The 144,179-nt window shown below is 42.3% G+C and overlaps 2 protein-coding genes across 3 annotated transcripts; one reads left to right on the forward strand and one right to left on the reverse strand.

The window, feature by feature from the left end:
- The first annotated feature begins 12,309 nt into the window (after positions 1–12,309).
- MME (membrane metalloendopeptidase) lies at positions 12,310–115,023 on the forward strand. Of its 2 annotated transcripts, XR_009764111.1 has the most exons (24): positions 12,310–12,592; positions 25,975–26,144; positions 29,697–29,732; positions 47,713–47,874; positions 49,485–49,565; positions 52,130–52,225; positions 52,328–52,446; positions 54,707–54,772; positions 57,462–57,596; positions 58,836–58,937; positions 63,761–63,897; positions 64,001–64,094; positions 72,537–72,665; positions 76,462–76,560; positions 80,091–80,171; positions 86,287–86,390; positions 88,995–89,053; positions 95,275–95,394; positions 96,829–96,962; positions 100,678–100,743; positions 105,281–105,376; positions 106,927–107,003; positions 111,345–111,642; positions 113,660–115,022. XR_009764111.1 is itself a non-coding variant. In XM_061637097.1 (23 exons), the coding sequence occupies exons 2-23, from the start codon at positions 25,985–25,987 to the stop codon at positions 111,442–111,444; spliced, it is 2,253 nt and encodes a 750-aa protein (XP_061493081.1). In that variant the 5' UTR covers positions 12,310–12,592; positions 25,975–25,984; the 3' UTR covers positions 111,445–115,023. The 2 variants fall into 2 exon arrangements, 1 of the variants encoding a protein (XP_061493081.1); XM_061637097.1 differs by having other exon boundaries at positions 111,345–115,023.
- A 17,460-nt stretch (positions 115,024–132,483) lies between these two features.
- On the reverse strand, positions 132,484–140,733 carry STRIT1 (small transmembrane regulator of ion transport 1). Its single transcript, XM_061634483.1, has 3 exons — positions 140,396–140,733; positions 132,735–132,835; positions 132,484–132,635 (listed from the first exon to the last, which is right to left on the reverse strand). The coding sequence occupies exons 1-2, from the start codon at positions 140,406–140,408 to the stop codon at positions 132,741–132,743; spliced, it is 108 nt and encodes a 35-aa protein (XP_061490467.1). The 5' UTR covers positions 140,409–140,733; the 3' UTR covers positions 132,484–132,635; positions 132,735–132,740.
- Between the last annotated feature and the right edge of the window lie 3,446 nt (positions 140,734–144,179).

Consider the following 144,179-nt stretch of genomic DNA (forward strand, 5'->3'; position numbering starts at 1 on the left):
CAAAAACAGGCTTTGGGGTTGATCTCTACGTTTCTCCCTGCCCGGGAAAAAATCTTTATCAGTCAAAAAGAACGTTGTGACTGATTTTAGAGCTGAAAAAGCTTCTTCTGAGACGAGAGCTCGCTCAGAGGCAGCACAGGCAAAGCAACCCTTCCCGGAAGTCCCTGCAACTCCTCATCCAAGTCATTAATAAAAATGTTGAAGTGCACTGGGCCCAGAACCAAGCCCTGCGGTACCCCACTCGTTACCTCTCCCCAGTTGGAGAAGGAACCATTGATAAGCACTCTCTGAGTATAGTTCTGTAGCCAACTGTGGATTTACCTGATAGTTGTTCCATCCAGCCCACATTTAGCTAGCTTGCTAATTAGAATGCCGTGGACATTTTGTCAAAAGCTTTGCTGAAGTCAAGAGAAATTATGTCCACAGCATTCCCACAGAGAGAACTGCCCGATCAAAAAATGAGATAAGATTAGTCTAGCTAGATTTGTTCTTCATAAATCCATGTTGGCTTCTAGTAATCACTGCATTGTTTTCAAGGTGCTTACAGACTGACCTCTTTATAACCTGCTCCAGAAATTTCCCAGGGATTAATGTCAGGTTGTAGTTCCCCAGTTCCTCTTTTTGTCCTTTTTGAAGATAGGGACATTAGCCTCCTCCAGTCATCTGGTACTTTACCCATCCTCCATGATTTCTCAAAGATAATAGACAGTGGTTCTGGGAGTTCTTCAGCCAGTTCCTTCATTATTCTAGGATGCAGTTTATTGGGTCCTGGAGATTTGAACCTGTTCAGAGTGATTAGGTATTTCTTGATTGTTTATCTATCAATCTCAAGCTCCAATCCTGTCCCTAAAACTTCACATTTCCCAGGAGGGTTATAGACCCTCTTTGGGGAGAAGACTGAGCCAAAATAGGAATTGAGGACTTGTGCCTTTTTTTTGTCATGTGTTATCCTTTTGCCATCCTCATTGGGTAGCTGTACCACCATTTCTTTTCTCTATCTTTTACTATGGATGTACCTGAAGAAAGAAAGCATTTTTGTTGCTTTTAGCATCTCTCACTAACTTCCACTCATTCTCAGTTATGTTCAATGGAACTTATTTCCAGAATTGCATCCTCTGTGCATTACTTTGCAGTGGATTTTCAATGTGACTTTGTGTAAATCATGCATATTCATTTAAAGCGATTGGATTGATAATGGTTTGGGCCCCAAAATGAAAATCAATAGAATTAGGGCCAAACTAGATGTGTTGCTAAATGTGTCATTAGCAACCATGTAAGGTGTTTGTTTTAGTAATGAGTGTGAGAGAAACAATTTTAATTGGGACTGCAACATATGAGGAGGAGAGGCTTAACACTTTTCTCCCAAGTTGTAATCCATACAAAAAATGCCCCCAGTGTTGCTATAAATCACAATGGGAACTTTTTCCCTCATAGCAGCATACAGTGATTTTTGTTGGAATCACAAGAAGGGATGAAAGAGTTAAACTATTAATAAATTCAAAAAACATCCTGAAGTAAGGTGGTATCCAACAAAGTAGCTCATATCCACACCATATATTTAAAGCACTCTCATACTGCTTTACATGGTGAATTCCCAGCACCTTTAACAAACTACAGTTCCCAGGATTCTTTGGGGGAAGCCATGACTCTTAATCTGATATGAGTGTTTTAAGTGTATGGTGTAACTGTGACTGAAGTTCCATTAGTGCACGGTGGCACTCTCGCTCCTCTTCCCACACACTTCTCACATGCCCCCTAAATCTTATCTGAGGATTCTCCCTGCCCTCCAGAGGAACTTGCAGAGGGCATAGGGATGCAGGGGAGATGAAAGGGCGGGGAAGTTTCATTGCAGAAATTGAAGTCCTGGCACTACTTATGGAGCTACTTCACAGAATACTGTCCATAGTTGGGTGTTGCTATTATTGTTATTGTTGTTGTTGTTATCATCATCATCACTGAAATCAATGAGACTTTAACTATAGCCAGATTGTGCTCCAAGCTAAACCCTGTTGAGACATTCAGAGAATATAAGAACATAAGAAGAGCCTGCTGGATCAGGCCAGTGGCCCATCTAGTCCAGCATCCTGTTCTCACAGTGGCCAACCAGGTGCCTGGGGGAAGCCCGCAAGCAGGACCCGAGTGCAAGAACACTCTCCCCTCCTGAGGCTTCCGGCAACTGGTTTTCAGAAGCATGCTGCCTCTGACTAGGGTGGCAGAGCACAGCCATCATGGCTAGTAGCCATTGATAGCCCTGTCCTCCATGAATTTGTCTAATCTTCTTTTAAAGCCATCCAAGCTGGTGGCCATTACTGCATCTTGTGGGAGCAAATTCCATAGTTTAACTATGCGCTGAGTAAAGAAGTACTTCCTTTTGTCTGTCCTGAATCTTCCAACATTCAGCTTCTTTGAATGTCCACGAGTTCTAGTATTATGAGAGAGGGAGAAGAACTTTTCTCTATCCACTTTCTCAATGCCATGCATAATTTTATACACTTCTATCATGTCTCCTCTGACCCGCCTTTTCTCTAAACTAAAAAGCCCCAAATGCTGCAACCTTTCCTCGTAAGGGAGTCGCTCCATCCCCTTGATCATTCTGGTTGCCCTCTTCTGAACCTTTTCCAACTCTATAATATCCTTTTTGAGATGAGGCGACCAGAACTGTACACAGTATTCCAAATGCGGCCGCACCATAGATTTATACAACGGCATTATGATATCAGCTGTTTTATTTTCAATACCTTTCCTAATTATCGCTAGCATGGAATTTGCCTTTTTCACAGCTGCCGCACACTGGGTCGACATTTTCATCGTGCTGTCCACTACAACCCTGAGGTCTCTCTCCTGGTCGGTCACCGCCAGTTCAGACCCCATGAGCGTATATGTGAAATTCAGATTTTTTGCTCCAATATGCATAATTTTACACTTGTTTATATTGAATTGCATTTGCCATTTTTCCGCCCATTCACTCAGTTTGGAGAGGTCTTTTTGGAGCTCTTCGCAATCCCTTTTTGTTTTAACAACCCTGAACAATTTAGTGTCATAAGCAAACTTGGCCACTTCACTGCTCACTCCTAATTCTAGGTCATTAATGAACAAGTTGAAAAGTACAGGTCCCAATACCGATCCTTGAGGGACTCCACTTTCTACAGCCCTCCATTGGGAGAACTGTCCGTTTATTCCTACTCTCTGCTTTCTGCTTCTTAACCAATTTCTTATCCACAAGAGGACCTCTCCTCTTATTCCATGACTGCTAAGCTTCCTCAGAAGCCTTTGGTGAGGTACCTTGTCAAACGCTTTTTGAAAGTCTAAGTACACTATGTCCACTGGATCACCTCTATCTATATGCTTGTTGACACTCTCAAAGAATTCTAATAGGTTACTGAGACAGGACTTTCCCTTGCAGAAGCCATGCTGGCTCTGCTTCAGCAAGGCTTGTTCTTCTATGTGCTTAGTTAATCTAGCTTTAATCATACTTTCTACCAGTTTTCCAGGGACAGAAGTTAAGCTAACTGGCCTGTAATTTCCGGGATCCCCTCTGGATCCCTTTTTGAAGATTGGCGTTACATTTGCCACTTTCCAGTCCTCAGGCACGGAGGAGGACCCAAGGGACAAGTTACATATTTTAGTTAGCAGATCAGCAATTTCACATTTGAGTTCTTCGAGAACTCTCGGGTGGATGCCATCCGGGCCCGGTGATTTGTCAGTTTTTATATTGTCCATTAAGCTTAGAACTTCCTCTCTCGTTAACTTAGAACTTCCTCTCTCATTGTATGTAGAAGTATAAAGAGTTTAGGTTGCACAGGGTGCATATGTCAGCCCCAACTCAATGCCCCTCTCCCCTATTCTGTTTAATGTGCTTACAAGATATTATGGATCTGCTCATGTGTCTATACTAGGGTTAGGGGAGAAATCTAATTCAGTTTGCATTTAAAGCCGACTCTATCAAATTTGCACTTTCCAAAACAGTATGAGAAACACAGCTATCCTTCAAAATTTGCTCTTATCCAAATTTTGCTATGCAGTTCTCCAGCCAAACAAAAATGCATATATTAGGGGAAAGTGTGCATTAGAATGAATATTATTATTATTATTATTATTATTATTATTATTATTATTATTTTATTATTATTTATTAAATTTCTATACTGCCCCATAGCCGAAGCTCTCTGGGCGGTTTACAACATAAAAACAAATACAATATATAATATACAATTCATATTCAGTACAATTAAAAGGAAAAATACATCACATTTTAAATAAACATAACTAAACAATAAATCTCAACAATGTACATAACATAACAAAATTAATAAACCGAACATAGTTCCCTGTGATAAAAGCTTGATTGTTAAGCCACTCTGAGACCTGTAGCTAAAAAGCAATAAAAACCATGTACCATCATTATCCCATAAAGTGACTGGATCTTCAATAGCCATCAGAACATCAAAATGCTAGGTCCTTGTTTAATTTCAGTTGGCAACTGATTCCAGAGGGCTAGAGCTGCAACACCAAAAGCCTAGTTTCTAGTGCACGTTATGTGCGGCTCTGAGGAGTGCTGTTGCCGTGTGGGGATATATGGGCGAGGGGGTCTCTTAGGTAATCTGTTCCACCTGCCTTCTGCTCTGGCCCAGAGGAGATGGGTAAGCAAAGCATGGTGCTGAGGAAGAGGAAAACCGGAAATTCCCACTGCCCGCTTGCTCATTGGCACTGTCTGGCAAGCAAGCAGGTGGTAGCAATCAGGAGGCAGAGTAGCAGCCACAGCTCTAAACACAGAGGCAGTGAGGGAGTCAGTTGACTGAGGGAGGGGGAGCCCCACTGAGGGCATCATGCCCAAGTCCCTCTCCCCATAAAATCTGGAGCTGACACTGGGAACACTTCTTATACTTCAGGGCTCTGGGATGAAGGATGCAGCATCAAACTCTCAATTTGTACCAAGAGGGTAAACTTTAAACATTTCAGACACCGAAGTACAAGTGTATTCTCAAGGATCAAAACATGTTGTCACAGGACAATATATTAGCACCATTCCTTGGACTCCATAAACAGAACTACAGTAAATGACGACATAGTGAAAATAATAAAAGGGGCTTCTTGACTGGTGTTAGCCACATTACAAAAACTTATACTACAGGTTCCCAACCAAAGAATGGCAAGGTGGTCACAAGGGCCAATCAGAACATGCTCTAAGGGGGCCTCCTTCAGATTTTCTGGCTCAACACATTCTTGCAAGGGACAATTAATGACCAAATAAGGGTGTTGCTTGCGTTAAATATGGAAAATGTCTCCGAAACTGATTTCCATATGTTATACAATTCCCTCATAGCCACAGCTATGCGGGAAATAGTTCTTCTCTGCATCCTTGCAATGGCACCATACTCATTGCACAGAACAAAGCCAAACTAGACACATCATTCTGGGGCACATAAAGGGTTCTAGCTGAACTGAGTTTCTTGGTAACAAAGCCACCTTCCGACCTTCTGGCTCCACATAGGAAGACAGGGGGTCAAGATTGGGATGTTGAGCTGGGGCCTGTGTGCCTCCTACATACGTTATGCCTCTATGCATTCTCTGAATGCCTGAGCAGGGCTTTAGTTGATAAGCAATTCTTATTTTAACTGAAATACTAATTTCAGAACGACCATGAGCTCCCGTCTTTGCTGCTACCTTTTGTTTTTGAGTTGACACTCGACTCCCCAATCACATCAATACAAAAATCCTGGATACCTGAACTGGGGCAGCAGTCACTTCTTCATCAGGGAAGACCACCAGAAAAGTGTCTAAAAACAAAACAAGGGTCTAGATAGTGGGTGTTTCACTCCAGCCTTCTTTGTCTAATAGGCTAGATCTATTTTCCTAACTGTCAGTCATTGCTATAACTTCATTCATTGCCTAAACAAAAACAAAAAGTGTGAGCAAAACAAATGAGAATAGTGCCTGCACATTTGGCTTCATATCTCAAGCTCTATAAATGCTAGAAATTGAGTTTTTACATCAAAGGTGTGGAATCTGGGGATTATGATTCATCTAGGGGGGGCAGCATCTGCCCCCCCTTGCTGCTCATGCAGATGACCATGCCTGGACCTGGCTTTTTGCACACTACACTGCAAACATAAGCAGCTTGTAGGCAGGCTAGCAATGGACTGCCAAAAAGATAAATCTTATACGAACCATGGATATGCTGAGATAGTATCACAACAGTTCTGCCATAAACTGAGAGGAATGTATGAACTGGTTATTTACTTATTTATTTATTTATTCATAATCTACACTTTCATAAAATATATCAAGGCGGTATACAAGGTACAAATAAAATCAATAGAAGTATCTATAAATTAAAAACACAATTAAACATGGCAATGAAGCATCAGTAGATACTGGCTGGTGAAAAAAGAAATTTGTATTGTGAAGGCTTGTCTTAATAATACCATTTTCAGGACACATCTAAAAGAAGGCAGGTTGCTGCCAAACTTCTATTGGTAGGGAGTTTCATAGGACAGGGCCCACCACACTAAAAGCTCAGTCCCTGATGAAGGCTAACCAAACCTCAGGGGTGTGGGGAACAACCAGAAGTGCTCCATCCGATGATCTTAGTGATCAAGGTGGAGCATAAAAGATCAGGCAGTCCTTTTAAGGTGCTCATGTGTCCTGGTTGACAGAGGACCATTCTCAGAGCCAGCACCAGACCGGCATGGAGCCCTGCTTGCGCACTTTAATACACTCAGTTGTGCCACCTCTTGCATCAGTGCATGAACACACATACCTGCCATCACGCAAGATGACAGGTGATAGCAACATTATCTTGAGTGATGGCAGGCATGTGAGATGACATTTTGACTCCCCCACAGCCATCTTGTATGATGGCAGGCGAAGCAAGTGGTGGTGCAACTGGGTGTATTTAAGCATGCGCCAGCAGCGCGTATATGTAGGGATGGTGTTGTCTGGAAGAGTGGAGCTCCTGCTTCATGATCCATGCCACTGTCCACTTGTGCCCCACGATCCAATGCTGGTGGGGATCATGCCGTGGGAGCTCCACCCTCCCAGCCCCAGCCGTAGGCTAGTGTCGAACCTCTCCATCCACTGGCACTGGGTCTGACCTCCCTTTTAAGGGCTATCAGAAGACAGTCTAAATACAATTCAAAGATAAAGAGCACCGAGAAGGAAGAGATCAGGAGCCCCGAATTTGCCCATCAACCATTAAGCACCCAGACAGTTGACTGAGCAGGCACACTGCTCACCTGGTCAATTTTCCCCACTATGGTGAGATTATTGTATTTCTATTTAGAGTACAGTAATTATTTTTAAATAGACCATCATATTCAAAGTATATGCAAATAGCTATCCTCTCCCGCCCACCCCCCTGTTTTGGGGTGATGCATTTCCTCTCTTTAGGTGATGAATAAGTGGCCATCCTAGTAAGAAGTGATATTTGGAATGAAAAGAATTTCTCAACAGGCTGTGTAACTGGTTAAGACTAAAGTTTGCCACTTTTCCCCCCTGACAAGTGAAGCTTTCCCCGGCATGGAAAAGAGGAGGACATTGTACCTGTGAATCATCTACATATGAGGCCACCGCTAAAGAACATTTTTGTTCTTTGCTTGTAATCACTACTTAGAAGTTTTTATTATATTAGATGGGGTTTTTTAATTTAAAAAACTAAGTAAAGGTACAGGAGCTTTGTTTGTCTGTTTTTAAGAGGTGGCAACTGCCCTCTTTTCACTTTTCTCTTCTTATTCATTGATTTCTCTTTCTCACTTTGTCTATGCTGGATCTCAAAACTAAGTCTTTCTAGATGAAAACTTTTAGGTCTATAAATAGACCAAAATGGTTTCCTTGCCATCAAAAGTTTTGTGACTTAGTATAATTTAGTGAGTGGAGTGACATAATGGGGGAAGGCTTTGAATTGGTTTCAAGGCTGCATTTTAAAAGGACATTAAGATGGGCCTGTTAAGAGATGGGTTGCTCTGATAGCTGAAGTGGCAAGGCTTGAAAGAATCATGTCAAATAAAATGGAATTTGAGATAACTTGGTTAATTTGGGGACTCTCTCTCTCTCTCTTAAGGCAAGGTATCATTATTGTTACAACCATTTATAGTTTTATTAGCAGAAAATGAAAGCACTGTGCTCCTAATGGAGACATTTTAATACACTGTGAGATGTTTTTCTTCCTTGCTGTTCAGTATATGAAAACGTTTTGTCACTTTTCACCCCATCCTTTTCAGGAAACTCCATATCAGCAACTTTATTGCTGTCTATCCACCTTCATTTTACTGTTGTTCATTCTGTGTCGTTTGCTCATCATGTCAGAAATGTATTCCTGTTTGAATTTGCTACAGTATCTTGCAGTCTGTGCAAACACACACACACACACATGAACTAATGATGGACTGATATATTGTTCCTTTGTCCGGGAGCTTCCCCGTACTTTTTTAGTCGGATTCAGTGGATTGCAGGATCACCGTCCCAGGTCTTCAAATGTCAGCAACAGCATCTGTTTTTACACCACAAGCTTGCTGCTGAAACGTATGTGAGCTCCCTAGAGAGAAAGAGTTCAAGACAAAAGGGTGTGTTTCCAGTTAGATCTCCTTTTCTATATCTCAAGCAATTGTAGAGGGGCTGTGGGCTGGTGTATTTGGAAGGGCTCCAGGTAGGGGCTGTTGATTGGTGTCTTCTGTGAATGTGTGATCTTCTCCTCCCTACATGCATGCATGAGTGCATGTGTGCAATGAAGTGTGGACATGCTGGGTGTTCTGTGGGACTGTGTTTAGTCTTTGCCAGTAGTGTAGTGGCAAATTCAGAAGTGCAGGCAGGGTCACTTCATGACAGTCACAGCCACACTCCCTCCCCCGCTTTTTTACTGCTGGGTTGAGAATGAGATCCTTGTTAGTGCCTTCTCCCAAAACAACTGATATCCCTAGGAGCCAATAAGCATAAAAGGGGAGAGCGTTCACTACTTAAGAGTCTTCTCAGTGGCTGACCCGCCTCCTTTCACTCTGATTGGCTCCAATCAGCCGGAAAGGCCAAGGAAGCATGTTGGAAGACTCTTCTCATTTGGGAACACACTCCCCTTTTATGCTGATTGGCTTGTAGAATGCTGAAGACATTGGGACCCTGCTCCCAAAGGTGTAAGGGGTTTAAGACCCCCTGAGATCCCGGATGACTACACTCCTTAGCCTTGCCAGTGTCAGCTCCTTGGCCAAGTTGCTCTTGTGGAGCCCCTTCCTTCATCTCTTTCTCACCACTAACACCAGTTCACGTGCTTTCCTCCTCTGGGTCCAGTCCATACAGCTGCCAAGAGGTTGCTCTTTCTCCTTGGTCCATTCTGTCACTGCTTGTAGGCTCACAATGGTCAGCTGACAAGGCGACAGCAAGGAGGAAGATCAGCAGAAGAGCCTGAGAACTCTGTGGTTAGCAGTGGGGCCATACTGATGTGGATGCCTTGGCAAGTGTCTGGTAACATCAGCTTCTGGCACTGAGCCTTGCATAGATGGAATCCTGATAGAGTGACTGTGGATAGAATGATGACTGACCTTGCCACTCCCATGCCCTTTCAATGCCCACTTGGCATCTTGGAAGAGCACAAGAAAAGCCCAACCGGATTAAGCCAAAGGCCCACCTTGTCCACCATCTTGTTCTCACAGTGGCCAACCAGATGCCTATGGGAAGCCCACAAGCAGGACCTGAGTGCAACAGCCCTCGTCCCACTTGTGATTCTCAGACAGTGAAGACAGAACACAGCCACTGTGGCTAGTAGCCATTGACAGCCTTATCCTCCAAGTATTTGTCTAATCTTTTTTGAAGGCCATCACTGCCTGTTGTAGGAGTGAATTCCATAGTTTAACTATGCACTATATGAAGAAGTACTTTTCGCCTGTCCTGAATCTTCCAGCATTCAGCTTCATTGGATGACCTTGAGTTCTAGTGTTATGAGGGGGGGGGAAGTCTCCCTATCTACAGTCTCCACATTATGCAGAGCTGCAGTTGCACTGCATACAAACCCAAGATGCTGGACCACAGAATCATAGAGGCCATGTATGTCCATTGAGTCCAGTTTCCTGCTCAATGCAAGAATCCAAGTTAAAGCATACCCGACAGGTGGCTGTCCAGCTGCCTCATGAAGGCCTCCAGTGTTGGAGAGTCCACCACCTCCCTAGGTAATTGCTTCCATTGTCGTACCGCTCTAATAGTTAGGAAGTTTTTCCTGATGTTCAGCCAAAATCTGGCTTCCTGTAACTTGAGCCCATTGTTCTGTGTCCTGCACTCTGGGATGATCAAGAAGAGATCCTGGTCCTCCTCTGTATGGCAACCTTTCAAGTACTTGAAGAGTGCTATCATGTCTCCCTTCAGTCTTCTCTTCTCAAGGTTAAACGTGCCCAGTTCTTTCAGTCTCTCCTCATAGGGCTTTGTTTCCATTCCCCAGTCTCTTCATTTTTTCCCATCTCTTTTCCATTTCTTTCCAAACCTTTCCATCTTCTTTTGATTATTTATTTGTAAAGCAATCATGGAGCAAGTTGAATTGGAACTGTGGTGCTGGGAGGAGGACAGACCTTTCTAATTTAATGCCACCTGTCAATAAAGCTGGTATTTGCCCTATCAGGGACAGTTTACAGGCACACAATGATAGGGAAACAAGACCAGTGATAAGAAAAGTTTTATTTTGTCATGTATAAATGAAAAAGAAATAGAAATAAGTAAAAAAGAAATGGTGGCACATATTGCTTTTAACTCCCAGTGGGTGCTTTCAGACTATCACTATTCTCAAGTGTGATTCAGTCACATTCTGGCAAATTCAGGTTGTACAGTTAAAGCTGATTTGTCACTCCTGCATGACAAGTCCATTCCCCGTCCTCCCAAAACCTGGACATTTTCTGATAAGGATAGTAATGGGGAAATGCACTGGAAAGTGTAGAATAGTCTTTGCTTGATGCAACATCGTTTAACCTCCCCACAAACAAACAAGACATAAGTTGCTTGTCAGCCCACAGGAAACAAAATGAAAGAAGGGAGGAGAAGATAGTGGGCGTGGAGAGGGGAACAATTGATACACCCACCTAAAAGCATTGGAGCAAAGCATCTGCAAGCACTAGCAAAACAGAGTGGAGAATTTTTTTCTCCACTTTTCATATTATCAGCAGATTGGGTTAGTATGGATTTACAAGGAGAAAACTGCATAGTAGCTTCTGTTTGCCAGTAACGTCAGGTGAACCATGCAAATTTCAAGGAGATGTGAGTAGCACCAAACACACAGCAAACCATTATGTAGATGAGTCCTGTGACACAGAAATTTCACAGATGTGCCCAGCATCCATGAAACCTTATATCACAGTGATGAATCATGGAAAGGAAAAATTAGCTGTTTTTGTCCATTTTTATTTTAAAAAACCCTCCAAAATCCCCATTTCTGCAATACCATCCTTATATGACCAAACGAAACACCACAGTCACAATGCCATCAAAACACTCTTGCCTTTGCTGTACCAGGAACGATGGGCTAACATTTGGCTGTCCCAAACTGGACAAATTGGATCTGGCTGCACCTTTATGGAAGATCCTTTGAGAGCCACCCAGCTCTTTCTTTACAAAACAATAACAGTAATGAAATAATAATCGCAAGAGACTTGTTGTACACAACTCTTTTTAAGAAGGTGGCCTTCAGGTGGGATCCTCCCAGCTGAGTTCTCCCCTTTGCATTAGGAGCAGAGGAAGTTGCCTTTCACTGAGCCAGGCCAACGGTCCATCCGGGAAATGCATTGTCTGCCTGTATTGGATGCGCTCTCCGGGGTGCTCCAATGCCCGGGACCTCTCGCAGGGATGCTCTGCCACGGAGCGGGGGCCTTTCCCCGCGCGGGACCTTGCTTTGCCTGCATGCCAAGGTGAGGACATATCCCCTTCTCCGTAGGCCATAAGAGAGGAAAGGGCAACTGGAGGAAAGAGCCCAACGTCCCCACCGGGTCCCTCCTTATCTTGGAGGGGCGGACTAATCTCTCGGGGGAGGGGTTGCCAAAGCCTCTCTCCCCTCCCCCCCCCGCGTGCTGGGTTTCCCCAGGTGTTTCCATGTGGAGAGGAGGGAGTCCCCCTTCCTCCCCCACAGTCGCCCCAGCGCTTTTTAGAAACCAGGACAAGAGGGGAGAGCGTGGGGAAGCCCCTGGGAGTAGCAGAGAGTAGCGCAGCGTGGCGGGGAGGCTGGATAGCGAGCAACCCGGCTCCCCCCGCCCGCCCGCTCGCTCCCTCCTGCAGCTGGGGAGAAATCCCTCTCCTCGCCCCCTCTCCGATCGGTGGCAGCGCCAGACGAAGCGAGCGTCCTTCTGGGCTCGGATGGCTTGGCAGTGCCACGGCTGTTGGCAAGCCCACAAGCCTGAGTCCAGGGGGAGCTCGTGGAGCCGAGCGCCTGCCGCCGCCGCCGCCCCCTTCCCGCCCGGCCATCCCCTCGCGGACCTGTGCGCCGGCGCTTCCTCGGAGGCGCCTGTCCTGCCGGCTGACTTCTCCTCCTCCTCCTCGGGGGCTTCTCACGGCCGCCTTTCTCTCCCCCCCCCCCCCCATTGGTCGGGGATGTGTCTATTTACATCAGCCCCGAACTTCTCCCAGGAACAGCGTGGTAAGTCTAGAAGCGGGATGCAGGCTAGAGAAAGGTGTTGGGGTGGGATGAGGGAAGGGGATCCTCTCAAGGAAAGGGGGAATAGGAAGGAGGGCAGTGCATGCGCCTGCCTGTCGGAGGGGGGCACCACTTCTCCGGGACCCCAGCGCGGCCGCTTCCCTGTTAAAGAGGGATGGAGGAGGGAACGAAGGAAGGTGAACAGGTACTGGGACCAGCGGGGCTTCACTTGAGCCCGTCTCTGCCCCTTCTTCACTGTTCAGTGCCGAACCTGGAGAAGAGGACCTCTGAGCACGTGCTGAGTCCCCCCTAGCTCTTTCTTTTCTCCCTATCCCCGGGCTGGGTCGTTGCAATCACAATCAGCGCCCGCATCCTCGGGGATTTTAAAGCAGCGCTTCTTTGGAATGAAAAGGGCTCCTTTCTAGACAGGCTGGAACGCCTGCGTCCTCCTTTTTGGGGGGACTTGGAAGGAAGCCGAGGAAAGGCATGGCTTCCTTCAACTTCTCCAGCGTCTCCAAGCACCCCGTGTTTCCCCCCTTGCTCTCTTTCTGAGGTTGTTTAGTAGGGTCTTGATTTTGATTCGCTTTGGCTAAATGTATGCATGGTACTGTCTTAAAGGAAGACAGGTAGCATACATCTTATGTTTCAAACTTGTTTTTCGTGTATTTTTAATTGTGTGTGAGAGAGGGGGGGAGAGTTTAATCCTGAGCCTTAAGTTCAAACAGAGAACTAAACATAAAGCTTTCAGTGCACTCCTTTTTAGTTTAACAGCATTAATAAATTAAGTGTGCAAGTTTTAAACTTTATCCATATTTCAGACACATTTAACATGTACTCTAAACACTATAGATACCTCAAGGACTGTGTTTCCTCATATGAACCAACCCAGACCCTGTGTTTGGCATCTGACACCTTTCTTTGTGTGCCCCCTCTGAGGGAGGAGCAGAGGGTGGTGATACAAGAGCAGGCCTTCTCAGTGATGGCCCCCAACTTGTGGAATGTTCTCCCTGGGGAGACATGCCTGGCACCATCATTATCTAAGTTTAGGCAGCAGGCAAAAACATCTCCCAGGCATTTGGCTCCTAAATTTGGAGGGCCTCTGGAGGGCTCTTGATGTTGCAGCCTCCTTTAGAGGGCGGGTTGTTCCAAGAGTGTTACATTTACGTGTTGTTTTGTTTACATTTTTATACTGGTTTTATTTCTTTTATTGATTGAAAGTCACTGTGAGTTCACTTTTGTGAAGAAAAGTGACAAACAAATTATATGTATGTTGTTTAAAAGTTTGGGAACAGTGTGATTGCTGTGTTAGTCCCAGAAAGTATGTATAAGATGATGAGCACTCATCTTCCAGTGCAGTAACTTATAGGAATAAAAACCCATATTCAAGATCTCTTTGGAAGGAGGCTTAAATCTGCTCAAACCCAGTTTGGTTAAAACACCTAGTAAAAGGTTAGATTTACACACAGAGACACGCCCACAATTTCAATGTCTACTTATGTGCAAAGCGGAACTTCTGATATGTAATGGTGGTGATATGTAGTGCAAAATGCCAAGCTGATAGATTTTTGGATAATGTTGTAGAATCAAAAGGCACTGTCATATAAACCTGCATGGAAGAAGCAAATCCTGGGGTTATCTATAAGCCATTCTTCTTCAATAAAAACTAGAACTTTATTTTTCATACTTTTATTCCAAACATTAAATGTTTAACTGTTGTGAGTAGTTTTAAAGCAAACATTTTCTGCATGGAAAGCAAGTATTAGTAATTGTTAAAAAGCTTCATGAATTCAGTAATACCTTTTTTATATAAAAAAACAGTGTTGGCATATCCATTCGTTAGCATAGCTTTTTAAAAATCTTTCAGAATTCACAGAGAGAGACAGAGAGAGAATTCAGTGCCTGTTGCATCACTTATGTGAACACTGTTCTTGGGGGAAAATTAGACATTCACAATTGCAACCTTTACTGTGGCTTTTAAGGAAATGTGAAATGCATTCAGTCGCAACTATCTACAAAAAAAGCATTGGAGTAGATTGTTGTTTTTGAAATATCTTATCAATGAACTTTATTAATGTATGTTTAAAATACTTTGCCCATCCTCCTTACCCTAGATGTTTAAATTTGTCTTGGCAGAACCCACAAGGCTGTGTTTTAAATGTCCACTCAATATCAATGCTAAGGACAGAATACAGAGAAACCAATTGGTTCCCTCAGCATGCAGGCGAAGCAGGGGTGAGACAGGGGTGTATTTTATCACCCTATTTGTTTAATCTATATGCAGAACTATATGCAGAATTGGAGGGAGAAATATCAATAATTTAAGGTATGCAGACGGTACCATACTACTAGCAGAAACCAGTAATGATCTGAAATGAATACTGATGAGAGTTAAAAAGGAAAGCACAAAAGCAGGGCTACAGCTGAACACCAAGAAGACTAAAGTAATGACAACAGAAGATTTATGTAACTTCAAAGTTAACAATGAGGACATTGAACTTGTCAAGGATTATATCTGGGCACAGTCATTAGCCAAAATGGAGACAATAGTCAAGAAATCAGAAAAAGATTAGGACTGAGAAGGATAGCCGTGAGAGAATTAGAAAAGGTCCTCAGATGCAAAGATGTGTCACTGAACACTAAAGTCAGGATCATTCAGACCATGGTATTCCCAATGTATGGATGTGAAAGTTGGATAGTGATAAGTTGGAAGTGGATAAGAGAAAAATCAACTCATTTGAAAGGTGGTAGAGAGCTTTGTGGATACCATGGACCACGAAAAAGACAAATAATTGGGTGTTAGAACAAATTAAACCAGAACTATCACTAAACCAGAACTATCACTTTATGAATAAGACCAGGAGTCCAAATGAAAATGGCATTTGTTTTCTTAAAAGAGATACCAATTTGTTTGCTGAATGAATATACTCCAAATTAGCTGCCTCTCCTGAGTGATCACAGTTCACAGGTCTTGTCTTGCAACTTGTTACATTTAGTCAGTGTTGTGCCTTAGACAGAAGAACTGCTTCCATGTATTTAAACTGAAAGGTGAGAACTTACCCATGATTGCCATGGATTCCTACATGTTACATCAATTAATGATCAAGGATGGCAATTGGAAACTGTAACAATTCCACCTCTCCCCACAGCCATTTCTTCATGGAAGGGGAAATTCCTCCTTCTTCAACTCTTTGTAAAGATTCATTCCAAGGCTGTTGTTTCCTTGGGAAAAAAATCAGTTTTAGTTAGATACAGTATTTCTTTATTTATTATTTATTTACTACATTTATATACCGCCCCATAGGCGAAGCTCTCTGGGCCGTTTACAGCAATTAAAATTAGATACAGTAGTAGGCCAAATTCATGGCAATTTCACCTTGAAACACCACTTTCCTGCAAAAGCTTTATATCTGAAATGAAACGGACACACTCAGCCACTCAAGGTGGCATTGTGGGTCCTTCTTTTGTTTGTTGTCACCCTGAGTTCTTTTGTGAGGAAGGACGGGATCTAAATTTAATAAATAAACAAACAAAAATAGTTTGTCTTTAATACATGTCATCTTAGTAAGTTGCAAAATGTCTGGACCCCAGACAAATGTGTATACACAAGCTACTCAGCTAAATGGGATTTTCCTAGGGGAAAAAAATGTCACAGTTCATGTTACAAAGTTGTAAACATTCGTATTCTAATTTTTATTACAGAATCCATCATCATGATTCTCCCGCCTCCTTTAAATGTGTAATCTTCAACCTTGTAATAAGTTTTATGTATGCAAACATGTTATTATGTAATATTTTCTGCTTATTTGAGTAACAGTGGCAGGCAAAGCATCCTATGCCCGAATATGGTTGCCAGGCCCGGCCCCCAAGAGGTCTTCTGTATCTTTAAAAGGTGTGCAGGGGGAAGGGAGAATTCCACCTTGTGGTTTATCCCATTACAGTGTTGCAAGAACACCTGCACTTGGCTGACTTTTCTCTTCTCTTAAAGATACAGAATCATTCTCAGGCCCTGAGCCTGGCAACCCTATGCCCGAAATAAGGATGACATTACTTCCTACATTCAGCCAGACATTATGCTAGGGCATCAGATAATAGAGAGTCTCCCATGGGTAGACATGTATTTGTAGATCTTTTGAAAAGCAGAGATGTACAAACTTTCTGGCATGTCTGCATTGAGTAAAGAACTGGGAACCAGGAACTATCTTCAACATCAACTGCCAATGCAATATTTGAAGTCATCTGTTCCTAGGGAGATGCATTTCTAAATGAGTTTTTTTAAAATGAATAGTGATTTTTTCCCCTGCCAACTCTATATCACCTGAGATATTTTAAAGAAGAGCATGCAGTACTCCAAGAAATCAAATTTGAGCACACGGACCGAGAATGAAAGCTCAAATAGAATGTATTAATTCCGATTGCTGCCACCTAGATTTATAGCCAGACAAAAAATTATTACAGTTGTCTGTTTTATCTACACTTTGGAGGGCAACTGTGGTAGGATCACTGAAGCACTAGGAGAAACAATGTAACTCTGTCTAAGCTCCTATCCCTTTCAATTATGCCCAGGCCTTGATGGTATATGAATTAACACAGGTGGCCTATAATGTGATTTCATTTGTTTTCAAAAAAGCTGCAGGTAAGAATAGATCAGTGGGATGTCTTTAAATAATAGAAACACTCAAGCAGCAATATAAAGACTACCTCCCTTGGGGAAATTATGCTGCTTTCACATATCACATTTGCATGTCAAAGCAGGTAATTCTTGGTGTGCTAATAAATTGCAATTTAGGAGCATTAAAACACTCACTAAACTAAGAAATAGAACCAGTTTCTAATTTTGACTTTATGCATTTACTCAGTTTAAGGGTTATTTAGTCTGTAAAGAGCCAGCTTTCTGCTTGCCTAGTATATGGAAAGGATGGGTATTGTTGTTTCATGGTGCAATCCTACACATGTATACTCAGAAGTAAGTGCTATTGCAATGGGGCTTCCTCCCAGGTAAGTATTTATAGATCAGAACCATTTTCAACCCTAGCTCTGCATGTTTTAACTGGGAGGCAAATCAGCTTAAGTTTCAGCTGCTTTGTCAGGGGAGATATTTTTAAATGAGAAAATCTAACCTGTTAGGTTGTTGAGATAGAAGGACACCCTCGCTTACCTTTTCAGGCCATTGATAAAGCAGAAAAAGGAAAGTGTTAAATGTGGTCTTTTCTTCTAACAAAGAGGGGTAGCTTTTGTTGATTGAATTGTAAGTGATTTTGAGTTTCCCGAGACAGATCCTGATTGCACATTTATTTGAGGTTAATTGATTAGATAACTTACCCATAACACTTGGAATTTATGTCAGCCTTCCCTAACCTGATGCCTTCCAGACATATTGGGCTACAGTTACCATCAGTCCCAGCTAGGATGGACAGTGGTAAAGAATTAATGGAGTGGTAGTCTAAAACATCTGGAGGGCTCCAGAATGGGAAAGGTTGATTTATATAGTTCTTCTGGGATATAGTAATAATAATAAATAATAATAATAAATTTTATTTGTTGGTCACCTATCTGTCCAGGTTAGTGGACACTCTAGGCGACTTACAATAATAGAGAGCAGTACATAATACAAAATAAAATACAAGCAAACACGATCATAATCAATTTAAAACCAATTTCTATTTAAAACCTTATAAAATTAATCCTCCCCAATCCCATAGGTCCGCCTGAATAGCCAGGTTTTTAAGGCTTGGCGAAAACCCATCAGGGAGGGAGCATGTCGGAGATCAAAAGGAAGGGAATTCCAGAGGGTAGGGGCCACAATCGAGAATGCCCTCTCTCTGGTCCGCACCAGCCTAGCTGTTTTAACCGGTGGGACCGAGAGAAGGTCTTGTGAGGCTGATCTTGTCAGGCGGCATAATTGGTGATTCTGTAGGCGCTCCTTCAGATAGACTGGGCCGAAACCATATAGGGTTTTAAAGGTCAGCACCAACACCTTGAATTGGGCCCGGTAAACAACTGGTAACCAGTGAAGATCTATTAACACTGGCGTGATATGGTCACGGCGACGGCTGTGCTTAATCAAGCGTGCCGCCGCATTCTGTACCAGCTGTAACTTCCGGACCGTGTTCAAGGGTAACCCCACATAGAACGCATTACAGTAGTCTAAGCGAGAGGAGACCAGGGCATGTATCACCCGTGGGAGCAGATGAACAGGAAGGTAGGGTCACAGCCTCCGTATCAGATTTAACTGATACCAAGCTGCCCAACTCACCGCCGAGACCTGAGCCTCCATGGACAGCCTGGAGTCAAGAATGACCCCGAGGCTGCGGACCTGGTCCTTCAGGGGTAATCTCATCCCATTAAGCATCAGGTCCGTAATACCCAGCCTTCCTCTGTCTCCCACAAGCAACACCTCGGTCTTGTCAGGATTCAGCTTCAGACTGTTCTCTCCCATCCATCCACTTATGGATTCCAGGCACTTGGACATGGTATCCACAGCCAACTCTGGTGAGGACTTAAATGAGAGATAGAGCTGAGTGTCATCCGCATATTGGTGACACTTCAGCCCAAAACTCCTGATGATGGCTCCCAGCGGTTTCACATAGATGTTAAATAGCATGGGAGAGAGGATAGAGCCCTGTGGCACCCCACAGTTAAGAGGCCAAGGGTCTGATACCTCATCTCCCAAAGCTACCCATTGGTGCCTATCTGAGAGATAGGAATGGAACCACTGTAAAACAGTGCCCCCTATTCCTAATCCCCCTAGGCAATCCAACAGGATACCGTGGTCAACGGTATCGAAAGCCGCTGAGAGATCTAGGAGGACGAGGAAGGTATATTCTCCCCTATCCAACGCCCTCCTCACATCATCCACCAGAGCGACCAAGGCTGTTTCAGTTCCATGTCCAGTCCTGAAACTCGATTGGAATGGATCTAAATAATCCGTTTCCTCCAAGTGTGTCTGTAACTGTCTGGCCACCACTCACTCAATTACCTTGCCTAAGAATGGTAAATTAGAAACTGGGCGGAAGTTATTCAGCTCTTGGGGATCCAAGGAGGGTTTTTTTTAAGATGGGCTTTATCACCGCCTCCTTGAGGGCTGATGGCATTGCACCCTCTTTCAAGGATGCATTTACCACTGCCTTGATCCCTTCGCTCAGTTTCTCTTTGCAACTCGTGACGAGCCACGAAGGGCAAGGATCAAGCAGACAGGTGGTTGGCTTCACAGTACTGTTCAAACCACTTCACATTCAAAACATCTTGACAACAAAATCTGTAAGGTAGATCACCATTATTATCCATACATTGCAAATTAGGGTGAGCCAAGCTTGAATGAGTGATGTTCCAAAATTTCTAAGAATTTCACATTCTTAGAAATGAGGCAGTCACTAGAGTCTAGTTATTTAGAATTCTATCAATTCTGTCATGTGCCTGCTGTCATGGATCTTGCTTTCTATCACCAATTAATGGGGAAGAAAGCATGTGTGGGGGGGTAGGGATGGGTGAGAATTTTGATTCAGTTCACATTTAAGGCCAACTCTATCAAATTCACACTTTCCAAAACAATATGAAAAGCGAAATACATCCATCCTTCAAATTTCACACTTTTTTGAATTTTGCAATTCAGTTCGCCAACCAAATAATGATTACAGAAATGCATATGTTAAGGAAAGTGTGCATAAAAATGAATATATGAGTGACAACATGCAATAATGCATTATATGACAAGAAATGGCTTGCAAAAATGTGTACATTAGTCAAAACTACCTATAAAAATGTGTTTATTAGGAGAAATTCGCACTAAAATGCTGAAGAATTTTTAAAATAAATTGCAAATTGCTGCAGAAATGTGGAAGAAGTGAATTGAAGACTGGACAAACAAGAAACTGAGGGAACCTTAATGGACAGATCTTTCCATCCCTGTGGGGGGTGCATCCAATGAAGTTGTTCTGTTGGCTCCAGGACTTTTCCCTGCACTTCCTCTCCTCGCATGCCTCCTACCCTGGGGATTTCCCAACCCTTTGGAGCAGATTTGTGGGGCACAGGGAGTACATGGGGAGAGGAAGTTCCATCGTGCAGGTGAAAGTCCTTGCACTGATAGGATGAATTCATTCAAGTTCCTTATCTATACAGTAGCTGCACTAAATGGACACTATTTATGAGAAGAGAATTCTGTAGAACTCAACTGAGTTATACTCTTCCAGAAGGGGGGGCAATACCTTTCTGCAAACTTTGGAATTTTAGACAGTTTTATGTGGAACTCATCTGCAAACAGATATATTTGTGAGTGACATTCAGACTCAGCTTATAAAGGTAGATTTGGTCCAGTGAACATTTAGGATGAATTCACACTATTGGATCACACTGGGCACTATATGGTCTTAGTCAAACACTTTCTCATGTTCTGTAGTGAACAGTGAGGTGGAGTGCTCACCTGGATGCGCAACAGCTGAGTTGCTTCTGCTTATCAGGATGGAGAGCACGAAGGGTGAGGTCACGGAGAGGTCAGTGCAGTGCAAATGCACCAGAGGAGTCAATCCAGTGCACCACCTTCCCAGCACCTCATTCCTCCTACTCTCCTTCCAGATAAGCAGCAGCACCTCAGGTCTCTTTGGAGGTCACATGAGTGCTGCTGCCCCACTATGTTGGCCACTGCTGTTCATGCCATTGATTTCAATGGGAATGTGATTAGCTAATTCCCATTCAAATCAATGGGACAGAACAGTGCTTAACTTTGGCAGGATTGTGGAAAAGCATTAGAAGGAAGAAGGTAGCGGGGCTAGTTCTATGGAATTCTCTTTTCAAAAACAGTATTCATTTGATGGTGACACTGTACTGTTCCATAAAGGAACTTGGATAAGTCAGAATAATCTGTTTGAGCCAGAGTCCCTTCCAACACAATATGTCAAATAAATGAAAAGGATCCTTTTACTAATTCTGTCTATGTACCATACTGAAGCATCAAGAATCTATGCAGAGGACTTTTGTGTGGCTAATGCACAGATATAACACTTCCTTTCACCAGACACTCATCAAAGGTTCAGCTTGACCATATTTCACAACTATATTTTTCCTCAATTGAGGTGTCTAATTGCAACTGCAGATAACCTAGCAGAGAGTTAAAATTTAAGTATTAAGCATACACATACTTATAAATAAACTGAATCAGCCTCCCCCAACCTGGTGTCCTCTAGATGTTGTTGGACTACATCTCCCATCATCCCTGACCATTGACCATGTTATGAAGAAAGCTGAACTAAATTAACATAACCACAATTAAATAACTACATCAGCATCCATAGCAATAAAAGAAAAAACACTGCACAAGTTGTTCACTTCTGCATATTATTGAGCCTTCTAGGTCAATTAAGCATAGCAGAATCTGTCTCTTTCATTAATGTAGATTTGTCAGTTGCCAGGCATACAAAAAGGTCTAATATGCAGGTAGATATTAGTAAATAGCTATGGATGTCACAAAAACATCAGCCACATTCAAGCATTCTTAAATTGTGTGTGTGGAGGGGCAGCACAGCCAGACATGCTGGGACTACCCCTAACTTCCCATATTGAATGGAAAGGTGTAAAGAGATTGTAAGCACATTAAGTTGAACGGTTATAGACCTACCTGTGATCAGGAACCTTGCAAGATGGATTTCTGGTTGTAGGGAGGACTGCATTCAGCTGAGCATGCTTATAATCCCCCTTCAGATCTTCTCACTCCATGTCAAAGGGTGGGCTTGGAGGAAAATACCAATATTATCTGGAAAAGTTGGCCAAGTTGGTCATTTCTTATGCAGGACAGATGGTGTGCAAAAGTCCTGTTCATTGCCAGCTTGGAGAAATTGACTCACCATCTCAAGACCTGAAGGGGCCAGGCAGACCCTGAAGATTTTGTGGCAATTTGGTGACAGTTTATGTCACGTATGAACAACCATTCTGAACCCTCATTCTATCTAAATATGAATTTATTTGGTGGAATTTGTGATGCTTTTATTTATAATTTTATTAATATTGCACTGGACATTATACCCCTCCTACCCTGTTGAACTGTTGGTGAATTTCCTTGCCATATATACTGCAAGAAAAGAGAAAAAAAGGGGGGGTTGAATTTGTTTTCTTGGTTTTGAATGTTGTACCTTTGTTTTTTTGTTTCAATAAACATAAACTTTTTTTAAAAAGTGGGGCTGGAGGGGGTGGGAACAGCACACATACCTCACTGTCTCCATGGATACCACTGATTTCAATTAGGCTACTGATGACTTGCTAAAGCAGGTGATGATGAACCTTTGGCCCTCCAGATGTTGCTGAACTACAACTCCCATCAGCCTCAGCAAACAAGGCAGGGATGATGTAGTTCAGCAACATCTGGAGGGCCATAGGTTCACCACACCTGCTCTCATGCAAGGGAAAGCCATGATACACATTTTTGGAAGACATCAGGTGCTCCCACAAGTGTAGTGGAGGATGCTGTCCTATCACCACTGTTGAAGCAATATTCCTATCCCGTTCCAGTCAGCTTTTGTTTAGGAGTGGGGAGGGGACTCCATTTTCTCCTTTGCTGCAGGCAGCAAAATGTTTGGGGCTGGTTCTGGGCAATGGGCTGTTAATAAACATAATAGCTGACTGTTATGTTTCAGAAAGCACTACCCACACTGAGAAGAAAGTGGCCTTAATTCAAAGAGTAACAGAAATGATTTGGCCACAAACATGTGAATAATATACCAACTCTGGGCTTTGTCTGACTGATATCCCACTTTGAAGACAATAGATGTCTGTTAGGTTCTGTTCTTATCCTGTCAAATTCAGGGGAGAGATGAAGCCAAGGCAGGGTGCAGTAGCAGAGATGAAGGGAGTCTTTTGAAGGGAGACAGAGCATCCACCTCTTGTTGCTTACACCACAAAGCCGAGCCAAGCAGGAAGCTTTAGCATGGGCAAGTAGTACTACATAGGACGTTGCTTTATACAGAGTCAGACCAACAGTCTGTCTAGCTCAGTATACACTGACTGGTAGAGGCTCCCTAAGGTTTTGGAGCGAGGACATTCATAGCCCTACCTAGAGATGTCATGGATTGAACCTGGGATCTTCTCCATACAAAGTAGCTACTCTACCATTGAGCTATGTCCCTTCCCTAGTCTGAAATATTGTTGGTCTGGTTAGATTCTCTGTAGTTCTCTCTCTGGCCCGAGGTTGGTGGAAACACACAAACTGAATCCTGCTTGTTATTTATTTAAATATTACCATCCTGCCAGCTATTTAATTAAAATAAAGTCTGGCTTGACATGGACTGGGAGTAGGACCTCCTCAGCAGTGGCACCTTGGCTTTGGAATTCTCTCCCCCTTGAGATTAGGCAAGGTCCCATTCTCATAGGGTTGCACTAGCAGGTTAAAAAAAATGGCTTGGCCAGGCTTTGGGGTGATGGAAGGACATCATTGCTGTTTCATTCTTAGGTGTGACAGTTAATTTTCTATTAAATGTATTTTTTATTGTTTGTATTTTATCAAGTTATGTATTTGGCATTATTTATTTCACGTTGCACTCCTGCTTAAACACAGTGGAAACTGACATATATACATATCAGACAATCACCAGTTGGAACCCCTTCAGAGTACCAGAAAATATTATATTTTAAAATGCAAGCTTTCATAACATTAATAAGGCCAGAAAGTTGCACACACAATAAAAAGGCTCATAAAAATCACAGTACAGTTAAACAAAATTTCAGCTTTTAAATACTGTCACGCAACATTAAAGCAACAGTTAGGGCATGTACTAATCACAAAGAAAGGAACAACTGAAACTGCTGTAGTGTTGGGTGCCGGATCACTGCATGAAATGAAGGTGTTTTCAGAAATGTTAGGTACAATAGGTAAGGGATAATGATCAGGGGTGGAAAAATGAACAGGGAAAGGTATGAGTGTCTTTATGTTTTCACTCACGCAAGACAAAAAGCAATTTGGGAGCAGATGATTTTGAATGCTTGCCAGACATGAAAGGATTAATATGCCTGTTCTCCCTGCCACCCCCATCTCCTAGGCCATCAAGTGGCCCTCTACTCAAGAATGTGGGTTCTGTGGCTTCCTCTGGTGAAGACAAAATCCAGAGGGTGGAAACTGAGTACCATGACACACTCAGGGGTCTTTTTTGTTACTTCTAAGCTTTAGGCTGCAATCCTAGCCCCACCACTTACTGTCATGGCTTCCCCCAAAGAATCCTGGGAACTGAGCTAAGAGTTATTAGGAGACCTCTGTTTTCCTCACAGAGCTACAATTTCCAGAGTTTCCTAGGAAGAGACATTGATTGTAAATCACTCTGGGAACTGTAAGTTTGTGATTGGATTCTTTGGGGGAAGCCATGATAGTTTGAAGTCATATAATAGTGTTTTAAATGTATGGTGTGGATGTGGTCTTAAGTGGAATCAAACCAATCATCCATCTAAGTTAACCTTGTCTTTCTTTAGCAGTTCTGGCTCTAGCACGGTTTGAAAATCCAGGTCTAGTTTCTATCAAAATTCACTTTTTGTCTTTATTGATTAAGACTACTGAAATTAGTCTTTACTTATTTTTCTGTTCAAAAACATTTATGATACAAGTGAAATAAACAACTGCGTCATCAAATACTGGAGTGTTGTATCTTTTACAAATTCAGATGAATGTAGCCTGAGGTCCATACATCTTGTGGAGATGCTGACCAGTAATTCTTCCTTGTGGGTGGGTATATATCATCCCAAAGAATCCCAGGCTTTTATGGTGGCACCAGCACAAACATCCCTTTACCAGTGAAGAGAATCCATGTGACAGCAATTATGTCTTTGATTTTTTTTTTTTGGACCTTTGCTGGCCCTGCAGTGTTTGGTATTGTTTCCCTCTCATAATCCATTTGTCAGACTTGAGTTCAGAAGGAATATCTTTTTCCCTCTCTTAGATACTCTGGGAGTCATAAAGTTTTCCATCATTAATTGCTGAAATGACTTGAAAAATGCCAGAGAGGCAAAGTAAAACACTTTTGATCCTTGGAAAAGGATCAAAGATTGAAAGGTTAAGTTAATTTTTATTCAAAGGGTAAGATATGCATTTCACTTGCTTGTGAACTCTTGTACCAGAGGAGCAATTCAATTAGATATTTTAGCAATAAAACCAAGCATTAGTTTGTTTTCATTCCTTTTTTAGCCGCTCTGCGTGTTTATAAGGACAACATCGTTCTGTGGATTGTAAGTGGCAAAATGTCAGTTTTACTGTCATTTTTACTGTCATGACTAACAGTTTTATTTTTTATTTTTTCAAAAAAAAATATTTCCTCTTCCTCACTGGAACAAAAAAGGTCTCAGTTAGGTAGGAGGAACTCAGGAGTTTCCATGCTTTTAGCATTTCAATCTCTGTGCTTTGTTTTCTTTATTCGTTCTAGACTCTAGGTTATGGGCAAGTCAGAAAGTCAGATGGATATAACTGAAATGAACTCTGCAAAACAAAAGAAAAAACTGCGATGGAGTGCACTGGAAATAGGGCTTGCCGTTGTAGTAGCTCTCCTAGCTATCGTGGCCATCACTATGATCATTCTGTATGCAACCTACGATGGTAAGCAGAAGATAATTTAAGCTATTACTTTAGTGGGAAAAGTTCTTTTTTTTAAAAACGCACCTTAAAATTCAAGGGGAGAGTGAAAATGCAGGCACCAAATATAATCACACCAAAAGAGGATTGATTATAATAGCCTGGCACATTTTAGTACATTTGAACTTGTTAGTGGAACCACTGTTGGTTATTTTAGCTTCTGAATTTGAAAGCAGTCAGTGCTCTTCCTGAAGCGACGGCTTTAATTAGCTTTAAAAAGCTTTAAATGTGTCATGGTTGTCTGTGGGTGTGGGTGAGTTTTGGAATAGCAGTATACCTAAAATTTGTTGATTGATTGACCTTGTTTGGGACTGGCTTTTCTAAGATATCCTTTTGGGATTCCATGCTAGTCCCACTTTTCTGAGAATTGAAAACTTTCCTTTGGAAGGAGACAATGGAGGCTTATGCCATTTTGTAATATATCAGTTTATGTACAACTATACAGGTTGAGCATAGGTGGAAACACACAACTTAAGCACACTAACAGGGATGTCCACTGCCCTACATCAGATCTTCAGATGCCCCCTGCCACTCCCAGAGGGCATGCTCTAGAGGTTAGTCTGTCTTTCCCCATCCCTCACTCTCTGTTTCTCACTCAAAAACTGCATCTGGTCTCCAAAAATGCCTCTGATGTTTTCTACTCATACCTCACTTGCCTCCTTCCTATGGCTACAGGGAGAGTGGAATAAATATGAGTCATCTTCTTCAATCCCCTCCTAGCATTCCATGGCCATTTACCTGTAATTTCCCTGACAGAAAATATGCCTTGCAACTTTGCCATTACTATTAAGAAATGTGTGCAGCCATTCTGGGGCCATTAACCCCTTCATGTCCAAAACACCCAAAGTTCACCACTCCCCCATCTTATACAAGTGGCCTCCGCACCCTACCCCACAAAGAGACATTTTAAAAAAGAATAGCAGCTTTGTCTATGAAAGTTATAAATGAGCAGATTAATAAAGACATTAAAAACAGACATGATTAGTAAAACCAAAGTTCACTGTTAGCTAGTGATTTCTCCTTTCACTAATGTCAGTGTCAAAGCGATTCGCTTTTTACAGTTTCTATTCAAATCTCAGTTTATAATCCAAAAGGCCAGGTGACATTAGGATAAGAATTCTTTCAGGTTTCCATCTTCTTACATGGGTGCTCTTAGAGAAAAAAATAGGGTCTTTTTCTCTTACCGAAAAAATTATCATTTACCATAACTTGGGAAACATGTTAAGATTGTGAATTTCACCGATATAGTTCAGCAAACCAAAAAACAAACAAAAAAACTCTGTAACCTCAGAGCTGCATTACAGAGCTATTTTTCTAGAATGATTTCAGTTCTCTTTTCTTGTAAATTGCTTGAGAGATTGCATAAATAATACTTATACATGAACCTAGCTTCAGGTAGACCAAAGCTGAAGGGACCTGTTCCTGGCAACTGGAAGATCGCTGATGAAGGAATATTTTTAATGTTAATTGTGTTTTGGAATATTTTTACCTATTTTTTGCATGCTTTTCTTTTTCTGTTAAATTGTTTTGTTATGTTTGCCGCCCTAGGCTCCTTCAGGAGGAAGGGTGGGATATATATATATATATATCAATAAATAATAATAACACAGAGGAACCCAATCATCACTTCAAATGGATAAAAGCAGAACACACGAGTAAGGATTGGGGAGAAATTCAGCTCAGTTTGCATTCAAAGGCATACTTAACAAATGTGCACTTTCCAAAACAAATTTTGTAGTGCAGTTCTCCAGCCAAGGAATGTGTCCAAAAATGCATACACTAGGGTAAAGTGTGCATGTGAATGCATATATTAATGAAAATAAGGCCCCATCTGTACTATATTTTTAAAGCACTACAGTGCCACTTTAAGCAGCCATAGCCCCCTCTCCCCCCAAAAAATCCAGGGAGGTGGTGAGAGTTGTAAGGAGATCCCTATTCCCATCACAGATCTGCAGTTCTGAGAACGGCTTAGCAGCCAAGCCTTCTTCCCAGGAAACTCTGTAAACTGTAGTTCTGTGAGGGGGATAGGGGTCTCCTATCAACTCTCAGCATATTGTGGTGTGATACTGCTTTAAATGTACAGTGCAGATGGGTTCTAACATACAAACCCACATTATATTTAGGGAAACTGCTTTGCAATAATGTGCACACTAGACAAAATTGCATACAAAACTGTGTATACTAAGGGAAATTTACACTGAACTTTTCATGAGGACTTTATTAAAAAAAAATTGCAAAATGATGTGGAAATACAGAGAACTGAGTTTAAGACTGGAAAATGAGAAACAGAATATGACCTATTTGCCCATCCCCACACACGAAGCAACTTGGCAAGATGACACTGATGTGCAGCAGTGGCCAGTGTTGAGGATTACTAGGCAAAATCGCTGATGGCTGAGACATAATAACAGGGGGTAGAGAAATTCTTCATTACCTGTCACCATCGGGAGATCACAGTGGAAGCATGAAGTGATGCCTCCACAAGAGGCAGTGATGGCCACCAACCTGGATGACTTTAAAAGAGGATTAGACAAATTCATGGAGGATAAGCCTATCAGTGGCTAACCCTGATAGCTAGCAGGGTTCTACCTCCACTATGCTTCCAAATACCAGCTGCTGGAGATTGCAGGAGGGGAGACTGCTGGTGCGCTCAGGTCCTGCTTATGTGCTTCCCACAGGCATCTGGTTGGCCACTGTGAGAACAGGATGCTGGACTAGATGGGCCATTGGTCTGATTTAACAGGCTCTTATTATATTCTTCTGTTCTTATGCAAGAACCAGCACTATGCAGTTGCTAAGTGGATAGTTGTCCACTTAGTTTGCTGTGGCCCTTCTGTTGTTCATACACTGTGAGATGTCCTTATTTTTTAAATTTTATTCATTAGTTCAAAGGATTTATAAACCACCATTGAGGGCAATTATCCTCCCATGGTGGTGTACCAAATTAATCACTTATTAAGCATAACAATATAAAATACTCAAGTTAAAATCCATGTTACACCCCTTAATATGAGTAGTAAAATGATGCAACAATTAATAATAAGTGGACTGAAATAAATATTTACTGAGAATTCTTTTTAAAAACACCAGTGATGGGGTCATGTGTACTTCCTGAGAGAAGAGATCCCATAAATTCTGGGCCATCACTGAAAGGACCCTGTCCCTAGTATTGTCAATCTAAAGTATCTGTCAGGGACTTAAGAGTAACAGGCAATTGTAAAATCACTTCTCTAATGCTATTTCACCAGTCTCAAAGGCACTAATGAAAAATAGCTAGCAGATAGACATATAGAAGATAGCTTTACTTTAATGGTATTAAAGTGTCTGTAAACCAGTTCTTAGTAAGCAGGCATTTATGTTATCATTGTACAATGCTGTGGTGGCACAATGCTTATTTGCTTCAGTCATTTTTTGCAGCTAATTGTGATGCTCAACATTTTTAGTAGCAAGATGTTGATCTACCCTGGAAAATAATCAACAATATAAGCATGTTGAACAATCTCTCTCTTTTTTCAGATGGTATTTGCAAAACTTCAGATTGTATAAAATCAGGTAAGATTTTCCATAGCTCCTTTTGTATCAGTTTGTGTTCCTGACAGTAAGGCATCTCAAAGAGATATGTATGAAGGGGATCTGGATTTGTGTTTCTTGAATGGCAGCCTTCCCTATCCTCCAGCCCCATTCAGTACTGCAAACTGCTTTTTAAAATTGAGATATTATTTATTTAAAATATTTTAGGCTGCTCTTCAGGGCAAAAAATCCCTCAAAGTAGCTGATAATAAAATGCAATATGATGCAACTACAACACCTAAGTTTGCACACTACCATCCATGACTTCATTTATTTATGTATGTATGTATTTATTGCATTTGCATACCACCCAATAGCCAAAGCTCTCTGGGTGGTTTACAACAATTACAAACATTAAAAACAAATATACAATTTTAAAAACACATTTTTAAAAAGCAATTTAAAAACACATGCTAAAATGCCTGGGAGAAGAGGAAAGTCGTGAGCTGGCACCAAAAAGATAACAATGTTGGCACCAGGCACACCTCGTCAGGAAGATCATTCCATAATTTGGGGGCCACCACTGAGAAGGCCCTCTCCGTTATTGCCAGACTCCCAGCTCCCCTCAGAGGAGGCACCTGGAGGAGTGCTTTTGATGTTGAGCATACTGTACGGGTGGATTCATGTCGGGAGAGGCGTTCCATCAGGTATTGTGGTCCTAAGCTGTGTAAGGCTTTATAGGTTAAAGCCAGAACCTTGAATTGAGCTCAGAAACATACAGGCAGCCGATGCAAGCGGGCCAGAATCGGTTTTATATGTTTGAACTGTCTGATCCCTGTTACCAACTGGCTGCTGCATTTTGCACAAACTGCAGTTTCTGAACTGTCTTCAAAGGCAGCCCCACGTAGAGTGCATTGCAGTAATCTAACTTGGAGGTTACCAGAGCATGAACAACTGAAGCCAGGTTGTCCCTGTCCAGATAGGGGCGTAGCTGGGCCACCAACCAAAGTTGGTAGAAGGCACTCCGTGCCACTGAAGCTACCTGAGCCTCAAGTGACAGAGATGGTTCTAGGAGAACCCCCAAGCTACGAACCTGCTCCTTCAGGGGGAGTGCAACTTTGGAGACAATGGATTCCAAGTAATGGACGGAGTTGAGTTTCTTCTAAAACAGGAGCTGATGCATTCCTCACAAAAGCCAAATTTTGTAGATGGGTTCATTTAGGGTGCAGTCAAATAGGTATTTACTCCAGGCTGAGGGGAGTTAGGATATGGCGGATCTCCAGCTCAGGCGACTGGGTCCTTGGTTAGCTGGGCTACATCAGTGTAAGTCCCTCATCCTGTATCAGCCGGCAGAACCTTGCCTCTCCTGGTTCAGCTGGGGCTTAGCCAACACCAGGATAAGTTAAGCCAGTATAAGTCCCGAAAAATGGGCATTCTGGGGGTATGGCAGGGGCAGGACCGAGGGGAGGAGACATACTACATATTCTACATCTGTTCAACTTGGTCATAGCTCTGTTTTTTGCTGCTTTTATTTTCTTTCCACTGGGCTCTGCCGGCTAAGCCAGCATTTTTATCTCCCCGGGGCTCCTGAACGGAGGTAGGATCTGGTGCACTTTAAGCCAGTGTAACTTCAGCCAGCTTAAGTTACACCAGCTTCCTCAATGTACAGTTGCTCTGCCCTTATGTGTGTGTTTTTTAAAATAGGAATAACTGCTTTAAATTTGGTCTGGATTGTGGCTAGAGAAGGAAGTGATGAAATAATAATAATAATAATAATAATAATATACATCAGCTTAGCAGGGTACATCTGAGGGTCAAACTACACATTACACTAAATTTATTTATTTTTATTCATTATTACATTTATAACCCACTTTCCTCCAAAGAGCTCAATGTGGCATACATGGTTCTCCTGTCTCTCCATTTTATCTTCACAACAACCCTGTGAGGTAGGTTAGGTTATTGTAACTGTCTCATGGTCTCCCAGGTCCTAGACCACCAGCAGCTATGTTTTCATATTTTGCTTATTTTATTAATTTGTATCAATGCAAACTTTCCCTCAACTCCATAGCTCTGTAGAGTTGGGAAAAACTTTGTCTGGATTGTGGCAGAGTTCAGCACCTTGGACAGTTCCTTGAAAATTCAAGCTAAAACTCAGAGCATATTCCACTGCCCCACTGACACGGAGTCACCAGCCACCACTGTGGCCATGACCTTAACAGATTTCTGTAAATACGGAGCCTTGCAATAAGATATGAATATAGACATACACCCCAAAAGAGGGCTAATAATGTCAACAAATCTGACTATGTGGATCCATGATGTCATATGTTCACTACATGATCCCTGATTGACTGGGATCGAGAAATGAAGGCAAAAGAAAAATGGCAGGTGAGGGCTGTAAACAGGACCAAAAAATGGGGATTGGCACAAAGATAGAGGGTTTTATGAAATTTTTTGACTCATGCCAAAAGCCCCTCTCCCAGAAAATATTGGTATTAGAACTGTTTTAAACTACTGAAAACCAGTTTCTTGCCCTGTCACCTGTCCAGGTAGTTAGAAAAGCTTTCCCACTACCACCCTCACTGTTAGAATATGCAATTTTATGATTGCATAAACATCATCTTGTATTTTTATTCTTTTATTTATTTCAATGAATAATGGATGATGATAATGATGTAAGTAAATTTCTTGGTCAGCATTCTTAAAAACATTCAAAGCAACTAAAAACAAACAAAATACATTTAAACCAATCCAGTAAAACAGCAGTTTGCCACACAACATTAAAACCACCTAGTCCCATTTTAAAAAAAGACAAAATCAACACCAACACAATAGGCAGATCGATCAAAATTAATAAAACAACCCATCATATGCAACTGAATGCGTGAGAGTAGAAGGAAGTTTCAAACTGGAGTAGAAGTGGTAGTAATGTCTGCGTCAGGTGGACTTCACTAGGAAGAGCTGTCCATAACCAGGGCAGGGGGAGGACACCACTGTCAAAGCCCTTTCTTGTCACTCTCTGAACCTCTCTCAAGGGTGGCACATGGAGGTTGCCTCAGATATTGACCTTAGGTCAGCTTTTCCCAGCCTTTGTTCCCCAGATGTTATTCGACTACAATTCCCATAATTCCTGACCATTGGCCATGCTGTCTTAGGGCATGGGAAGGTTCATGCCAGAAGAGATGTTCCATAAGTATAGCATTTTGTAAATCTGTACAAATGATTAATTTTCTTTTACATTGCATTTCTTACATTGGTTCACCGAGAGATGAAAAACTCTACACTGGAACAGTACACAAAACCTGAGATATTTGTTGTTGTTGTTATGTGCCTTCAAGTCGAGTACGACTTATGGCAACCCTATGAATCAGCGACCTCCAAGAGCATCTGTCATGAACCACCCTGTTCAGATCTTGTAAGTTCAGGTCTGTGGCTTCCTTTATGGAATCAATCCATCTCTTGTTTGGCCTTCCTCTTTTTCTACTCCCTTCTGTTTTTCCCAGCATTATTTTCGTTTCTAGTGAATCATGTCTTCTCATGATGTGTCCAAAGTATGATAACCTGAGTTTCATCATTTTAGCTTCTAGTGATAGTTCTGGTTTAATTTTTTCTAAAACCCGATTATTTGTCTTTTTCGCAGTCCATGTTATGCACAAAGCTCTCCTCCAACACCACATTTCAAATGAGTTGATTTTTCTCTTATCCGCTTTTTTCATTGTCCAGCTTTTGCATACATAGAGATCGGGAATACCATGGTCTGAATGATCCTGACTTTGGTGTTCAGTGATACATCTTTGCATTTGAGGACCTTTTCTAGTTCTCTCATAGCTGCCCTCCCCAGTCCTAGCCTTCTTCTGATTTTTTGACTGTTGTCTCCATTTTGGTTAATGACTGTGCTGAGGTATTGCTAATCCTTAACAAGATATTTAGAAGTCATCAAAATTCATGACCCATCCACTTGCACAATGGGACTTTACCCCTCTCTCCTCCTTCTGCATGTGCCCCATTCCCTCCCTAAATCTTCTTGAGAGGGTTGGGGGAGCCCTAGGACAGATTTAGGGAGTGTGCAGTGGGAGGAAAAAGGAAGAACAGCTTGTTGCAGAAGGAGAAGTCCTTGCACTGGTGGAACAAGAGAAGAAGTTTAGTGCAACTTTGAATTTTATCCATAGTGCTGGCTGCACATTTCACATCACACGGGTACATGAATCTGACTTTTCCTCTACTCTTATACTAAACAGAAGTCTATCCATAATGGGTCTACTGGAACAAAAAGAGCTGATGATGACTAGTAAATGTTAATCTGGGTGAACCGAGACGGCAAAACTGGATCTTGAAGGTCAAAGAGCTCTCTGGTTTCCATGAGTCAATGGGAAATAGTTGACTCTGCTATTATGATTATTATTTTGCTTACCAGGGCAGTCAATTTATCTGATAAAGTGGGCTACTGTTTAACATAAATTAATCTAGATCAGGGCTATGAACTGATTAAAAAACATCTTTAACTGTGTAATCTTCTGTTTTTTACATATTCCCTGGCAGAAGTCAATAGGGTAGCAGTTCAAGAGAGGGCATTTTCTTTGGTGATGCTCTGCATCCCAGGGGATATTTATTTGGTCCCCAGAGTAGAAATATTTAAACATAAATTGAAAGAGTTGATATGTACCCAGGCCTTTGGATCATGTCAAGCATTGGTTGTTCTCGAATAGTACTTTGCTGCTGCTGCTGCTGCTGGGAGATGGTTTGATGAAATTTGCTATGATTTTAACTCTAGATATTTGTATTGCAGGATATATTGTTAGGCTGCCCTGTGCTCCTCCTGGAGGAGCACAGGGAAGGGCATAAAAATGATGTATAAATTAAAAAATGACTAAAATATATTTCCATATTATCAGTGATGTTGAAGGAAGTGAAGGATAATTTATAGTTTAATATACAAAAGCTACCACTGCTTGCTGTAAACTAATGCCATGCCAAAATGTGTCTTTCAGTTTTTCAAACATTTTCTCCACCTGGGACAGTGCTTCAGAGTCTTCTGCCTTATTCTCAGGGGGAATGGTTTTGTGCCTTCTCCCAGAATTTCAGTGGGTTTTGGACTTACATTATTGTTGCAAGTATTGTTGCAAGGTAACCAAGGGTGGTGTGTATCTTTCTTTCCAGTAAACTTTTCTCTAGCATTTTGCAGCCTCCCCATCTGCCTATGCTTCTTGAAATAGCCCCATGGGAGGAAAGATCATGCCTTTCTCTGGGCTTTCAATGAGGCATAGGCACCCAGAAAGGCTGTGAAGTACAGGTCACTGATGAGATGATGTCCCTTTCTTGCTTTGCATGGAGAAGGTCCCAGCTTTAATCCCGGCATCTCCAGGAGAGACTCTTGCCCCAAACACTGGAGAGCTGCTGCCAGTCAGTGTAGACAATACTGAGCTAGATGGACCAATGGCCTGACTTGGTATAAGGCAGCTTCCTGTGTTACTATGTTTTATAGAATGCAATAAGGGACACTTGCAAACAAACATCATCCACTTAAACGTAATGTAAAGACAACGCACACCCTGCAGCCCACTCAACAAGAAATTCACCAATGTTTTCTTTCCTGTTTGATAAATGTTGAACACAGTTTATTTTCTCCTTAATTGATGGAAGGTGATAAAAAAACACATTTTCAGCACAAACTGCTTTAAACTGTTTACAGCTTGCAGTGATAATGTACATGCATACAGCAAGTTTATGCCACAGACTCCATTCTCCTGGAACTAGGACAACTGAGGCTATTTACAATGAATTGGATAAATTAAAAGTTGTCAAGAACTGCAGCATTTGCTGAGTAATGTATGAAAAATAATCTGACTGTGGCAATAATACCAGGATTTCAAATTGTGATCCATCTTCTTCCCTTCTGCAATTATAGAGATTTAAATTGAATTTTTCAAAATATCAGTTTACTTTTCTGATAAGCTCTTTGAATGCTATTGGACCACAGATGTGAGTGCATGTTCCATTGGTTAAGACTCAAATATTTCTTTCTAACAGCAAACTCAAGTGACTATCAGTTTGGAAGTGAAGCAAAGCCACACAAAAATAAAGTATTAGGGGATTCCTTGGGATGCAGATATATATACAACTGTAAAAAGACAGACATTTTAAAAAAGACTAAAATGGCCCAACAGGTACCTGTAAGTTTCAGAAGGAAATCACCCTGTGCTTTTTTAGATTACAGCAAAGCCTTTGATTGTGTACATCATGAAAAACTATGGAATGCTTTAAAAGAAATAGGGGTGCCGCCACATCTGATCGTCCTGCTGCACAACTTATACACTGGGCAAGAGGCTATTGTAAGGATAGAATATGGAGAAACCGATTGGTTCCCAATCGGAAAGGGTGTGAGACAGGGGTGTATTTTATCACCCTATTTGTTTAATCTATACGGAGAACATATCATATGGAAAGTGGGATTGGACCAAGATGAAGGAGATGAGAAAATTGGAGGGAGAAATATCAAAAATTTAAGATATGCAGACGATACCATACTACTAGCAGAAACCAGTAATGATTTGAAACAAATGCTGATGAAAGTTCAAGAGGAAAGCACAAAAGCAGGACTACAGCTGAACGTCAAAAAGACTAAAGTAATGACAACAGAAGATTTATATAACTTTAAAGTTGAGGACATTGACCTTGTCAAGGATTATCAATACCCTGGCACAGTCATTAACCAAAATGGAGACAATAATCAGGGCCGGCTCCAGCCATGCCAGGGTCCTTGGGCACCAGCCTGCCCCGGGCCCCTCTGCTCCCCTTCCACGATCCATGGCGGATCGCAGGATAGGAGCTTCTGAGCCGCCCACCATCCACCCACTATCCCCCCGCTTCACCTACCTTTCTCTGCTGTTTTTTTGCGGCTGTGCACACTGCATGCGCAGGGTTGCCATCAATCAAGATGGCACCGAGGTTTCCGTAAGGGGCTGAAACCTCTGCCGCCATCTTGGTTGATGGCACGCACATGCACACATTGCTGCCATCAACCAAGATGGCGACAGAGGCTTCAGCCCCTTATGGAAACCCTGGCCGCCATCTTGATTGATGGCAACCCTGCGCGCACTGCAAAAAACAGCAGAGAGAAAGGTAGGTGAAGTGGGGGAATGGCAGGTGGCTTGGAAGCTCCTCCTGTCCTGCAATCCATGGCTCCTGCCGCAGATCGCGGAAGGGGAGAGGAGGAGGCCCTCGGGCCAGTGCCCCACCTGGCCACCTGGCCACTTTTTAGAACTGGCCCTGACAATAATCAAGAAATCAGAAGAAGGCTAGGACTGGGGAGGGCAGCTATGAGAGAACTAGAAAAGGTCCTCAAATGCAAAGATGTATCATTGAACACTAACGTCAGGATCATTCAGACCATGGTATTCCTGATCTCTATGTATGGATGTGAAAGTTGGACAGTGAAGAAAGCAGATAAAAATCAACTCATTTGAAATGTGTTGTTGGAGGAGAGCTTTGCGGATACCATGGACAAATAATTGGGTGTTAGAAAAAATTAAATCAGAACTATCACTAGAAGCTAAAATGAGGAGACTGAGGTTATCATACTTTGGACACATCATGAGAAGACATGGTTCGCTAGAAAAGACCATAATGCTGGGGAAAACAGAAGGGAGTAGAAAAAGAGGAAGGCCAAACAAGAGAGGGATTGATTCCATAAAGGAAGCTACAGACCTGAACTTACAAGATCTGAACAGGGTGGTTCATGACAGATGCTGCTGGAGGTTGTGATGTTCCTGCTTATAGTGTAAATATGGTAAGTGCTGTTTATATAGAAGACATATGGTAAGTGGAGTGAAAGAGGAGGGGGGAGTACATGAGCAGTAGAATGTTGGATGATTGGCTGAGCGTTTGAATGGCTGGGAGTATAAATGGAAGAATGACAGTTGAATCGAGGTGGATGTTAGTAGGGTGGAGAAGAAAGTGTTTGAGGGTGGAGGTCAGGAGTGTGGAGAAAGAGGGAGTTGGAGTTCTGATTAATAATAAGTCAAGTACAAAACAGGAATAGATGAAACCATACGCTTGTGAAACATTCTAAAACTAATCTTGTTATTTCTGATATTTAATAAATACTTATTTGGTTTACCAAAGGCCTGATCCTTGGCTGGGGGATATACATACCAGAAGGGAGGGCAAGGTAATTACCAAGGCTGAACAGAAACAGTATCTAATGGTGGCAGCGGTGAAGGGAGGAATAGTAACAATTCAAGTATCCAGAGCAACCCAGAGTTGTATGCATTATCTATAAAGATACAAGGGGGTTGGGAACAGCATAAGCATGCAGTCACAAAAGTAACCAGCTAGAGAGAGACTCAGGCAAAGTCTCTGGGAGTATTGGTTATAGGACATGACTGGTGGTGCTGCCTAGCAGGGGGATCTAGTGAGATCTGTGCTAGAGTGGAGTGAGAAACCATATAAAGGACGGTCCGGACTGGTGGTATCCCTGGTGGTGCCTAGTGAAAGGCAGTAGCCACAAGCAGGTGGAAACCTGACAGGGAGAACCAGGGAAGGACGTCACAGAGGTCACTGGTTCATAGGGTCGACTTGAAGGCACACAACAACAACAAATAAAATGCTCGGCTTTAGGGCTGGCAGCCCTCTAGCATTACACCACACAGCAAAAAAAGGCTGGAGGGGGCAGTTTGAGAAAAATGTAAACTTGATCCCTTCCTTATTCCTCATTTGCTCCTCAGTATGCTTCTGAATACCAGTTGCTAGAAACTTCAGGAAGGGAGAGCACTTTTATGCTCAGGTCCTGCTTGCAGGCTTCCCATGGGCATCTGGTCGGCCACTGTGAGAACATGATTCTGGACTGGATGAGTCACTGGCCTGATCCAGCAGGCTCTCCTTATGTTCTTAATGGCACTGAGAGCTGGGCCATTGGAAAGCTGAAAGAGGGCTTCCCTCTTATCACCATCCTGTTCCAGGCATGCCATTTTCTTTCTCAAGAAAGCATTGTCCTCAATTCAGTCTTAGAAGTCAATCTATTCTATGCTGGCAAGCATTGTTGAAGCAACAAGACAGCAAGAGGATCTCCAGGTTTACTGATCATGCAAAACATGGAGTTGCAATTTTTCTGAGTGCACTTTTCACTTAGCTAGATGAAACTCTTAACACTTGGAGCAAGACGGGCAGATTCAAACCCACCCCCAGAAAGATGACAGGTTAGGCAAAGCAGCTAGATTTTGGGATCATCACAAGATGATCACTCAATCTGCAGCTGTCATTCATGGACTCAGTTATCTTGGAAGGAAACTCTAAGGCACGGGAATTGTGTCGTTTTTGCTGTTTACTATTTTAAAATAAGCCTAAACGATATCATGGAAGAGGAATGTTGCTCTATGCTGAGCAATCAGAAAATGAGAGATATTTGAAGCTCTCAGGAATTCTATCCAGAAATAAGAAAGTTAGTAGAGGTAAATTAGAAAGTTGTTTGGCAGACATTACACAGAGAGAGAGAGAGAGAGAGTTGTTCTGGGGTTTTTTCCTGATGCCAATTTCAATAAAGTGAAATCGGAAAGGACATATGGGTGCACCTCACCTCTAACTCTGAAGTAGGGCTCGTCACAGACTCTCAACCTAATCTCCCTCACAGGGCTGTTGTGAGGATGAAATAGAGGAGAACCATGTTTGCTGCCTTGAGTTCTTTGAAGGAAATGTGAAGTAAAAATGTAGTCAGTAAATAAACAAAATCAACAGCAAGGCCCCTGCTCTCCCTTCTTAAGGTTCTTTAACTTAAGACCAGATGTGGAATAAACAACCTTTCAAATAGGGGACGGCTTCAAACAGTGGACTGCCTTCTGACTGCCCTTCAAACAGAGGTCTGCAGGACACATGGTCACCCTAGTAGGCCCTAGATTCTGCCCCCATCTTGTCTATATCTGTGGGTTCACTTTTTGACCTCCAACTATTGTCTTGACTGTTTCTGATTGGATTTTATCTTATTAAAGCTGCGCTCACCAACCTCCTCCTCCTCCTCCTCCCATCAGGTCTAAAAGCCTTTCCACGGACTTCTTTATTTTTTACTTGTCTCTCACTTTTGACATTGCCAAACATATCATCCTTTGACTCCCACCTTTATATCTTATTTGGGAGGAATCCATGCTCATCAGGGAAGGGAAAAAAAACAAACCTGCCTTAAAATACCACCCTCAGCGTATCTGTTGTGATTCCTCAGCATAATGTCTTGGCAACTTCAACTATTAAACTCGTAAGCCATCTGTCTGCAGCTGTTTCATCTATGTAACACCATCACAGGTTTTGCATCATCATTTTCTTCTTAAGATAGAAGTATTTGCAACTTGGATGAAAGAGAAAGTGTAGCTATTAGCTAATCACATGTCGATGCTAAATGTCTTAATACTCAAAGGAGTTGATCCACTACTTAAACTTCTGAAGGTATGGTCTGCAAAGGCTGTTCAGCAGTGACACATCTTTTCTTGGGACATTTGCTTTGTGAAGCTCAATGATTAGGAGAGAGAGACACTTGGATATAGTTGATTCTTACCATGTCATCACATTGTGTATCAATTTTATATTTTGTGTTCATTTTAATAAGTAATGGCAAATAAATGAAGAACTTCATCATAAGATCTGTGGTACAAGCATTTTAAAAAGCACGTCTGCAGCATCAATTTTCCTTCTGAAGCTTTTACAACATATTATTATCCAGATTCTTGTTTGCAATGATATGCAGTTACTTTTTCCTCATGGCTATGTATTTAAGAAAAACAGCCAGGGATCTGGACAAAAAAATAATAAATGCTTGCTGTGGTAGACAAAACATGGGACCTGAAGTATGTGGTATTCAGGCTAAATGAATTAACTTTGCATTGTCCCTTTCAGCACAACCCATCCTCTTTACCCCTTAAATTCTTCCCTTGGCTTCAGAGGAAAACCCTGCTGCAAGCCTGCATTAAGAGCCCTACTAGGGACCTGAATAAAGTCCTAACTGGTTTATTCAGTTACCAATGTGTGTGTGTGAAGCCTGGAGTAGTATTCAAGATTCAACAGACAACACAGCCTAGTTTTTGTTTTTCATTCAGAGCACAGACTAATGTGGCCCTTAAGTTTAGTAAGTAAAGGATTAGCTGCAATACTAGTGCATATGATCATTGATTGCTGCTTCTCTGTCTACAATAGGGCATTGATTTTATTGGAAACAGGCCACATCTATGCTGAATCTACCCCATCTATGGACTGCTTCAGTTTGCCACGTATGGGGCATGTTTGTCCACAATTACCTATTACTGAGGAACATGATGCTGTTTCTAAACAAATGCATGTCTTATGACACATATGCTTGGCACTGTCGTTGACAGAGACCAACACAAAAACAAGACTTCTTGTACTACGTCTCTGATTAGAAATGTAATGCTGATGTCCGGATCTCTGAAAATTTGTCAAAGAGGGCGTGTGTCGAGTAGATCCATTTCTGTATGCCAAAAATGCTAGGATATAAATGGTCATGTGTGTGCTCGAGTCACAACCATTGCATGGAGGGACTCCATGCCACTGACAGGCATTTCTGGCAATGGCAAGAAGGCTGGGAATTCACTGCATTGTAAGACACTCTCCATTGTATATTCAGCATAGGGAGGCTGTTTTAGTCACCCGGCTATGGTGTCTGTAACATGCTCAATGTTCCATTTCCCATTTGGACAAGAGGCTCAGCAATCGCAATGTGCCAAGTGCCCCTTGCATTCTTTAAGAACTAGTTTTTATGTTTTGTAAACTGCTTAGAAGGCTATCTTGGTGTTAAGTGGTATATAAATAAATAAATATGGCTATATCCAATGTCGCACTAAGTAACTTGTTCTGTCAGTGCAAGGATTTAAGCTTGCACAATAGAACTCTCCCCTTCCTTTACCCATCTGCACCCTCCCCAAATCTTCACCAGATAGTTGGGGGGAAATCCACAACAGATTTAAGGGGTCGCGGGGGAAGGAGGGGGAAGTTCTGTTACACAAACTGAAATCCTTAAGTTGATGGAACAAGTTATTGGATGCCGCCCCTAATAACTATTGCAGTCAAAGACTTGACAATAACATGGGCTGATTAACCGTGTGCTGTGGCCTTGTAGTAGGATACGAGTTTTGTTCTGTCCTGATGCTGGTCACAGCTGCTATTGCACTTATACAGACCTTACCTTGTGTGGACATTTAGAGAGGAAAGAAAGGGATAGCTGGAATGTCTCCACCCATTTCAGCATGTGGTTTGTGTGAGGTCCTTTCTATTTCTCTTAATGTTGGAGGTCTGAATATCCTAGCCACTATTCTAGTCAGTATTTCTGATACCCTTTCTGTTCTGTGCACCACAACTATGGAGGTGTGGGACCTGATGGGACCATTGCCAGCATTCCAGTGGTCCATAGGATACAAAGCTGGGATGTGAACCTATCAAGTTCAGTCAATTAGCTACTGGAAAATGCTGTCTTTCAGAGTTAACAACACCCTCCTTTGAACATGAATTCAGAGGAGACAAGAGTCCTCTTCAGGTGTTTGCCTGAGAACACATAGTGGGAAGGATGGGACTTTGCATGTTAGCACCACACCCAGTGCCCCACTCCCTGCTAGCTGTAGTCTTAGACCTTCCCTTGTTGAGTGTGAAGATCTGAAGGGAGACTCTTCATGGGTTCCAGAAGCCTCAGGAGGGGAGAGTGTTCTTGCACTCGGGTCCTGCTTGCGGGCTTCCCCCAGACACCTGGTTGGCCACTGTGAGAACAGGATGCTGGACTAGATGGGCCACTGGCCTGATCCAGCAGGCTCTTCTTATGTTCCTATGTTCATCTGATCATGCTTAGAATCCTCCACATAACTGGGACCCCTGCATGATCACAGTTCCCAATCGTATGGAGGATTCATAGAATCATAGAATAGTGGAGTTGGAAGGGGCCTATAAGGTCATTGCATCCAACCTCTTGCTCAATGCAGGAATCCAACTTAAAGTATACCCAACAGGTGGCTGTCCAGCTGTTTCTTAAATGTCTCCATTGTTGGAGAGCACACTACCTCCCTAGGTAACTGGCTCTATTGTCGTACCGCTCTAACAGTTAGGAAGTTTTTCCTGATGTTCAGTTGAAATCTGGCTTGCTGTAACTTGAGCCCATTATTCCATGTCCTGTACTCTGGGACTGTCAAGAAGAGATTCTGGCCCACCTCTGTGTGACAACCTTTTATGTACTTAAAGAGTGCTATCATATCTCCCCTCAATCTTCTCTTCTCAAGGCTAAATATGCCCGTTTTTTTCAGTCTCTCCTCATAGGGCTTTGTTTTCAGTCCCCTGATCATCCTTGTTGCCCTCCTCTGAACCTGTTCCAGTTTTTCTGTATCCTTCTTAAAGTGAGGTGTCCAGATGCTTTCAGATGAATGCCCAAAGATTCCCCCTTTCAAACTTTCCAGTTCAGCACATGAAGGTCAAGGGTGGAGTGGGCAGAAATAGGGATATTGGGGCAGACCTAGTACATACAGCTCTGCTCCTGCCTCCATGCATGGAGGTGAACACTTGAACAGTGCTGAGATCAAAGCCCTTTGTGGAGGGACTGCCAGGCCAACTTTCCAATCTAGTATTTTAATTCTGTAGCATTCCAGCTCTACAAATGGACATCCATGGGTACCAAGCCTCATTATGTTCTCTTCAAATGCATTTTGAAATACCTTTCCATCTTCAGAGAGAAAATCACAAAATAATTTAAGTCCTGTTGCACTTGGTGAAAGAACAGAGTCCTTAACTATAATTTTAAAGAGCATTGCCGTTCAAAAGGAAGAACTTTGTCTTGACAATCCGAGTGTAGGGAGTAGGATGAAATAAATTAGCTTTCCATAGGCAATGCTGTGCAGCAACCCAGAGGTCCAAGTGTTATAGACTCATTTCTTAGCATGTTCCCATTAGTTTGTTTCTGGTATTTTCCAAGGTTAATAAATCAGTAAAACAAGAAAAACAATGAAAGCATTAACATGCATGATTTAAAACATGATCAAGTGAAAAACAGCAAGGCAATTTAAAAAAAACATGCAAAACAGAGTAGCAGAATAAAACCTGAGAAAACAAAAGCACCAAAAAAGAAAAAGACAAGAGTAGGTACAAGGTGATGAAGTGAACCTCACTGGTAGGTATGGAAGAGAAATCTGATTCAGTTTGCATTTAAAGGTGAATCTATCAAACTTGCAGTTTCTGAAACAATATGAAAACCAAAACAAGCCATCCTTTGAAATTCACACTTATCCAAATTTTGTGATGCAGTTCCCCAACCAGCCACGGTTTACAAAAATACATATATTAGGGGAAAGTGTGCATCAAGATTAATATATTAGTGTAAATAACATGCGAAAATGCATTCTAAGGAGAAATTGCTTGCCAAAATGTGTATATTAATCAAAATTGCATACAAAAATGTGTTCGTTGGGGAAGTTTACACTGAAGAATTTTCATGAGGATTTTTAAAAATAAACACAAATTGCTATAGAAATGTAGAGAACCAAATTTAAGACTGGAAAAATGAAAAATTGAGAGAACTGAAGTGGATAGATCCTTCTATCCCTACTCACTGGAGAAGGTGTTCCCATGGCTGGCAAAAAGATATTTTGCTGCCTGAAGTGAGCAGCAAATGGTGTCTCCTTACTGCAAGGCAAGGTGCACACTATTCAAGGCCAGCCAAGCATCTGAGCCAGAAATTCCCATGAGCACCTCTCCCTGGCAGTAAAAATACAACGGTAATAAATTAAGTAACTAACAATTTGCTGCCCTTTCATAACACCCCAAAATCAGCTGCCTGAGGTATTCACATCAGTCTGCCTAATGGTAGGGCTGGTCCACTTCTCTGTGGTCATTACTTACCCTCCGGAGACTAAGACATCCTGTGAAGGATTTCTGAAAATGATTGTAGTATACAGGCAGGTTTGTGTGGAAAATCCAATTTCTGTATGAAATCTTTCAAGTCATTAACAGCATTCACAGTCAAGCTTTCCTTTTTTCAGAGCTTTAAATTGCTCTGCCTTTCAAATGTTTCCATGTCTTCACTCACCAGCCTTTACAAACTGTCCATGTTCATGCTTGATAACTTTGTTCAAGTATTACTTTTATGAAGGTGGGCACTTCATAAACAAAGTTTTTATTTATAGATCAGACATTGCAGTATATATGAGTTAGTCTTTATCTGTATGCCCAGTCAGGTCAGGATGTCTGTAGACTTTCAGTATTTGTGGGTGGTATTCAGTCATATACCTAGGTTTGTGCAATTAAAGTGGATTAAAGCACTCTGTCCCCCTAAGTGCAATAAACACTTCAAAACAAACAGCCTTTTTGCAGTTTGGAAAGTGACAGGGAAATGCATTGAAAAGTGTAGGATGAACAAATGATTAATGGAAAGATGTGTAAACAGTCTGCCAAGCAAATCAGGATGAATGCAAGATGAATGCTCATTGTCATCTAAACAAATCAGAGTGAAGGTTCAAAAAAGATTGGACATAGTGTAACCACCACATAGGCTTTGTTCAAGCAAATCAGAAGGAATGCTGAATGAACAGGTTGTCTGGAGGAGCCCTCACTTAAACAGTCTCACCTCAACTGCGAGATGACTAACTTACCCCTATTTGTAACTCACGGTGAACTCTAAAGTTTGAAGCAGGGTCAGAGAACCTGTGGCCATTAACACGTTGTTGGACTACATTTCCCATCAGCCCTAGCCAGCATGGTCAAAGGTCAGGGATGATGACAGTTGTGGTGTAATGACATCTGGAGGGCCACAGGTTCTGCAACACTGGTTTAAAGACATACTATGATCGTAGTGAATGGGCAGCTCCATGTAGGGGAAAGCATTCCCTGCTAACTTTAACCTTTCATCATTTGGCAAGCTGAGTGTTATCATGTCCACCACTACAATGTAAATTTTGGGCACAGATGACCACACTGCACATAGTTAGAGCTATCACACAAGCTCTCTTCATGTGTTACTTGCCTATAAGGTGCACCAATCTGTTACTGAGGAGTAGGGCAGTCCTCCTGGCCCTTCTCTGGCACTGGGCACACTACCTTGCTTGGACTACAAATGCCCATGCATTAGCATAGTCATCTGCTGGACAGAAGTCTACATGCGAGCAGGTGCTTGTCCATAGGCTTCAGTGTAATTGGGACACCTGATCACACCAGTATCCCAGGCACATGGAAGCCTGCATGTGGGCAGCTGCTCATGTAAAGCATTGGACCTCTGTGGGTGGGGCCAGGCAGCATGCTTAATGCCAGAGGGCCAGGAGCACATCTCTAGCTCTAAGTATTGATGTAATGCCACTTTGATATGAATAATACATGATGAGTCTAAGGTGAGATTGTAAAGAGGACATCCCACACAGTAGATGATCATGTGGTTGCATCCATCCATAGCCACACTGAAATGAGTAGCAGGTTATATTAGTATATAATTATTCTGGTTGTTTTGTTTGCTTATAATATTTGCCACATTTCTGCCCGACAGTTTACAATTTTAAGTGCTAATGCAGACAGAGAATAAATGTTACAAAGGATTTAAAAAGCAGCAACATATGAAGACATTGATTGTTTCTTCAGGAATCATCATTATCTTATGTGCCCTTCACTATAAAGTCCCACAGCAGGGTACAACAATGAAAAACTACAATGTTAAAATCACTTAAAACAATTGCCAATCAGAACAATAGGGTGGGTCTTAAAATATATATCTCATGTGTTAAAGGCCCAGCTAAATAGTCTGAGTCTCTTCTCTCAGAAGGGAAGGGCAAACAGACCCCAAACATTTCTGTCCATCATTGCTAGGCCATTCGAGAACTGATAGTATGAGCTATCTAGCCTGGTTTTTAGAAAAGGCCATATGGCCAAACCATATCTCAGACTTTGCAAAGGACAGTCCTCAGTTTGTAGGGCTATCAGAGAACAGCCCTCTGTTTTAAGATGTTCCCTATTTGAAGGACTGTCTGGTTCAAGTCTAGTTTAAAGTTAAAGAACCATAAGAAGGGTTCTTAACGGAGGCAGGAATCATGAGTGACAATGGTGGTGGTTTCATAAGAACATGAAACATAAGAATGTAAGAGCCCTGCTAGATCAGGCCAAAGGCCCACATAGTCTAGAATCCTGTCTTCACAGTGGCCACCCAGATGGTTATGGGAAACCCACAAGCAGAACATAATAACGGTATCCCTCTTCCACCCAAGATCCTCAGCAACTGGTATTCTGAGGCAAACTTCCTCTAGTCCTGGAGACAGAGCATAGCCATCATGACTAGCAGCCACTGATAACCACCTCCATGAATTTATCTTTCCCCCTTTTAAAGCAATCCAAATTCTGAATCATGTGAAACAGCTGCAAAGTCCACCACAATATTTTTATCTGAATATAGTAGAACTTCTGTAACTCTGTAACTAGGGTTTCCAGGCTCAGGGCCTGAGACTGATCCTGTATCTTTAGGAAAAGAGAAAGTCAGCCAAGTGCAAGTGTTCTTGCAACACTGTAATGGGAAAAACCACAAGGTGGAATTCTCCCTTCCCCCTGCACAACTTTTAAAGATACAGAAGACCTCTTGGAGGCTGGGCCTGGCAACCAAGAAGTCTTCTGTATCTTTAAAAGTTGTGCAGGGGGAAGGGAGAATTCCACCTTGTGGTTTTTCCCATTACAGTGTTGCAAGAACAGCTGCACTTAGCTGACGTTTTCTTCTCCTAAAGATACAGGATCAGTCTCAGGCCCTGAGCCTGGCAACCCTATCTGTAACGGAACAGGGTTATTTTGTCAACTATAGGAGCTACTTACCGGTGCAGGTGCAAACCAATCCTATCCATCTCTGCTTAAAAGTCTGTCCCACTTCCCAACCAAATGTGTAAATGCAAAACCAGAAAAAGCTACATTATAACAGTACTTTATAAGAATGAAACTACATTTTTGCCTTTTTTGTCGGGCAAATTGACTTTTCCTTGTTTTTCTTCCATAAAAACATTAATTGTTTAAACTTCTTTGTCTCTTATGGCAGCTGCTCGAATTATTGAAAACATGGATACTACTTCAGAGCCTTGCACAAACTTTTACCAGTATGCCTGTGGAGGATGGTTAAAGAAGAACATCATTCCAGAGACAAGTTCCCGTTATAGTAACTTTGACATTTTGAGAGATGAACTCGAAGTTGTGTTGAAAGGTCAGTGGGATATAAATTTGTGAATGAAACATTTGGAACATTTCAGTCTTCTCTTCTTTTCCATTCCTCCAACTTTGGGTCAGAAGGGCATATGTTTTATAGGTGTTTGTCCGTACTCTCCAAGGCTACCTAAAATTGGCCCAGTCTGTTTGCCTGGCTATGTGAATCCAAGCTTGGGAATTAATCTGTCGTGTCTGTTAATCTGTCGTGTCTGGCAAAAAGCAAACAGAGACAGTTAAAGACTGGGGTGAATTGGGTCCTGCTCTGAAGAAAGAGCACAGCATTGCCTTCTGACTCTTTGAACAGCTGAACCCACTGTCCTCATGACCCTGAAAGGGTGGGCTACTGTCCTCCATGTGAGAAAGAGGTTGCTTCCTTCAGGCCAACTCAGCTGGGAAAGCTGCTAAATGCACTGGCAACCAATGTTGGCCCATCTTATATCCTGTATTTAGATACAGCCAAGTAAGCCCTTTCTAAACATAAGTATATGACAACTATATCAAGATATGTTTCTTTCCATAATGTTTTTTTTAAGAAGGGGGTGGGATTATGGCTTGGGAGCAAAGATTGTATTGGTTTGAATATCTAATAACTCTTAAATTGATGCTGTCTGACAAAAATGGAGTGGAAAGTTTTGCCAGATGTGATGTAATCAAGGAGAAAAAAAATCTATAGAATCTGTAGGAAGGAAGCTTCCATTATATGCAGTGTTTTGAAACTGGTAGCATGTTCATAGTTATTTGTTTATATAGAAGGAATCTGCTAATTAATGTCCAAAATGACAGTTGTAGAGAAGAAGAGTATTGGAAGAAGACTCCCGCAAGTTATTTTGCATGTTACATGGTGGATTTGACCCAAGAAACACGCTGGTGGTGTTTGTAAATGTGTTAAGATGTTGAGGTACAAAGTTTGTAATGCATCTGGTTTCAGGCAGAATTCAGGAGGGAGAAGACCAGTCTGAACTCTGTAAAATAGTTCAGTAACATTCTTCATATTTCTTGTAGTGGTGACATCCACTGAGGAGGAGGAGAGAGGATAGATAAAAATAACTTAAGTGGACCTTAGAGCATTTACAGACTAAAGAGGCTTTAAATGGTGCTCTTGTAGCCACATGGCCTTTTTTGTTGACATTGTAATAGGGTATCATTACTCAAAATACAGTTTGAACAGACACCTGCAGAACATTACCATTTAAGTTATGTCATAACAGGGTAGGGTGGGGAACCTTTTTTTTCATCCCAAGGGCCACATTCTCTTCTGGACAACCTCCCAGGGGCCACATGTCAGCAGTGGGCAGAGCCAGAGACAAAAAGTGAGCAGAGCAACTAATGTGAATTTTACCTTTCTACGGTAGACTTCTTTCTCCAAGCGACCAAGAAGCTTTCCCCGAGTTCAATGACACAATCCAACCAGACAAAAACACTCAAGGAGAGCGCAAAGCAGGGTTGATGAGGGGGGTAGTCCGGGGAGATGGGACAGCCGAGCGGGAGTGGCTTGGGAAGAGTCCCAAGTGCTAGATAGAGACACTTGGTTGCATTTGGGCCCCAGGCCTGAGTGTTCCCCAATCCTGAGTTATAACGTTTGACTATGTATATCTCCCTTCTTTTCAGATGTCCTTGAGAAGGAAAACAGTAGTGATATAGAGGCTGTTAAGAAAGCAAAAACACTCTACAAATCTTGCATAAATGAAAGTAGGTTTCTTTATCAATGATCACTTATAAGAGTAATGAATATAACCTCTGTTCTATATTCTTGAGGCTCCCAGACAACACCTTTCTATAATAGCTTTCTTGCATTAAGCTCTGTGGCATCCTAGTAAGATCAACTATGCTTCACACCCATAAACACAACATGTGTGTATTATTTATTTATTGCATTTACACACTCCCTTTCTGCAAAAGGCACCCAAAGTAGTTTACAATTTAAAAATATTAACACAAACAAATGGTACAAAATGTGATCAGGAGCAGGGCCAGCGCCAAAGGGTGGCCAGGTCAGGCCCTGGCTGAGGGCTCCTGGGGTCTGAGGGCCCACTGAAAGGCCTCTCCTTAGCGTGGGTGGGTAGTGCTCCCTTCCATGATCTGTGTCAGTGCCAGCTCCTGACCTTGCCATGGATTGTAGAGAGGGAGCTGCCAGGCACCCCCCTACAACCACAAAGGCCCACAACACCCGCCTGCATACTCCACCTACCTTTCCCTTGAGGTATGGCATGCGTGCCATCAACCAAGATGGCAATGGAGGCATCAGCCCCTTAGAGAAGCCTCTGTCACAGTCTTGGTTGATGGTAGGCATGTGTGCACAGCATGGCCAGCATTTACTTCAAGGGAAAGGTAGGTGGGGTGTGCAGGCTGGTGCCGGGGCCCAGAGCAGGCTGGTACCCAAGGGCCCCAGCATGCCTGGCACCAGCCCTGATCAGGAGCTGATGGAGCTGGCTCCCTGGCCTGGGCTTCTCCTCTCCCATCTTCCCTCAAGGCAGAAAAGTGGGAAGTGGAACTGCCTCAACAGTTTTCTAAGGCCGTTGATGGAGAAGTTGGTAGTCAAATGCTGTCTGGACAGGGCTTTGCAATACAATTAGTACAGTAGAACCTGTTTAGAATTAATATTAATAAAGGGATCTGCTTCTCCTATTCTTTCTAGACTTCCTTCATTTTTAGAAGATAATTCTCATAGAAAGTTATAGTTTCAAATTTAAATAATATTTAAATAATAATAATAATAATAAATAAATAATAAACATACCCTGCAGATGTTATTTAGGTGAAATTTGGGAAATGTTGATAAAAATGGCAAAGAGTTCTTTTGAGTTCTGACATCTGGAAATAAAATGGCTAGCAAACTGGCAAGTTAAGGAAAGAACCATCGGAGGGACATCTCACTGACACAATCAAGGCTACATGAGATTACTGAATCTGAACTCTTACTCTGAATGAATGAACAAGTCTTGTTTACTCTTCCAGGGAATCCTAGCGTGTTCTAGCCATGACTCTCTCCTTGCTATCTTGGGTCACTCTCAGTCCTTTTGTCATGAAGTGTGCTTTCAGACTGTCACTGTTTTCGGATGGGATTTAATCACGTACCAGCAGATCCAGGTTGCAGGATTATAGCTGATTTGGAGGTCATGTGCTACAACTCTGCTTCCCCAGAAGATCTGTTTTTTGTGATAAGGAAAGTGATGGGGAAATGCACTGGGAAGTGTGGGATAATACTTGCTTTGATGCAACATCATCTAACCTCCCCACAAACAAATCAGAATGAAGGCTCATGAAACAGCCAACATTGTCTAATCTCCCTGCAAACAAGTCCGGATGAATCCTCAGTAAACGGTTCCTCTGGAACTGCTCTGAGCTAGTAGGTTTCCCATGCAGGCAAGTAGCTACCAGGATCTCCTGGGAGTGTCTTGTCTAAACTGGGAAATATATTCATGTAGAAATCCACTGTAACATTTGGTAACAAGCCACGACAGAAAAGATGTGGTAGCAACAACTTAGCAACTATTGCCATCCAGGTTGAAAAGAGAGGAAGCAGCAGGAGAGAAACTGTGTTTTAATTCATATGGGAGAACACACAGGAGTTAACTGAGGTCTTGTATCAGTTTAGAATGGCTGGTGAATACAATTGTAATGAAGTGCTAAAAATACATTGCCTCTGTCAAACTCAGAATGATAACTATTTCCATCTGTTAACTATGTTTTTGATTCTTTTTCTTGTGAGTTCACACTCCTCCCCAAGAACTTTGGTCTCAAGTAAATTTTGTCAGGGAAGAGGAGATTCTATAGATCAGTGAGTGATTCCCAACCTTTCTCCCCACCAAGGACCACATGAAAATCGCTGAGGGTCTTGGTTGGACCACTTAATGATTTTTCTGCTTGTTGTAGTAGCATACTGCCCTAGATGCTGTGTGATTTTCAATTGTATTTTAATTGTTTATTTTATTTTGCACATTGTATTTTATTGCATTATGATATGCATTCCATAGAATTCAGATTGTAATATAATAAAATACAATGTACAAAATAAAAGAAGCAATGAAAATGCAATTAGAAATGGAGATGAATATTGAATGGGGGCATGTAGCAGACCATCTGAATGAAGCTTGTGGATCACTGGTGATCCATGGGCCACTGTTTGAGAATCCCTGCTATGGAAGAAACTCCAGAATATGTACCTTTATTCCATATGCCAGTGTCATATTTCTGTGATTTAAGATCAATATGTGCCAAAAGCTCATAGAATCTTTTTTTTTCCCCTCCAAAAGGTGCTATTGATAGCAGAGGAGGGAAACCACTCATCGACATATTGCCAACTATCTCTGATTGGCCTGTTGCATCAGAAAACTGGGACGTCGATTATGGTAGGATTGTTCCAGTTACTTCTCCATCTCCATTTCCAAATATATTAATGGATGATTGTCTTTGTCAAAATGCTAAGCATGAGTATGTTTTCACTGCTTTAGGCACCTCATGGAATGCTGAGACATCTATCGCAAATCTAACCTCGCAATATGGAAAAAAGGTCATCATTAGCCTGTTTGTTGGCACGGATGATAAAAACTCCACACAGCATATAATTCATGTGAGTTGATCATGCTTGAAAAGGCCTGGATAGATTTTCTTTTTTCAAGCTGCTGCAATGATTAGAATTGGGAATGTTATGAGTCTTCTATGCACACTTACAAGATCTGAACAGGGTAGTTTACAACAGATGCTATTGGAGGTCACTGATTCATAGGGTCGCCATAAGTCGTAATCGACTTGAAGGCACTTAACAACAACAAATGCACATAGAGGTGCTGGGTCACCCAAACAGCACCTCCATACCATCACAAGGAGGTGTGGGTCTAGCAGTGGCTCTCCACACTCCACCCGTAGGCCATTGTGAAGAAGCTTCGTGCATATATACAACTAGCTCATACACTATGAACATGTTGCCCTTCAGATGCTGTTTAACTCCCATCAGCCCCAGCCAGTGTGGTCTTTGAACAGATGTGATGGGAGTTGTAGTCCAGCAACATCTGGAAGGCACCATGTTGGCTACCTCTGATATTTTCATTGATTTTCTTGTTCAGCCATGTTTTTATTATTTAGGGAAGCCTGTTTCACTGAATCATTGCAGTGCAAGTTTCGCATGCTACCAGATCCCCTTTTTCCTACTATCATACTCAAATTATTGTGGTATAAGATGGCTGAACATATGTGACAAGAACAGGAATGCAACATTTCCTTAACCGTAGTCAGCTTGTCAAAACCGTATGATCTTCTGTGACTGAATCTTTATCAAAAATGATGCTCCAGTTCTGTAACAGTAATTACACTGTGAGTTGGCTTTTAGGTGAAGTGAACAGAGTGTGTGTTGCCTGCAGTGTGTGTGCTGGAGGGAGGATAGATGGATACTAGATAAGTGTCTGGGTCAATGCCACCTCCTCTGTGTTTCCTTTCCCTCTTGCTTTAGGTCAAGGATGTGGAACATGACATCCTCCAGAGGTTGTTGGACTCCAGCTCCCATCAATTCTAGCCAACATGGCTAATGGTCAGGAATTATGGGAGTTGTAATCCAGCAACATCTGGGCTCTCCATCCCAGTTTTAGGTTCCACTTTGGCTCCTTCCTCACTCCCAGTGGCAGTCAGTGAGGGAGCTTGTCATGGAAGCACATAACTTTGGGCTGGCAATCAAACCCCTGTGAAAGCTTAGGACACTAATCAGCAGGCACACACGCATGATGCTGCCTCCTACCTTTGACTTTGCCTCAAGTCCCTTGCCACTAAAGAAATGTGGTTGCCGCTGCCTTGATCACCACTATGTAGCAACAGTCTCTTCCTGCTGCCTCAAACTCTCACTAAGCCCCACCCATCACTCCTTTTTTTGACCCCTCTCCACTTGTATTTATCCCTTCCTCTTTCCTAAATGGGTGGTCTGAATTATTATCAAGCTTCATTCTGTCTCTGTCAACAGACTCTAGAATTTTTATTATGGGATTATTTGATTGAGTGAGTGCGTGAGTTTATTTGTATGCCAACTTTCCACAACAGGCTGTGCCCAAAGCAGTTTATGACAAACATTCAACATATCAAACTGCAAAACACTGGGGTAGGGGAGAAAAGTGAGTTTACAAAAAGCAACAATTACATTCAAAGAAGACAAAAAGCAGCAATTAGAACAAATCATATTACAAAAGAATCAGTCTAAACTTAAATACATAAGCGAGGAAGTGAACAGGCGATAGAGCTCCAGGTGTAGGTCTTTCTGCATTCCAAGGTGCCTCAGCAGAGCCTGGCTTAAATACAGTTCAGGGGAAGGGGTCCTCTTACCAGGCTTCCAGCTGGCTGCCTCTCCTCTCTTCCAGAAGAGACCAACAACAAAAAAGGGAATGCTGGGGAGGGCAAAGATGGCAAGTTCTCTCCTCCAGCCTCCTGGAAATTCTAACTGCTGGTGCAGGTCTTGTTGCATTTGTTGTGTGGTATTTATACATTTTTCTTCAGACTGAAAGAGGTATTCAGGAGAACAGGTGCAGCTGGAGGAGAGGGGGTGGTCCTGGCCTCCCACCTGCCATTTTGCTGTGCTTACCAGGAGAATGGTGAGGCAGCAGGGAAGTCAGCACTGTGTGGATGCTTGCACCACACTAATCTCTCTTGCGTCACCCCTCCCAGTAAGCAGAGTGATGAGGCTGATGGGAGATCAAGTGTCCAGCATCACTTCTCCTGCCAGCTCCTAGCACCTCTTCTGCCGAGCAGCTGCCTTTGCATGAGATGTAGATGGCATTTTTCACAAGGATTTATCTGTGCATGGTTTACTGTTCTATCTGTAGTCTGAATATCTTTTAAAATTGGTTTTGTAGATTGATCAGCCTGGACTTGGGCTGCCCTCCCGTGATTACTATGAATGCACTGGAGTCTACACAGAGGTATGCTAAGATAAGAATCTTCTACAACTCTCTGTTAAAAGGATAGGCTCACAAAGAGCTTGCTTCCTAACTTATTCAGAAGCCCCACCAAGGAGAAAATGCCTGTAGTGGATATCAGAAAGACTGTGAAGAAGGAATGGTTTTCCCCATCTCGCCTCAAGTTATACATGACTTTAATGTACTTGTTTTAGAGTATTCAGACTTTAATTCCCATGAGCATGAAAGTATTTCTATAGTCTACATGCAATTGTTCATCATATCACAAAATTGTGCAGATGTGTAATCACATAAAGGGCACAATGATGCCGTTTTGGCACCTGACACAGGAAATCCAAATGACACTCACACCAACACTCCTGCCCTGTTAACATGGACTCTATTTTGCAGGATGTTATCATGCACAAGATTCACTGAAATGAACAGGAGGTACACGAGTGCTACCACTGGATCATGTCCTTTGTGTCTCTCCCACTCTGCAACCTTAATCTGCTGCCCAAGGTAGCCACATTACCTTGCCTGGTTGTAGGATGCCTCTCATTCCAAGAGCACAGCTCTCCTTAATTGTGGGAAATCGTGATTGGCTTCAGCTCCTTAAAATGGAAGTCAATATCCATATAGAATATTGCCACATGTGAAAGTGAGTATGCATATGGATGATAAGTTATCAACCACCCGCATACCAAAGGGAGGATAGAATATTTGACAGAAAGCAAAACATCCACCCATCACAAACAGAGCTGCCTCAAGATATTGTGCTGCCTGAGGCTAAGAACAAAATGGCACCATCCAATTTTAGAACATGAGAACATAAGAAGATCTCTACTAGATCAGGCCAATAGCCCATCTAGTCGACCATCCTGTTCTCACAGTGGTGAGCCAGCTGCCTGTGGGAACAGCACTTTCCACTAATACGGTTTCCAACAACTGCTTCTGACAACTGAGATTGAACATATCCATCATGGTTAGTAGAATCCAACAGGACTGGCAGCTGAATCTTAGTTTCACACGGGTGATGGGACAGCACTTTCCATCACACCTGGTATCAGCAGGCTAGCTTAGGGGTCTCAGGGAGAAAGGAGGGGTTACTGCCTACCTGCAAACCTCCAGCATCTGCCACCTGAGATGGCTGCCTCACTATGCCTAATTGTAGGGCTGGGCAAGAACTTTCTACAGACACTCGGAGAATATACTCTGATTATTTGACTACACAGGAAGCATTGTTCCTGTAATGAGTAGATGGTCCCAGCTCATCTGTTTAATGTCACAATTTGGAAACCACATTTTCAGAAACTCTAATTAAGTAAGCTGCTTAGGAAATCTGCAATTCAACTGGCAGGTTCTAAATACACACTGGTAAATATATAATTATGCTCATAATAAAAGCCTGATACAGTATTGTGATTGGTCTTAATTAGAGATATATAACAATTTGCCATCAGAGAATATTTAGAAGTAATTTTGGGCTTGTTATTATTGTTAACATTATTTCAACATGAATTGTTGTGTGTGTGTGTGTGTGTCCCGCCCTGCAGCTAACCATTCATTTTCCTTTTCAATGAGAGTAATTTAACAAAGCTGTGACTATTTAAACAGATAGTGCATAAGGGCCAGAAGAACCTAGTGCCTGTAGAAGCAACTGTTGTTTAGAGGTAGGGTAAAATAAAAACAGAATGACAGGTAACATTAGTGCCAAATTACATATGATGTTAATCTGGCCCATGCAAGATTGAGTGCAAGATTTTTCTTGCAGAAATAGCCAGCGCAGGAAATTCAGACTCAGTCAAGATCCTGAACTGGGAACTTCAGTCCTTTGTCCACCCTCAAGCTGTGGTACAAATCTAGATCAAGGGGTCCATTCCTGGAATTTCGGGGGGGGGTACTTCCATTCACTCTGATGAACAGTTTTATCTCAGGTACATTGAATACATTGGGGACCTGATCAGGATTTCAGCAGGGGGCAGATGCCCACACACATACTTTCACTGGCTATTTCTGCAAGAAAAATCCTGTACTTAATAAATGTCATGGTTAGTATCACTTGTAGTTTGGCCCTCAACGTAAGTCTTGTGCAGAGAGCAGCATCCCTAGATCTTGTTCTCTCCTTCCCATCATATGTAGGTTTACTTACCTACAAATGGAGCAACATCAGGTTGTGCATTTCCCTACCCTGTTTCATTAAATGAATTTAAACTACTGATTGTTAGTTTGGGCTATTTGTGGTCTTGCTCTTTGATGCTGCTTTTAGTTTTACCATTAGCCACCACTGTTGCAGACAAAGAAGAAAAAAACCCATTTGATGGTAAGGGATTATACCCATTCCATAGGGGGGAAGGAGAACCCACACAAGAATGCTGGTTTGAGTGGTAGACCCATGGCAGGTATAATTATATCCTAAGCCAAAAGAAAAATGCAATACCTGGATCGCTCCAGCATCCACTTATCTGTTCTTCATAATGTGCAACATGCAAATGGAATGGAATCAATTATCTAGAGAGGTAGTGGGCTCCCTGACACTGGAGGCATTCAAAAGGCAGCTGAACAACCATATGTTGGGAATGCTTTGATTTGGATTCCTGCATTGTGCAGGGGGTTGGACTTGATGGCCTTATAGGCCCCTTCCAACTCTACTATTCTATGATTCTATGAAATAAATAAATGCAGGTGTTTTCCCTCCCCCCCTGCTTTACAGGCATGTTCAGCCTATGTTGATTTCATGATTTCTGTAGCAAAGCTGATCCGCCAGGAAAGAAACTTTACTATCAATGAGACCCAAATTTCCATAGAAATGATGAGAGTTATGGATCTGGAAAAAGAAATTGCAAATGTAAGTGAACTCTTCTATTTTTATGCATAGCATTTTATGTATGAAACTAAAGTTAAGATTAAAATGTGCAGTACCAGGATCCTAGGCTGTTCTGGAGGGTCCCTCAACCCGGTGGGGGTGCAGGCAGAAAGGGGAGTGGCCAAAATTGCCTCCCTGCCTCTTCCATTAGTGGAGGTGTCAACTGGATCAAAAGCCCTTCCATGAAGGGAAGATCACAATTGGATCCAACCTGATATGACCAGGGGTCTGGATTCTGGGTTGTATTCAGCTAAGGCCACATACACACCACATATTTAAAGCACATTTGAAGCTCATTATTTCCCCCCAATGTATCCTGGAAACTGTAGCTCTCACAATTTCCAGCATCCTTTTTTTAAAAAAACAAACAAACCTACATTTCCCAAGATTCTTTGGGAGGAAAGAATATGCTTTGAATGTGCTTTAAATGTATGGTGCATATCCAACATAAGTGCTACTCAGAGTAAACTCACTGAAATTAATAAACCAAAATTGGTCATGTCCATGAACTTCAATGGGTCTACTCTGAGTAGGTCTAGCATTAAATATCACTCTCTGCATTTAACAATCTTATAGGGGGTCTCCTTCTTTTAGATGGTAATGTATATTGCTTTACTTATTTCAAACTGAGTGGGGGCTTGGACTTCTGCTCCAAAGTCTTCCCCTGATGGTACCACTGAATATGACTGTTTCCAATAAAAAATCTGCTTTAGTAAACTGACAGAATGGGAAGCATGGCCCTGCCCTCTGTAGTGCACCCAGTTGCTGTGAGGTATGTCACAGACAAATCAGGTATGGGCCTAGCCACTCCAATGGGGTGGTGGGACAGAACAGAGGCCCAAGTGGGGCAGAAAATCATTGCCTTGCTTGGATTGTCTCATAGCATTGTTGTCTCTCTAGGCTTCAGGAGACAGCATCTTCTTATGTCCTTGGTTTCGTAATGTAGCTCAGAAGAGCAAGTCTAGGAAAGTAGACCAATGGGAAAACAGGCAGATCATTCTTCAGGATAGCTATTTTCCAGCAACATCATCTGACTGATCCAATTAGCTAATTCCATCATTTCTGCTTTGTGACATATTTTAGCAAGATGGCCATAAACATCTTTATCTGTATGACTTTACAGATCTTTGTGCCTTTTTGATTGAGACTTCTCTGCTTTTCTGTTTTCCTTGCTACTTCCTCAGAGCATCTCCTTTGTGTATTGTAAAATTGTTTTTCCAGGCTACCACCAAAGCAGATGACAGAAATGACCCACTTCTACTATACAATAAAATGACACTCAACAATGTCCAAAAGAACTTTTCTTTGGAAGTCAATCACCAGGTAATATGATCAATAATGTTGTTCCTGCTCCCCAGCCTTTTCTAATGACTGTAAACAATGCAGTAGTGTGATCTGATCTGATCTTTTGAATTGAACATGTTGACCTAAATTTGTCAACCTGCTGCCTACTGCACTGATGGCAAGAAAAAGACAACAAAGGCCCTGATCCAATTGTATGCCTATGGTGTTTTTTTGAGACAATGGGCAATCATGCTAAATAGTGGGCCAGTCAGAAACACCTTCCCCAGTGGGGCATCGCTACAATGCTAGCTTCCCAGCAGCATTGTTGCTACTACATACTGGGAGGGAGAGGGAAGGGGCAAAGCGGTGCTGAGGTCAGGGCTGCATGGGCACACTGGTGGAGCCAGTCCAGTGTTTTCAAAACTGTCCCTGCACAACCCCAACCTTGCCATTACACCTCCACCTCTCCCTCTTGGTAGGCAGCAGCGACATCCCTGCTAGGAAGCTAGCATTGCAGGTCTGCCCCATGGGATGAGCCGCATCTGGATCAGTGGGGAGGAGGCCTTGTTCCCCTTCTCAGACAGCTGATCAGCACTCTTCCTCCTGATTTTCAGAAAGGGAAGGAACCATGCAGTCGGAACACATCTACACACATAGTTCCTCATGCAGCTAGGAATACACATATTGAAGCCTGCTTCTGCGTGCATATCTTGCTTTGCTAGATCAGGGCCCATAGAAAATGAACCACCATTCACAGCTGTAAATCAAACACTGGACAGCTAGACAACGTTTACTAATATAGATTGTTTTTCCATCATAAACAACTGAGATTCTGCATTTTTTTATCATAACGCACTGTTTGCCTGTTGCTTATCTGACATATAGTTAATGTGACATATTAACCAGACATAGGTCCAAAGGCTGCGTTCCTTGGCAGTTGTGATCTATCTATTGGCCTGTCAATTGATTTTTGTTGTTCTTGTAAATCTGCCCCTCAACTTATTCATGATTTTTCTAAAAACAGTTTTATTCGTTTGCAAAGAAAGAAAAAAGTAAACAATACAGAAAAGATAAAACAAAACCAATTCTCGATGGTTCTTGGGTATCCTGCAATGCTACTCAGTGGTGGCTGGTCCATTTGGGTAAATGGAGCACTGCCTCACCAACCGTGATCTCTCTTAGACAGCCCCCAATCTGCCTCCTTTCTTACTCACATCCAGTCCAGGGGCTGGCCCTGGCATCAGCTTCCTCCTCCTTAGTCTCAGTGTTGCCTTTGTCGAACTCAATAGGGAGGAGGATAGGAGCAGAACTAGAATTAGGCCACATCCACACCATACACTTAAAGCAGTATTTAAATAGTCGTTGCTTCCTCCCAAGAATCCTGGGAACTGTAGTTTGCTAACGGTGCTGAGAGTTTTTAGGAGACCCCATTTCCCTCACAGAGCTACAGTTCCCAGAGTTCCCTAGAAAGAGGGATTGGTTGTTAAACCATTCTGGGAATTTGTACCATCTGGGAATTTGACCTTTGTCCTATTCCAGCACACTCTTCTTATGTTTTATTTCTGTCTTTTATCTGCAATTATTGTAGCATACTGGAACCAGAAAAGCCACATAGAAGAGAAACAAGTCATTCTCAAACCTACAGATTCAAATTAGCCCCCACTGATTAATAACTAGCACTTTAGTTGATTCATCTACTGATTTAAAATGATTAATGGTTGCAGATTGTAATACTTCAGTAAAGGATTGCATGAGTTGTGATGCAATGTACTGTTTTTCTTACGGCCATGTCCCATGAACTGCTAAGTGAGCAAAATTACTCATAACCACATACTAGTGGCCTGAGGCAAGTACAAGGCCAGATAAATTGCCCATCCCAGAAACAAACCCAGCCTGGATGCTGACACATCAGTAGCCACCAGCAGTACTGTGAAGATGGTGACCCTTTCCCCTTCACAACCACACACAACAGCACTTTCACAGTTTTGGCCAGGGAAGGACAGGGTCCCTCTACATCTTTTATTCAGCAATCTCTAGACCTTCCAAGGGCCATAAGATGTTGGATAATCGCCCTGTGCACGATTATTTTTTCAACTCCACTTGAACAATTATTTCCCAAATCCAGACTAGGATGCAGCTATAACTTCAACTCCACTGGCAATAGTCACTCTCAGTAGTGGCACAATGTGCTGGGGTGCAGGCAGCTTCCCAACACCCATGTTGCTGCTGCTTACTTGAATGAGAACAGAGCAGGGTGATGGTGAGGTTAAGGTCATATGGGTGCACCAGTGGGAGTGCCAGATTGGCCACAGCAGTCCCACTGGTGCAACTGCGTGACCCCAACCTTGCCACCACCCCATGCCAGCCCCATCCAGGAAAACAGCAGGGATGTTGGTGTTGGAGGGTAGCAAGCTAAGCAGATTCATTGGATCAGGGTTAGAACTAAAATGAATTCCTACCCAGCAAAATATCGTTATGGGTTTTGGGATTGAGATGGATAATTATTATGAGTCCCCTTCCAGCCTCTGATTTGGAGACTTGCGCCTGGGGGTGAGAAACCCACTCTGCTGGTCAGATGAGTTTCTTTTGTTAATCTAAGTGAGTGGCCTGGTGGGTTAATGTATCTATCAGGTGCCCATCAACTGGAGAATGGGCCAGGGAGATCCTACTGTCATTGAAACTCTTCAGGAGAGCCTCCCCCCCCCCTTCCTGGGGCCTAGGAGAGGTTTGTGTTGTGGAAAAGCTGGACGTTCGACTGCTGATGCCTTGAACCCTTCCATCCTAAGCTCAGGTTGGAATGTGTGTAAATTAACAAACCATATTTCATAAAGACACCACAGTCTCCGCTGACCTTCTTCCCAAGGAAACCAAACCCTGGGTGAGTGCAGAGACCCCTGGAAATCTCACTGCTCAGAGATTGGGGTGGCGTGCAACAATATCATCCATGTATTCTCAGGAATTTCAGAACTTATGCACATATTTGATGTTCAACGGCAGCATTTGACATCAGCAACAGCCAACATTTGACAGTATCTGACCACTGGTATGCAACAGCAATCTGTATTTGCCAGTATACCCAGCTAACAACTAGTAGTTGTCAACATTTGACATATAGCTTGCAATAATAGCAGTTAGTAAATATCATCCACTCTTTTAACCAGTCAGGAATCATCCCTTGGGGGAAAATGGTAAACCATTTTGCCAGTCAAATGTCAAATTCTCATGCCATATTCCAGTTCTAAAATTCAAATATCAAATTTTGATATCCAAATTCAAATCCAAAAGGTGAAAGATAAGATTGCATCCAGTATTGATTTTTTTTAAAAAATCAGGATGCCTGATTAAAGTGGTTAGATCATTTTCAACATTTGGAAGTAAGTCCCTGTGATTATAAAGATAATTTAGGATCATAGCCTTTGATTGTTTTACAGCTCACTAACCTTAATTAAAACTAATTCAGGTTAGTTTATTGCCTGTTGAGTAAGAGATTCTGAGACCCATGAGAAATTGCTTGACAGAGATGCATTATCTACCAATTGAGCTTTTTTTTTTCTTTATTACTTATGAGTAATTTGTTTAGAGAAACATTCTGGTTGCAGGAAAGCAGAAGGCAAAATATAATCACACTTTTTATAAATGAACTGAAGAGTTTTTATAAGCCAGTTATTATGTAACTATATGCTAAAACAGAGTATAAATTATTTAGAAATGTAGTGGTGAAAATTTACTGAAGCTGCTTTATACAGAGCCGGGCCATTGATGCATCTACTTCAGTACTGTTTGCACTGACTGGCAGCGGCTCTTCAGAGTTTCCCAGAACTGCCTGGAGATGCCGCGGAGTGAATCTGGGGCTACTGCATGCAAAGCATGCACTCTACCAGTCAGCTACTTGGCTTTCATACTAAAATAAGTCTTATATTCACACCACTCACCCACTGCCTAGACAGCAAGCACTTTGGGTAGGGCTGGTTGAGGAATTGACATGTACATGCACCACCCAGCACATATACAATATAATGTGTGATGTGGAGGATATGCAAATCTGCCATCCAGTAAAGAAGTGCACACTGATGTGCATTCTGCTTATATCACAGATAATACTGTAAATGTCTGTAATATATTAATATTGGAAACCTATTCTCAAACTGCATGTACAGCATCTCCAGACAGTAAGTGATCCCCCTAAGATGCTATTTAATTTTTCGAATGGGAGGTGCTAAGGTTCAAATGTTGGGCTCTCTTGTTGGCAAGCCAAATGCATGAATATTTGCCATCGTTGCTCAGTGGTAAAAGAAAAGTGTGTGACACATTATGGGATGCATTTTCTTCTGCTATGACTTGACATGCTCTAGACCTGAGACTATGTCTTGAAAACAGCTTCTGAAGCTGAGCCCTGGAAAATCCTTGGCACAAATGAAATCCAGTTTTTAATGATGCTTCCTTGTTTCAAATGGTTGCTGTTCAAAAATAATGACAAATTTAAATAATACACTTTTGGCTTTAACTATTTTTTCCAGACATTTTGTTTTATGCTGCTGCTATTGTTGTAGTATGTTATGTTTGCTTGTTTTGTTGTGAACCAATGTGGGTGAGGTTGGCAGGATGCAAATCCAATATATAAATAAGGACCAGAATACTACAGATATATTTACAGTGAAAATCTGTGCATGTCTATTTAGAAGTAAGACCCATTAAGTTCAATGAGACTTACTCCCAAATAAAGTGTATATAGGACTGCTGCCTAAAATCACTCAGCACGATAGATCATAAAAGGGTTAAGGATTGCCAATAACATTTTCCAACATATTTGGTCACTAAATATAAGTTGAACATACCTTAAGTACTTATTTTTTTTCTTCCAGCAATTCAACTGGTCAACATTCATAAATGACATAATGGCAACTGTGCAAATTCCTATTCAAGGAACTGAAGATGTGATTGTTTATGCTCCAGAATATCTCATCAAGCTAAAATCTATCCTCAATAAATACACTTCCAGGTATGTATGCCAGATACATTTAGACGTTTTCTTTTTTTAATGACCAATATGTTTCATCGTTCTAAAAACATCACCAGATTCTCTTTCTTGTTTTATTATGCAGAGAAATTCATAACTACCTGAGCTGGAGATTCATAATGGATATGGTAAACGTTCTAAGTCGTAACTACAGGGACACAAGGAATGATTTCCGTAAGGTGCAGAAATTCATATTTTGTTTCATATTTAACATTTAAGATTTGCAATGTCAAAATAATGATTATTAATTTTTGTATTTATTAAATTTATATCCCACCCTTCCTCACAGAAGGAGCCCAGGGCGGCAAACAAAAACCCTAAAAGCACTTTAAAACATCTTAAAAACAAAAGGCTTTAAAAATATTAAAGCAAAACATCTTCAAAAACATATTAAAACAAAACATCTTTAAAAACATATTAAAACAAAACATCTTTAAAAACACAACTTTAAAAACATCTTAAAAAGCAATTCCAGCATAGATGCAGACTGGGATGAGGTTGCTTTGGAAAATTAGCTCTGTCAAATATAAGCATTTTAATTTTATTTAGAACTTAGCCACACAAAAAGCAGTAGAAGCTCCTGATGGCATGTGATACTGCAATTCCAGTGTGCAGAAGAGAATACTATACAGGATCTTTGGATACAGATAGTGGTGGCAGGTGGCTCCATGTCAGTGGGGCAGTGGAATCTGCTCCAGGTTTTGTCTGAACTTTCAAGAAGCTCTCCAAGGTCACCTCTCCCTGACATCCTGGAGGGCCAATGCCAGTGAAGACAACACCAAGCTAGATGGACTAATTGTCTGATTCAGTATGAAACAGATGCAGATGTTCATAACGAGAATCACTGGCTTCTGTGTTCATTCCACTTGCTGATCATGAAGTACAGGTGTAAGAGTTGAATCCTGACAAAATGGAGACACTGTGGATAGATGGTTTCCAGGTCTGAGGAACTTATGCTCAACTGGTCCCAGATGGGACTGCACGCATAGATGCCTTTTCTGAGTGCAACAAGAGCTGCATTAGGACAAGTGTGTAGAATTAGTATGGGTATTCTCGACACTTAGAAAATAGTTTCAAAAATATTGGCTGGGATCCCAAGCTGCACACATTCCTTAAAGAAGCAGGTAATTGTTATCCTTCCTGTAAGAAGCTCAAGAGGCAAAAGGTTTATAAGTATTTTTCTCTCCTTGAATTAGATAAACAGATTTCAGAATCTATAAGGGCTGAAAGTACATGTGTCTGTTGGGGTGCCCAAACATTGGTTAGACGGAGACTAGAGATGAGGGAGAAATTTAATTCAGTTCAAATTTAAAGCCAAATTGCTCTTTCTGAAACAATATGAAAACCAAAATACAGCCATCCTTCAAAGTTTACACTTATCCAAATTTTGCAATGCAGTTCTCCAACCAACGTGTTTACAAAAATGCACAAATTAGAGGAAAATGTACATAAAAGTGAATATATTTGTGAAAATAACTTACAAAAATGCATTATATTAGGAGAAATTGTTTGCAAAAATGTATATATTAGTCAAAGCTACATACCCCCAAAATGTGTTTATTAGGAGAAATTTGCACTAAAATGATTAATACCTTTTGTGAGGATTTTTTTTAAAAAAATCAAAAACTGCTGCAGAAATGTGGAGAACTGAATTTAAGATTTGAAAAATGAGAAACTGTGTGAAATGAAATTGAGAGATCCATCCCTTATGGAGACTGGCAAAAACCAGATCCTGGAAAGGTCCTACCAGGTCAAAGTGTTTGGGGCTCATGTAACTGGGCCAGTTCATCTGTAGCAGGAAAGAAAGGGCCACATTGCTGGCTAAAAAGAGGTAGAGTTAGTGCATTCATACGCACTTTGTCTTCTGAAATGCTCTGCCATTTGATTGGTATTGTGTTTCTTTAGATGTTGAACACAGCATGATAAATATTCCCTCTATCACAGCCTTACTTAATGCCTTCCCGATGTTTTGGACTTCAGCTCCCATCATCCCTGACCAGCTGGCAGTGGTTGATGGGAGTTGTATTTATTTATTTATTTATTAGATTTATATCTTGCCCTTCCTTCCAGTAGGAGCCCGAGGAGCCCAGCATTGTAGTCCAAATCATCTGGAGGGTACCAGGTTGGGAGAGTCTGCTCTATTACTTCTCTGTCCCAGCAAACTGGAGTTTTAATACTTATTTTTAGTAGGAGTTTGCATTCATAGAGAAGATGTGTGTGTCCGTACACACACACACACACACACACACACACACACACACTGTAGTCTGTGGTCAATCGTATATTTATACTATATATATGATTTAGATCTTGCCATTCCACTTTTTTAAAAAAAAGTACCCAAGGCAGGTAACAAAACTTCAAAATACTAAATTCATCATCGTTACATGCTGCATTATGTTACAAATATAGGATGCAATCCAACCAAAGTGAAGTCCCAGTAGAAAAATGTGGCGCATGAGCTTCTTTGTCCTACCAAAATAAGTAGAACAAAAAAGAACTTGACTGGATTGGAGCCCATGTTGCCTTTGATTCCGGATATGTGATGCCTGTATATATGTTTGTAGAGGGAGGGAGGAAACCAATTAACAGTCAACAGATGGCCCCACTCCATCCAGATATTCCTTTGCAACACTAAGGGCAGAGATACACTTTACTGTTCTGCCAGTTCAGGTGCATCTCCATCTGTTTTCTGAAAACGGGGGCATATAATGCTTGTCAAACCCTGCCCCTTTTTACTCTAAAACCTAATGGGATCAGCTCGAGTGCATAGTTGTTGTTTTTAAATCAGCCTCAAACAGATTTTGCAACTGATCAGCAGATCAACCCTTTGACACCCCCCCACGGTGTGCCCAATGGAAACACTTTGCTGTAGATGACTGGCATGCTCACAGCCTAACTCGCAGGAATGTAGGGAGTGGATGGGGAGCTGAAATAATGTTGTCTTCAAAAGAGTTAGACTAGCAGGAGCCTATACTTTCCTTCCAGTCTTGCTGATAACACCTCCTCTCTGTCACTGTTCTTTATGTGCTTATTAGATCAAGAACAACCTCTTCCTTTTTAGTGCCTGCAAAGGGCAGAATTCATAAATGATTGCTTAGAACATTAGGCACAAGTTTAAGTGACTTGGCAACTGTAAAAAAAAAGATAAAACTATTTCAGTAGCAAAGAAGAGGTTTTATGGAGGGGGGAGAGAACTACATCATTTTTGCATCCTTGCCAGCTAAAATCAGTGTCTACTCTCTATGCTGTAGGCCAGCGATGGGGAGCCTCTGGCCCTCTAAATGCTGTTGGAGTACAGCTCCCATCATCCCTCATTATTGACCATGCTGGGTGGGGCTGAAGGGCATTGGAGTCCAGCAACATCTGGCTTGCAAGAGTTTCCCACCCCTGCTGTAAGCAGAAGGCATGAAGGCATGGATGCACAGAATATACTGTGCCCCTACTAGCTGAGATATGACTGCAAGAGAAAGGGCCTTCTTAGCAGTAGCCTGCCCCCCCTTTCCAAATAGTTGAGACTTGTGGTGCTGCTTTAAGGGCTTTTGACCAGTAGGTAAAACCTTTTTTTTTCCCAGGCTTTTTGAAATCTTCTTTTAATTCCAATTTCTGCAGTTTTGACATGCTTGTTTTACTCCCTGGAATTTATAAGGTTGTATTTTTGCTGCCTATGATTGGTTTGCATATTTTTAAAGCTCTCTTTTAAAATAATTGTTATAATTGCTTTTGTATTGCATTTGATTTTGTGACTTGATCATATTTTAATTTTCCTTTGTACGTCATACAAAGAATGACAGTTAGTGAACATCTAATGCAGGAGTGGGCAGATGGTAGATTTGGATCATCTGGTAGATCTCAGGACAATCTACAATAAATCAGCAAGGATTTCTGACTCCCAATTGTTTTACAATAGCAGCAACAAAATGACCACTTCTGCCATTTTAAATTGTATTGCTGACATGAAGAAAGTTTGGGGGAATTAGGAGTGGGTTCTCGTGTGGAAGGACTCTGTTTAGTTCTGATATTCAAAACTCTTTATTTCTAAATGTATGGCTTTTGCACTGGGCTCAAGTGTTGTATCTTGGAGGTCTAGCAAAAAAACAAAGTAGATCATACAAGGTGGAAGTCTGCCTACCCCTGATCTAATAAATACAGTATTTATTTTTATTTAACAGGATTTATATGCTGCTTAATCATCAAAACCTCTAAGTGGTTTACATAAAATATACATCAGATGTTAATATCATTAAAAATTAAGGTTGCTTAAAAAAATTCCAGATGAAATCAGGAGTTTTAAAAATACATGGCTTTACATGGCTGAGTAGGCTTGCTCAAACAAAAAGGTTTTTAGCCAGCACTAAAAACAGCACAACAAAGGCAGCTGCCTAATATCAATGGGCAAGGAGTTCCAAAGTATAAGTTCTGCCACACTGTTGGATCAGTTCCTTGCAAGTACAGAATGACTATTATGTGACATTTCTAAAGTAAATATGTGCATAACTGAAGAATCTTGATGAAAACATGGCATCATATATTAACTCGATTATAAGAGCCAATGTACACATTGAGACAGTAATTCTCAGTGCACTGGTATGCTATGAGAGAACTGCAAGAAAGAAAGAACACATAATGAATTAAAGACTATTACAAGTCTAAACCCCTATCTGTAGAAGAAGTTATCCATTGTGTCTGGGCATGATTTGATCTGCTTTGAAATCAGCGGTATTATATGCATTATGCAACATGAAAGTAGACTGAGGTGGGGAACTCTGGACTGGACCACCAAGATTGCAGTGGATTTTCATATTTTTGGAAGTTTTCTTGTTTGTTTTTAAAAAGCAACCCCTGCATGTTCTACAGTACCACATCAAAGAGGAAGGTTAAGCCTGGTCTCCTGACATACTAATTTACTACATCAAGGGAGTTTTTAGATGAAGAAGCATTCAGAAATATCATCCCCACTCATAGTCTGAAGTGATGCAGTCCAGAATTCTACCACCTCATTCTGCGTAGTCACAGGAAGCTGCCTTACACTGACCATTGGTCTATCTAGCTCAGTATTGTCCACACTGACTGGCAGCAGCTCTCCATGGTTTTTGCCAGCCCTCCCTGGAGTTGCTAGAAATTGATCCTGGGACCTTCTGTATGCAAAGCTGGTGCTCTACCACTGAGCTACAGACCTCTGTCATGTTGGTCCTATTTCCCCCCCTAGAAAATCAGCTGAAGTGGCTGGATCAGCAGCATACACTTTTGAGAGAAGTGGTGTGCGCATTGCTTTGAGTTCCATACCTGCCCCATTGTCAGGAACAAAACAACAGAACCACACAATCGACAACATCACACGACATATCTGTTGCAGAATTGCATGACTTCAGGCTGCAGGTGGGGGACTGAACTTGTCTGAACACACCTTCATTTAAAATCAAAGACACTTCCCCTGTACATCAGGGGTGGGGAACTTTGACCTTCCTGATGTTATTGGACTACAACGCCCATCAGCTTTGACTAATGGTCATCCTGGCTGGGGCTGATGGGAGTTAGGGAAGAACCATATCTCAGTGGTAGAGCATCTGCCTTGCCTGCAGAAGGTCCTAAATTCAATCCCCAGCACTGGCCTGAGAGAGACTCTCCACCTGAAACCCTGAAGAGTTGCTGGCAATCACTGTAGACAATACTGAGCTAGGTGAACCAATGGTGTATGGCAGATTCCTATGTTCTTATGCTCCTATGAGATGTTGTTCAGCAACATCTGGAGGGCCAAAAGATCCCCCCTCCGCTGTGCATTCAAAGCTGTACAGAGAGATTAGGTTTTGTAGATGAGAGAACCTTCTACCATTCAACCCTCACCCCCACAAGTGCAGGCTAGTAAAATGGTAAATTGTTCCACCTGGCCCAGGCTGTGATGCTTCTGACTGTGTGTTTTAACTCTCTGGTATTTCTGACTGATGTGAATGGAAAGAGAGAGTTCAAGGCAGCAGAGGACAGCATGGTGGGGCAGAGTTGCTTACTGTGACCTCCTGGCAGGTGAGTTGCTTCTGCTTACTAAGAGCGGGAAAGGCAGGGCGGCAGTGAGGGTGGCATGATGCAAATGCCTTGGCTGAGCCAATATGGTGTTCCTGCCAGTGCATTTGCACTGTGCTACCCTCTCCACTGCCTGGCCACCCCACTCCTCCTGGTAAACAGCAGTGACGCACCTGCTGGGAGGTCAGGTAAGCACTTCTCCCTCACCATGCCCTCCACCTACTGGTTAAAGAAAATGTGTGTAAATAGTTTTCTCAGTACAGGCCACATCCATACGGTGGGATTCCATTATGATCAATGTAGGTGTTTTGACATGCGCAGACTGTTGGCCGCACATGCTCATAAAGTAGGCTTTCCCCCACCCACCCAACCTTTGGGCACCATGCGTTAGTGGTGGCTGCGGCAGCAGAATGCAGCACTTTGCCACACTCTTCATGTGCTGGACCTGGAATCACTGTGTATTTAAACAGCAGTCAGCAATAAAATCACAAATAGTCCCTTACCTTGTTTCAAGGCTTGTAGGAAAATCAAGCTCTGAAGAATGTTTTTTTTAATAGCAGACTGATGTGGTAGGAGATATTGGTACCGTCATGGATATTGTGGGTTGCAGCTGAAAAAAAAATGAATTGATTTGTGTGTGTATTTTAAATAAATAAATAAATGGAGAATAAAATCTGCATTCCAAAAGATAACCAGGAAATCCTCTATGCTGCCATCCCCCCAGAGGCAGCTTCTTTCTGAAGTCAGAATAACTTTGAATTTCCCCATCTGTTATGACACACTTTTCAAAATGTAAAGCAAGACAACCGCTGTGGTGGACTGTGAAACTAGGAACTCTGGTTCCCAGAGGAGTGCTTTGATATTTACTAAGGCTCCTGTGTTACATTTCTCTATCGCAACGTATTTCTTAAGCCTAGGCTTCTTCTCACCGCCTGCAACAAGGTCACTGAAGATAGAGTCTGCACAGCCCAAGGGTCCTGTTTTCCTCGCAGGCAATGGAGAGCAAGTAAAACAGTACTAAGTTTCCATGAGGAGTCTTCTAGCTGTAAAGGTTTGCACGCAGAGCTGTGAAACTGACTGGGAGTTCTTTCCTCAGGGGAGAGATGTGATATTATTCAGTATGGCATCTCTCCCTTGCAAGCCAGCTCATCAGTAAATTCCACCATCTGCCTGTGCTCACTTCTGGAGTTTAGCGTTTAAGACCAAGTTCTGCACCGGTGGTGGCTGGTGGCTCCATGTCAGTGGGGCAGTGCATTCCGCTATGGGTTTTTGTCTAAACTTTCAAGGAGCTGTCCAAGGTTCTGAAGCCACCAGCCACCACTGTTCTGCTCCCTTCACGTCCTACAAGCTTTCTCATGGAACATAGAAACAGGACGCTGCCTTATACCAAGACAGACCATTGGTCCATCTAGCTCTGTATTGTTAACACTGACTGGCAATGGCTTTCATCCCTAACATTGTCCATGCTACCTAGGGTTGATGGGAGTTGGAATCCAGCAATACCACATTGGCTACCCCTGGTCTGGAATGACCGGCAGTAGCTTTCCAGGGTTTCAAACAGGGTATATTCCCAGCCTTACCTGGAGATGCTGAGGGGATTGGACCTGGGACCTGCTGCATGCAAAACAAGTGCTCTACTACAGAACTGTGTGTCTTCTTGCTTTCTTAAAGGACATAGAAGGAAAAGGAAGGAATTCCTGAAGCGTCGAAAGCAGTTTGTAAAGATCAAAGGGAAAACCAGCTGTTCTGCCAAGGCCTTGATCCCTTTGATTTTAATGGGGGCCATTCCTGGTAGGATGGAACCTTGAATGAATGATGGTCACATACAGGGCTCTTTTTATATTCCTTGGAAATTATGCATAAATCCAGAAGCAGCTCACTGGGTAGGGTGAAGCCACTACTCTAGCTTTCTGGCATGTGTGTCGCTGCTGTTGATTGGGAGTCAGAGGAGCAGCAACAAAGCAGCAGGGAAGGTGGCACAATGCAAATGCACTGGCATGGGTACCAGATTGGCTCCGCCAGTCCATCTGCACTTCACCCTTGCCCTTGCCCATCCTGGTAAACAACAGCGACCCACCTGCTGGGAAGCTTGTGTAGCATGTCTCTGCTCCACCTGGCAAGCTACTTTTGTTTAAACCAGTAAGACAGAAACACACACCTTCGTCCTGTTGAGCCAGATGCATTGCACCCTAGCCCCAGATCTTGTGCACTAAGTGTCCTCTCCTGCTGCATTTCCCGTTTTGAATTTTTATTTAAAAGAAACCTTAAGGGTAGCTGCAAAGAGTAGTGCCATCAAGCTCCATTCCACCCGCCATCTTAATTTGCCCAGAGCAAACTGTGGGACATGGGCTCAGTCTCTTAAGTATCTAGTAATGCTCCAGCACACTTCACACTTTCCAGGGTGTTGAAAACAAGAGCATTGGGGAGTTGCAAAAAGAAAGAGAAAAGATTCATGTGTACTCACCTAGCCTGTGTTCCTCATTAAATATATAATTTCACTTCCATTAGCACCAAGCTATTAACACTAATTAAAGGCACCCAGTGATGATAGGAAGCCTCTCCTCTTGCTTGCCACTAATATCTGTAATGCTTCTGTTCAACAGGTGCTCTATGGCACAAGCTCGGACCCTGCTACTTGGCGCCGTTGTGCAAACTATGTCAATGGCAATCTGGAGGATGCTGTGGGAAGGCTGTATGTAGCAGAAACATTTGCTGGAGACAGCAAACATGTGGTAACCTTCTTAGATCATTAACTTTTTTTTACTAGATGTTACTAGTAGAGGTTAGCTTTGGATTATTGTTGAGAATATCCAGTGGCTGCTTAGTAACGACAACAGACATTTGTCATCTGCTCAGAAGCATCCTGCTTTCTGCTGTATCTAATAAGGCTGAAAATGGGAGGACAGGAAATGTCCCATTGAGAGCAGGAATGACATGAGAGAGAAACATCCCAGGCTAGCATTGTCCCTAATCTCTTTGGACTGTTGTTTCTGCCATCTGCAGTGCAGAAAAACTGGACTCATGATGGACAATAGCAACAGATGTGCATTTGAGCAGTGGTCCATGCCGATATGCATTTAGTCCTACCTCAGTTCTAGGCCTGATTGGATACAGGATCATTAAATCATTTGGACATGAATGGGAATGGCATCATTGCAGTAGAACAGATAATTTGGCTAAATTGATACGTTAACAAACATAATTGAGCAACAGATTGTTCCATTCCTTCTACTAAAGTTCCTGATCCCCTAATTCTATAGTAGGGGTGGGAAACCCCGGGGGCCAAATACACCCCTCAGCCTTTCTGTCTGGCCCTTGGGACCCTCCCCAGACCACAGCCTCTCTCCTCAGGCCATGCCCCCCACCAGCCCTGTGTTGCTTCACACTCTCCGTGAGTGTTTCCACCTGGCTGGAATGTGCCCTTGAACTCCGATGACAACCGTTGCTTCCCTGGAGAGAGAACAGAGAGGGCTCTGCAAGTGTGCCTAGAAACTAGTCTGCTCTACCACGTTAAAAAGTGTGCATCCATTCCTCCAGCTAGTTTTGCCTCTGGCCCCACCCATCACTGGGGTTTATCCCCGGAATGTTGCACAGAAAGGAATGCGGTCCTTGGTCTGAAAAAGATTCCCCACCCCTGTCCTATAAAGATATGTAGTAGCAATCTCAGAAAACAGCTGTCTGCAGTGGCATTCTAACACAGGCAAGTGGAATGTGCCCATCCTGCTCCACAGCCTATCAGTCACATTCCTTTTGCTGCAAATTCTCAATACATCAGGCCCCTGGGCTGGAGAAATGTTGTTGCTTCCATGGTAGACTAAGGCTGCAATCCTAACCCCACTTACCAGGGGGTACGCTCCATTGAATTCAATAGGACTTACTTCTGAGTAGACATGCTCTGTAAGGCTCTAAAAAGGGGGAATCTCCTCTCAAGCCCCACACAATTGCACCCTTCCAGTTCAGAGAAAGCAAGCTGTGTTTGCCCAGGTGAGATCAATAGGGAACGATAATGGCAATGAGTTTAATTCCACTGATTTCATAGGATTTAAGTGTGACTAGCTTTCTCTGAATTGGGAGCTATCCTGTCCACCTGTGTCTATGCGACATAATGGAACTGAGGGCTCCAAGGAGCCATGTTGGTGAGGTATACATTTTATAACGAAAACATTTTGCACAACTACTGACTCACCTCTGGAGATAATAACAGAGGCTATTTCAGTGGCAACAACACATGTTGCAAATCTGGCACAGTGTTGCGACTCAGTCTGCTATGGCAGTGATTGTTGTAGCAACACAAAATACTTCAAACTTTTCTTTTCTTTTTTGCTAGCACAATGAGAAATGAGAATGTTTTAACAGATCCACTATCTGTTTGGCACCCAGTAGTGGAGAAACTCTAATGCCAAAACCCGGAATGAAACTTTACATCTTATACACTGGGCTTTTGAAAAGCAGGCTTAAGAAGCTGGAAGAAACATCTTTTGGCAGTCAGGCTGATGATTGGATTATGTAGCTCTTCCTGGGCAATAAAGCCAAGTTATTAGCTAATTATGAAGATTAGAAGTCCTTGTGTTCTGTAGAGTGAAGGTGCTAAACAACAGTAGATTAAATAGATTTTAAATGGAAGGAAACTCAATTTAAAAAGGGGGAGGGGAGACTGTGTATCAACTTAAACATAGTTTATTGATTCCACCCATTGTTGTAAAATAGATTTTACAGTGCATTTCCAAATACGATTTCACTTTTTTTTTTCCTAATGCTTTTGAAACAAGCCATTGTGGTTTGTAGCCCTCTGTATATGAGCAATGACCATCAAGAAACATGCTAATAAGGATAATGTATCCCAGTCCGACCATAAGCCCTCAGCCAATCCCAATTGCCCTGGATCTGTAAATCCACGAAAGGAGTAATGTTTTACATAGCCCTGTCTTCTTCCTGTTGAACAGATAGTCAATGGGAGATGGGAAGTTTACTCTAGCAAATGAAGGGCAGGGAGTCTCCATAAACAGAGCAGTGGTATGGCCATCTGGTGCTGCACCCATGAGTTTGTGGTTGGAACCATGGGCTGCTTGACACAGGCCATTTCTCCTCCACCCAGCTTGTGGTGCATATATTGGGGATTGACTGCATTCAGATTGTTTCCTTGCCAGACTGGGTGTTACATATATGTGTCTTATCTTCTCTAATTTCAGCAACCAACTTGCTAGTCAAATGACAAGCCGGAGACTGGAATCTAACCTTGGGCCCACACACACCTAGTAGGAGACAAACCATAAGGAATATAAACATGTACATACCCATTTGACAGCATAAATACATGTGTACCCTGTGTTCAATAAGCAGCAGACAGAGGGTCATATCCATGGGGAAGCATATCTTATTATCAAATTGGCACATGGTGTAGTGTCCCCTGGTCTACCATCTAAATTAGAAGGAACCCACCCAGGAAGGATTGATCATTCAATTTCCACAAAGGAGCCTTTGAATGTACCTTGGAATGAAACTAGATGTGGCGTTAATTACATGGATGCATATTTTTGCTTCCCTTGAAACGGCTATAAGAACATAGGAAGCTGCCTTACAATGAGCCAGACCATTGGTCCATCTAGCTCCATATTGTCTACACCCAGAGCAGCCAACATGATGCCCTCCAGATGTTGTCAGACTATAACTCCCATCATCCCAGACCATTGGCCATGCTGACTAGAGCTGATGGGAGTTGGAATCCCATAACATCTGGAAAGCACCAAGGCGGCTACCCTGGCTGTACACTGACTGGCAGCAGCTCTCTAGGATTTCAGACAGGAGGCATTCCCAGCCCTACTTGGAGATGTTGTAGATTTTATTTTATTTATTTATTAGATTTATATCCCACCCTTTCTCCCAGAAGGAGCAGGATTGAACCTGGGATCTTCTGCATGCAAAGTGGACATTCAACCATTGAGCTATGGCCTTACTAAATATAAATGGTAGCATCGGAAAGGTGGTTCTTGTCAGGACCATAGCAGGGAATGAAAGACCACCTCCTATAGTACTAAGGCTCTTCAGGCTTCCCTTTGTGGCTCCTGTTTATGTAACAAAAACTTGCACAATAATTGCATTCATGCACATCACATCCAGTTTGGCTCAAAGCTAGAAACTGGTTTAACAGTCTTTCCTTGTCATCAGAGGACCATAGAATCTGAAGTTCTTTGAGGGAGAGGCTAGGACCATGAATTCCCAGGATTCTCTGGTGAAAAGTATTGTCAATTGAACTGATATTTAAGCAAAAATAAGCCTGTACCATAAATATATCTTTACATTTTCATTTGAAGGCATGGAACAAAGCAAAGGTAATTATTAGAATCACTCGTATCCTTGAAAACATTGGCTTTGAAATGATTTCAACCTGTAAACGTAAAAATTATCATTCTATTTTGAAAACAAAGCCTGATGCTTCTATCAGTGGCAACTGGGATGTAACATGGCAGAATGTGACCTATGTATGATTAGAATTGGATGGTTTGATCTTATTGTACGGTATATCCCCAGGTGCAAGACATGATCACACAAATCCGTGACATTTTTATAAAAATTCTGGATGAACTAAATTGGATGGATGCAGAAACAAAAAAGAAAGCAGAAGAAAAGGCAAGTGGGTTTTTTTAAAGAGAGATTTTGTAATTTGGAGGCAAATAAAGGCCTGTTACTTTTTTATCCAAATTCTGAACAGAATAGCAGAAATTATTTGTTGCAAAGAATCATTTGTGAGGAATGAAACAGATGCAACATTATTCAGATGTAACCTCCGGGCTAGATTACTGTAATGCGCTCTATGTGGGGCTGCCCTTGAGGTTGGTCCGGAAGTTGCAGCTGGTGCAAAATTTGGCGGCGAGACTGCTCACTTGGGCAGGGTATCACCAACATGTCACCCCGCTGCTGAAAAATTGCACTGGCTCTCCATTACCTACCAGGCCAAGTTCAAGGTTCTAGTTTTGGTGTACAAAGCTTGGGACCAGGATACCTGAAAGACCGTCTTATCCCTTATAAACCCAGTTGATCACTGCGCTCTGCAGGTGAGGGCCTCCTGCAGATACCATCTTATCAGGAGGTCCGTTCTGCACAACATAGGAAACAGACCTTTACTGTGGCAGCACCTACCCTGTGGAATTCCCTTCCCTTAAATATTAGACAGGCGCCATCTCTTTTATCTTTTCTTCGCCTATTGAAGACCTCCCGCTTTCAACAAGCTTTTTAAGTTGAGACCTTATCCCAGTCTGCATCTGTGTTGGAATTGCTTTTTAATATGTTTTTAAAACTTTTTTTAAAAAAACCAATGTTTTTTACCTTTTTTTAAAAAAGTCTTGAAAGCTTTTTAAAAAAATGTTTTTAAAGATGTTTTGTTTTAATGTATTTTAAAGTCTGTTTTTATGATGTTTTAAAGTGTTTTAGTGCTTTTGTTTGCTGCCCTGGGCCCCTGCTGGGAAGAAGGGCGGATATCAATCAATCAATCAATCAATCAATCAATCATTAACATAACATATGGGCTTATTTGGTGATCATAGAAACATATGGAGCTGCCCTACACTGAGCCAGACTATTGACCCATCTAGCTCAGTACTGTCTGCATTGACTGGGGGTAGCTTTCCAGAGTTCCTACCTGGAGATGCCGTGGATTAAACCTGGGACCTTCTGTATGGAAAGTCAATGTTCTACCACTAAGCCAACGTTTGCTACCAGACAGTAACTGGTAACCATTCACTCTTGAGGCAGGGAACTAAGGACAGCATGTCCTTTGTCTCTGTTCAGCTGCTTTCTCCGGGGGGAGGGGTTTGTAAAATGCAACATATATCCTAGGAGGGACTTTAAATGAATAGAGGTATCCCATGATTAAGGTGTTGGACTACGACCTGGGAGACCAGGATTTGAATCCCCACACAGCCATGAAGCTCACTGGGTGACCTTGGGCCAGTCACTGCCTCTCAGCCTCAGAGGAAGGCAATGGTAAACCACTTCTGAATACTGCTTACCATAAAGCCCTATTCATAGGGTTGCCATAATTTATTTATTTATTTATTTTATTATACTTGTATACCGCCCCATAGCCGAAGCTCTCTGGGCGGTTTACAGTAACTAAAAACATTAAAACAAATACAATTTAAAACAGATCTTATAAAAACAATTTAAAACACAATTTAAAAATTTAAACAGTATAAAACACATGCTAAAATGCCTGGAAGAAGAGGAAAGTCTTGACCTGGCGCCGGGAAGATAACAGTGTTGGCGCCAGGCGCACCTCGTCACACAGATTATTCCATAATTTGGGGGCCACCACTGAGAAGGCCCTCTCCTTTGTTGCCAGACTCCCAGCTTCCCTTGGAGTAGGCACCCAGAGGAAGGCCTTTGATCTTGAACATAGTGTACGGGTGGGTTTGTATCGGGAGAGGCGTTCCATCAGGTATTGTGGTCCCAAGCCGTGTAAGGCTTTATAGGTCAAAACCGGCACCTTGAATCGAGCTCGGAAACATAAAGGCAGCCAGTGCAAGTGGGCCAGAATCGGTTTTATATGTTCGGACCGTCTGGTCCCTGTTACCAATCTGGCCGCTGCATTTTGCATAAGCTGCAGTTTCTGAACCATCTTCAAAGGCAGCGCCACGTAGAGCGCATTACAGTAATCTAATTTGGAGGTTACCCGAGCATGGACAACTGAAGGCAGGTTATCCCTGTCCAGATAGGGATGTAGTTGGGCCACCAACCAAAGTTGGTAGAAGGCACTCCGTGCCACCAAGGCTACCTGAGCCTCAAGTGACAGAGATGATTCTAGGAGAACCCCCAAGCTACAAACCTGCTCTTTCAGGGGGAGTGCAACCCCATCCAGGACAGGTTGGACATCCACCATCTGGAATTGACTTGAAGGCATTCCATTTCCATTTTTCCAGGAGATCTAGGCTCTGTCATTTTAAAAATAGCTCACTGGTACCACATGCTCTACCAGTATAAATAGTGACATTCAGTCCCCTGTGTTAAAGTATCAGTAAAATGATCTCAGGGCTGTGAAAGACCTCTCTGCCTGAGAACTTGGAGCACTGTTGCAAGTTGAGGTAGATGATGCCTGCTGAGCATTCAGGCACCATTATGTTTTCAGATTAATTATGGGGAAAATAGGGTATCAAGCCACTCATTCAACCCAGTATTGTCAACCCTGAATGGGAGCAGCTCTCCATTGCTAAATTGCTCCTTATTTTGAAAGGCATTAATACAGCTGGAGGTAGCATGCATACCTGTTATTTGGCTTCAGCATCAGTTACATGAGCAAACACAAAAAGCATGAGCAACTCATGTTTTTAGTATTATTTGTTATTAACATCCAAAGTAGACACCTTTTCTCTAAATGGAGATACAAGACCTATTTGTGAGTCAAGAGCCCATATATTTTCCTTGAGGGTACATGTTCAAGTCTCCCATTTAAACAGGACTGATATGTGCAAATCTTGGTGTTACCTGTATCGGTGAATATAAGTACCAAGCAAAAGTACAAGGCCGGTGTGTTAGGTGGTCCTAAACCCTAAAGGATTATAACTTGATGTAGCCAAAAGAAGTACTTCTATTTTCTAACAATTTTAGCATGTGATATTTAGACACATATTTATCTACTTTCTATGCAGAAGATCCCAGATTCAGTCCCCAGCATCTCCAGGGAGGGCTGGGGAAAATGCTGGTGCGATACCTTGGAGAGCCGCTACCGGTCAGTGTAGTCAATACTGAAGTAGATGGACCATTGGTCTGACAAAATATATGGCAGCTTCCTGTGTTCCTATAATCTATCCTGCTCAAATAAAAAGGTTAACATTGCCTGAATTGTGCCAATTAAGTGTGTGTGCGTGAGAGAGAGAGAGAGAGAGAGAGAGAGATGTCAGCTGAACTGACTGTGCTGTTAAATTTGCTGTTGGATTTATATATTAGAAGCGTCATAAAAAATGTCAAGGAGGACTTGAATTTCCTACTGCTTCTAAGACTTTCAAAACTGATAACATATAGAGAGTATCAGTTGCCCAGATTGGTTCTAATTTTCAAAACCTGGAAAAGTAGAATGCAAAGCTTGTGGGTGAATAGTGGCCAAACCTACAATGTTTGAATGTACAGTTTAACTCCAATTCACTGGTGACATGGTTTATTTTTAGGCTGTAGCAATCAAAGAAAGGATCGGCTACCCTGATGAGATCATGACAGATACTAATAAGCTGAATCAGGAATATAAAGATGTAAGTACATATGAAAACATCTTGTAAACAACAGGAAGTGTTTAAGATATAAATGGTAGCAGGTACTGAGTATCTACACTGGAGGGATAAGTGACAAGCCTCATTTGCTGCAGACCCATACAGAAGTTCTCCTGTGCCAGCCCCACTGAAAATCTCTTATACAATTCCTATTCATTTCAGTGAAATTCATGCAAGAAGGGCTTCCCAGTACAGGATTTTACATGTGATGCATCATCCTGTGCCCACACAGAACTCTTATTTCTGGCCATCGTGTGTTGGGAGTAGGGCTGTTCACTGTATTTATACAAATCACAAATAACAAACCAAATAGGGCCTATTCAGGCCTATTTGTATCCTGTCCAAATCAGGTTGAAGCAGCTACAAATCTCTACAGAGACCCCATCTGCACTATACATTTAAAGCAGTATCATACCACTTTAAACAGACACGGCTTCCCCCAAAGAATCCTGGGAAATGTAGTTTGCTAAGGGTGCTGAGAGCTGTGAGGGGGCATTCCTGTTTCCTTCACAGAGTTACAATTCCCAGAGTTCCCTGGGAAGAGGGGCTGATTGTTAAACCATGCTGGCAATTACGCTTTGGACAGCCATGAGTGTTTAAAGTGGTATGATACCGCTTTAAATGTATAGTGCAGATGGGGCCTGAGCTCAGTCTTACCCACTCACTCCCCTCTCCTCTCCTGGCACGGTTGTAAGGAGGAGTTCAGATGCTTTTGCTTAACCACCAAGTTGTGTTTAATATTAACTATGGTCAAACCACATGTTGTGAAGCTTGCTTGTTTGCCCTCATCCAAAAGAATCACACTGGCTGTCCTTGGGGTATGTTTGTAGCCCAATGAGAGTTCCAATGGAAGGATGGGGTAACTTTGTCTTCCAGATATCTTTTTTTTTAGTGTGTTGTCAGCACAAGTGTGTTTGACAATACCAAAACAATGTGAGCCAAAAAACAGTTATTCAGAGGAGGCAGGATTTTTTATGAGCAGTATAAGTTAACCCCTTCCCCATGCTTATTGAGTACAACAGAATTTCTGGGGTAGATTTGGACCCCCTGTGGTTTTTTGTTTCCAGAAGGAAAATGCTAAGTGGTAACTGGCTAAAATCTGGGGGTATTGTACAGCATAAGAGTTGTGGCAATGTCCTAGAAGGACATCCTTTATGTGTAAATTACACAATGAAAAGTGCACCTGGGCTCTATGCATACCACAAAAGCCAGCATGAGGGAAGTCATCGTTAACATTTACCATATTTTAGGGTTTGGACAAAACACAAGATTGGTGTGCTTTCACATCATGGCTTCATTGACATGTTTTTCCCATTTCCCCTCAATGAGAAAAATGTGTGTTACCTATCTTATGTTTCCCTTGCACAAAGGATTTGAGTATGGAGGACACTGGGCTTGACAAAGATGTTTTAGTCAACTATTTTTTGTCTCCTTATCCCTCAAACCCCCTTATTTCTCCTTATACATTGGCAGTCCTGGTTCTTTTAGGACCTACCAAGGGATTTTTCAGTAGTAACCAAGAGTTTAATCCAACAAAGTAATTGTGATCGTGGAATGACTTCAGCTAGCGCAAGAGAACTTGCTCTCGCTCTCCTCTTGCATCACTCTCCGCACCATCATCCCCAGCAAATCTGCTTCCCCAACCCTCCTGAACAGATTTGGAGGGACATGCAGGGAGAGAAGAGGGAGGGGAAGTTCTGCTGCTCAAATGGAAGTCATTCTGTGAGCACAATGACTTCACTGGATGGCAACTCCAAATCTCCATTTAGTAATCCCAACCTATGGCTGTTATAGAGTGACTCCTATGATGGTAAAGGTACCTCCAGTAGAAAATAGTACTTCTATGAAAGAAAAGCATGTAATTTGTTTCTGGGATTAATGGAGAAGAAAAAATGGAATGAAAGAGGATGAATGCGTATTTCAAATGATTTTCTGGTAAATAACAGAGCTAATGATCTGAGATGTGCAGATCTGTCGGATAGCTTGTGGCCTTGGGCTGAATTGCTACCATATTAATTATATTGCGTATGCCCCATTACCTCACTTTGCCCTTCATTTGTCAACTTATTTAGCATACCTGCACATCATTTAGTTGAACAGCAGCTCAGCATTCTCTCCCTGGGTTGTTGTGAGGATTGCAGAAAGCACCAAGAATTCTGAACATTATTCAGATTGCAAAATATGAAAGCCTAGAAGAGACTTTCCAGAAATATGTAGAGAGAAACCTTGTCTCATAAACACTTCACATCTGAAATATCTGAAGGACTATTGCACAGAACATGGAGGAGGCTTGTTCTCTTGTCTCTCTAGAGGGCAGAACTAGAACTAATAGATGAAAATTGTAAGGAGGCAGATTTTTGCTAAACTTCAGGACAAACTTCCTAATGATGCAAGCTGTTTGACAGTAGAACAGACTGCTTCAGGACATGGTGGTGGGCTCTCTTTCTCTGAAGGATTTTAAGCAGAGGAAGGATGGCAATCTGTCAAGGTTGCTGTAGTCACATCCTTCATTGTAGATCGTGCACTGAGCTGACTGTTAGACAAGGTCAACAAGGTCCCCTCGAAGTCTAAAATTCTATGGGACTTATTCAGATAGGTCCTACTCAGAGCAGATCAATTGAAATGAATGAATCTCAGTTCATCATGTCTTTTAACTTCAATAGGTTTAAGCAGGACTAGCATTGAATACCACGCCTATGCATCTATGATAGATGCAGGAGTGGCTAAAATATTAATTCTTATTGCCAGTCCCTCAAATCTAGCAACTTCGGTTTCCAGCAGTCATTGAATATTGCAAAAACCTAGTTATGTCACATTGTTGTGTCTTGGGTAGGCATGTAGTAAGTAAATAGCTTCACAGATCGCACAGATCAGGGAAGGGAGGGATAGCAATGGAGGGGCTATCCTATCACTGTTACCATAAATGAACAGCAACCTCAGGTGCTGAGTTATGACAGCCACCTAGCCAAAAGGGGGCTATTGAGAAACAAAGAGGGAGATATCAGCATGATCAGGATAACCCCAAGGTTTGCAGATGTAAAAGAAAAACTAGTAAGGAAAAAAACACACTATGGACTAGCAGCTGAAATAGGAAAAAGCATGCTCAATGGCTTTAGAATATTGTCTGCTGGGGATGGGGGAAGAGAATGGAGTATCCTGAAAGAAGGTATCCCTGCCTGGCTAGAACAATGAACAGGAGCACTCCACACCACAACATATCTCCCTTGTAATCCAATGACAATCCTGCGGAGAAAGTAGGGATGGACAATCTGTCAGTTTCTGTTTCTCTTGGTTTCTCATTTTTCCAATCTTAAACTCAGTTCTCCACATTTCCACAGCAATTTATGTTTTTTTAAAGAAACTCATGAAAACTCATCAGCATTTGAGTGCAAATTCCTCCTAATAAATACATTTTTGTATGCAATTTTCCCTAACGTAATGCATTTTATTATTGTTATTGTTATTCCCACCTTTCCTTAAAAAAGAAGCCCAGGGCAGCAAATAGCAGGTGATAAAAATATAAAATCTTTAAAACATGTCAATATGTGCATTTTTATGCACTGTTTCCCTTAATATATGCATTTTTGCATACACTGTTTGGTTAGAGAACTGCATTGCAAAATCCAGAAAGGTATGAATTTTGGAGGATAGCTGTGTTTCAGTGCACATATTGGTTTGAGAAATAGCTTCTCAAATTGGGTTGCTTCTCCGGCATTGTAGAGCCCAGTTTGTGCCTTGGTTCCAGTGAGCTAAGGGCAATGAAACAGGCTGGATGACAACTAGAGCACAAGTGGTAAAAGACGTGCTGTGAGGCTGATCAGGCATGAGTAAAACATAACTGTGCCTACTGTGTGGCGGTGAAGGCGGCGAAGGAGGCCCACTTCTCTGCCACCATCACATCCTCAAGTAGCCATCCAGCAGAGCTTTTCCATATTGTCAGGGGTCTGTTGATACCAACTCCAGGAAATGGAGTTTTAGACCCATTGGAGGCCCACTGTGAATTGTTGGCAAGGCACTTTGAGGGTAAAGTTGCTCGCCTCCGTAGCAATCTTGATGTCGCATTCACATCTAGTATAGTCCCCGGTGAGGTGTCCAGTGCAATGTCTGATGCAACATCTTGGGATCAGTTTTAATTGATGCAGCCTGATGTGGATAAGGTGCTTGTGATGATGCAGCCAGCAACACGTCCTCTATACCCTTGCCCTTCTTGGCTTATTAAAGCTTGCTGAGGGGGTTTGACTGATCCAGGGTGTAGTCAATGTGTTGTTGTGGGAGGGAGTGGTTCCAGCCATCCTGAAAGAGGCGGTGATCTGACCAGTCCTGAAAAAGCCCACCCTGGACCCATTGGTTTGTGATAACTACCACCCGGTCACAAATATTCCCTTTTTGGAGAAGGTGATTGAGAGGGTTGTGGTGCAGCAATTGCAAGTACTCTTGGATGAAACAGATTATCTTGACCCATTCCAATCTGGGTTCAGGCCTGATTATAGGACTGAATCGGCCTCAGTTGCCCTGATAGATGACCTTTATTGGGAGAAGGACAGGGGGAGTGTAACCCTGTTGTTCTTATTTGATATCTCGGTGGCTTTTGATACTATTGGCCATGGTATCCTTCTGAACCAATGTCCCCGATGCTGTTCAATATCTATATGAAGCCCTTGGGAGCAATCATCAGGAGATTTGGGGTGAGGTGTCAGCAGTACGCTGATGATACCCAGCTCTATTTCTCTATAACATCTGAATCAGGAGAGGCTGTGCAAGCCCTGGGCTACTGCCTGGACTCGGTAGTGGACTTGATGAGGGCCAATAAATTGACTCTGAATCCTAGCAAGACAGAGGCGCTGTGGGTTGGTGGTTCTCAAGTTCAAATAATTTGTCTGTTGCCTGCTTTGGATGGGGTCATACTCCCTCTGAAAGACCAGGTCCATAGTCTGGGGGTGCTCCTGGATCCATCTTTGTTGCTAGAGGCCCAGGTGACCTCAATGGCTAGGAGTGCCTTTTACCAGCTTTGGCTGGTAAGAAGCTGTGTCCATTTCTGGAGAGGGATAGACTGACTACTGTTGTCCATGCACTGGTAACCTCCAGGTTGGATTACTGTAATGTTCTCTATGTGAGGCTGCCCTTGAGGTTGCTGGAGGTTGTCTGGAAGCTGCATCTAGTGCAAAAGGTGGCAGCTCGACTGCTCACTGGGGCAGGGTATCTCCAATATGTCACCCTGCTACTGAAAGAATTGCACTGGCTGCCCATTAGCTACCGGGCTAAGTTCAAGGTTCTAGTTTTGGTGTTCAAAGTCCTGTACAACTTAGGAACAGGATATCTGAAAGGTTGTTTTACCTTTATATACCCAGTCAATCGCTATACGCTGCAGGTGAGGGCCTCCTGCAGATACCATCTTATCAGGAGGTCCATTCCGCACAACTTAGGAAGCGGACCTTTAATATTGTGGCACCTACCCTTTGAAATTCCCTCCACTTAAAGATTAGACAGGCACCATCTCTATTTCCTTTTCAGTGTTTACTGAAGACCTTCCTTTTTCAACAAGTCTTTTAAGTTGAGACCTTATCCCAGTCTGCGTCTGTGTTGGAATTGGATTTTAAGATGTTTTTAAAGCATTTTTTAAAAAGTGTTTTTAAAGATGTTTTGTTTTAATATATTTTAATGTCTGTTTTTATGATGTTTTATAGTGTTTTTTGTGTTTTTGTTTGTTGCCCTAGGCTCCTATTGGGAGGAAGGGTGGGATATAAGTATTATTATTATTATTATTATTATTATTATAGCAACCAAAAATTGAATTGGACCAAGAGAAAGGAAACTGCCCAAGCCCACCTTCAGGAATGTGCAGGGATCTGAACTGACATTGTGCCAGATCGCTTCTGCTCTATCACAGCCTTTTCCAACCTAGTACCGTCCAGATGTTTTTTACTATAGTACCCATCTGCCCTAGCTAGTGTGGCCAATGTCACAGCTGATGGGAGTTATTGTCCAAAACATCTGGAGGGCACCAGTTTGGGGGAAGGCTACGTTAACAACTGTACCACTCTGATTCTTTTTTACTCTCCAGCAAATGACGCTGACATTTATCTTTCTTTCTTGTAAGTTGCACTACAAAGAAGAAGAATATTTTGAGAACATGATTGAGAACTTGAAGTTTAGCCAGAAGGAAAGGCTTAAGAAGCTTAGAGAAAAAGTGAACAAGGAAGAGTACGTATTTAAACTATTTACATTGTGAATGCAATATCTGTTGTTGGCTATCTGATAAAGTGGCATCTGTTTATAGCCAGAAGGACTACAGCAACTTCATCTCTCCTTTGCAACAGGACATATTCAACAGAGTAGACCCACTGGAATTAATGAACCTAAGTTAGGCTGCAATCCAATACGTGTTTACTCAGAAGTAAGCTCCAATGGGACTTACTCCCAGGTATGTGTGTATTGGATTGCAGCCTTAGTTATGTTTATTAACCTCTATGGGTAGTAAATACCCCTCTCTGTTTTTAGTATGGCAGCAACCAGGAAATGAAATACCCTATAATTTCTTTGTGTGTACTGTTCTTATTCAATGACTGGGATGGAAAACATTGATGGGTGGTGTGGGGAAGGCAACGTACACATGCTCTTGGGGTCCAATCTCCCTTTTCCCTAGACCTTCCCCCCTATTGATCTTAACTGCAGCTATGTCAGCAGCAATATAAACTGTAATTAATGCTATGCTAGATCCCCACCAAAGTTCCTTGCAAAGGTCCAATAGGGGCAAAATTGAGGCTGGGGAGCAGCATCTGTCCTGACCTATGGGGATTCATTAGAATGTCTGCAGAGAGCCTCCATGTGTACAGCTGTATGGGCAGAAGGCTATTTCTCTATGACTGAGGGCCCTTCAAAAGCAGTGTTCCTGAGTGAGTTGAGAATTTGCTACTATTGCTGGGCAAGCACCAAAGAATTTACCCCAGCAATCATTTGCTCTCCCTGAGTGCAGTGCTCATAAACCTTGAGGCACTTCTTTGAGCATGTGACTTTAATACTTGAAGGCAACCCTCCTCTGCCTGCTACCTCCTCTCCCACACTTGAGGAAAAGACTCCTCTTGAAGGAGTGGAAGGGGATAGCAGGTTAAAGAAAGGACCATAGCTCAGTGGTAAAACATCAGCCTTGCATACAGAAAGTCCCAGGTTCAATCCCTGGCATCTCTAGGTAGGGCTGAGAGAGACTCCCTCTCCGAAACCCTGGAGAAGCCACTATCAGTCAGTGTAGACAACATTGAGCTAGATGGACCAGTGAGTCTGATTCAGTATAAGGGCGCTTCCTATGTGCCTATGAAGAGGGCTTCAGTGACTGCTGGATACCCAACAGGCTTTTCATTAGCTGGAAATGTTCTGCGATTCTTTCCCACCAGTTATGATGGGGCTTGTAGTCCAGCCCCATTATTCCCAGCAGGAAAAGACACTCAGAGCATTGTTTCCCATCAGAAAAGAGGCCTCTGGACTCTCTTCCATTGTCACTAGTGATGCTGCCCAAACTTGTAATGTGTCAGTTCAGAGGTTGAATGTGGTAAGTTTGAAAATGACTAGATGTGCACCAAGCTTGGATCGGTCTGTCTGTCTGTCTGTCTGTCTCTCTCACACACATACACATTCTAGTAATTTAAACTAAGATTGATTACAAGTTAATTTGTGGTTTGTGCACATCTGCATACAGCATGACTGAGCACCACCATATTTGTGCAGATGGTGATTGCTATAACCCTTTACTTGCTGAAGGAACTGTGAACTTCCCATTTTCAAAGCACACATGCGTGGAATGATTTTACTTTAATCCTTTAGTAACTATTCGATTGACAAACCAATCTGTTTTAAAATTTGGATCCAAAAACCTTCCACAAGCAGTCACATTTCAAGAAAGTGTCAGGGCTACTCATGCTTACTCAGAAGTAAGCCATCTTGAGTTCAGTTTTCCATAGAGGATGAGGACAGCATTAACAAAGCAATCTTATGCATGACTACTCAGCCATAAGAGCAACTCAGTTCAATGCCATTTACTCTCCTCTGTGTGGAGGATCACAGCGCATCCTTCAAATATGCCTGCCTGCCCATTTTCCCAACTGAGCTGACAGACAAAGAACCATACCAGCAAACTGAATGCTGAATCAAGCTGTTGGTCTTGTAAGAGTATGATATAATTCACCAGTACTCTTGCAAGGCTCTCATTCATTTCAGTGAGACTGGAAATACACAACAACATGCCAGTGGGCTTTTATTATAATTTTAAAAAAAGAAAAAGAAATTATGTCCAGCTTTAGAGGGATCATACAATAGAAGAGTAGGAAAGGGCCTATAAGACCACTGAGTCCAATTCCCTGCTCAATACAGGAATCCAGCTTAAAGCATGCCCAAGAGGTGGCTGTCCAGCTACCTCTTGAATGCCTTCAGTGCTGGAGAGCCCACCACCTCCCTAGGTAACTGGTTCCATTGTTGTACTGCTTTAAACAGTTAGGAAGTTTTTCCTGATGTTCAGCCAAAATCTGGCTTCCTGTAACTTGAGCCTATTATTCCATATCCTGCACTCTGGGATGATCAACAAGAGATCCTGGCCCTCCTCTGTGTGACAACCTTTCAAGTACTTGAAGAGCGCCATCACATCTCCCCTCCATCTTCTCTTCTCAAGGCTAAACATGCCCAGTTCTGTCAGTCTCTCCTCATAGGGCTTTGTTTCTAGCCCCCGCCTCTGAAGCAGGAAATCAAAGCCATTCAGTTTTCTTCTCTCCTTGATATCATCCATCATTATCACTTCTGTGTCTCTTGAATTTTCCACAGGTGGATAACTGGAGCAGCTGTTGTCAATGCCTTTTATTCACCAAGCAGGAATCAAATTGGTAAGTTGAGTTTCTCATAGAAGCACTGTCTGGTCATTTCAAGAGGAACAGGCTATTTCCTGCCCCCTGTCTCAGCTCAGAATGGATATAGTACAATATCCATTGGGGTCCCTATGTGACAAAACACAAACTGTAAGACCCACAAATATGAAAATATACTTGTAATGTACATCAATAAGCATGTAAAAAAAGAGAATATTTGTACTATTGTTTATTCTCTTTTTACATGCTTTCATCCTTGACATGTAAGCATACAAGGACATTTTCATATTTGTGAGTCTTTTTGTTCATGTTTTTCAACTGAGAATGGATCAGGAAGTGGACGTTTAACTAATCTTGCTCACCGCTCTGTGACCACATTCACATTTATTCCACTATCATTCCACTCTAAACAGTTACGGCTTTCCCCAAAGAATCCTGGGAAGGGTAGTTTGTGAAGGGTGCTGAGAGTACTTAGGAGACCCCTGTTCCCCTCCTAGAGCTAAAATTCTCAAAGTTCTCTGGGAAGAGGGCCTGACTTGCCATTCAGGCGATTGTAGCTGTGTGAGGAGAATAGGAATCTCCTAACAACTCTCAGCACCCTTCACAAATTATCCTTCCCAGGATCTTGACTGTTTAAAGTGAAATGATAGTGGAATAACTATATGGTGTAAATGTGGCCTGTACCAGATTAATATTGCACTGTACTATGCTGTACCATCAGGGTTGTCAGCACAGTGCCCTCCAGATGTTGCTCCTATCACCTCTGGTCAGCAAGTCCAATTGTCTGAGATGATGGGAGATGTACTCCAACATATAAAGCACCCTGCAATACCATACCATGAAACGACTCTATCTGCTCTTTTTGATATTTGGTGTCTTTGATCTGCAGCTTGGGGCATTAAATGCTTCCCCCCCCCCGTTTGTGGTTTCCTGGGGTTTTGCTCCTGAGACATTTGCCAGATGCTTTAAAGATTATCTGCTTTTGCAAATGAAACATCTTTTTCATTCTTGCTTCCTTTGGAAAATATGAAAGTATCAACCTGACTCATTCAAGAGAGCGCAAACTAAGTTGGACGGGCATCTTTAGAAGTATTTCACAAGAGTGTGCTTGTTTATCTTAGCTGAATAAATCTAGCGTAAATGCCCCCTTGCCAGTCTGTTCTGTGATCATGATACTGATGCACTACCCAACCTTTCAACATTATTTGGAAAAGTGGGGAAAGTCTAGCTCTTAAACAGTCTCATTTAGTGCTGGACTGAACTTTCTTTTCCATTTTCATTGCCCTGTGAATTTTAGTTCATTTGTTAGGATGGGAGGAAAGTTTGACCCGTGGGGGTTAGCTTACCTTACTTACAAGCAAAGTGTTGAGGGTAGTCTCTCTCTCTCTCTCTCTGTGTCTCTCTGTCTGTCTGTCTGTCTGTCTGTCTCTGATTAAATAGTTGGGGAAAAGCAGAGATGCTTTTTGTCCCTCTGCAATGTTTCTCCTTTCTAGTACAGGTGGACATGGGTATTGCTGCGGCTTACCTGGGCAGGACTGGGGTGAAGCAGGGTGGTAGCAAAGTTGCGGCTGCAGAGGCAGACTGGCAGAGCCCATCTGGCCCTCCTACTGGCATAAGCCCTGACTTTACCACAGATCTGCCCTACCCCATCCCAATCCCCATCCAGATAAACTGCAGTGATGCCATCGTGGGACAGCAGCTCTGTGGCTCCAGCTCACAATAGTAGTAGTAGTAGTAGTAGTAGTAGTAGTAGTAGTAGTAGTAGTAGTAGTAGTAGTAGTAGTAGAAGAAGAAGAAGAAGAAGAAGAAGAAGAAGAAGAAGAAGAAGAAGAAGAAGAAGAAGAAGAAGAAGAAGAAGAAGAAGAAGAATTCTTTTCCATCTATTGTACTGCTCTTCTGCTAGGAGTAAAGAGGTAGTTATAACTCTTTACTCCGAGCAGAAGAGCAGTAAGATAGTTAGACAGAAAAGAATACTTCCACTCTTCTGACATGGGCATCAGTGCAGCTTACGTGGAACAAAGAGGTCAGGGCTGTGCACATGCACTGGCAGGAGCACCAGAATGGCTCTGCTACTGCGTCATTGCAGACTGCTGCGCTGTCCCACATTAGCACCATCCAAGTAAGCTGCAGTTACACCAGTTTTCATAGAGCGGCTCCACAGTTCTTCACCACCACTGGTCAAAAGGACAGAGACCTTTGCTGGTTTTAAAACAGGGTTTTAAAAGAGGGGGATAAAGTTTTCCCAAGGCCTCCCCTGCGGAGAATGTCACACAAGCATAGCTCCACCTCCAAGATGGTCTTCTCTCCTGTTGCCACCTCAGATGGCAGGAGGCTTATACATAGATAGGTGATCCTTCAGAACCCTGGTCTTAAACCATTTAGGGCTTTATAGGTAAACACCGACACATTGAATTGTGCCCAGAAATGTACTAGGAACCAGTGCAAATGTTTAAGTGTCAGCGAGATATCTTTCTATCACCTGGTTTCTTTTAGCAGCTATGTTTGAGAACTAACAGTAGTTTCCAAGTTATCCTGAAAGGCAGGCTTGTGTCTAATGCATCACAATAGATACAAGACAGACAGATAATTCTAGGGCATAGTCTATGGGGAAATGATGCAGCAACTTTGTTGAAGCTCAGCAGGTCTAGCTCAGCTCAGTACCTGGCTGCGAAACAATCTGGGCACAGTATCTGCCACCTTGAGTTCCATGACTGAAGAGAGGCAGGATATAAATGTACTTTAAAAAAAAAAAAAAAGGACGAATTTGGCATCTTGGCAAGCTTGACCGCAGCCTTATCATTTGAAAAACCTAACATTCCATACTAAAGCCATAGGCCACAGTTCCATGACCTGCTTTATTCATATACAGAGACTTGCAGGTGTATTACTAGTACTTTTAACATGTGAATAGTGCTTTGAGATGTTCAAAATGCTTCACATGCATTATCTACTGTAAACCTTTCAACAATCCTGTAAAGCAGGGATGGGTAAATTGTGGCTCTCTGGATGTTGTTGGGTTCCAACTCACATCAGCCCCAACCAGCATGGCCAATGGTTGATGGGAATCTGGACAGCCACCAGTTCCCAACCCTGCTGTAAGATAAATCAGTATTATTAACATGGAGATGAGGGGGACTGAAACAGAATGCCTTGTTGAAAACCACCTAGTCTGTTTCTGAAACAGAGAAGATTCAAGCCGGGGACTTCCTGATTCACCACCCGGTCTCTTAGCCACTGTACTGTGCTAGCTCTCTGCAGAGCTTCCTTCCAAAATCATGTTGCACGATGCTTCTCAGAGTTGAGTGAAGAGGAGAGAGTTTAAAAGCAGCTTTTTATGCAATTCAAAACAGGCCACTGGTATTACAAGAAATATTTTGTATAATCAGCCATATAATTTTGCTTTATCTTGTTTTTATCTAGTTTTTAGCAACTTTTACTGAATCTTATGTTTTTATTCTTTTTATCTTATTTTATTCTATTTTATTTAAGTTTCAGTATAACAGTAAAACATGGGGTAAGACACTACAGTCCTTGTCCTTGCAAAGGGAGAATTATTTAATGCTTACACAGTCAAGGGTGTGATGGCAAAGTTAAGGATATTAAAGCCCGTTGTGGTGGAACTGTTGTTAAATGTTCAGTTGATTTCTTCTTGCAGTGTTCTTTCTAGTTTCAAGCTAAGCATTCAGTCAGGGTGCAAACCAGTTTGCAAGCCTTGTGTGTTCAATTTTCATAGCGGTGGTGTAAAAAAGAATGGTGTCAGTTTTCGTGCAAGATTGACCTCCTCAGCGATAAGATCAGAAATGAAAGCGGCAGTTTGCAAACTATTCTGGGACTACATTTTCACACTTTATTAACATAGCCGAAAGTGGAGTTCACCCAGAACAAGGGCATCTCTGCTCACTGAGATGGATATTGCTTTACTTAGTGACTTTATTCTCTTTTACTTTGGGGCCCGTTAACAGTTGCAGAATCTCCACTGAACAGCCATCAAACTTTGGGGCATGGTTGTCTTTGTGGCTAAAGGTAGAAGCTGAGGCTATATTTATATTACACACTTTATTTCACTTTTATGTTCCCCCTTCCCTAAAGAATCCTGGTAGCTGCAGTTTGGTAAGATTGCTGAAAGCTAGAAGTACTGTCCTTTCTGTCTATCACAACTGCAGTTCCCAGTTTCTCCTGGGGAGAAGAATGACTGTTATATGTCTGTGGCATAGTATACCCTCTCTAAAGCATATTTCCAGCAGACTCAGCCAGAAGCCTGTACGTCTCTTACAAAATCATGCACTGATAGTGGGGATCAAGTCTATCTATATAAGACGCAAGAACCTTTCCTCTGATTGGAGCCACATCTCCAATTTTTGCAGTGCAGTTCTCCAGTCAAGTAACGGACAGTCTGGGTGGACTAATTCAGTCTCGGCTAGGGCCTGAAGGTCCCTGGAAAGCTGCCACCTGCAATTAATGGACTAACCATATGAGGGAGCTGTCCACAGATCTCAGCAGCTCCCGACACACCATTTTTAGTCCTCCAGTGTCCTCGAACTAGAGTTAGAACAACTCTGCACTCTCTGTTTTCTCTATGAAAAAGCATAAGCATAATCTCTTGCTTGCAAACATGGCTAAAGCGAGGACAAGCTCAACACAGGTGTGGTAAATTCATCCTGTTCACAGTTGGTTTGGAGGCAGAAGGTCACTTGGGGAAGGGAGCAGACCTAATTGGAATAAGCTGAAAGATACTTTCAGTCAGAATGAGGCTGCAAACCTTTAGGCCACCATAAAAGATTCTGGCGCAACAAAGTGGAAACTCATGCGATGCAAAAGCAAGACAAAATGGAGAAACATATTAGCAGGATTGTTTATTCATCCATTAACAAAAAGCTTTAGTTCAACTATGCCCACGTTCTGAGCATAAACATATTATGGCAAAAGTCTCTGTGGATATGCTCAAGTTACAAGAATTTAGGAAATTTGGATTCTATTCTTGGCAGTCTTTAAATGGGCAGCCGGGAAAAGAATTACAATTCCCTCACCACAGCTGTGTGGCTCATGGATATGGGCAAACGTTTTCCTGGTTTGGAAGGGGAAGCCTCATAGGAATAATTCTCATCTCTCTTACATTGCTTGAGATTCTCAATTTTTGCAAATGTTATAAGCGTGCATGGGTTTGTTAATGAAGTCGCTTAAAATAAACGTCTCACCCATTAGAGTTGCATTCTTTAACATCAAAATGTTTTGACACTTGCCAGGGCTGTAATGCAATGCAAAGCAGTTCATGAAATTGCAAAGGAGGCACAGTAAACATGTGTGTGGATTAGTGTATTTATTTTTGTGTATACTGTTACTCCCCAAACCCATGTGTGGTGGAGGTGGTATGGGATATAACCTTAAGTCAAGATCATTTCATTTCCCAAGGCAATGGCCATCTTCTGTTTTTCCTTGCTAGACTGGGATGTGCTTGCCAATTATAGCATATTATTTGTGAAAACCATGGGAAATGAGATAGTATGCTATGGAGGTATTCCAAGAGTCTTCACAGTTCATGCATCACCCTTTTTTATCTAAGCAACCAATGAGGGCAATGCCCAGATTTTTAGAAGGCCACAATATTAGAGATGCTTAGCATGACCTTAGCAAAGGGTTGGACAAGCCAACTGTTGTTGGTTGCAACATCTGGACCAGTTTCTGTGAGGGTTGGGTGATTATGGAAAAAGCGATCAGATCCAATTAATCAGATTGTGAAATTTCAGCCTGAAGCATCAGGGGAAACTTATGGGAGCTCTGGGACAGGAGAAGTTTCAGAAAGCAGGATGGTTGAAGGAAAAAAAAAGAATAGGCAATAAGCTGAAGCTGAAATGAAGAGGATGGATAACATCTAGAGGGCCAAAAATTCCACAGCCCTGATGTGTCTTTCCCACAGAAATTGGTATTCTCAGTCCCATGGGAAAATCTCCCACCATTCACCCTGGTCGCATGGCCACGTTTTTCAGACAAGCTCTCATCCATTTTGGATTGCATCATGCTGAAGTGGCTCCCATATTGTTGAGTGTGCCTGTAAAGGATGCCTGTAGATCAAGGAGCAAGGCAGCGGGGTGGGAGGGGAAGGAGACATTGTTTGAATTAATCAGCCACATCTTTGGCTAAAGATTTCCAGTATGTTTATTTAATTTAGCTTTAGTTTTGCAAATATTTGGAGCTGGTGCAAAATATTAAAATGGCATCTGTGATGTCATCTCTCTTTGCAGTCTTTCCTGCTGGCATTTTGCAGCCACCATTCTTCAGTGCATCCCAGCCTAAATCCTTGAATTATGGTGGCATTGGCATGGTCATTGGGCATGAAATCACCCATGGCTTTGATGATAATGGTAAGACAAAGAACTCATATTTCACCATTGGTATTATTGTGCCTATGCAGTATAGCGCATGAAAAGAGACAATGCTGTGTTAATATTTACAGTGAAGGCCTGTTTTATGTATGGAGATGTGTGTCTTGCATCAGAAAAAACTCAACTGTAAATTCCCCAAAGTCTAAGGATGGCTTTACATGTTACCAGAAGCACCCAAAAGTGTGTGTTACATATTATCTTGGAACAGCAAATATCCAAGGCCCCCACTCCTGTGCTGCTTGGGCAATTTTTGTATTACATGTAACTACCCATAAAGCAAGGATGGGGGCCCATGGCCTCCAGATGTTATTGTACTCCAACTCCCATCAGTCCTAGCCAGCATGGCCAATGATCAGGGATTATGTGATCCAGCAACTTCTGGACTGCCACAGCTTTCCCATTCCTACTATAAAGCGACAACCAAATAATTATGTCAGTAACAACATTTCTTTGGTGGTGGTAGTGATTATTATGAGCATCTATTGCCCTTCCTTTACCCAAGGGTCCCAGGGCAGTTTACAACAACTTTAAAATACAGTATTACATCAGCATGTTATAAACAAAGCAGCTGATCGAAATATTAATTGTGCCAAAGTATCAAATTTTTCTCTTCTTCCATTTCCCTGAGCCTGATCTTCTGACATCCTTTTATCCTGGCCAGCTATTGCACTGATTCCAAAGGAATGGGGAAGGTACAAATGGCAATTCCATGCCAACCATTAGATGTGCATGCCCATTACTTTTGAGGTTAGGGAACATACTTGGTGCTTGCCAAAGAACCCAGATACCTAAGCCAGCAAAGCACCTGAATGGGTTTAGACCACAGGAAAGGTCAAAACCCTTCATCTTTTGTCTGATGTCAAAGTACATTGTGATACGGCATTATACAAAATGAGTGGACCATGCTGCTGAAAGTAAGTGATGCTTTAGTGAAACACTGCATATTTTGACATTGGCTCGGACGTGTGCACACACAGTGTAAAACCCTTCTTACCAGGCACAGGAACTGCCCACTTTTCTAATGCACAAAAGATCATCACTCAGTAGCAGATCCCACACTTTGCATGTATAACAGGTATAGGGAATCTTTGGCCCTCTAGATGTTGCTGGACTACAACTCCCATCAGCTTCAGCAAGCATGGCCAATGGCCAAGGATGATGGGAATTATAATTCAGCAACAGCAAAAGGTTCCCCACTGCTGATATTTAAGGACCAAGATTCAATCCTTGGGAAAGGATCTCGGGTAGCAACTCTGGGAAAGACTTTAGGCTGAGGTCATGGAGAGCTGCTGCCTCTTGAGTAGGTACTATTCTCTGATGGGCCAATAGTCTGCTGCAATATAAGGCAGCTTCATATTGTCAGTGTCTTCACAACTTCCAGTCCAAAGTTCTCATATGTATGTGTTATTTCAGGTAGAAATTTTAATGAGAATGGGGACCTTATAGACTGGTGGAGTCAAGAATCTGCAACAAATTTTAAGAAACAGTCAGAGTGCATGGTATACCAGTATGGAAACTTCACGTGGGACCTGGCTGGCGGACAACATGTATGTCCCTTCTTCCTTATTGAAATGTTTACATGTTTATGTATATTCTTCTTTTTCATTAGATGAAACATACACCATATGTTTAGGGAAGGAGATGTTGGGAGACTAAATATCACATATAAGAACATCTACATATGTGCATAAATGTGCACCTAGAGGTGCCTGTGCCAGAGTTCCCAGATAAAGTTGAAGAAGTAATGTTCCAGTTCAGATGTATCATTAAACCATGGTTTAGCATTATGTCTGTGAGCAGTGGTGAGCCTTTGGTTGCTCCCATAAAACCAGGATGAAGAGACTGGAAGCATCCACTTTTGCTTCTAAATAAATGTAATGTTTTTGTTACATCCAAACCGGAAGAATTCTGGTTAGCTTATATCGGCCTTCCCCAGCCTGGTGTTCTCTAGATGTTTTGGACTATAGCTCCCATCATCCTGACTACTGGCCGTGTGGCTGAGCTAATGTGAGTTGTAATCCAAAACATCTGCAGGGCACCAGGTTGGGGAGGGCTGGTTTAAACTATGGTTTATTAACAAGCCAGGAACGTTGAACCACGGTTTGATCCTGGCTTGTTTGAACCAACTATAGCTTGGATATAACAAGAAACACTGGTTGTTTATTTCCTAACTATATTCTCTGAAGGTTGCAAAAATTAAAATACTAAAATACAATAATAAAAATACAATACAAAACAATAACAGCAGCATAGAAATTTGATGATAAAATTGAGAAACTCAGATTATAAAAATACAAATTGTTTTGTTTATTTCCATTTATATACCACTCTCCATACAAGTTCACAGAGCAGTTCACCCATAAAATCCAAAATAAACAACCACAACAAATAAATAAATAATACATTAAAATCACCAAAGCTATTTTGTAACTTCAAAGCAGCAGTAAGATTAAAATATACTCAGCTGTTGCATAACTATGCAACAGACTGTTCAGCAACTCAAGGGTCAAAGCACAATTAACCAACAGTATCAAAAAGACCCAAAGGCCTGTTGTGTAAATAAAAAACATCAAAAATACCGTAAGGTTGCATCAGGTGAGCCTTTCTAGGCAGTTCCAAAACCATGGTGCCACCACCGAGAAGGTGCTCTCCCTAGTAGCCACCCATATCACTTCATTTGATCCTGGGACTTGGAACAGGGCCTCAATAGAGGATCTTAGTATCAGGAAGGTATATACAGGAGAAGGCAATCTTGCAAGTAACCTGGTCCCAAGCCATTAAGGGCTTTAAAGGTTAAAGCCAGCTCTCTAAATTGGGCCCAGAAATGGACTGGGGCTCAATGCAAGTGACAAAGCACAGGGGCAATATGCCGTCACACCCAGCCCTATTCTGGACTAATTGTAGTTTCTAGACTATTTTTAAAACCAACCCCACATACAACACATTGCAGTAGTCTAAACCGGTGGCTTCCAAAACATGGGAGAGTGTGGCCATGCTGTTACTATCCAGATATGGTCACAGCTGATGTATCAGCCAAAGCTCTTTAATTTAAAACAAGAAGCAAAAGCTTTCAATCACCTCCTTATGGCCTTACAGTAGGGAGAGAAGAGAGGGGGACATGCATGAGCCAGTGGCTCTCTGACAATGATTAGGCTTACTGCTGCTTGGGCACATAGTGTTGAACAATGGTTTAGTGTTGCAAACAAAGACAGTCAATTTGTGGCTAACATCTGTGGCACTCAAAATACAAAATAATAAAACCTTAGTCATTGTGCAATGCTGTTCTGCAGGAGTTTGGGGCTGTCTGGCAGCGTGGTAGCAGACCTGTCATTAAGTCATGTCTTTTCCATTAAGGTCACATCAGGTAATGTTTCAGTGAGCAGGGTCACATCGAGGTAAAGTCAGGTTCGGGAGAAAGTAGCTGGACTTGGCCAGACATGCCCAGATTCAGGCAGGTCTTATCAGAACCATGTTTCCACTGTGCTCTGCTGGTTGTAGCTCTCCCCCTGTTGAAAATGATGGAGGGGCTGTTACCTCAGCAGAGAGCTGAAGCCTTATGAAGGTTGGCAAGGCATGTTCTACAGCTGGTCCTACATCCCCGAAGAAGATGGCTGTACATTTAAAGGGCCCTTTACTGGTTCTGTCACTGCTGTCTTCTGTAAAGGGAAAGATTGAGGATGTTAGTGGCGCTTGCCCTTGAAATATGAGGAAGGCAGAAGGGCCATGTCCTCAGGCTAGTTCCCCATCCTGAGTGGATCAGCCTGTGTCTCTTCTCATCTTTGGGGAAGTGCAGGCAGCTGGGTTCAGGGGTCATGATACTAACAATACAGAGTTAAGCGTGGATAAACCCATGATAAACTGAAGACCTGTGAGGGATTCTAGACATTTATTTCAACAGTTGTCCCACTCTTCCTCCTGAAGGACAACATCTTAAATAGCAAATGCAATTAATAAACTGAAATGTTCATTTATGCCATATAAAACGTATTACTACAACTGCTGATAGCCAGTACCTTGCAGGTGCCAAATGCCTGGATCGAGGAATTGTCATAGCTGGTAAGCCACTCATAGTTGGGCAAAAGCACTATTTGCCACTGAGGCCACCTGGACCTTCAGCAACCCGTTTGAATCCAGGAGTATCCCAAGACTACTTATCTGCTCCTTCAGGGGGAGTACAATCCTCCCCAGAACAGGTCATCCCCCTAATTCTTAGACACATAAACCACCACCTGCAGCACTTCAATCCTATTAGAATTCAACTTCAACTTCTTGCCCTTACTCCAGCCAGCCATTCCCCTCAAATGCTAGTCCAGCATCTGAGCAGGCCCTCCTGATTCAGATGGAACTGAGAGATAGAGCTGCATGTCATGACATTGCCCAGCAGTTTTATATACAGGGTAACCATCCATAGGGCACAATTTGAAGAGGAGAATCAACAGAGGGAGGAGACCTGCTTAACCCTTGGCCCACCTGATGCTTTTCCCCTGCAGCTCCCCTCACCCCCAGCAGCAGTTTTCCCCCTACAAGTCCCTGATCTCTGGCTTACCATCTAAAAGACACTCAAAAATGAAACAAGAGATTGGAAAGAAGGACATTTTAAAAAAACAACTCAGGCACCAGTTCTTTAAGTTAGTGTTCTTAACATGACAAGCTGGGATTGCATACTGTTCAAGTAACCTAATGGCTCCGGGGAAATGTCAGTTGAAAAGTTGCGGGGAGAGCCAAATGCAGTGGGAATCTCAACAGAGCCAGTGGAATAGCCCTGCTTCTCTTATCGTCCTCTGATGCGGCCCCATGGAATGACCATTGCTAGGTCATCGCGGAGGAAGAGCCAAAGGCAGCTGGTCTCTTATCAGGGCCAATGGATTAGCCCTGCTTCCTTTCTCTCCTTCTGCTCCATTGATATATTCTATCATGCTATTTGTTCCAACACTAACGACTTTGTACAAAAAATGAGGCCAGAAAATTCTAAAAGTAATAATGTATGCTAAATTCTGACTTCCGAGTTTCCAACCAGCAGGGAATCTTGGCAACTGTTGACTAATTTAGCCTTCCTCCAAATCCATAACAAAGTCATCATGCTCTGGATGTTGTTCTGTAGGCTTCAAATTCTCCATTCTATATCTCAGTGGTCGGGAATCATCCATTTTCTGCCCTTCAAGCCATGAATCAGAGCTTCCTTGTGTTTCCTTGAACTGATAATTTCATTCTGCATACATGGGAATAAAAAAAATCAGCAGCATTTTCATTTTTTCTTTGCAGCTCAGTGGAATCAATACCCTTGGTGAAAACATTGCTGATAATGGTGGCATTCGACAGGCTTACAGGGTGAGAAATGTCCATTTTCACTTAGATCAGATCATTATTTGTGGAAGCAAATGCTGGTATGTGGGTTTTTTTTAAAAAAAAATCATTTGTATGTAGCACAAGTCGGTTTATTAAACCCCCAAAGTTTACTTACATGGTCTTCAAGGCCTAATCTTTACTCCCTCATGAGGACATAAGAAGAGACCTGCTGGATCAGGCCAAAAGCCCATCTAGTCCCACACTCTGTTCTCACAATGGCCAATAAGATGCCTATGAGAAGCCCGCAAGCAGGACGTGAGCACAAAAGAATTCTGCCATTCACAATCCCCAGCAACTAGTATTCAGATACTGTGGATATCTCTTCCCTTCAAGACCATAAGCCCCTCTTCATGTTCCATCTCCACTCTCTCTCACCTCTCCTTGTTCTTCATCCATGATATCTTTAGGGAAGTTCTTTGCATATGTTGTGATGCACCCACTTCCCCGGGAGGAAGGTGAGGGAAATAAGCAGGGCCGGCAGCAGGCATGCCGGGGCCCTTGGACACCAGCTTGCCTTGGGCCCCGTGCACATGCACACACACATATGTGTGCACGCACACCACCTACCTGTCTCTCCTGTCCTTTCTGGCTGCACAGGCTGCGCATGCAGGGCTGCCATTAACCAAGATGGTGGCTGAGGTTTCCCTAAGGGGTACTACATGCACGCATCCCTGTCATCAACCAAGATAGCGGCAGGGGCATCAGCACCTTAGGGAAACCTCATCCACCATATTGGTTAATGGCAGCCCTGCGCGCACAGCCACAAAAGACAGGGGAGACAGGTAGGTGGAGCCAGCAAACGCACGGGCAGCTTGCAAACTCCCTCCCTGTGTTCTGCAGAAGCTGCCCTGCCACGGATCGTGGAAGGAGAATGCTACTCCTATTGAGGGCCCCTCAGGAGCCCCTCAGCCAGGGCCTGACCTGGCCGCCCTTTAGTGCCAGCCCTGGAAATAAGCCTTTAGTAGGTATAAGCTCCATCACTGGCTAGACAGGAAATAAAGGCATTTCTATAGAAGAGGGAATGGGAACCGGCAACCCTCTGGATGCTGCTGGACTAAAGCTCCCATTATTCCTGACCATTGGCCATATTAACTGGTGCTGATGGAGGCCGGAGTCCAATAATATCTGGAACACACCAGGTTCCCCTTTCTTGATTACAGAAGATGAACAGTCCAGCAACTGGTTATATAAAGTCTCTCAAAACAGGGGTAAGCAAAAGGTAGATTCGGATCTGCTTGTAGATCTCTGGGTGATTTGCAGTAGATTGACTACCAATTGTTTCACAATAGCAGCAGCAAAATGACTCCCCCTAAACACCCTAAATGATACTGCTGAAATGAAGAAATCTCAGGGTGATAACCAGGAGTGGACTTTGTGCAGAAGGACTGTGAGCTCTGTTCAGTTTTGGTACTAAAAATACAAAACCAAAATACCTGGCCTCACAATTATTTACATTCTAAGTGTTGTTGTTTTGGTTTTACATCAGGGGGTGGTTTAGTGACCTAGTGGTTCTGTTTTTTTTAAAAAAAAGTTCCTGCAAGCCTGAAGTCTGCCCACCCGTGACTTAGATCAAGGCTGAACAGCATTGTGCCCATGGGCCTTATTAGAGCCCTGAAAGGCCTAGGTGTCCTTTTTGAAAAACAAAAAAATTATAACCATAATGGTTGCCTTTGTAAATTTGCAAATGTGACAGTAGAAATCATGATGAACAGAAACAAGGGATAAGGGGGGGGAGAAAGAGGGAGGGGGAGGAGGAGGAGGAGGAGGAGGAGAGCTATCCTTCTCTTTTCCCATTGCCTCATAATTCCCAAGTACATTTATTTGCAACTCAAAAGTCAAGTACTGTGGATTATATTCAATTTAGTGCTTAGTCACTGGTTCAGTTAGCACAAGAATTTATCCTTGCAGAATAGAATGTTCTCCTCCCCCTGCATTCCCCCAACTCTCCATAGCATATTTGGAGATGGCATGGCGCATGTTTAGGGGGAAGGAGAGGGGGAAGTTCCTAATGCACTAGTGCTAATCCTTGCGCTAGTGCAATTATTTAACTGAATACATCTCTACGCCCCCAACTTCCTGACCTTCTAAGCTACAATCAAGCTTCTTTTGTAGAATCTTGAAGGACGTGGAATGAAATCACCAAACATAATTTTGGGTGAAGCAAATCAATAGTGATCCCACTAAACTTGTATACGAAGATTTTTGCCATTTTCGACCATTCTCTACAAATGAGGACTGTAAGGACAAGAGCTGGCTCATTATTTTTACTTTGCTTGTAGAATTTGTTTTTTGATTATGCTAATTAAATGCAAACTCCATGCAAATTTGGTGAGACCCTCCAGAGTACTATATATTTAAGATACAAATAATAAAAATAATGAGAGGATGTGCTATCTCTCCCCATGTAGTCCTCCCTACCCCTCATTGTGTGGGTTTCTCAGGAAGAAAGCTATGATGTTTACATAAATACATACACAGAATGCAGAGTTGACAAAAACAAGAAATAGACTGTAGATTTGTGGCTCTGGAAGAGCTTTTCGTAATGTGGTACAAATGTTTTGGGGACTTCTCACAGGAGATTTGCTCCCCAACTTTCATTGCGATACTAAGCAGGAATTTGGCAAATGTAGCGATAGGTAACAAATTCTGTCCCTTAAATGCAATTTTGGTGAACTATTAACTGATATGACGCTTTCCCAAGTGTGGTCATGGGGAAAACAGTTCCTGCCCTATATTCTCTTATCTTAATTAAAAGAGTACAGGACACACAGCAATATGAGCTGAATGTCCAGGACAAAGTGCATTCCAGTAAGAATCGCACTGTCTTTGCTTGCCTGTACTGAGGACACAGCTCTTTTATCTTTCATTTACATTTCTCAAGAATTTTCCCACCAGCGTAGCCGCAGTAAACCAAGATGAACTATACCCACGTAAGATACCTAAGAGGCATTCTCCTTCCATATGTCTTATTGTAATTTTCCTAATAGTACAATATGATTCCAGTGGATATAGGAAACCATTTTTACTAATGGGTCCTTGTGCATTCTAAGCAATGTGAGATCTTCCACAAGGGAACACTGACTTGCTTTTAAATTTCACTTTATACTGTCCTGGAGGAGCTGTTTGACATCCATATATCCTAGGCTAGGTGGCACTGTACTGTAGCAGGGGTGGGGAAACGTTTTGGGTCATCTCCCCAAACCTGACAGGACAAATGTGATGTCACTATGTTGTCAGGTGACACTGTGGTTTGATGCCTCAATTGTCGGGACCTCACATACAGTATGGGTCTATTTGAAATGTGTTTTGCAAACAGCCCCATGCTGCTCCTTGAATCAGCTGGGGCTGATGAGAGTTGTAGTTCAAAAAAGTAACTTTTCCAAGCTCTGAATATGGGTTGTATTCAATGTAGCACTCAGGTGAACACAAGGATTTCTCCTTGCGCAACAGAACATTCTCCCCCTTTCCTTCCCCCATGCACCCCCTAAATCTGTTCTGAGGGTTCCCCAAACCTTCAGAGCAGATTTGGGGGCAGTGCAGAGTGTTCCCGTGGGGAAGAGAGGGAGGAAATCCCATTGCACTAGTGCTAACCCTTGCACCAGCATAACTATTTCATTGAATATCACCCTATGTTTAGAAATTTATATTATCATATATGCAAATTTCTATGCAGATGTTTTTTAAAAATTCACGGACAAATGCAAAAATGGAGTAGTGTTATCGGGCCTCCCCAGATGTCCTTTTTATTGTCCGTTCATGATGCTATTTGTGGTTTGCACCTGCAAAAGATTTTGGGCGGTCATACTGCTTGATTTCCAATCAGTGCATGTCCTGTAACTTCCTGCTGAAATCCCATAACTTTTTATACTTATAAGCTGGTATAGCACAGTGGGGAGGAGAGCCTGGCTGGGAGTCCAGAGTCTGTGAGTTCAAATCCCCGCTCGTGCCTCCTGGGCATCAAGGGCCAGCTAATGATCACCCCCACAGTGAGTGGCTCAGGGGTTACATGCCCTGCCACCTCTGCAGCCGTGGGCAAGCTGCATAGTCCCAAGGAGCCCAGTTGCCCCCCAGCTGGCAGTTGCAGACAAGAAAGCGGCTGGCTTGTGCAGCTGTGGCAAGCTGAGCAGGCTCTAGCCAGCTGGGGAGGACTAGCCTCAGAGGGAGGCAATGGTAACCCCCCTCTGAATACCACTTACTATGAAAACCAAATTCATAGGGTCGCCATAAGTCGGGATCGACTTGAAGGCAGTCCATTTCCATTTTATACCACAAATGTTCTGGGCTTTTCTTTTCCTCCTTTTGTTGTGCTACAGCCCCTCCAGACAGTAATAATGTGCTACCTTTGGGGAAGCATTGCCGAACAACTATTGAAGCAGAATAAACCTATCACGAATGCACTGTTATTGTGTCAGGACTATGTTGTAGCATACACCTGCAATAAAACACCAATCTGCAGATCAAATTTGCTAAGATTCTAAGGAAACAGATCATCTCTCTTCCTCTCCTCTTCCTTTGGCAGGCCTATGAAAAGTTTGTGAAAGAGAACGGAGAAGAAAAACTGCTCCCTGGCCTTGACTTCAGCCATAAGCAGCTCTTCTTTTTGAACTTTGCGCAGGTATTATACTCCACTTGATTGAAAGCTTTGGAAATCATTTTGAGTTACAATTTCACAGTTAAGTTGGAAACAGCAGGCTGGCTTTTCTCCTTCTAATTTGAACTGGCAGAATTGCTAAATTGAGCAGCCTTCGTGGCAGCAGGGCTGCGAGGAGAGTGGCCTGTCAGAGTCAGTTAATTGCAGCTAAGTGCACAGAGGCATCCAGGAGGCGAGTCTGTGAAGCCCAGTTGCATGTAGCCATGCCATTTTTTTCTTGAAAGTTGACCTCCCCAGAAAAAGAGGTTTCTGGTTTCCCCCTCCTCATTTTCTTTCCATTAAAGATTTCCCCAGTGGCCTGTAGCCCCCCTGGCTGCCCACGCTTCCTGACCTTGAAAAGCCAGGTGAGAAGAGTTATCTCATGATGTATTCCCCTGGGTTTTAACTGAAGTGGTGGAGTCTATGGAGGCTGCCCACCCAGGGCCTCAAATCAGTGCACTCACTAATTCATGTACATTTTTAAAAAGGCATCTTCTATTTTAACCTTTAAATATCTGCTGAAAACTTTTCTGTGCCACCAAGCTTATGTCGGCAATTAAGAAAACATCTTTCTGTCACAGCTGATAACCTCTGGATTTAAATGGTCACATGGTTTTATTGCATATACGTGCAGTTGTTGCAAACTGCTTTGATATTTTGCATGATCTAGTGGTATGCAAATATTTTTATAAATAAATAAATAACATTTCTGCACTTGCTTTTTATAAGTAAAAAGATTTCACATTAAAAAAAAACTTGTCGGGTGCAATGTACACATCCTCCCACATTCCACAGCTCCAGGAAAACGCAGTTGAATATGTTATGGTGAAGTTGGGCATTTAGTGTTGCCGGTCCCATGCTGTCAAACACCCTTCCAGCAGAGATCGGCAGGCTTCCTTTTGACTTTCAGACATTTTGTGAAGACTTTTTTATGGCAACTGGCTCTGCAGCTGTTTGAAGCTTTCTTTTGACTGGCCAGTCATTTTAATGATTGCTTTGTCCTGTTTTTAAATGATGTTTTATGGCTGTAAACCACCCTGATATTGCAGTATATGTAGGCAGTGTATAAATACTTTAATAAAATAAAATAAAGAGTATGGGCACCCATGTGCATTCTTTTAAAGTACTTCAGTGCTCTTCCAACTTAACTGGAAGTAAACCTCATTGGTGGAGTTTACTTCTGAACAGACCTGGATTGCACTATAAATGTGTTCTTTCTTCGTCTCCATTGACATCTCATGCCATGGCCTCAGATGCACCTCATTAAAACTTAAACAACAAAGAGCCTTGTGGCACCTTAAAAACCAATAAATTTATTATGCCATAACCTTTCCTGAACCACAGCCCAAATCTGAAGTGGACTGTAGTCTATGAAGGCTTATGCAGCAATACATTTTGTTAGTCTTTAAAGTTGTACAACTGCAACAGACTAAGAGTGCTAAACATCTGCGTAAAGGAGAAAGGAGGAGATACTACTCTTTAAAAACCCCTTTTGAATTTTTTTCTGTGTCTGTGTGCTTTGTTTTGTTTTAAAGATATGGTGTGGGACATACAGGCCAGAATATGCTGTCAACTCTATTAAAACAGATGTGCACAGCCCAGGCAAATTCAGGTTAGTGTTTTACAGCAACAGTTTCTTATACAGTGTTTCTGTTTTACATGCAAAGTCATGGTTCTTTCCTACAAACGTTCATATCAGAGTTAAATATGTTAATCTTTAAGACTGTTTGCCATCTAGTAACAGCTAGCTGCTCACAGATCTCAACTATAAACCAGAGACCTATCTGAGGTGCTTCTTCTGATATTACTGGAGTGGAACAGGAACCAGTGTGGCATACATATAGGCTAGGTGTCCCCAACCTGTTGCCCTGCAAATGTTTTGGACTGCAATTTCCACCAGCCCATCTGGCATGGCAATGGTCAGGGATGAACATCTGGAGGGCTCCAGGTTGAGGAACACTGACCTAGATAACGTGAGAGGGGCATGTGTGTATGTCCCACCTAGGGTTGCCAGGTTCATGGCCTGAGACTGGTCCTGTATCTTTAGGAGAAGAGAAAGTCAGCCAAGTGCAGGTGTTCTTGCAACACTGTTATGAGAAAAACCACAAGGTGGAATTCTCCCTTCCCCCTGCACAAATTTTAAAGATACAGAAGACCTCTTGGAGGCCGGGCTGGCAACCAAGAGGTCTTCTGTATCTTTAAAAGTTATGCAAGGGGAAGGGAGAATTCAACCTTGTGGTTTTTCTCATTACAGTGCTGCAAGAACACCTGCACTTGGCTGACTTTCTCTTCTTCTAAAGATACAGGATCAGTCTCAGGCCAAGAACCTGGCAATCCTAGTCCCACCACATGGGAGGAGTGGGTGGCCCTGGTGTGGGAGGAGCTGCACTAGGATGGCCCCCTCCCACATGGCATAGATCTTCCTTTGTCACTGTCAGGAACAAACTCAATTTAGCTCCCACCCCAGCCAGATACAATGGTGCACTTAGGTAATTTTAGGCTCTGGACTTAATGGCCTCCCACTTCTTTAGACAATAATGTGTATAACTTCACTTCAAAATGTAGTAAGCTACAGTAACCTTCTGCATTTGGGGGGCCCTTCTGCTCAATCTACAGAGTGGGGCCCTGAACATCTGCCCCAAAGTCCTACCCTGACAGAATCTCTGCATGTCAGAAGTGACTCTAGCCCTGTTCAAGCATTTAAACTCATGTTTTCTCAAGCATGCAGGGAGGGGAAGTGGAGATGTGTTTATTGGTCCTACCCCCTCTGTTGCCTTCCAGACAGTCCAGCCCCACAGTCCTCTATGTATTGGGAATGAGCTTCTGTATCAGAGGAGCCAGGCTTCCCACACAATTTAGAACCCTGTGCAACCATGGTTCTTAATTGTGCAGGGATCCTCAATGAGTATGCCTGGCAGCAGTTATTTACCCTGTCATATATGGAGGGCTGGGGGCACAGTGATGCAACAGAGGGGAGGGCTAACAAGAACATCCTTACTCCTTCCCTCTTGCATAAAGGAGAAGATGTGAACCCTTGAACAGAGTTTCTGTTTAGATGTATTTTGGATTCACTCACAGAATGCTGCAACACCCACATGATGGAATGTGAGCCTTAACTTGGTGCATTGTGTGGTTGAGGCAGGGAGATAGGCAGACATTCTTCTAAGCATTCTTCCAGACAACCTGTTTGTTCAGCATTCATCCTGATTTGTTTGCACAAACTTTACGCTGTGGTTAGACTATGTCCAGGCTTTCCTGAGCATTCCTTCTGATTTGTTTACAGGGTTGTTATGTGACAATCTTGCATTTATCCTGATTTGCTTGCAGGGTGTTTACCTGATTTCCTGTTAACCATTCATTAATCCCATGCTTTTCAGTGCATTTCTCTGTCACTTTCCAAACCACTTTTTAAACTGGATTTGTTGCACTGGGGCAACAGAGCCTTTTCATCCACTTTAAATGCACCAACCCAAAGTTCCAGTATGCACTTGAATCCATCTTGCAAAAGTCTGGAGGTGCCCTAAATGAGAGGGAAGTGCTTTGAACACATATTTACTACATTCCAAGATGCTTGTTTCTAGGACAGAGAATGTGCAAATCATTTCCACCACACTTGGAACGTCTGTCTGTCTCCGGCTTCCTGGAACAATTTTGTTTCATCACAGTGTGGGGGAGTAACAACAGTCTCTCTCGTTTCAACAGCAGACTAAACTAGCTTTTGGGGGTGTTTTTAAATGCAGAGATGCCCTGATGTGGCATGTTCAAGTTTGTACAGTCATTTCCCAGCCACAGCAATGGCTGTTTGGGGAGAATCGGAGACATCGGCATACAATTTTTTGTAGTATTATTATGATGGAGACCTATATAGAAATGGAGACCTATATAGAGAAGTGCAACAATATGTGGGCAGCTTGAAAAATCATGTTGGCAATGAGCACTTTGATTGGACATCAGAAGAAACTGGTTTCTCCAATCTGTTCTGAGTTCACAGGATGATCTAAATGTGAGAAATTCAGTGTTTTCTCTTCTATTAAACCAAAGTGGAGGAATAATGGAAAATATAAAAATATTGAGATATATGACTGAATACCCTAGTGCTGCTGTTTACAAAATTCTGGGCCTGTACTTATACCCACCTGGCCAAATTATGTTCTGATATACAATTGCCCTTTTTGTCAAATGCTCACTTTATCAGACAACTATAATTTACATCCTACATAATCAAATATGTCGTGAAAGCAGCAACTGTTGCTGAAGCTGGCATGAAAATGATATTTCCATGTGGGTGTGTTCTTCAAGCTTTGCTTTTTTCCAGGAGATCTGTAATGTTTTTTTCCTCCCTGATGCAATTATATTCCAACTCCTGCAATCAGCCTAATTTCTACTACACTGTTTGCTTTGATTGGCTGCAGTCCCCAGGACCCTTGCCTAATGCACCTTTTATTCATGTGCATTGCTCATTCATTCTTTGAGATCTTTGTATATCTGTACTTGGACATGGTTTAGAGTTCCATAACAAGCACTGCATTTCATTACTGACTGATTTGGTCCGATCTGAACAACTCATACGACTGGTAGTAACCATTAGTAATCCAACAGAAAGCAGCAAATTCTGGGCCCACTCCAGAAATGCTTCCATTCCAACTGGAAGCCATTCTGCTTGTCCCAGTTCAGCCGGGGTAAATTTCTCTCTCATCCTTGGCAGCATCAGGAGAAAGAGGCAAGAGTGCAGTTTGGAATCTAACATAGTTTGTGCCACAGACCCTCTTCTTCCAGTAGAGATGTACTACAATCTCCACTGCCTGTGTGACCCCTGGTACAGGATAATTATGTATGTGTGGTAACTTACAGAAACATAGGGAGCTGCCTTATACCAAGTCATCTTGGGCCATCTAGCTCAGTATTGTCTACACAGACTGGCAGCAGCTCTCCAATATTTCAGATGTGTCTCTCTCAGCTAGGGATGGGTGAGAAATTCGATCCAGTTCTCATCTGAAGTGGATTCTATCAAATTTGCCCTTTCTGAAAGATTGAGAACCGAAACACAGCCATCCTTTGAAATTTGCATTTATTCGAATGTTACAGTGCAGTTTACCAACCTAACAATGTTTACAAAAAGGCATATATTAAGGGAAAGTGTGCATAAAAATGAATGTAGGATTGAAAATAACATACAAAAATGCATTATATGATGAGAAATGGCTTGCAAAAATGTGTACATTCGTCAAAACTGCCTACAAAAATGTGTTTGTTAGGAAACATGTGCACTACAATGCTGGAGAATTTTCTTAAGATTGAAAAAATGAGAAACTGAGAGAACCAGAATTGCCAGAACTTTCCATCTCTACTCCCATCCCTACATGGCAATCCCAGGGATTGACTCTAGGACCTCCTGTATGTAAAGCAGATGCTCCACCAATAAGCTACAGCCCTTCCTTTGTACATGGTATGCTTCTTGAGCAAGGTGCAGAAGTCGCTGCCCTGGGAGGAAGGGCAGGACAGAAATCCAGGGTGGTATCCAACTAAACAGTTCCACTAGCGCAAGGAGTTTGAGCTGTGTAATGGAACTTCTCCACCCTCTCCCCTCCCAAAATCTGTTCCTTGGGTTCCTCCAATTACTCAGAGCAGATTTACGGGGTGCTCAGGGAGGACACAGGGAGAGGAGAGGACAGGGAAGTTCCAGTGCACAGCTAAAAACTGTGCTAGGAGAAATGTTTAGTTGGATGAGGAGGAAGAGGAGGATGTCTTGTATTCATGACTTAGAAGGATTGCTATTAATACTAAATGAACACTACATAATGATAGAAGTTAAGGTTAAACTATTTGCTGAAAGTCCTAACATTTTAGAATTGGGGGAAAGCAAGATTTACCTCTTTTTTCTTTTTTTTTTCTTTTTAATACTTACTTATAAAGCAGAACCATTGAACTAACATGTTCTCATCTTTTTTTAAAGGGTTCTAGGGACCCTGCAGAACACTCCAGAGTTTTCTAAGGCCTTTAAATGTACCAATGCGAAATACATGGATCCTGTGAAAAAGTGCCGTGTTTGGTGATGGAGTTGTAAACAGTGGACCCCAAGGAGGAGAAGCTTTCCAGAAATCTAGAATGTTTTGAGGATGGCTGGAGTGGATTTTTAACAAAAGGAACAATAACAGAGGCCTATCAAGGGCACCAAAGCAATGCATTGACCACAAAAGAAGAAAAACTCACTAAGGCAGCAACTGCAAACAATTACTCTTGACTAAACTTGGGTAATGATAAATCACTGCATACTTTCCAATGTGTTAGGATTTAATTCTGTTTTCCATTTAGTCTGCAGATTTTATTTCATGTTTTATCCTTTTCATCACCACATTTCCTTGAAAGCAAGCCCACCAGTTTCAGTGGAACTATCTTTCAGGGCAGTGTGCTCAGCCTTAACGACCTGTTGTCCTGTGAATGTGTTCTGGTATTTATAATCAGATGAAAGAAGGGAGTACCAAGTAAAGCATTTGCTTGAACATGAGACTTAGCAATGAGTCAAGAGCTCACATCAAAAGTGTTGGATTCTCTAACTTCTCCTATTCTGGCTCAAGTGCTTTACCAAAGGCTTGTTTCTCCTGAGGTGGGCTTAGGAACTGCAGAGCCTAGAGGAAAGAGAACCCTACAGCGACCCAAACATTTGATATTTGTAAATGCTCAAAACTCAAAGTACCAAAAGACCCACTTACATCTTGACATTCTCATACAATAACACCAATGACTCTGGCTGTAGTGGTAGACAGCTTGTCACATGTGGCTCCAAGGGGTAAGGAATATCTGTATTTACAACAAAAGATGTGCAAGATCAACAGGAGATGGATGAGCGTTGCAATGCAGATGGGGAAGTGGAACCAGATGTGTCATGGCAATGAGTACCTGCAAACGACTGCTTATAGGTGCTGTTTCTTGAGAGACTGGGGTGGTTGCAATTGGCACTGTCCTGTGTTCTGCTTTGTCCTACCATTACTGGAAAAACCACCAAGCAGAACCTCTTCTTCCTCATTGCTTCTCCTTTTTCCATCTTAATGGGAGGCAGGTACTGGTGCAAGGTGTTTCTGGCTTGTGCCTCCATTACATATGGCAAGTGGGACACCTTTCCATGCAAGCTATATGCACCCTGTGGACTCTGCTCCAAGGCTTCTTCTGTTTCTTTTCATATTTGTGAGTTTGAAGCCACCTCCATGAGAACAACCCAAAGACAAAACTGTGCTCTACTTAAGGAATTAACTATTGACCAAATTTATTATTTGCTGCTTTCCAGCCAAAACTATACTGTAGATAATTTATGAAAAATTTTAACATATATTGTAACGAATGCAGTTGTAATCAAAAGCTCCATGTTTTTTCTAAGATTTTCCTGCTTTTTTTAAAGAAGAAAAAAAATTTGTAATAATATATGACCATACTTTTTATATTTAATTCTGGACATAAATTGTTTATATATTATTACAATGGGTGCACATCATGAGAGTGTCTAGGTACAAACCATTCAGCAGATGAACCATTCAGCAGATCTCAACACAGACAGCTATGCTAACAAGATGTAAATACTAATTTTGAGATGAACGTCTAGAGGCCAGTTCTACAAACACTAGGACTTCCACATCTAGCATCAGTGTTGTTCATAATTCCTTTGAACCAACAGGACCTTCTGTTTCAGTAATAACATTGCATATGTAGGCATTTACATATCTGGACTCATTATTAGTAAAAAGTCTTTTAAATCTGCTACAATAGTTTTGAAATGTTGTCCTGCAGATGGCCAAGGAACACATTGCTTCTGGCATTGAAGCACGCCAATCTTTCCAAATAAATTAATACCAGTTACCTCAGATGGCTTAAATGGGTCTGTTTCTGGGCATTTGAGAACTTCCGATGTGCATTTTACTTTTCAAAATTTGTCATCTGATAAAGCCTTTTGATAATTAAATTTAAGTCACATGTTCCTTATTGTCCATCACTGTTGAAGTGTGTCTTTGCCTGGAGGTGGGAGGCAACACCATTGAGTTGGATAGCCATGACTATTGGAGTATGAACTGTGTATGGGATCACTCAGCTTTCTTGTGGTGGAAGAATTATCAGATTCATTGTCATAAAATTCAGAAGCTGAAATTCCACATGCCATCACAAATATCATAAATCTCCTCAATGTGCATTGAGTGATAATTTGGAAGATTTCAGCTTCTGCCTGCAGTTAAGGTGTCTGGCGACCTGTTTCTATGATTGCCTTTTTCTTTCTTTTTTCAGGTTTCAGAGCAATCCCATTTTTGTCAAGTTGGCCTATTGATCTAGCACATTATACCTCTCTAGCAATACTTATTTGTGAGGTACATCCTTAGACGTGAACTTTCCTAATCTCCAAGGGGCTGTCTGAGATTATTTGATCCTCATGTTTGTGCACAGAAACCCTGTGAGATCCAAGACAGAGGACCCATCTTGCAGACCAGAACAGTCACTGGGGCCAATGTGTACCAGTAATCTGCTTTAGAAGGAGTGCAGTCCCATCCAAAGAAGGTTGAATACCACTTATGAATGGGCAGATGAACCACCTATTAACAATACCTCTCTCTAGACTGGATTGACTCCCAATTTGAGTAGAGATTGGAAACCAGGAACATATCTAAGAACACCCACCCCAAAGTTTCAGATCAAATCCTCACAAGTAATTACATTTCTAGCCAACTCTCTAGTTTAACACACTGAGTGGCTATTTTTATAAACAACTAAATAGCTACTTCACCTCTGATGATTTTATTGCTATAGCAATCATGAGGTAAAACATGTCCATTACATTCATGGCGTTATTCCAATCCAAGGCAACGCAAGAGATAGACATTTTATCTCTTGGATTCAACTCGATCCAAGTATGCCTCCAGTATTTGGTCAGTATTTTGCAGGAGAGATTCAAGGGCATACTAGAAAATTAGGTTTGCACAATTAAAAGTGGATGAACACACTGTGTCACCCTGGTGCAACAAATCCACTTAAACACACAGACTTTTTGCGGTTGGGAAAATAACGTGGAAATGTCGTGAAAAATGTGGGATGAACAAATTATTAATGGGAAGATGTATAAATATGATGCAAACAAATCAGGATGAAAACTCATTTTTGTATAACCTCCCTAACAAATCAGAATGAATGCTCAATAAAGACCTGATACATTCTAACCTGTATGGAAGCTTTGTGCAAGCAAATCAGGATGAGCACTGACCAAACAAGATCTGGAAGAGCTCCTAGATACTTTAGACTGGTGCTCACATCATCATAGATTTTTGACGGGGCCTGACAGCATGTGACACCTCTGCTATAATATCTGCACTGGCTGCCCACATGCTACTCGGCCAGGTTCAGGGCTCTTGTGATGATATACAAAGCCCTGAACAACTTGGGTTCAGGATACCTTAAGGACTGCCTGAACTCTTACATCCCAGTTCAGTTACTGAGATCACCGAGAAGAGCACTGTTAGTTTTCCTCCTTGTCTCAGAAGTCCAACTAGCTTCAACTACAAGTTGGGCATTAGTGTTGCTGGTTCCATGCTATGGAATATTCTTCCTGCAGAGGTTTCACAATCATCCTCGCTTTTGATTTTCAGGTGTCTCTTGAAGACTTTTTTATGCCGATGGGCATATGCAGTTCTTTTTTGACTGGCCAGTCATTTTTTTATTATTATTGTTCTGCATTGCTTTTACAATATCCATGCTTCCTTGGTTTGTGGATCTTTTACACTGGCCTGATATTTTGTATTAGGGGTGGTCTAAAAATAAATAAATAAATAAATATTCAACTAAGATCTTAAATGGCACCCGTGCAGGATCTTCCAACCCTTAAATCACACCCTTTGCTACTGCACCAGTTCTTAACAACTAACAAACTCTTTAGAGTTTGTTGGGTGATGCATCTATCAATCCCTATTTTGCTTAAACAGTTCCTCAAAGTGTCTGATGGAGTACTATATTTAATTAAGAGACTATTGTCCCTGCTGAAATAATTTTAACAAGCAAGCAATTAAACTAATCAGAAAATTTGGTTGCATCTGTCACACCCATTTTGAGCACTTCAAATAAAAATGTATTGCATAAAATATATAAATGTTATTGCATAAGATGCTCCTTTTCTGTTTGCTTGCTATTTTTTAAATTTATGAACACTGGGGAGCTATATTTTTTTCCCAGCCATCACATCAACCTGTCGCCTACAACAAAGAGCGAGTTCAGCAGGATTTTTCCTTGGTCACTGGACAAAATGATTGACTCAGAGATGTGCAAATCTGTCAATACTATTTTATCTAATTTTCTTATTTTTCCCTTCTTAAGTTCAGTTCTCCACATTTTCACATCAGTTTATATTTTTTAAGTCCTCATGAAAATTCATCAGCATTCTATAGGGTCAGTTTCTTCTAATATCCACGTTTTTGTATGCAATTTTGCCTAGGAGGTCCATTTTCAAGCAATTTCCCCTTATAATGCATTTTTATGTTGTTTACACTAATATATGTGCTTTTGTGCACACTTTATCCTCGTATATGCATTTCTGTGCATGTTACTTGGCTGGAGAACTGCCCTGCAAAATTCAGAGAAGGGTGAATTTTGAAGGATGTCTGTGTTACAGTTCACGTACTGTTTCAGGAACTGCAAATTACGTAGATTTGCCTTTAAATGCAAACCAAACTGAATTTCTCCCCCATCCCTAGACATGACAGACCACAGAGGGAATGTTGCTTGGAGTTCCTTTGAACAATAAGTTCACACCTTCTAAAACAGAGGTTTAAAAAGTTTTTTTCAGGGCAAGCAAACCTCTGAGGGACAACATGGAAGGAACTTGCTTCATGGCCTGTGCACTTCAGCTGCTGTGTTTAATTCGACCCTCAAAGCTTAAGGTTGAGGGCTTGAACAAAGAACCTGTTCACAGATTGAAGCTGGCTTATTTTCTCCATGTGGCATCACAAGCAGAATCACAGAAACACTTGCGGCAATGTTGGTGTAAAACAGGTGACATACCACATGCACTCGGCCAGCAGCCATTTTTAAAACTGCAAGTATATTTTTCCAAGCCATAAAGACAGGAATCACTCTGCAATTGTATCCCCTTTCTGCCATATTTTTCTCCACATTGCTGAGTATCTGCCTGCAAGATAGTATGATGAAAACAAGAGAAGCCTGTGTATGTGAATTGGGTGCAAATGTCGTTGCTTTGAAGACCCAAGAAATAATAATTCCACTTTGAAGTGGGGATGCCAAGTTTGTTGGGTTTTTACAATTTGATGGAACTTTGTGCAGATGAAAATTGTGATTCTCAGGTTACAGGAGACAGCAAGCAAATGAGGAAATGTAGTAAAGGGAATGTCAAATTATCAGTCTTGTGATCAAGGAACTCAACCCTCAGGCATAACATGAGAACATGCTGGATCATGCCAAAGGCCCATCTAGTCCAGCATCCTGTTCTCACAGTGGCCAACCAGATGATCACAAGAAACCCACAAGAAGAACGTGAGCACCACAGCAATCTCCCCTCTACTGATCTCCAGCAACTGGTAATCCAAGGCATGCTCGTCTGACAGTGAAGGGAGAACACATCAGCGGCTACTAGCCATGACGGCTAGCCTTCCACAAATTTTAAAGCCATCCAAGTTGGTTGCCTTCACTACCTCTTGTGGGAAGTTCAACACATTATTATCCACTGCGATGTTCAGAATTTGCTGGAATTTAAAGAGAATTCACTGGAAAAGGAAAGGCTTTAATTACGCTATTAATTTCAGTACAATGTATGAGGTGATCAAGAGAAGCCTTGGTGTCAAATCCTCAGTTTGTAACAGGCCAAATAACAAGACAGTCGGTTTCACCAGCACAAAAGTAGGCATATTGCATGATGGTCTGGGTTGCCAGGCCATGACTTGCTGAATCTTGAGACAAGGCTGCCATTGCTTCTCCTACCCATTTCCTCATCCCTTGTCCTTTGTAACCTCTCCCACGCCTGTTATGTTGGACAACCCTTGAAGTCCTCATCACTGAAGCAGGCAGGAGAGGAGGAAGAGCTGGGCATGGAAGCTGTGTTTTGTTTTGCTTTAATGTTAGAACTTCATTGGGAAGAAATTAAGAACTTCACTTATTGAACAAGACAATGTTGTGTAGAAGGCGGAACATTACATGAAAAGCTCTTAATCAGATATTTTATTTATTTATAACTTTAATTACTTTGATAGGATATGAAAAGTCATTCAGGCTAAGGGCTGTTTCAGGCTATATCTGCACCATATATTTAATGTACATTTAAAACACATCGCTTCCCCTAGAGAATCTTGAGAACTGTAGCTTACCCCTCACAGAACTACCATTCCCAGCACCCTTGAGCTACAATTCCCAGCACACTTTACAAGCTACAGTTCCCAGGATTCTTTCAGGAAATCCATGTGCTTTAAATGTATGGTGTGGCTATAACCTTACATGTTACAACTTCCAAGTGGAAACCACTTCTAAATTGCCCTGTGTGGTAGCTGTTATTGCATGCTGAGCTACTACTACCACTAACCTGCAAAAAAGCAATTGCTTGGCTCACTTCCAGAAGCACTCGTTGCATGGAGCTATTTAAAGCAGGCTGCACATGACGGCCAAGCATATAAATTTACCCTTAGCCAAGAGTGCAAGAGACAGGAGATCTAAAAGGATCAACAAGGGAAGCATCAGTGCTTGAAATACTCTTTGGAAAGAAGCCTTGCAATTCAACAGAATCTAAAAATAGAGAAGAAGCTACAGCCCATTGACTGTGACAGACTTTAAAATTAGACACTTCAGCATGGTTTATGGATCATACTGTGGGGAGGTCACTCTTATTTCACTGTCCTCCTTCTCAGATCTTTCCTCATTGCACTTTGAGAAGACCTGTTCAAGGTGACTCCACCTTCCCCTATAGCCTTCACTTCATGTTTCTTGTAACAATGACATCAATCTGGGAAAAATGCAAAATGACAAAATAATTCTGATGGCTGATCATTTCTCACCATCAAAAGCATTCAGAGCAATTTAATATTGACCTTATGTTAGAAAGTTCTCGTAATGCTAGAACTCATGGATGTCTGAATAGCTGAATATTGGAAGATTCGGGAAAGACTTCACACCGCGCAATCCAGCTATGGAATTCACTCCCACAAAAGGCAGTGATGGCCACTAACTTGGATGGTTTTAAAAGAAGATTAGACAGATTGATGGAGGCTACTAACCATGATGGCTATACTCACCTCCATGGTTGGCGGCAGTAGGCTTCTGAATACTAGTTGCTGGAAACCACAGGAAGGGAGAATCCTGTTGCTCTCAGGTCCTGCTTGGAGGCTTCCCAATGGGGCATCTGGTTGACCACTGTGACAACAGGATGTTGGCCTAGATGGGCCACTGGCCTGATCCGGTAGAGCTCTTATGTTGGCATAAACTGGCATATATGTGTATGATAATGAAAAGGGACCACAAAGAGACTTTAAAATGAGCCATGTGTAGATGGTCATGAGCTTGGCATTATGATGGACAATCATGTTGATGGGTACAATAAAGCACCATTTTATATGTATTGCATGCTTGTGTTTGTGTCAAATTATTTTGGCACTTGAGGCAGAAAATATCATGAGCCCTTCTCCCACTCTCTGGCAGTAAAAGTACTCTAGTAACAAATTAAATAATTAACATTTGAGACCCAGAGTCAGCCGCCTAAGGTGGAGGCTGCCTCACTCTGCCTAATGGTCGGGATGGTCCCGTTTGGGATTTTCCAAGAAGAGAGAGAGAGAATCTAAATTAATTATAGAATTGGCAGGGCTGGTCCAAGACAAAGGCCAAGCAGGTGTTCTCATTGCACATTCAGAAACTGACTGAGATGACAGCTGAATCTATCTTTGACACTGGTGACAGGACAATGTCCTCCACCCTATCTGAATGCAGGATGAAGCAGCAGGCTGGGTGGTATGCAAAGCTCTGTTCTCCAACCCCTCACTACCACCAATGGAGGCCCCTCATTAAGGGCAGGTGGGGCACTGCCCACCCTAACCACCCGAAACCTCCAAACCTATAGCCCAGTGCCCTTTCTCTGTTCCTTACATTCATATTCATTACAGTACCTCACATTTAGAAACACTCTGGACTTGTTTCTGTCCTGTTCTGGCCAATCATCTCTGGATAGCACAGCCAATCACAATCATTACTATGGTCCCACCCCTGTCTCAACGGGTAAAATTCTAGTAGGAGTTGCTTAGGAAGGGCAAGGGTCCCCTCAGCACCTCCAGGACCTCAATTTTGATTTTATTTCCTATAGAATAAGCTCTAACCAATCAGGAGGAGCCCCTCACAAATGCACTGGAAGTTCCATAGCACTAGGGCAGGACTATGAAGAGCCTCCCCAATGCATCTCAATCTGAGCCAATCAGATGCATGCATGTGGAATCCGCATTGGCTCCTCTCCGAGTCTGTGGTGTTATTCCATCACTTTTGCAAGCAGCAGGAAGCATGATTATTTCTCTGCAACCAGTCTTTGAAAGCAGCAGCAAAGTTCAGTTTAGCATTTGATTGTGCAGTGGGTGGGTGTGTATGTGTGTGTTACTGCATGGGGAGCAAGGGAAAAAACCGCAGGGTAGGCCTTGGCCCTGACCCTGATGGGCTTTTGCTGACTGGTGGAGGGGAAGGAGGAGGAGGGGAAGGGAAAAAAGCAGGACCCAAATGGATTACTCTCTGGGGGGGGAGTGATTGATGTTTTGCATCTAACAAGATGTAGCTTGAAAGGAAAGAGTGGTCGTGTGTGTGTGTGTACACGCGCATGCACGCGGTTAGGCAGGCAGAAGAAGAGCCTTCTTTAAAAGAGTTTCTAGTATTGTTCATGGCTGAGTGGGGATCTTCCAGATCCTAGTCCAATGCTCTAACCATTGCCTTTATAAATGCACATTTTGTTTTATCAGTAATTATATTGTATTTTGTGGAGCCCTTCTAAACCAAAGTAAGGCACTTTTCAGTTTTTTTAGGTTCTATTTGTAAAACTGCAACGTTGAAGTATCCACAGAATCTTCCGATGCAGGAAAACCATGGCCTATGACCTCATTGGCCACACCCTTGTGACTTCATAGCAACCCCAACAGTTTTAGAAGGCACCAGCCACCACTGACCACTACCTCTTGGGCTATGATCTCCTAAAATTCTACTGATGCACCGGAACAGAAAAGAAGTCAGATCTCTGTATAAAATATGAAATTCATTTATTTCCCACTAGAGGGTGGTAAATCTACTTGAGATGCCACTGACTTTCATTACAGATTTCTGCATGACCTTTCAGAAACTGTGAATGTCCTAAAGGCAGAATTCAAAGAAAGCTCTTGAACGTAATGAAATCTAAGCACAAGTGTGTTGTCCCTGTTTAAAGCAGAGTGAAGCATACTTTGATCTCCATGGTAGTAATTGGATTTTAGCATGTTTCCTCTGAATTGCACTTGAAATTATGTTGCACCGCTTATCATGGAGAGCACTTAGGGTGATATCCAGTAGTATAGTGGCAAATTCAGAAGTACAAGGTCCCTTCATGTTAGTCACACACAAACTTTATTGCAATCCAAGCCATAAGCCTTATGCAAATACATATACAGATATAAACAATATATTAAGAGTATGTCAGCAATATATTAAAACAGAAAAGGCAGGATACGCCTATAAAACTGTTAACCAAGGATAAAAAGCTCCCTCAGTTTTTGTGCGGCAATCACAAAATTTGCGACCGCGAGGGAAACTGATCTAGAGTAGTCCGATAGAAGTATAATTACCTTAACCTCATCAGGGTAAGATACTATTGGTTCTAAAAGTGTTTTTAAGAATTTTTTTCTAGGTTGTTCATAAAGAGGACAGTGTAGTAAATAATGATCAATTTCGTCTACAGCAGTACAGCCGTATGAACATTGACGTGAAGCCAGAGGGATGCCTTTATACCTGCCATCTAGAAAGGCCGAGGGCATAGCTTGGAATCAGAGAGCTGTAAAAGCTCTTCTGATTTTAACTCTATCCAGAGTATCAAGATAGTTGGACATAAAGTGGTTTAGTTTAAAGTGTGGATACCAACGAGAGTAGGGGGCCGTCATGATATAAGCTCAATCTTGGCTAGCATCATTCTCAAAAATTAAGTTACGAAGGGCTAATCTGTTTAAATTCAGTACATCAGGCTGGGAGAGATCGTATTTTGCCAGTAACTTTAGATATTCAGAGGCCAAACCCTCGATTTGCATTTGTTCCAACCAGCATTGTTTCACCAGAGCTGAATCCTCCATTTTAAGGATTCTCTGCCAATATCTTAAATTGGCCAGGTCAATACGAGCTGCAAATCGATGGTAGTCCCATTTCAGCTCTTAAATGAGCTGCTGGCATCCCCATTGGTAAACCTAATACTAGTCTCATAAATGCATTTTGAGTTGACTCTAGTTGGCTACTAGCTGAGAGGCCCCACAGTTCTGAACCATACAAGATCTTTGGTATTATTTTAGATTTGAGTATTTTAACCATAGGAAAAACTAATTGGCCTCCCTGCGAAAAATAAAACCTTCTGGTCAGGCCTAGGATTTGAGTTCCGGCAAGTGACATGGCTTTAATTTGCGCTGCCCAGGAGAGGTTGTTGGACAGGTGTATTCCAAGATATTTAAATGATGCGACCTGTTCAATTGGGGACCCATTTAATAACCAGATATTCTTCGCTTTAGAGAATTTGCCGCAAACCATAATCTTTGATTTTGTGTGGTTGATCTTTAATTTCTGTACTCGGCAATATTCATCTAATTTATTGAGCATTCGTTTAAGACTGATTTTATTCAAGGAGCACATGTCCGCATATAAAAGGATAGGAACTTTTTTATTGCCTACTGAGGGAGGAAAAAAGGAGGTCGAAGATACTGCCTCAGCTAGGTCATTTATAAAGAAGTTAAATAGAAAGGGGGCCAATAGGTCATGTTAGTCATAACCGTGCCCCCTCCCCCTTTTTGTTGCTTGGTTGAGAATGAGATCCTTGTTAATGCCTTCGCCCACAACAAGAGATGTCCCTAGGAGCCAAACAGCATGAAAGGGGAGAGTGTTAGCTATTGAAAAGAGTCTTCTTAGGGGCTGACTTACCTCCCTTCACTCTGATCTGCTCCAAGCATCAGGAAAGGTCAAGGAAGCATGTCAGAAGATTCTTCTCAATAGCTTACACACTCCCCTTTCATGCTGATTGGCTCATAGGATGCTGGAGACATAGAGACCATGCTGGGACCCTGCTCCTAAAAAAGTAAAGGGTCTAAGATCCCCTGAGGCTGGATAGCTACTCTCCTGATGGTATCTAACATTTCCATTCAACTAGTGCAAGGGACTTGCACTCGCAGAACAGAATTCCCCCCCCTCTTCCTTGCAGCCTCCTGCACCCTCAGAAAAAGCTCTGGAGGTGGGGGGACCCCCCCAAGAAGATTTTGGGGACATGGGGGGGAGGAAACAGAAGTACTGCTATGCCAGTGGAACTTCACCAGTGCTGCTTTGGTAACAACCTCTACAGATTCACTCATGCACCGGACAGCATGGAAAGTATAAGTTAAGGCATTGCCATGCGTTTCATCCCTTGGTCTTCTTGTCCCAGTCTTCTTCCTCTGCCCCTTGGAGGTAATGCTGGAGCTGGAATCAGTGATATGTCAACATTAAATAAGATGAATGCTGTTAAATTCTAAGTTCTGAATTCTGGCAACGGCTCTCTTGCAAAGCTTGTTTTAAGCTGCAAGTCATAAGCAAAACCAGCCAAGCAACTATTCAAGAATTATCAGAGAATCAAACTTGCATGCGTGCTCTGCGTCTCTTGTAAATGGTGCTGATAAATCTGAAAGACTTAATTAATTCAAAGCTGGTTTTATACATGCTTTATACATTTTATACAGCAAGGACTCTTGCTGACTTGTTATGGGTCATCTGGTGCTTGCTTGTTTGCAGTCTTATGCATCTCTATTATCTATATTCCAGGTGTCTAGAAGCAGTGATGGACTGGATGGAGGCCAATAAACTGATGCTGAATCCTGATAAGATGGAAGCGCTGTGGGGGGATAATTCCTGGATCTGGAAATTAGACATACCACCTGTTCTGGGAGTGTCTGCACTTTCCTGAGGGAACAGGTTCATAGTCTCGGAGTATTTTTGGTCCAGGATTCCAACTTGTCATTGAAATCTCAAATGTCTTCTATGGCTTGGAGTGCTTATGTCCAACGTAGACTGATTAGCCAGGAATGGCCATTCCTGGATCAGCATAGCCTGGTCTCTGTTGTCCATGCTCTGGTGACCCGTGTGGACTACTATAATGAGCTGTATGTGGGGCTGCCCTTGAAGATGGTCTGGAGGCTGCAGCTAGGGCAGAATGTGGCTGCTAGGATGGTAAATGCAGCAGTCCAATGGGTCATGTGTCATGAGTCCCCAAAGCACTATACTGCCTGCCAATGAACTTGTTGTTGTTCCAATTCAAGGTACCAGCATATAAAGCCCTAATGGCTTGGGACCCAAGTACCTAAAAGAGCACCTCATCCAATTTCTGTCATCCTAGACTCTACCATCAGTGTGTGAGGCCTTGGTGGTGGTGCCACCACTGGGGCTGTCCAGTTGCAGTTGACCCATGACAGGGCCTTTTCAGTGGCAGCTCCCCACTTGTGGAATCTCTTCCCACAGTGAGATGCATCTGTCTCTCTCATTATTGACTTTTAGGAGGAAGTTAAAATCATTCCTGTTTATCCAGCTATTGGATGGCTGAAAGATGCTACTCCTGGTAATCTTGAAATCACTGGCTGAGAGAATTCTTGCAATGCTTTTATTTATTTATTTTTAAAAAAATATTTATAATATGTTTACTGCCCTGGGCTTCTTTAGGAGGAAGGGTGGGATTATCCAGTACACTATACCCAGCGTGGAAGTTTCGCATTCCACCATGTTAAATTGAAAATACCTCCCATGCCATTCTGATGCTTCCTATAAACTCATTTCAAAATAAAGCCTTAAAAAACTTATAGTCCTGAACTCAGAAATGCTTGCTTAATGACCCTCTACGTTTTCATGGTGATACACAAAACACTCAGAGAGAACTGCGAGTTCAAAGTGTAAAACAAGAGAGAAAAAATCCAGACCCCTGTTGGACTTTTTTCTGTCAGTGGTCTCGTATTTTCCCTGACAGTTTTGACTAATGTACACATTTTTGAAAGCAATGTCTTGTCATATAATGCATTTTTGTATGTTATTCTCACTCATATATTCATTTTTATGCACACTTTACCCTAACATATACATTTTTGTAAACATTGATTGGTTGGCAAACTGTATATTGAAAAATTCAAATAAGTGAGAATATCAAAGTATGGCTGTGTTTCAATTCTCGTATTGTTTTGGAAAAAGCAAAGTTGATAGATTCAGCTTGAAATGTGAACTCAGTCAAATTTCTTGCCCATCCCTAGTTGGGAATGGCTTAAGGGGCAAATGAAAGTGTGCATTCCTAAGAAGGTGTGGGACTGTGTGTGTGTAAAATGGCAGATCACCCTCTGCTTCCAAAGCCCTGCTGGCTTGTTCTGGCCAAGGCAGGGTGGTGGTGGACATACCTCTTTCTTTCTTTCTTGCTGTAAGGATTTTTTTCTTTTTTAATCCACTATGGTTCCAATGGGGGAAGTTACTTATGCCAGCTCCACAATGGTATAAAGAGAATGCCCAGTCAGGGGTCTTTCAGTTGAATGAGGCCTTGAATTCAGATGATTCAAAGCCACCTACATCCTGCCCTTGCCTGGCTGCCCTCAGAAGGTCTCACTCTGAACCCTAGCACTGGAACATGAAAGGACTGCCATTGATAGCTCTGCACCAGGTATGGGGAACCTTTGGCCCTTCAGAAGTTGCTGAACTACAACTTCCATCATCCCTGGCCATCTGCTTGCTGGGACTGATGGGAGTTGTAATACAGCACAATCTGGAGGGCCAAAGGTTCCTCATACCTGCTGTTCACCCATGTAACATGGCAGAGGCCTTGGTGGCAGTTTCTAGTATTGTTCATGGCTGAGCGGGGATCTTCCAGATCCTAGTCCAATGCTCTAACCATCATTTTGTTTTATCAATAATTTTATTGTATTTTGTGAACTTCTAAACCAAAGTGACACACGTGTCAGTTTAATTGGGTCTATTTGTAGAACTGCAGTGTTTAAGTATCCACAGAATCGTTCAGTGCAGAAGGATGGGAAGAAAACCAGACCTTGGCCACGCCTCTGTGACCTCTTTGGCCACATCCCTGTGACCTCATAGCAGCCCACCAGTTTTAGAGGGCACCAGCTGCAACTGACTGCCTCTCCTCACCCATCCAGCATCCACTGCCCAAAGTGGCTGCCTCATAATTCCTAACGGTAGGGCCGGCTAGCTTACAGTTCCCCAGCCTGCTGCCACTTCCCTCTTTTGTGTAGATGGTGCCACTTTGGCTGCATAACAATGCACACTTGGAGAAGGATGAGTTGACTAGAGCCTGGTATACACCATACATTTTAAACTCTTTGAAAATATATTATTTCTCCCAAAGAATCCTAGGAAATGTAGTTGGTTAAGGATACCAGAGAAACAGTATGGCATAGTGGTTAGAGTGTTGGACTATGACCTGGGATACCAGCGTTTGAACCCCCACACAGCCATGAAGTGCACTGGGTGACCTTGGGCCAGTCACTGCCTCTCAGCCTCAGAGGAAGGAAATTGCAAACTACCTCTGAATACCTCTTACCACAAAAACCCTATTCATAGGGTAGCCATAAGTCGGACTTTACTTGAAGGGATTACATTTACATTTAAGGATACCAAAAACTTTTGTTCTATCAGTGGTGACTACAGTTCCCAGGATCAGTATGGGATAATATGTGCTTTCAATGTATGCAGCCAATTAATATGTAGAATGATGGTTGCATCATTATCATTTTAGATGCTTTGCTTTTGTTGTTTTACATTGTAACCTACCAGAAACATTCGGGATAGTACCTGACTAACAGAGCAATCTAACGCTCCCTTTTGCTGGGCTGTGGAGGTTTGGATTAGGCAGAAGTGTCCCTCCACCAAACTCTCCCAGCTGAGCTGACCTCCCGCTGGCCACTGAACGTGCAGGTGGGCAGGAGTGCTGGCAGGTTGCCCTCCAGTGGTAACCAGTGGAAGGCCCCCAAACAGGGTTTTCCGAGGTAGAGGAGGGGATGGGGCTAACCCAGCCAGGGATATACTGAATCCCAAGCCATTCTCACTGCCTTCATGCAAAAGCATCAGGCCCAAACATCTTCCCCACCACCACCGCCCTAACCTACTTTACAAGGCTGTTGGGAGGCCAAGCAGGAAAACCATAAGCCCCTTGGAGGAGGGCAGCAGGGCAGTTTTCAATGACATTTCTACACACAATCTCAGGTCTGCAAGGGCAGAAAACACAATGGAAAGAGGAAAGAGCATCTCTCATGAACTGGCCTTGAGATTCCAGAAAGATGCTTGCAGCTGTCCACTTCTGCTTAGAGAGGTCAAATCTGAGCATTATATTTTACTTTACTTTACAACTGTGTGCAAAGCAAGGCCAGAAAGGCTATCACCACATTATTCATCTGATAGCAGGCCAAGTTCCTTGGCTACTAACAAGGTTTTGGTACTAAAGGCCCTATACAGCTCCAGACCAGGTTTCTTGAGAGGGCACCTTACCCCTCATACACTCAGTAGGTCACTGCAGTCTGCAGTAAGAGTTTCACCTGCAAGTGAAGCCACCTGCTCCATCCTAACTCAGAGCAGAGCTTTCAGTGTGGCTGCCATTGTTCTGTGGATCAGTATTCCTGTTGAGATATGGCAGGCACCCACTATCTGCACGTTTTGGAAACAATTGAAAACATTTTTGTTCTGACAAGCCTTCCCATATGGATGAATAGGTCTCTGCCATGGGTGTCTTCTTGGTATTCATTGCTTTTTTAAAAGCTGCTGCTATTTTCTATATTATTTTAAACTGTGTGTTAGCTGTTTTTATTGTATTTTGTGAGAGCCAGTGTTGTACATCACCTTAATTAAGATGTCAGTTTATTAATCATTAATACATAAATAAATAATCACTTTTCAGATGAAAGAATTTACACTCTGCTTCTGCTAAAATCATACAAAAAGCTCCTCCTGGTATTTAAAGATGTAGAATCAGGGTGCTGCTTAGGGTTGCCAGGCTCAGGGCCTAAGAATGATTCTGTGTCTTTAAGAGAAGAGAAAATTCAGCCAAGTGCAGGTTTTCTTGTAATGCTGTAATGAGAAACACCACAAGGTGAAATTCTCCCTTCCCCCTGCACAACTTTTAAAGATAAAGAAGACCTCTTAGTTGCCAGGCCCAGCCTCCAAGATTTCATTCACACCAGTGTGTGTGATGTGACACAACAACAGTGGACATCACTGGACATGTCATCACCCTCCACCCTTTAAACGCATATGTGCTTCTGTATGCTGGAATACCACTCCAAATTTCATTAAGTGAGTGGTGGTGGCATGATCCCAAGAAACTGCAGGAAAAATAAAACTACTACTGGCGATCACTCATGACCAAGTAAGATTGTCTTCCAAAATAAGGTTGGTTGGAAGATGCCTGTGCATGAATTTGTTTTATGTGGGGAGATTGGCGCACAATGATCAACACACAATCTTACGGGAAAAGGCTTTGATCCAATGGCATGGATACCACGACGATTGGAAATCTTTTATCTGCTGCAGCCTTCATCCGCCTTCACAGCCGTTGTAACGTACACATTGTTATCCTCCACCTGTTCTGCTGTTGAGGACTTTCTTGGATCGTTCTTTGTCTGGTTCCTCTCCCTTGGCCTTACCGCCATGGGTGACCCTGCTGGGAGTATATGACTCCCAACAGCATCGCTCACAGGGTTCATTGGACCACACAAGCCCACTCACCACTACAAGGTGATCCAGCGAGGGGGGGGGGAAATAAAACACCAAACTCCCACAAGTTTCTGGGTTAACGAGGGCCACATTCACACCAGACATTTATTCCACTATTATTCCACTTTAAACAGCCATGACTTCCCCCAAAGAATCTTGGGTACTGTAGTTTGTGAACTGTGCTAAGAGTTGCTAAGAGAGCCTTCTTCCCCTCACAGAACTACAATGCTCAGAGTTCCCTGGGAAGAGAGCCTGACTGTTAAACCATGCAGAAAATTGTGTCTCTCTGAGGGAAATAGGGGGTCTCCTAACAATTCTCAGCACCCTTCACCAACTATCCTTCCCTTCCCAAGATTCTTTGGGGAAAACCATGACTGTTTAAAATGGAATAATATTGGAATACATGTTTGGTGTGAATGTGGCCGGGATTGCAAATGGATTTTTTCTGGAAACAATTAACATGGAAATGAGCAGTAAACTTCCACTAGATTTCCAGAAGTGGCTTTGACATCATTTGAAAGATCATATAAAACATGAAAATTAACAGGTAAGGAAATGTTAGGAAAATGGAATAAAGTGCTGTCTGAAGGCAGCCTAGGAGTCAATTGCTGTTTGTAGAGACTGTGAGCTCAGGTCTGGTAAGAACTTGCACACTGTTATTTAAATTTAAGTGTGTGCCCATCCCACGATCCTCTATTTTGCACTTGGCTCTGGTTGTACACCTTGGGGCTACAGCATAAAGATACCTGCTGACCACTGGAGTAGCGACCACTACATCAGATGCATGAAGTGTATTCCCAAACTGGCAGATGTATATTTACATAGCTTGGGATGGGAGGAGAAAAAGAATGGATCAATCAGAGGGAAATGAAATGTATGATAAACACTATTATATAAAAGCAAAATACTGACAGTGTGATCATTAACAAAGTGGCATTGGTGATATACTTTATGAACGTTCCAAGGGGTGGGTGTGTGTAGAATGAATCCATGTAACGCATGTTTTAGAGTGTGAAGTTGCCTTTGGAATGCTCCCTTGTCTTAATTGTTTGCTGCCTCTTTTTTTCACTTAACAGAGCCTTAGGAAAAATGAAACCATTTCACATCAACAAAATATTTTCTTTTGTTTCCTCACACATCTGTTTCAGCTTCTGGGATTTTAATTACAGCCTCTAGATTCCATAAATAAAGTAGAAATGAAATGTTTAGTAATTGTGAAACAACAGCTGTTAAGTGCAAAGGCAACGCCATCTACTGGTTGCTATGTGTGAGATGCACTGCACCAAAAAGTAGCATCAAAAACCTGTAGCCCCACCATGTGGCAGACTGTGGCCAATATGAACCAAGACATGCAAATAGCGAAATAAGCTGCGATTTAGCTTCATTTTGCTCTCAGCACAAAACACAATACAAAAGTAGTTCAGGATGTACACTTTCTTCTTAAGTATACTTAATACTCTGAATGCCTGATATACTCAATGAATCTGAAACCATGCTGCTCAAACTGATATCACAGACCTTGTGAGGAAGAGCTATAAATTAATAGAGCACATGCTTTGGAAAGTTAGTGGTGGTTGCAATAGACCAGCGATAGCCAACATGGTGGCAAACAAAATCTGGAGGACACCAGCTCCCCATAGCCTCAGCCAGCATATTCTATGGTCATGGTCAGATGATTGGAATTGTAGTCCAACAACATCTGGAGGGCACCACATTGGCTACTTTTGCCATAAACAGTACTGGATTACAAGGGCCAATGGTCTTAATGCATGGAAGCTTGCCATAATTCAGTGGCAGAATACATTATTGGCCTGCAGAAAGTCCCAGGTTGAATTCCTGCTATCTCTAGTTAAAATATCCAAAAGCCAAACTATGGTTGTTTCTTTATTAGAGCCAACTAAAATGTCTTGAAGTAGTGAGCATGTGTTCTAGTTCTCCAGCATTCTAGGCTTGCAGTTAAGCAAAACAGTTGCAGTGGAAAAATCTCAAAAAGTCTGCCACTTGCAACAGTCTTAAAATGGAGTGCCAGAAGTGTTATGGAATCTTAAACTGCAATGCAAATCCTATCCCCACTTTCCTAGAAGAAAGTTCCTGATGACCTCAGTGAACTTTCTTCTGAGTACTACACTGTTAATTAGACTAGACTGTGCTAGGTGCAAAATAGACTCCAGATTATGTTACAGAAATGATTACTGGACAAAAGAAAAAACAATGGGGTGGAAGACTAGATTAGCAGGGCTGGTGTGAAGAGCCTCTGTCAATGATTATCAGCACTGCACCACAGCTGATAGGCATTGCTCTCCCCAAAACACAATTGATTCTCAGAAACACCCGACAATGGGAGTGCTGTTCCCCACTGAAACCATTTGGGATGAAAATAGTCTTCCAGGGCAATGAACCTAGAGTTTAAGGGCAAAGAGGTGCTGTGGAGTGTGTCATGATTATTAATTGGATTATTTGTCCTGTCTGTGACATTAATGTGGTTGTGTTTTAGGATTTCCCAGCCCAGAAAGAAACAGCAGTAATAACTAGCTCTCTTACCAATCTGCCTACAATTCATAGATCGAGTTACCCTTTAATCCACAAGAACAAAATCCAATGGAATGTTTTCCAAGTTATATTGCCCTTCCCACCCGACCACTCACCTCGCTTCAAAAAAAACTCCTTTCTCATATGTTAAAGGTCCTTCATATAACTCTCTCCATTTCCTATAACTACATTTAAACAAAAATAAAATGTCCTTAAAATCATGTCATAAGCCAGGGGTGTGGAACCTTTGGCCCTCCAGATGTTGTTTTCCATCAGCCTCAGCCAGCAAAACCAGTGGTTAAGGAGCTATAGTTGAGCAACATCTGGAGAGCAAGAGGTTCCCCGCCGCTGTCATAAGCAAATCCTATTGTAGAGCTCTGTAAAGACACGAGTTAGTTATTCCTCAGATGTTTATAATAACTGAATATAAATCATCAGTGATACGGTGACCAAGGTGACTAATTTTTCATCAGTATTGAGCACAAACATTTAACTCCATCTTCCATAACCAAAATGGGGTGAGGGCGGTATCCAACTAAAGTCCTGCAGTAGTGGAACAACTTCAACTAGCGCAAAGGGATTCCCCCCTCGCGACCCTTCTCCTCCCCAACCCAATGCATGCCCTGCACCATCTCCAAATCTGCTCTGGAGGGTTGAAGAAAACGCCAGAGTAGATTTAGGGGGTGCACAGGGGGAGGAGAAGGGAAGAATATTCCATTGTGCAAGGAAAAATCCTTGCACTGACAGAATGCCCAACTTAGTGCTACATTCAGGGCCAGATTATCCATTAGGCTTAGTAGGCTGAAGCCTAGGGGCCCGGAGCTCTTGGGGGCCCATGCAAGAGCTTCCGAACGGCCCGCCATCCCCCCACTTCACTTACCTTTTTCTCCACTGTTTTTTGCGGTTTGCCATCAATTAAGATGGCGGCCGAGGTTTCCCTAAGAGGCTGAAGCCTCTGCCGCCATCTTGGTTGATGGCATGCATGCGTGCTACAAGATCTAGGGCCTTCTCAGTGGTGGCCCCCGAACTATGGAACAGTCTCCCTGAGGAAGTACGCCTGGCGCCGACTCTGCTCTCCTTCCAGCGCCAGGTCAAAACCTTCCTATTCTCTGAAGCATTTTAAGTTATACTGATTTAATTTTAAAAATGTTTACTGTGTTGGATTGTTGCTTGTATTTTAGTATTGTTTTGTTATTTATTGTATTTTTATGTTTTATGTTCACCGCCCAGAGAGCTATTGCTAGTCGGGCGGTATATAAATTTAATAAATAAAAATAAAAAAAATAACCTCAGCTGCCATCTTGATTGATGGCAAACCTGTGTGTGCAGTGCGCACAGCTGCAAAAAAAGTGGAAAGGTAGGTGAAGCGGGGGGATGGGATGGGATGGGATGGGACGGGACGGCCAGCGGCTCAGAAGCTCCTGTCCTGCGATCCCTCCTGCGGCTGTTTCCGCAGATCTGCCTAAGAGGAGAAGGGGGGCCCAAACACCAATCACCCTAGGGGCCCTCCTCAGCTTAATCCGGCCCTGACTACATTGATACAAATTTTAGGTTGTTGTTCAATACATTGCACTTTGAAATGTTCACCCCCATGAATAGCAAAAAGAAAGTTGGTAGCAAGAGTTGAACAAATATTGTATCACCCAGCATCCAATGCAATTTTAATACAAAAATTACTTAAAATTTACAAAATTGCTTTGGTTATACATTGTAATATAGTTTGCATGGTATGTTTAAATAAGAATAGATATTTCTTCAACCAAGTTCTTTTGCAAAGGCTTCTTTCCTGCACAACAAAAACAATAGTTAATAAGTTATAGTCATGACATCTGCAGTACATGAAAGCACATTTATACTACATGTAGGGCAGCAATCACTCACTTACCCTCTTTTAAGAGAAGACAAAGTAAACCATTAATGCACATCCTGCAATCCAGCCAATCAACAGGAGGACGGGTACCACATAATGGGAATATGGGACGTCCTCTAAGGAAAGAACAAAGATTTTCATATAGTAGTAAGAAACATAAAGTATGAAGACCTTTAAAAGAAATATTTTGGTAACAGAAGCTGGAAATCACGTCAAGGTTTAGAAAGTGACTTCTCTCCCTGACAGCTATCTGTCAGGCTCAGCACCAACACTCAGCCAGGAAGGGCCCTGTCCAAGCACCCCAGCATCTCAGAAGGGCCCTTCACTAGCCCAACCCAGCTGTGCCACCAATCACCACCCTCCCTGCTGGGTCCCAAGATGGCCATTTTAGCAACGGGCAGATGTCCATACCACTTTTGAATGGGAGTCAAGCTGGCCTATCATCTTAATTTATCCAAAATGCAACACCATGGCAAGGAGATCTATGAGAACTACATATTTCATAGATTTACAGACCAGGGAATTTCATTTTGGGTACATAAAAATACCAGGTCACCACTGCAGATGGGAGCCAACATGGCATCACCACCTCCACTCACCACCAAAATGGCTGGTGGCCTGACAGAGTGGGTCATTTCTGCCATCACCATGGCAAGAGCAGAGGGAAAAAATGAATATAACAAACTAAAACAGCATATAACATAAAATGTCAGTTGAAACCATACTTTAAAACCATAATGCAAGTAATAATTAAAAACAACGAGCTCTGGAACTATGAAACCTCTAGACACAGTTTTTGTTTAGCACTGCCTGCTGCTAATGGTGGACAAGGTGGCAATTTAGTTTGGCTGCTAGAAGAGGTGGATGATATAAGCAGTAGCCATTACTACATGCAGCAGACATATTTCACTTTTTGCTCACTAAAAGCACTGCCGCAGTAAGGCCATACAGTATAAGCAGAATGCATAGTAATTTATAAACTGAATACTATTATGTGGACCCCATTTCTCCAAGTGATGAGAGTTGTCAGGGTTTCCTGCACTTAGTCTGGTCCTGGTTTCCTTTGGATTCAGGTCACTAGGGACTCACTGGCATTTTGTTGTTTGCATTTATTTATCATAGAATCATAGAATGGTAGAGTTGGAAGGGGCCTATAAGGCCATCAAGTCCAACCCCCTGTATATTTACAAATATATAGGTTGCGCATAGATGGAGATTTCACAAACCCACTCCAAAATACACTGCTGCCTATCTAGCTCCTTCAGAGTGCCAAAGAAATCTTTATAAACTTTAAGGGTTAAGTTGGATTCCTGCATTGAGCAAGGGGTTGGATTTGATTGCCTTATAGGCACCTTCCAACTCTACTATTGTATGATTCTACGAAATCCCCCATTTCTAACTATTTCTCAGAAGGACTTAAAAACTGCTAGCATTTGCACAGACCTCTGCATTAGGCAGTAGTTCAGAGGGTGGTTACAAGAGAAAGGGCTTTTTAAATACTGCCTCCATGATGATGGAATGTTCTTCCCAGCAAGGCCTCCCTAGTGCTAACATTGCTATCTTTCCATTGCCAGGTCAAGACTTTATTCACAGACATTTGATTGTTAATTCTCTCCTACTGCTTGATGGTGTTATTTAGTTCATTAATTCATTGTTTCAATGGTGATCATGCAGGTGGGTATTTAGAGTTTTAAGCCCTGATTAAACGTACAGTTGGTGGGGGGGGAGGCACATCTCCTTCCCACACACACACACACACAACTGTGGTAGGCCCCTGAAGCAATCAGGGCCCAGATCCAGGTCAGGTTAGCCACAGATCATCCCAGGATGGATCAGGATGGATCAAAGTGCTGTACTGGGCCCCAAATTGGATTGGAGGGGGCATGTACATCCCTAATCTTTATATTTTACTTCTTTGTGTTGTAGGTCACCTTGAGATCTTTGTGGTATAAGGCAGTAAATAAAGAAATAACAATTTTAGGCACATTCTATATTTGAGATTGGGGAAGGTAAGCCCCATTTTCCAAACAGTCCCTGGTCACCACATTGCCATCCAAAAGGCCAAGGATTGACAGCCTTCAGACTAATCTCCATAACAAAAAGGAACTTTCCAGGCTAAATTCATCCAACCAATTTTGGGCACTCCTAAGCAATAACCTAGCCTGAATCCTAATTCTGAATCTTTTACAATCAGAGTTGCTAGGCTGGGAGAAACCCATAAACGCCAGTTAGTCCAACAGTAATCTCATAACAATACTATTCTGAATAATTATTCCTGTGCTTCCTGTTCCACAAGTTATTGTAATCACTTCCCAAGATTGCCACATTCCACTATGACCAGGACAGTGAATCCAAGTGCAGTGCTGTGCAAAAATCTATTGGGAGGCACACATACGTTATAAGGCATCCGACACACAAAATGTCAACAGGCAATTTCATTTCATTTTCATTTCATTTTCAATTTGTATACCGCCTTTCTACATCACTGCACTCAAGGTGGCTTACAACCATAGAAATGGCAAAAATATACAAAAGTAATCATACTGTCATCCTATAATGCTACAAAATATATATAAAATATATTTATTATATATCAATAATATTGATATTAAAATTATCAATAAAAAGGTTAAAAACAATTCAAATCATTTAAAAGACCATTAAAATTAACCGTAGACTAAAAAGAAATTAAAACATGTCATCATCTATGTGGTGGGCTCCGGAGGCTTGCCTAAACAAAAATCTTTTAAGCAGTCACTGAAAAGTGTACAGCGAAGGCACCTGCCTGGTGTCAATAGGCAGGGAGTTCCAAAGTATAGGTGCTGCCACACAAAAAAGACTGATTTCTTACAAGTGTGGAATGAGTATTATGTCGCATCTGTAACAGTGCCAGTTCCACAGAGTGAAATAGTCAAGTGGGCACATAGGGGGTCAGTTGATCCCCCAGGTAAACTGGTTCCAAGGTGTTAAGGGTTTTATATACCAATAGTAACACCTTGAACTTGGGTCAGCAACCAGCGCAGATCTCTGACCAGAGGTGTTCTGTGCTGACAGGGTCTTTATCCTGCCTCTTCCTTGGAATATTGGTCCTGCATCTTCACTAGAATAGGTCCCACTTTGCCCTCTGCTTTGACCCAAATCTGTCTTGACCTGCTTCAGGACAGACTTTGAGACCACTACCTAGTTGAACTCATTCATCCTTTGACCTTCTGCCTGCCAAGACCCAATTTTTCCCAGCTATTCTAAAGTCCATTAAAGTACACTGGCTACTGTATTAAATGAATCAGCATTACAGAGGTGTTTTTTTTTTCTCTCAGAAACAATTCAGTATTCTGTCCTAAATGTCTGGTATTGTGTCATAGGGACAACTACAAAACCAACCAACGGTTTGGATTCAAAAGTGCTTCCAAATGTGTAAGAGCATTGCATGAGAAGAGTGACCCAAAATATAGACAAGTTTTAACTTTTGTATAAGCTCCTGCATAAGACTTTGCACATGTGTCCTCTATAGATCTTAAGACTAGCATTTGTGGGAGAGTCCATGAAATAGTCTTAATACATTTTCTCCTTCCACTCATGTTCTTTGGACCAAGTCTCTGATTAAGTTTTTATTAACGACTTGGATGAGGAGGTACAGAGCATGCTTATCAAATCTGCAGATGATACAAAATTGCGGGGTACAGCTAATACCATGGAAGACAGAAACAAAATTCAAAGGGACCTTGATAGGCTGGAGCATTAGGCTGAAAACAACAGAATGAAATTCAACAGGGATAAATGCAAAGTTCTACACTTAGGAAAAAGAAACCAAATGCACAGTTATAAGATGGGGAATACTTGGCTCAGCAATACGACATGTGAGAAGGATCCTGGAATTCTCATTGATCACAAGCTGAATATGAGCCAACAGTGCGATGTGGCTGCAAAAAAGGCAAATGCTATATTAGGCTGCATTAACAGAAGTATAGTTTCCAAATCATGTGAAGTATTAGTTCCCCTCTATTCAGCACTGGTTAGGCCTCATCTTGAGTACTGCATCCAGTTCTGGACACCACACTTTAAGAAGGATGCAGACAAACTGGAACAGGTTCAGAGGAAGGCAACAATGATGATCAGGGGACTGGAAACAAAGCCCTATGAGGAGAAACTGAAAGAACTGGGCATGTTTAGCCTGGAGAAGAGAAGACTGAGGGGAGATATGATAGCACTCTTCAAGTACATGAAGAGTCACACAAAGGAGGACCGGGATCTCTTCTCAATCGTTCCAGAGTGCAGGACACGGAATAATGGGCTCAAGTTGCAGGAAGCCAGATTTCGAATGAACATCAGGAAAAAATTCCTGTTAGAACCATACAACAGTGGAAGCAATTACCTAGAGAGGTAGTGGGCTCTCTGACACTGGAGGCATTCAAGAGGCAGCTGGACAGCCATCTGTCAGGAATGCTTTGATTTGGATTCCTGCATTGAACAGGGGGTTGGGCCTGATGGCCTTATAGGCCCCTTCCAACTCTACTGTTCTGTGATTCTAAGTCTCTCTCAATTAAAGCTGTCAAATTTTTCTTTGGACAATTTTGCTCTGGATGTATAATCACATGGAGAAAAATTGCAGCTATATTCCCAGAGATGGCTGCTGGTTCATTACATCTCCAGTCTGGCTCATATTAACTATGTGGTTGGGTATCTAACAACATTAATCTGAAAATCTGATTGTTTTCTGTAATACTGTTTTTTTAAAAAATGTTGTAGTTTTGTATTGCTGTAAGTTGCTTTGGATTGGCTTCACCCAGAAAAGTTTTATTATTATTATTGCAATTACAATAATCAAAGACGACAAATATATACATGAACAATCCAGCACACATATAAAACGATAACACCAACATAGTACTCTGTATTGATTAGTAGAAATAAATATATTATATCTAATAATTAAGACTTAATGCCCTTTTTATCTTCCCATCACAACATTCCTAATAAACTCTGTGGTTCAACATTATCTTGTATTTTATCATTTTAATACACAGTAAATTTCCCACTTTTCAATATTTTTGTCATCAAGTTGTTTTCCTTCTCTAGTTATAACTAAATCAGTCAACTTTATCATATGAACAATATCCCAGTTTTTACCTATCCATTCATCCAAAGTTGCAGCACTAGGTTTTTTCCAGTTATTACTAATGACCATCTGGGGAAGTATATAACTATTTTTAAACAGATAAAGTAAAGAGCTTACAACCTTTTACATATTATGTGATTCAAGCCAGCTTGATTTTTTTTTCTTTTAAAGAAGTGAGGTATCTGCATTTAAATTCAAATGAATGAGATGCCAATCAGATGGCAAAATTCAGCAGTTTGAACCAGTTCTGTTTGTTATAGAAATTAAAAAATTCCTATGCCCTTATCTTTACTTATTTTTTTCCATTTATACAATCAGCCACAATGCCTACTCCACAGATCATGAACCTGTGGCTCTCTAGATATTGTTGGATTACATCAGTCCCTATCATCATGGTCAGTGAGCTGGAGCCGAGCAACATCTGGAGGGCCACAGGTTCCCCACCCCTGGCTGATACAATTGCTAATGAATATTGTTCCTGCCACTAAAATCAGTATCCACAATCAGTTCTCTAAGAGCTTGGTACTGTTCCCTCTGCAGATAGATCGGGTGATGAAATTGACACTCTCAGTGAGCTTTATTAGCTAAGCTAATAGCAATATAACTGAAGTCATACTGAAGTCAGTGGCCCTATGTTTGCCATTAACTTCATTTATCTTACTATTACAGTTATATTAGCCAGAGTAAGTGGTTTGTGCATTGCAGCCAATGATTGTAATACAAAATAATTTACACAGACCATGTTCAAAGAGCCACAAATTAGCTCCACACATGCAGAGGGTTTTCTGAGGCACAAATGAGACTTAACAAGCTCCTTTTCAAACTCAGGAAAATTTCAGGGCTTACCAGCAGAGCGGCATGAGAAGCTGAAGTCATGTGGAAAAACAGGATGGATGTAAGAAAGCACTGCTAATTCTGCCCTGTATTCATCACATGCAGCACTTTTTCCATTCTGCTGCAGGTTGTCTTCTGCCAAAAACTACATTATTTGTCTCATTGTCTGCTGTGGTGAATTATGTGATTTATTTAATTTATACAATTAATTTCAATGCAAGGGGAACCCAATACAAATGGGGAGGGGAAACATAATCAATTACTTATTGTTTGTGGACTAAAAGCAACAACAGCAAATATCAATTGTATTTGTTGGATTCATTTCTATTCTGGACATGGAAACAAATAAGCAAACAAATAAGCAATTTATGTTCCTGTTAGAATTCTCTGACATCTCTAAATAAATATGCCTAGATATACTCCTTGGTCATAATGCCAATAAAAATAGCATAGTTATCTTTACATTTAAAATACAAGGGTTTCATCTACAGTCTAAAAATAAATATCATTATGAGTTTTGCTATCTTCATTGCTGTGAAAGATCCATATCAATATCATTTTGCCAAAAATGTCACCCAGAGATGGGGTGAAAAAGAACATTAACATTCCTTACACACATGATGGCCTTGGATCTCTCTAAGAAGGGAATATCCTAAGGGGCACAGTACGAGCTTGAATTGAGAGACACAGACTGGTAAGCTGGCTAAAGGCAAAGCAATTTGCCGCCCTGGGCTCCTACTAGGACGAAGAGTGGGATATAAATTTAAATAATAATAATAATAATCTGAAGCATGAATGGTCACTTTAACGTCTGCTTACAGGCATCTACTTACTTCACTGTGCTCTGTTTGCATATTTGAAATTAAAATATTACAAACGTATAGTAAATTTTATCTCCACCATAACTCCTAAGAAGATGTCCACTCAGACGGGGTGCACAAAACAATGTGATAGGTGTGTCAATAATTATAAATACCTGCTTTCTATCTTGCTTGCTATTGACATTAAGAGATAAACCTGCTCATAGTTTTAAGTTCTATAGATAACTGGTAACCAAAAGCAATGCAAGTAAACAGTATTTTGACTCTCAATACTCCTGAAATGTATATACTGTGTTTACAGTACTGGCTATATTTAAAAACCTTGGATTTTTACAGCAATGTAAATGTAAATGTACTGCCTTCAAGTCGATTCTGACTTATGGCGACCCTATTAACAGGGTTTTCATGAGGCTGAGAGGCATTGACTGGCCCAAGGTCACCCAGTGAGCTTCATGGCTATGTGGGGATTCGAACCCTGGTCTCCCAGGTCATAGTCTAACACCTTAACCACTACACCACACTGGCTCTCTACAGCAATGTAGTTATGTATAAATCACGGAACAGTTTAATAATGCATGCATTTTAAGTTGATTTGAGAGCAAATAACTTTGGCTTCTTGTTGTTCCAGGACAAGAGATCCTTCCTGAGAAGGAAAACACTTCAACTTCTCACCTCTGCCAAAGAATACTTACAAAATTATAAAACAATCAAAGTGATTCAGCAGGAAAAGAAAGTAGATTTATAATCCAAAAGAAAGGTTTCTAATAAATGAGATTACAGTACCATAAAAATAAAAGAAGCACACCACAAATTTCAAGCAGAAAACACCCCAAGGGTAAGCTCTTACATATATATTATGCATACACATGATCAACATTCTAAAATATTTTCGCTTTTCATCGTACCTGTTTTTGCCATTCCTCTCTTGTGTGTCTAAATAGAACTGATTTAACGGTCAACTCTGCTGTTGCATCTCTGAGGCTTCGGAAGCTTTAAATAGAGCCATATCTGGAATGCATTGCACCTGCTTCTCTCACTGGTGCCAGGTTTAAGTTATTTGCATTCAGCAGTTGGAAAAGACAAGAATTTGAGAGCTTACACTTTGCAGGTCACTCTGCCCATTACTAGTATAGCGCAATGTTTTAAATCACTCAGGCGATGTTTTCTCCAGTCAGTCAAACAAGTTCTGATCCCTTTTTAGTGGTTCCTTTAACACAGCTATGGCAGAGGTAGACAATGTGGTGCCCTCCAGAAGTTGTTAGACTACAACTCCCATCAGCACAAGCCAGCATGGTCAATTATCAGGGATACTGGGAGGTGTAGCCCAACAACATCTGCAGGACACCATGTTGGCTACCTCTGAGCTACGGCATATTTCATGCAGTTTATCCCTGCATAGAAGCATTAGGAATTTGATTCACTTTGTCATTAGGATTAGGCATTAAAGTCCTTGGTCCTGAACTTACCAGGGACTTGATTTGTGGCCTGGCAGTCACCCAGGGGCAAGCAGAGAGCTTTGCACCATTATGTGGCAGCGGGCCATGCCAGTGCAAGCCGGGAGGAGTAGGGCAGAATGTCACCATAGGAGCTGATTGGCATACTATTTGGCTCCTGCAGGGGTAGGGCCCACAAGAGGACCAAAGGGAGAACCAGCCTCCATCAGGCCCACTCCTGAGCTATTTAAAGATGCCTACCCCATCCAGTTCAGCCATCTGAGTAAAGATTTATCTGCCCTCCTGTCCTTTCTCTAGTTGATTACAGGTCTGTACGTTATTCAGTGCAGATCCTCCCCTGCTGTGGACATTCATCAGTCACTGTTGTCGGGGCCAGGAAGGAATCTTGCCTGCAGGATGATTGGCTGTTCCTGCAGGGGGGTTGCCTTCCCATAGCAGGGGCTTTGTTATACTCATTCTGCTTTAAATTTCTGTTGCAACATCTTTGGTGGGAATTGTCATGAGACAGGATCTCTGTTTGGGAAAGCAGGGGAGGGGGTCCCCAGCTTCCCATTTTGGGGATCCCCCTATGGGATGTGAGGGTGCAGTCATAATTCCAATTGCTCCAGCTTGGGGGGGGGAATATGGGTGGAAGCACTCCCAGTTGGTCTGAGGCCTCTGACATTGGTCCATGGTGAGATGGCCCCAATCCCTCTTTCAGGGGCCAACCTCTATGCCCCCCCCAGCACTCAGGGTGGGGGTCAGGGGCACACATTCACAGCAAGTGGGCTGTGCAATGATTGGATCCTATCCTATACCCAAATCCTTGAGTTATAAGTTGTGGCCTTGTTTTCATCCCATACAAGTTTCTGGTCTCATTATTTCTCTTCCCTTCACCCTTGGCTGCCCATCATACCTGGGTCCACAGTGAAGTTTTGTTCCATGTTGAAGAACTTATATTTGACTCTTTCAGCTTGAGTGCCATTCAGTTTTATCATTAGGCCAAAACAGAATAACGTTTGGCTAATCAAAAAGAAGAGTGAGGATTACAGAAATAAGGAATTACCGCCCTGGAAAACTGAATATACAAGTTATGATCATGCACTCCCATCTTAGAGGGTATTCTCCAGTATTCTATTATCACACTGGTGTGATGGATATGAATTAGACCAGCTGCCCTCAAGATATTTTGGCCTCCAACTCCCATCAGCCACAGTAACTATGGCCAACAGTCAGGGATGATGGAAGCTATAGTCCAAATCATCTGGATGGTATCAGGTTGAGGAAGGCTGACTTAGATTTATATGATATAATCAAAACTGATATGAATCTATATGAATCTAGAAGGCCTACTTCTCTGCCTCCATCGCATTCTCAAGTAGCCATCCAGTGGAACTTTTCCGTATTGTCAGGGGTCTGTTGACATCAACTCCAGGAAATGGCATCTTAGACCCTTCGGAGGCCCACTGTGAATTGTTTGCAAGGTACTTTGAGCGTAAAGTTGCTCGCCTCCATAGCAGTCTTGATGTCCCATCCACATCTACTGTAGTCCCCAATGAGGTGTCCAGTGCAACATCTGCTGTGACTTCTTAGGAACAGTTTCAGCTGATGCAGCCTGATGACATAGACAAGGTGTTTGCGATGATGCAGCCAGCAACGTGTCGTCTTGCCCCTTGCCCTTCTTGGCTTATTAAAGCTTGCCGGAGGGGGGGATGAATGAGTGGATCCAGGGTGTGGTCAATGCATCATTGTGGGAGGGAGTGGTTCCAGCTGCCCTGAAAGAGGCTGTGATCTGACCACTCCTGTAAAAGCCCACCCTGGACCCATTGGTTTGTGACAACTACCTCTCGGTTGCAAATACCCCCTTCTTAGGGAAGGTGATTGAGAGGGTTGTGACGCAACAACTGCAAGTATTCTTAGATGAAACAGATTATCTTGACCCATCCCAGTCTGGAACAGGCTTGGTTATGGGACTAAATCGGCCTTGGTCACCCTGATGGATGACCTTTATCGGGAGAAGGACAGGAGGAGTGTGACCCTGCTACTCTTACTTGATCTCTCAGTGGCTTTTGATACCATAACGATGGTATCTTTCTGGGCCAACTTGGTGAGATGGGTAATGGAGGCACTGTTTTACAGTGGTTCTGATCCTATCTCCCGGGTTGTTTTCAGAGAATAGCATTGGGTGACTGTCTTTTGACCCCTGGCAGTTGTGCTATGGGGTGCCGCAGGGTACCATCTTGCCCCCCGTGCTGTTTAACATCCCTGCTTAAGATTCAAAGAGGGACAAAATAAAACCAATCAGTATTGAATATATGAAGGGGGGAACAAATCTGTAAACGGGTACATGGTCCAGGGGTACAAGAAATAATGTAGTGGAGGGGAAATATGGGGGGACACAGCTCCAGGACTTTTTCCAGAGCAGAGCAATTATGTCTTCTAGTGAAACACCAGGATAATTGGTGCCCCCCCCAATGCTCTGGCTAGTGAATTAGGTGGCCATGAGGCTTTCAAGTTTTACTATTGCTTATCACCAGAATAAGGTTGAATACTGCTTTCCTTTTCTTTGACGGGGCCTCTACTTCATGCTAACAATTAAAATGGTAATCATTTGCATTTCTAATTCAGAGCTAATGGTTGCATTGCAGCTGGCTAAAGACCTTTGGTTAAAATTCAGTTTGTTTTACAAGCAGAACCAATGCAGTCAGAAGTAAGCACTAAGGGAACTTACTGCTAGGATTGCAGCCATACAATTGGGTATTGTTGTGAGTTTGGGGTTGGAATGGATGATCCCTGTGGGTTCCCTTCCAGCCTCTGATTTGGAATCATGTGCCTTGGGGTGGTAAACTCTGCTCTGCTGGTCAGATGAGCTTCTTTTGTTAAACAAATAGAGTGGCCAGGTTTGTAGTGGGTCTATCAGGTGCCCAGCAACTTGTGAATGGGCCAGGAAGATCCTTTTGTTATTGAAACTCTTCAGGGGAGGATTCCCCCCCTCCTGAAGCCTAGGAGAGGCTTGTGTTTTTTTAGTTGTCCAGAGAATGCATGGGAACTGGAGGCAGGCAGAGAGGCTGGCTCTCTGAATCATGGCTATAGGATGCCTCCTGTAATACTGATGGGAAAGTGGATATTGGACTGCTGATGCCTTGAACCCCTCCATCCTAAGCTCAGGTTGGAATGTGTGTAAATAAACAAACCATATTTCATAAAGACACCACAGTCTCCGCTGACCTTCCCAAAGGAAACCAAACCCTGGATG

This window comes from Rhineura floridana, chromosome 7 (assembly GCF_030035675.1).
Source record: "Rhineura floridana isolate rRhiFlo1 chromosome 7, rRhiFlo1.hap2, whole genome shotgun sequence".
Classification (NCBI taxonomy): domain Eukaryota; kingdom Metazoa; phylum Chordata; class Lepidosauria; order Squamata; family Rhineuridae; genus Rhineura; species Rhineura floridana.

Excerpts from the sequence above, each read along its gene's own strand:
- MME (XM_061637097.1), top strand. The coding sequence starts at position 25,985 with ATGGGCAAGTCAGAAAGTCAGATGGATATAACTGAAATGAACTCTGCA. Across the intron at positions 52,447-54,706 it reads CCACACAGCATATAATTCAT|ATTGATCAGCCTGGACTTGG; the intron begins GTGAGTTGATCA and ends TTGGTTTTGTAG. Across the intron at positions 89,054-95,274 it reads ACCAAGCAGGAATCAAATTG|TCTTTCCTGCTGGCATTTTG; the intron begins GTAAGTTGAGTT and ends CTCTCTTTGCAG.